The following is a 142,476-nucleotide window of genomic DNA, read 5'->3' as shown; positions in this document are numbered from 1 at the left end:
TGTTTTAAATCCATGCCCACAGCTGATATGGGATCAAAGAGCTGTGAGAGACAGCAGTCTGCGTGTACTCAGAAGTATTTCCTTTAAAAAAAAAAGGATTTTATTTATTTATATGAGAGACAGAGAGCAAGCATGAGCAGGGGGCGGGGAAGGACAGAGGGAGAGGGAGAAGCAGGCTCTCTGCTGAGCAGGAAGCCCGACGTGGGGCTCGATGCCAGGACCCCAAGATCATGACCTGAGCCGAAGGCAGACGCTTAACCGACTGAGCTACCCAGGCGCCCCATCAGAAGTATTTCCTAATAACTAACTCTCTCTCCCCTCCTCCTTTCCTTGAATGTCAGAAGTTACGAAATGAACAGTCCAGGGGCGGCCTGGCTGGCTCAGTCGGTTAAGCGTCTGCCTTTGGCTCAGGTCATGATCCTGGAGTCCCAGGACTGAGCCCCACGACAGGCTCCCTGCTCAGTAGGGAGTCTGCTTCTCCCTCTGCCCCTCTCCCTGCTCATGCTGTCTTTCACTCACTTTCTCTCTCTCAAATAAATAAAATCTTAAAAAAAAAAAAAAAGGAATGACCATATCACCCGATCTGGGTGAGACATGAGGGGAAACCTGTCAGTACTCTTCTATATTATGTATATTTAAATCTATCCCCAAATTTTTAAAAAAAAACTAAAGAATGAAATAAAATATATACAGAGAAATTCCAATATTTTTCCCCTCCCCAGTTGGATTGTGTTAGGAATAGATTTAGAGCACTCACTTTGGAGAACTCTGGACCAGCCACCCTACCAGCTGGAAAATTTAGGAACCCCGAGGTCAGATATTCAGTTTTAGGTGATTTTTAATTCTAAACTGCAGCCCCTCCCCCTTATAATACCAATACTTCATTCAATTTTTTTTAATTGTGGTAAAATATACCTAACACAAAACTTACCATCTTAACCGTCTTGAAGTGCACAGTTCGGTGGTACTACGAACACTCGCCTTGTACGGCCATCACCAGCATTCATCTCTAGAACTTTTCTATCCCCCACACGGAAACTCTGTCCCCATTAAACAATAATTCCCATTCCCCAGGCCCTGGTAATTGCCATTCTCCGTTCTGCCTTTATGAATTTGACTACTCCAAGTCGGGAATTATTTTTAAGCTCCTATGCTGACACAGGTGGTGGTTTGGCATGTGGGGTTCAGTGGTGAGCAAGGCAAATGAAGTTCCCACCCTCCAACCTCCAGGAAAGTCTGCTTTCATTAACTCAACTAACCTAACCTAGCCCCACTTTAGGTTAGCATCTTTGGAGAGCCCAGGAGGTGGGCTATGTCCAAGCTGGTGGCCAGGTGCGGAAAACCGGGCAGGTGAGATGAGCAGGGATCGGGGAGGTGAGGCTGGAGTTGAGAGACGTGTGATGACAGATGATTGCTACTGGATAAAAGAGAAAATGCCTTCCCTCAGAATTCCTAAAGAACTGGACGAGAGGTGAGACTTCCTGCATCATGTAGGTTGAAGCTGTATTTATTTTAATTGAATGCTCTAAGGAAGAGTCACCCCAAAAGCCTGGTGGACAAGCGATAGCAGTAACCCGCATGTGACCCAGGCTTCGGAGCTCGGGAGGAACAGATTTTGGGTGCGGAGAGAAGTGAGCGGGGTAGGGGCTCCAGCTCCCAGGGGAAAGCTCGGCCGTGTGGCTGGGAGGCTGCCCACTTCTGATTGGATGCCACGCTCTGCCCCTCTGCCTGTCTTTGCCTTCGGATAAAATTATACATTTCCAATTACAGGGCTGGCCAAAAATCAATACAAAGGTGGGAGAGAACAGATCATTTTTCTTATGGAAGTAACCATTTCCATTAATTTTTCATTAGTACTGCCTTTGTTCTGCTATCCATCACTGGCGGGGCCGTAGCCTGCATTAGCAAGTGTGCACGGTTCGTGGATTCAGGGGCTTGGATTCAGGAGCTACCCGGGACTCCTGCCTGTGCAACCAGTTTAGGGCACTGTTTTTTTGACCATCCTGTTGCTTAAAATGTGCTTAAAACCATCCTGCCTCCTCTCGCCAAAACTCAGTCCTAACTCTATTGTGGAAATTCCATGTGTAGCATGAGCACATGTTGAGCTTGGTTGCATTTCTTTTCAGGACTGTATATGAGTCATCTCCTCACGGATACCTGGTGTTGACTGATAGGATGGGTCAGTCTGGCTGGTGCACTTGGCTAGAGGGGGCCGGCTTTCTGCCTCTAGGACCTCAGGTCTCCCCCTGAGGGACGGCGGCTTCTTGCGTCTCGTCATGTGCATCTCTGTGCTTGTAAAGCAGTTATTTTAGCCTCGGACTCGGTTCCTCAGTTCCCTAACTTCAGGTCCCTAACTTTAACCCCGTCTCTCTAGGAAGCCTTCTCAACTCCCCATCATAGCAGAATTGCCTGCCCCGTAAATCTTATCTCCCGCATCCTGCGATGCTCTTCACACACGTGTGTTGTCTATTCACATGCGTCTCTCCTCACCCACCTTTAGTTGTCTGAGAACAGGGGCAGTGGCCTTTTACTTTTGAATGTTCAGCACCTAACAGCACCTGGCCAATGGTAGGTGATTAATGAAGGTCATTAAGAAACAAAAACAAAACAAAACCCAAAAGCCGGCTGGAAGTCGTTCCTCACTGTGTGTAAGCAAGAGCAAGAGCCCTCGTCAGCCGTGGGAGGTGAAGCAGGCCTGACACAACCCCCATTGACTTATCCTATTGATGTCAAAGCACTAAGAGCTCACCGCAGCCCTGCGGCTAATCAGCTGTGTCACCACATATAAGTCACCAACACGGAGTCCTCATCTATGGGGGACTTCTCTTCCAGCCCTCACGTCCTCAACCCCAAGAACCTCTGCCCTTGGAAGAGAATCCTCCCCTGCGCTCTCTCGTCTGAATGACACACGAGCTTTCTGGGGCTAACTCCCTCGGCGCCCTCCCCCGCACCCCAATCCAGGCCCCTAGGCTGACTCGCCCTCCTTCTCACACCTCAGAGGCTTGTCTGGAGCTCAGCCTACTCCTCAGCCTCACTCCATCAATTATCTCTGGACCCTTTACTGTTTTCTAAAATGTATTTAGATATGACTACACTTGGGACAATCATACCTCATAGAAAACATTGTCATACCCCCCTTAAATTCCCTTGAGCCCCTTTCCAGCCACTGGCCCCCACTCCCTCACCTCTACCCTAAAGGTAACCACTGCTCTAGTCCCGCCAGCTCTGGAACGTCGTATAAATGGAACTATATAGTAAGTACTCCTTTGGTGGCTTGATACTTCATTCCACATAGCTTTCTTGAGATTCATTCATGTTGTTGCAGGTGTCAGTAGTTCATTCTTTTTATCTTTTAAAGATGTTATTTATTGGGGTGCCTGGTGGCTCAGTCATTAAGCATCTGCCTTCGGCTGAGGTCATGATCCCAGGGTCCTGGGATCCAACCCCGCATCCCGCATCGGGCTCCTTACTCTGCAGGAAGCCTGCTTCTCCCTCTCCGCTCCCCCTGCTTGTGTTCCCTCTCTTGCTGTGTCTCTCTCTGTCAAATAAATCAATAAAATCTTAAAAAAATAAAGATGTTATTTATTTATTAGAGAGTGAGAGACAGAGAGAGCACAAGCAGGGGGAGCGGCAGGCAGAAGGAGAAGCAGGCTCCCCACTGAGCAGGGAGCCTGATGCAGGACTCGACCCCAGGACCCTGGGATCATGACCTGAGCCCAAGCCAGATGCTCCACTGACTGAGCCACCTAGGCCCCCAGTATTCATTCTTTTTAATCACTGAGTGGTATTTTGTTGTTTGAATAAACCATAGTTTGTTTACCAATTCTCTCTTGTTGGAGGATATTTGGATCATTTCTGGCTTTGGTCTTTTTTGTTTTTAACTTCTTTTATATTTGACCATTTCCCTTTAATTTCTAGATATAATAAAATCATTAAAAAAAATTCACCTCCCCACTTACTAGCTATGTGACCTGGAGTGCATTACTTAGCTGCTCTGTGCTAGTTTCCTTATCTGTAAAATGGGATAATAACAGCACCTTTTTCATAAGATTGTTTGGGGTATCTTTTTTCCTTTCAAGGGTAAAAGTTTTATATTTGAAGAACTTCATACTGCACATTTTCAAAGACACTCATGTAAGAAAGCAAAAATGTATCCTTCCCTCATCCTAGAAATAAAGAAGAGCATAACAATTTTTTTTTTTAAATCACAGTACTTGGAAGTTTAGCACCAGCATCCAAAATGAACAAAAAGGGAAGAAAAAAAGCATTTACTACATATTTCAGATTTCTTTGGTTGGGGTTCTCTGCATGTGGTATTAATACTTCTTCTTTGAATTTCTATTACCAAAACAGTAAAAAAGCAGAAAAAATATTTTATTTATATATTTATTTATATATTATTTATTTATCTAAATATATCATATTTATATAAATTATATAAAATATATTTTATATATTCATATAAATAGATAGCCAAATTATAATGGTTAGGTTCTTTGGATATTGCCTGGAATATGGTAAACACTATATAAATGTTCACTATTATTTGTATTATTATTGAGCTGTCGTGAGGATAAATAGGTTCCCCCCCCACTCTTGGCAACACATCTGTGATGCAAGTGTTATGTGAGGAGTATGGATTTTGAACCCCATTTTTCTTACAAACATCGTGTAAGCTCACTTGTAACCCTGGTATTAATTTTTTTTTTTTTTTTACTGCAAGAATATTAGATGACATGACATAGATATGGTTCTCAAATATTCAAACTGACAAAATACTATCACCCTAACTTGCTGAGCCTGTACCCTTCACAAATACATCGTTAGGAATTGCTGGAGTAGAAAATGTTTCACATAATTCTTGGTTGATAGGATATAGAAAACAACAACTCTATCCAGTCACTCACATTAAGGCATGCCATTTTGATAAAGTAAAAAGGTTTTTTGAAAAGGAATTACGTATTTCCCTCTGCCATTTCTTTCTAGCTACTGGCTGGCTCTCTTTCCCTCCACAAGTATTTAAAAGGACCGTCTACAATCACTGTCTTTCCTTCCTTGTCTCTGATCCCCTGCTCAGTTGGCTGTGGCCTGGCTCTGGATCCGAGCTCTTCACAATGGCTTCCTCTGGGTCAGTGATGGCCCTGTGATTGCCATACCTGATAAACGGGTTTCAGTCCTGTCCCTGTTTGGCTTCTCTCAGGCATTGGACACTTCCATTCTCTCTTTGAAACACTCCCTCCACCCCAGTTTCCCAACCCATTTTCCTTTGCCCCCTGGGCTGTTCATTCTGGACCTCCACCCACACCTGAGAGTTGGTGGCCTTTGCAGGTGCACACCCCCGCCCCCGCATACACTCCCTGGGCTTCAGGGCAATATCTTGTCAGTCATCACTCCACAGCCACATGTATAAGCTCAGCTCCCCTGCCACTGTCCACTCTGACTAACCCCCCCCACCCCCCGTCTCTGGACATCTGATTGCCTACAGCTGCCTCCCCTACCATCAAACTCTGGTGAGAGTCCTCTTTTCGTGTCCTGCAGATGCAAGCTCCTTCCTGGCCTCCATTCCCTCTTTCTCTTAAGGGCTCCCCAACCATCTGGAAGCTTGAAGTAGAAAGTTTAGAATCATTCTTGATTCTTTTCTCTCCGTCGCCACCCACGTCCAACGGCTCATCAGGTTCTGTTGTTTCTACCTTGGAAATATCTCATGAATTCACCCCTTCTTCTACCTCCCAGTTGCTTTCATTTATCATGATAGCTCTGTGAGACAGCTGGAAAAATCTCCTGATTTACCGCTTCAGTCTCTGTCTGCTCTGCTTCCTTCTCCATCCTGCCACAAAAATTCGTAAAAACAAATCTAGTTAGATCACCCTTCTGCTTAAAAATATAACGATGCCTTGTTGGCTATGGCACTGGGCCTACCTGGCCTCGGGCTCAACTTGGAGGTAGATTCCTGGGGCCCCCTTCTGAATGAGTTTGGGGGCCTAGATTTCTGCAATAAAAAGAGTTCCCTTCGCTGCCCCTCTTCCTGCTCCCCAGGGAACTCGCTATTCTCAGCATCCTGGCATCATGCTCGTTCAAGCCTCTGTGCTTTGCAGCATCCGGCTTTACCTGGGCTGTTGTCTCTATGTGGAGCACTTGCTACTTCTCATTGCCTTCCTTTGTCTTCCTGGTGGAGCCATCCTCCCAGACTCTCCTCCTGCCCCCGGCCCTGAGGCCCTCTCTGGCTTCCCTAGGATGAGACGAATTGCTTGTTTCTTCCTCCATGTTCCCAGGGCTGTCTGCACAGACCCATCAGGGCATAGCTTGACTCTGCTCCCCTTATTACAAGGCAGTGCTAATCGTTGACAAAAAGTGAGTGTGGTTTTGTAGATGTTGCCTGAGTGAGGACTCCGAGTCAGTTTGGGTACGTTTTATTTCACTGATTCCTTTTATATCAGAAGAGGAGAATTACGGAGGGACAAGGAGACAACAGGGAAGTGAACTCCGAGCCTCCCACCGGAGCCTTCTCAGCTCTAATGTCTGATTGATTTGGGTATAATGAGAGACTCCCCTAGTTCACTGTAAAGAACTTCCAAGCTGTGGAGCCCCACTGGGGTGGGTTTCCTGCTTGCTGGGAGGTAACACGCATTTCTTCAAGCAGCAGGATACTGCCTTCTTTTTCTTTTTCTTTTTTTAAATTTTATTTATTTATTTATTTATTTGAGAGAGAGAGAGAGAGAGAGAGAGAGAGAGAGAGAGAGACAACACAGGCAGGGGGGAGGGGCAGAAGGAGAGGGAGAAGCAGACTCCCGCGGAGCAGAGAGGCTGACAACGTGGGACTCCATCCCAGGACCCTGGGATCATGACCTGAGCCGAAGGCAGACGCTTAACTGACTGAGCCACCCAGGCACCCCTGGGGCACTGCCTTCTTGCCTGATTTTTGCAGCACGGGGAAGCCTTGCAGATCAGGGAAGGGGCCGTGGCTGGGTCTGAGGCCTGTGAAGGTGACATCTGGCAAAGAAGAGCCCCCTGCAGAGACAAATGTAGGGCCAAGCACTCCTCCGAAGGGTGCACTGGGATGTTCCAGGAGTGAATTTTTCCTATTGGTAGGCTAGGCCCCTTCAGTTAGTAGTCAGCCTTGGTTTTATTTTCTCGTTCACAAGAAAACAAGGAAATCCTAAGGAAAAATAAGATACATGAAAAACGGCAGGAGCAAAAGTGTAGCTTATATATAGGGACTTTGTACACACAGAAGAAGGCTCTTTTAGCTTTAGTCCCAATAAGAAGAGAAAAAAGAATAGTGAACATATATTGAGCCCTTTTATTCTCTTCTGTTAATTAATTTTTTCACGTTCTCACAAAAGTCCTATACATAAGCCACTGCCATTACCCCTAGTTCGTAGATGAGGACTCTGAGACAGAGAGGTTGCCTAATTTTTCCAAGGTCACACAGCCTGTGAGCAGGATCTGAAGCCACACATATACATCGTGCCCCAGCGCTGCTCAAGGCAGAAAGGAGAGAGATGCTGGTGCTGACTGTGGCCAGGAGAAGGCAGATTTCCTTCACCACTGTTTTCGTTCTGCCTTTCTGATGTCCGAGAATGGACTTTAAATTGTAAGGAGGAAAAGAAACCCAATAAGGAAAGAACTAGACTTCAAGATGGGTGCAGAGTGTGGGCTGACGGGAACTGAAGCCCCTTGATGAACTGCAATCCCAGATAAGGAAAGGACTTGTAGATTTCCTAGAGAGAGTGCAGAGTGGATAAAAACTGAAAGTCAGTACGTGTTCCCACTTATCTAAAAGGATCCAAAACCAGACTATTAACGGCATCTTTTCTGTATTCTGTATTGTGATTTTAAAATTGCCAACAACAGGGCGCCTGGCTGGCTCAGTAGGTAAAGCATGCAACTCTTGATCTTGGGGTGTGAGTTCGAGCTTCGCATTGGGTGTACAGATTACTTAAAAATAAAATCTTAAAAAATTAAAAAAAAATAGAATTGCAAATAACATAAGCCAATGTAAACAGCTTAAATAAAGTAGAGCGTATTGTAAGGACACAGAGCTGTGTTACAGAAGCCAGGGCAGGGATCTGCCAGGCCTCAGGTGAACCAGAATAGAATCAGATGCTTCCACTGTACATTTGCCTCTGAATTTTCTCGTGGCTGTGAACTTAGTGGTTCACGGAGTCCAGGTTGATGGTTCCTCTTTTGAAGAGCCAGCCAGCCTGAGACCAGAGTCTCTGGGACCCAGTGATATATTCCCAGGTAAGGATTCTGGACTGATCAGTGGTGGGGAGGGGCCTGGGTAAATAGAGCTGCTCTAGCTACAGTGGCCGGGGAGGGGTTGTATATAGTGGCCAGTTCACAGGGAATTGGGCAAGGGGGGAACTGTATTTAGATGAGGGGGTGGTGTCTAAGCTGATAACCCAAATTTCTTGCCAAATTCCAGAACGAGTGTTTATAAATAGTTTTCCAAGGAACCAGACTCCTCTGAACCCCTTAAAAGACTTCATTTTCCTTTTGATAGACTTACCGAAGGGGTAGATACAGAGAATGTCATAGACATTATAATCACGATGATCTTGTGAAAAGCTGTAAGGGCACCGCCTTCATCTTCTTTGGCTTTGAGTGGCTGGTGCATAGAGCAGTACTGGTAAACAGTAGGTGCCCAATAATGGAAAAATGAATGAATGAGTGAATGAATGAACGGTGTTGCGTGCCAGCACGGTCCTATGAAGTCATGGCTGTTGAGAACACCTGTAGCCACAGAACACTGATCAATGGACCAGGGTCATCCTGGAGAGAGGGAACTTTGAAGTTGAGCTTCGGTGGGACAATTACATCAGTGATTTGGGGGAAGACGGACAAGCCATGCTCACAGAACTCTCAGATGACCTGAAGCTAGGAGAGTGAAATAGTCGCCTGAGGGCAGATGCAAGAGTTCCAAAGCACCCAAGATGCAGGAATGAAGGAAAAACCAATTCTCTGAAATTTCACCAGGACTAATAGAAAGTTCTTCATGTGGTTAAAAATGATCAGTTACTCAAGGGATATGGGATACCTGGCTTTCATCAAGGTCAAACTCAGGGTGGTGTCTGCTTCTTGGGCTGCACTATGGGTATAATACCAAGATCAAGGGCATTTTGGTTGAAGAAAATGGGGCTGCTTAATCTGGTGAAGAAAGTTTTAAGGGCTGATGCAATGTCTTTCTTCCAACAGTGGAGGCGAGTGGACCGAGCGGAAGACAAAGAGTAACAAAGGCCTATCGCATCTGAAGGCAGTGAGCTCCCCCATAACGGTAGTAATGGCCTACATTTGTGCAGGACTTTGCCATTCCCCATTCTCTTTCTTATTTTTTCCCCACGCAGCCTTCAGGCAGGTGATGACATGCTCTCATTATAGCTAGAGAAACTGTACGGCTACAGAAGGAATGTTTAAGTGACCTGCCCAAGGTTCCCAAGTGCCAAACCTAAGGCTGCACCCCTGATGTTCTGGCTTTCAGTGTGATGGACTCTTCAAGCTTCCTGTGGTCAAGGTGTTGAAAGAGAAGCCAGAAGACCATGGCAGGGATGCTGTAGAGGGGGGCTCTTCCACAGGAGGGAGAAGGGCTGAATTTAAGATCCCCAGCTCTAAGTGTGACGGTGACAATGCCCCGCGAAGGATCAGACTGCTGCGTACTGACTACGTTTGTCACTGTGCAGACGAGAGGTTGCAAGTGATCAACATTCTTACGTCCCCCCGTCAGCCACCTGGCAAACACCAGCATGGCTTGTGAGGGGAGTGTTCAGCGTGAGGGTTACGACAGTGCTTTGCCTGACTTGTGTGCCCTCCACCATTTTAAAATGAGTGATGTCATCTATTCAAAGGGGTGATTTAAGGAAATAGCTGCTTCTGCCTTTTGGAACCAGGTGTCTAGTACTCAAGGCTTTACTTCAAGTGTTATGGCTTCTGAATTAATTGCAAAAAATCAAGCTTTTTATTTATCTGAGACTGCCTAGTTGGTGGGAGTGGCAATCAGACAGACACATTTAGTGTGGGTTAAAAAGCACTGGGCAATGCGACAACTAAACGCAACGTATGATTCTTGACTCATACCAGAATCAGCAAACAAAACAAAACAGTTCTAAAAAAGTTATTGGGACAGTTGGGCAAATTTGAATATTGACTCTGTGTGTGTGTGTGTGTGTGTGTGAGAGAGAGAGAGAGAGAGAGAGAGAGGCAGAGGGAGGGAGAGGGAGGGAGAAGGAGGGAGATTATCGAATCAGTGTTAAATTCTTGAGTCCTGTAGGAGTGCGTTCTTTTTCTTAGGAGATTTCATGCTGAAGTACTTAGGGGTGAACTGTCCTGCTGGTCAAACTTGACTTTCAGATGGCTCAGCAAAAACAACACAGAGAGAAGTGGGAGAGCAAATGTGGCAAAAATGTTAACAACTGATGAATCTCCCTGAAGGGCCCCTGGTGGTATTGATACTATTGTTGCAACTTTTCCGAAGGTTTGAATATTTTCAAGTGAAATTTGGGGCAAAAGTCATTAAGCCTGAAATAAAATAAAGGCAAATTTCAAGGAATGCTTCTACTGTCCTGTGAGCCTAAAAATGAAAAGTTCCAGTGGGTGGTAAATAGGCAAGTTGAGGTAAACCACATTACCTCTTGTCTTTTCTTAGCAATGTAAAGCCAGTAAGCTACAGAATAAAACAAAGGCTGTTTTGTGTGGTAGATGAACTCATTTATCAGCCGCATTCAGGCTGGAGAGGCAGAGGAAAAGATCTGGCTGTTTAAGTTTCTTTTCTCCACCCCTATTTCATGGCTCTGGTTAACCCTATAGTTACTCCCTGATGTTTATAAGAAGAGGGGGCAGCCCCACCTAAAACTCGAATATAGCCGGGATTCTAGCATGTTGCCACGCATAAAGCATCTTTGACATATAAGCCATCATTACTTTTGCTTTTCTGGCAAATACGCCTAGTTTGAAGGAAGTACAGAATTTAAGAATCTATTTTTAAAATTAATTTAACATTGAAAATCAGATAATTTGCCAAAGAAAAGAAGTGATGTTACAAATAATTCATTACACATTCATCTAGGCAGTTAACAAAATACATTTTTCACATAAAAGTGTTGCTGGGAAGTGTTTGGGTTGCAAATGTGTCTTTTGGAAATTTATTAAATTTGTTAGAGACGCTTTTATGGACCCAGGAAAATTTTACACAAGGCCGGCCCAACCTGTTTGTCAATCTGGTATGCCTCCTGAACCCCAACGAGTCCATGGGGCATGGGCGCAATAGTTGACCTGACCGGACTTAAAATCTGGGCTCCTTCATTGATTTACTCTTTGGCTCATCCCTAATATTAACTACTTGTGTTTTCTTGCTTTTTTTCCCTATCAGTCTGGCTAGCTTCATCAGTGTTATTGATTGTCTCAAAGAACCAGTTTTGATTTGTTTTTCTCTATTGTGTTTTCTGTTTCTGTTTTATTGATTTCCATCCTGATCTTTATTATTTTCGTTTTTCTGCTTCCTTTGGATTTCATTTGCTCTTCTTTTTTCTAGTTTCTTAAGGTGGAAGTTGGGGTAATTAATTGGAAGCCTTCCTCCTTTTCTCATGAGGATGGTTAGTGTTATGATTACCCCCCAGTACTGTTTTAGCAGAATCCCACACATTTTGATATGTTGTATTTTCATATTAATTCAGTTCAAAATACTTTCTAATTGCCCTTTTGATTTCTTCTTAGGTTCTTGTGGTATTTAGAGATGTGTTTAGTTTTCAAAAATTCGGGGATTTTCTAGAGATCTTTCTGTTATTGATTTCTGATTTAATTCCATTATGATGAGAGAACATCCTTTGTGTGACCTAACTCATTTCTGTTTCATGTTGTTAAGGTTGTTCAAGTGATCTTCGTCTTTACTGATTTTCTGTCTACTTTCTCTATCAATTCTTGAGAGCTGTGTTGAAATTTCTGACAATAATTGCCACTTGCCTCTATCTCTTTTTAATTCTATCAGTTCTTAGTTCCTCTATTCTATTCTATTCTATTCTATTCTATTCTATTCTATTCTATTCTAATGCTCTGTTATTATGTACAAAAAAAAAGCCTAGGAGTATGTCTTCTTGACCCCTTTATAATTATGAAATGAACTTTTTATCACGGGTAGTTTTCTTTGCCCTGAAATCTACTTTGCCCAATATTAATATAGCAACTCCAGCTATCTGTGTATTAGCTGGATTGGTATTAGTATAGTGTATCTTTTCCCATTCTTTTACTTTTAACCTATTTTTTAATTGAAAGTGGGTTTTTAAAAAAATTTTTTTAAAGATTTTATTTGTCAGAAAGAGAGAGAGCACAAATAGAGGGAGAAGCAGGCTCCCTGCTGAGCAAGGAGCCCAATGCAGGACTTGATCCCAACACCCTGGGATCATGACCTGAGCCATCCAGACGTCCCGAAAGTGGGTTTTTTGTAGGCAGCATATGTTACAAAGTGTTACATTTTTATCTGATCTGACATTTGTCTCTTAATTGAGGTTTTAGTCCATTTACATTTTTTAAAAAGAGATTTTATTTATTTATTTGACAGAGAGAGAGCACAAGCAGGGAGCGGCCGGCAGAGGGAGAGGCAGGCTTCCCATGGAGCAGGGAGCCCCATGCGGGACTCGATCCCAGCACCCTGGGATCATGACCTGGGCTGAAGGCAGACACTTAACCGTCTGAGCCACCAGGTGCCCCTAGGCCATTTACATTTAATGTGATTATTGATATGGCTTGGTTTACTTCTAGTTGAGTGCTATTTTTTACTTATTTCACCTACTTTTTTACTTTTCTTCTTTTTCTGCCTTCACTTGGATAAAATGAGGTTTTTTTATGATTTCATTTTATCCCTGCTGGCTTATCAGCTGTAACTCCATTGCATTATTTTAGTGGCTGCTTTAGTGGGTATAGTGTCATTTTAACATATCACAGTCTGCCTTTGAGTGATATCATATCACTTGATGTATAGTATGAGAACCTTATGCTTCGGTCTCGCTTCCTTGTGCTACTGTTGTCATACATTTTACTTCTACATATGCTATAAAGCCACAATGTAGTGTTATTGTTTGCTTTAAACAGTTAATTATCCTTTAAAAATATTTAAGGAATAAGGAATAAAGTCTTCGTGTTTACCGGCGTAGTTATCATTTCCAGGGCTCTTCATTCTTTGTATAGACCCAGGCTTCCCTCCGGTATCGTTTTCCTTCTACCTGAAGGACTTCCTTCAACATTTTCAGAAAGATCTGCGGGTGATGAAATCTTTTATGTCTGGAAGTCTTTATTTTGCCATTGTTTTTGAAAAATATTTTTATTGGGTATAGAAATATAAGTTGAGTTTTTGTCTCTCAGTACTTTAAAGCTATTGCTTCAATGTCTTCTGGCTTATATTGTTTCTGACAAATTTTCTAGCAGCTTTATCTTTCTTCCTCTGTTCATATCTTCCCTCTCCACCCATGGCTGCTTTTGACATTTTTTTTCTTTATCACTGTATTTAAGCACTTTAATTATGATGTGCCTTAGTATGTTTTTCTTCAAGTTTCTTTTGTTCAGAGTTCATTGAGCTCCTTGGATCTGTGGGTTGATAGTCATCTTCAAGTTTGGAAAATATTCAACTATTATTTATTCAAATATTTTGCCATCTCCCCCCCCCCGCAACACACACACACACACTCACACACACACTCCTTGAGAGAGACTTCAATTACATACAGTCGTCCCCCAGCTCAGTGATGCTCTGTTCACTTTGTTTCAGCCTTTTACAAAAAAATCAGTGTTTTCATTTTAGATAGTTTCTATTGCTATATCTTCAAGTTCACTAATTTTTTCTTCTCTAATGTGTAATCTGCTGTCAATCCTGTTAGGAATATTTTTCAGACATTGTAATTTTCATTTCCAGAAATTTCCTTCTCATATTTTCCATGTTGCAACATAATATGTTCAGTCTTTAGCTCCTTGAACATATGGGATGTAGATTAATAACTTTTTTAAAAAAAGATTAATAACTGTTTTCATGTCTTTGTCAACTAATTCTGTTACCTCTGTAATTTCTAAGTTGGTTTAGATTATTTTTCTTCTTACTATGGGTTGTATTTTCCTGCTTTTTTTGCATGCCTGGTAATTTTATATTAGATGCCAGATATGGTGGATTTTACCTTGTTGGGTGCTGATTCTATTTGTATTTCTATAAATATTCTTAAACTTTGTTTTAGCATGAGGTTGAGTTACTCGGAAATAGTTTGATCCCTTTGGGATTTGCTTTTAAGCTTTGTTAGGTGAGATCAGAGCTATGTTTAGTCTAGGGCTAATATTTCCCTACCACTGAGGCATTCTCAGTATTCTAGCCAATGCTCCCTTAATTATAAAGTTTTCCACTCTGGCTGATGCAAATAGGAACAGAGAGAGAGAGCACAAGAAGGGGGAGCGGCCGTTACTGGCTCTGTCTGAGCAATAATTTTTCTGTCTTTCTCCATAGTTCTTTGCCTAGCCTTAGGTAATTTCCTTGGATACATGCACTGATCAGTACTCAGAAGACTCTAGGAAGACCCTCCTCAACTCACTGCTCTTCTCCTTGCATAGGCAGCTCTCTCCTCCCCATTACCTTCCCTTTGCTGCCTTTGCTTCCATAGACTGCCGGCTCTGTCTCTCCAACTAAGGGAAGCCACTGCCTTCTACCTGGATTACCCTTCCCTGCATCATGTCTAGAAACTTCCTCAAGGTAGTTAGCCAAGGCAACCTAGGGATCACTGTCCTCTCTTGCCTGATATCCAATCTCTTGAAAGCCATTGTTTCATATATTTTGTCCATTTTTTCAGTTGTTTCAGGTGGGAAAATAAGTCTGTCATTCCATATTGGCCAAATGTGGAAGTCCACCATGACTTTCAATTGGGCAAATAAACATTTAATAACCCATAGTGCTTGAGGGATTTAATATTACTAATAACCAATTCCCTATTGTATGCCAGTTACTTTACATGTATTTTCATTTAATCTAGTGTTTATGAGTATTAACAAGCTCTCCAACTGATGGAGTTAGTAACATGAAACGCATACTCTGCCTTGTTCTAGGAATAATAGACTTCATTTGTTTACTTTATCTGTCATCAGTAAGCATTTCTTTAGCACCTACTAGATGTGACATAAGTATAAATAAGTCAGAGTTCCCCATTGAAGATCTTAAATTTGGCCATTAGATGTAGACATGTAAATAGATTTTTCTTTTTCTTCAGATTTATTTATTTATTTTAGAGAGAGAGAGAGAGAGAGCAGGGGGAGAGGCAGAGGGAGAGAGAGAAAGAGAGAATCCTCAGCAGACTCCCTGCCGAGCGTGGAGCCTGATCCAGGGCTCAATTGCAGGACCCCGAGATCATGTCCTGAGCTGAAATCCAGAGCTGGCCACTTAACTGACTGAGTCATCCAGGTGCCCTGTAAATAGATTTTTCAATATCATATGGTAAGTGCAATGATAAAAGTACAAATAGGGTGCTTTAGGACCTCAGAGAAGGGTCACCCAGCTGAGGGGCGTATGGGAAAGTCGTGATAGATAACGGGTGTCTTAAAGGATGAGTGGCAGGTCATTAAGAAAATAAGAGGATAAATATATTCCAAAGCAGGGAGACTTAAAACAATATGACACACAGGGGAGTTGAAAGCAATATGCAGGAGGCCAGGGATGGCCACCAATGAGGATGAGAGGTAGGCAGAGTTAGGTCAGGGAGGGCCTTGGATGCCACACTAAGGAGGTGAGATGATTCTGGAAGCAACGAGAAATCACGGTGAGGCTTTTAACAGGTGAGTGAACAGGCTGCACTGGGGGGGGTGCATTGCAGGAACGACACTTCCAATTCCCAGCAGAAAAACTAAGATCTTATGGAAAGAGTCCACATTGGAGGAGTTGCTAATATGACATTGAGAAGTGATAATAGGGATGGGGAGGAAGAGACTGGGTCGAGAAACATTTAGGGGATACTTTATATCGAATTTGGTGACCAACCAAAGTGGGGGGTGGGGGTGGGGAGTGGATTCCTGGTTTGGACAGGAGGTAGCATCCTGAACTGAGATAGGAAATTTAAAAAGAGAAAGGATAGGACTAGGGGCCAAAAAATAAGTTCAGTTCTGGATGGTGCAATGGAAATATTTTGCAGACTCTGCATCTGTCCTTGCTTATGACAGAATATACTGAAATAAATCATTTCAGTAAGTAAGATTACTTAAGATTACATCTTACTCACTTGCTTAAGTCAAAGTCAGATGGCAGGACCATGTCTTATTTGTTCCTGTGTCCTCAGAGCTGGCTCCCCTGCCTGGGGCCCTGGGAGAGGCTGGCCCCGAAGCAGAGGTGGCGGGAAAGCCACCAATGGATGAGATCACACAGGGAGACACAGCAGAGACCGAGAAGAGCAGTGACACACAAGAAAAAGATGTTCACGCCTTACGGTGAGAATTTGAGAAACGTGTGATCTGGTGGCCTCACATGGTCATGTGGCTCGTCCACCGGCCCTGTGAAATACCATCTAGATGCCGTCCTGCTATATTCTGTCGGTGGTTTGGGTTTTTGGTAAGTCATTGCCTTTGTGTATTTTTCATGTTAACACAAAGGCTCTCAGTGATTATACAGAAATCATTTTGATCTATCACTTGACTAACTTTGCTTGGAAGAAAAGTTCTAATAAGTGGGTGGGGGTGTGGGTAGGGGGTGGAGCATGGTTAACACAGAGGCAGAAAGCTATTAGAAGGGTTTGGGGTGTGGATGTAGTTCTACCTTCCGGGGCAATGGGAACTAAGTCAGATTTTGAAATTACAATGACTGTAGGGAAAAGATTATATAGGTCAATGTTCTATTGTAGAAATACATCTACTCTGCTTAAAGTAAGAGCTAGAACTGAATTATTTTCATGAATATGCAATCTACCTAACAGAAGTCCAAATTTTCTGGTATTCATATGTATTAAGAGACCACATATTTGAGAATAACTTTAGGACAACAATATTTCAAATAATACAATATCATATCAAATAAAGAGCAATAATGGATGAAATATTTAAATTTTAGGGCCACCAGCAACCCACCACTTCCTCTTGTTGCCCATTACTATTAATGACACAAACCTGCTGCATCAAATAGATCACTCAAGTTGCAGCCCTTTAAATGATCCTTTAAGGCCTCCGCAGGCTGGATTTAATCAACTGTCCCTACTGGTCTTTCTTCTTTTCCAACTAATGTGATGTGTCTTCGACAAGGATTTGGTCTTTAAATTCCGGAAGAGTCTTTTTGAGTCAAGTTCCAGAGTTTGAATGGAATGCACAGTAAGTGTTTCTCTGGCTTTTTTCAGTCCTGTTAGTCAACAGGAGATGTTTAACACCTGTACTGTCCGTTCCTTATTCTGACAAGCACAATCTGATAGATGAAATACTGGGTTTCACACTCACGGTGAAGGAGAGACAGAAACCAGGAGTGGGGAGGAGGAGGGGGGGAACCCTGGAGTCATGGGAACTACAGTAGGATTGAGCTCTCTGAACCTAACATAGGTCAAAGCATGTGCAAAGGAGTTTTGTGGTAAATGGTTAGGGTTGTAGATTTACATACTTTTCAAATTAAGGTCTAAGATCATCACTTCAATTTCGAAGAAACTCACACTAATTAAAATTTATGGGAAAAAGAAGATTCCTGCACACCTGTAGGAAGCTATTGTATAGGTGGTAGATTTCCGTACGATTACGATTTCCTGTATTGTAACTTTTCTGTTCATTTAAGCCTCTGGTAGCTTTTTCAGAGGAGGTGGAAGAATTCTGTAGCTTGTGGACTATTTCCACAGGATCAGGCAGTTCTCTAATTAGGAAAGGATGAGAGCCCTTAGGTTAAATTTCAGTTAGGCATTTCCCCGCCCCCTCTACCTCCATTTGAAGTGTTCAATCTGGTTTCAAAAGAATAGAAGCCAATGACTGTTTAATAAACATCAATGAAGTAATAAAAAGGCACATCACAAAAGCACCCCTGGAGGATTTTCATCTACTATTCTTAGCCTGGATAGACAAAGCACAGCGAGTGACATTACCGAGTATTTTCCAAACTTGCCTGGTCAAGGCATCACCTGTAGTGGGCACTGTTAAACTACAGACTCCCAGGCTCTTAGAGATTGAGATTCAGGGTATCTGTGGGGACAGGGGGTGAAGTGGGTGGGGAGTAAACTGGAACCTGTAACCTTAACAAGTGCCTTTTGTGTGTCTTAAGAATGGGCAAGTTTGGGGGCACCTGGGTGGCTCAGTCGGTTAAGCTCAGGTCATGATCCCAGGGTCCCTGCTCAGAGGGGAGTCTGCTTCTCTCTCTCCCTCTGCCCTTCTCCTGCTCGTGCTCTCTCTTTCTGTCTCAAATAAATAAAATCTTAAAAAAAAAAAAAAGAACAGGCAAGTCTGGGGAACCCTGATATAACCAATGTAAACTTTTACCAAGAAGAGCTGCTTGGCAGTTACAAATCCAGAGACGCTGTGTCTTCTGTTCAGTAATTCCTCATCTATAGGGTTTATCTAGGGTTTAGTCATTCCGAATCTATAACCAGTAAATCACTGCAGTGACATTTTTGTCTAGTGGCTTTATAACGAAGCACACTGAACTTGCCAAGGACAGAGCAAAATATTTTTTTGCATGAGTTAGAAAACCAGAGAGTTGAGTCCAAGGCATTAATCAAATACGGGTGTGTGTGTGTACGTGTGCGTGTACACATGGTTCCAAGTTTCTAGTGGACTTTGGCAAAATCTTTTGACGTACCAATGTTCTCATCTGCAAAACTGGGATAATAATGCCAACGTCATAGGGTTTCTATGAGGATTGAAGGGAAGAGCATCCATAAAGCCCTAGCACAGAGTAAGCATTTAATGAAAGCTTCTTATTGCTCCTGTCAGTTATATACTAGGATTTCAATCTTTATGATCAAATGGTACTCTCACTACAAGTTTGCCTTAAATTTTCCTATTTTTTAAATAAGTTATGTCCTCAAACAACTTAGTTCTGGTGCCATCACATGCGGTTTTACCCAAATGGAATTTTTCTAGAATGTCTAAAACTGTTTTATTATTTCATAATTCTCAGAGCTACAAACGCTGCAGATGTCTTATTTGATCTGTGCACTTGAAAAAAATGAATTAGTTCTAACATTCACACATCTAGAGACGACACAAAAATCTAGATTTCCAGGGAAAAATGAGATGTTTCAGTATACAGGACCCTTGTTCTCCTAATTTATGCGACTCACCTGGCCCTTGTAGGCAGCTGAGTTTTTACCTCTAAACCCAGGATGATGTCTTATTTCTCAGACATCTGTGGATTGTCAGTTCTTAGCCTGGTTAGTAGGTCATGAATCGATGAATGGGAGAAACAGCAAGTTAACTGCCCCTCACACCAACAGACTGTTTCAGCCTGTCCAGCCTGCAGACCCCCAGCTGAATATCCACAGAGCCCAGTTTCCATGATTCCCCAAAAGCTCCTGAACACAGTCCATCCCCCAGCCCGGCACCCGAGACCAACCTCTACTCTAGTCCAATTCCACCTTCCTTTTCCAGCCATGTTTCTTCCCCAACTAACCCAGCCGCATCCCACACCATTCTCTGAACCTGCCTTCTGCAGCTCAGAGCCTCTGCCCTCCTCTATACCCCTTCCTGGTGAAAGCCTCCCCATCTTCCAAGTGCCACATTGGTAGTCGTTGGTTTGTAAATAGGAAGTGACACATATCCAATATATAGTGCCTCGTAGTGAGCTAAGTATATGCCCTAATTCTGCTGCGTGATGTGCAGGCATCTGCCACCCCCCAGCACCCCATGGCAGAAACCATGTCACAGTCATCCTACTAGCACCAGCATCCCTTACAACACGTCCCCAACGTGTTGTAAGGGATGCTCACAATATCTAAATACAGGAACACATTTCCATTTTAAGGAGAAAATGCTGCTAAGTAAAAATCTCCTTTCTTCCTCATCCTACTACAACATAAAAACTCACCTTTTCTCAACTAGTTTGTTTTGGCCCCCCTTACAAAGCTTAACTGAACATAAACCTTTATCATATCATTTACCTGATGTCTGAGAATATTAATTTTTTTAATGAGAAATAGGGATTATACAACCTCCATTGTGGTCATAAAGATTCAATGACCTAAGTGCAGAAAAAGTGCTTAGCATAGTGCCTGGCATTGAGCGAACATTAAGGGCATGGCTATTATTACTGTGTAGAAACTCACCTAATATGTAGGAACCAGGTTAGAAGTGGGTCATTTCATTCTATTTTTCTAAGATACTTCTTGGAAAAGAGCAGGTCAAAGAATATAGTTTGTGTGCCTTAGACTAAAGAAATATATTTTGCTCAAAAAAATTAAAACATTATTTAAAATGCCAGTGGATCAGGAAATAGTAGCTTTTTTTTTTTAAATACACTTTTATAACCAGCAAGGTAATGATTGATTCGGGAAAAGATTACCAATGAATGTTCAAACTGGTGGGCAAAAGTGTGTTGAACAGGATATTTACGGTCCCACAATTTCATCCCATCGATTACTTATTAATCCCACAGGGAAAAAGCTACTTTTACATTGGAGAAATTTGGTGGATGTCACTTCAACTAAGTGGTCAAAATTATCATCACAAAAGAAAAACCACAACCCACATGCATTAAGATTTATAAAAGCCAGAAATAAGGCAAAAACAAGGAATAGAAATTAAAAAAAAATTACTGTCATCATTATGGGCCAAATGGATCCTTGTGAAGTGATGTAATAAGGACCTAATATCACCTATACAGTATTCTTGCACAGAAAAAAAAAAAAAAAACCTGATTCTAGAGACCAACCAGACAAATTCAGAGACATTAATAAATATAGCACATAGGCCTTGCTTGATCAGATCCTCTTTCTGGAAAATAAGCACAGCCATAAAGATCCTTATTGGGCTGACGAGTGAAGTTTGAATGTGCACTGCATATTGGGTAATAAAAATAGGGCAAAATACAATTGTGACTCAGTTATATTTTGAATGACCATCTCTTTGCTGAAGATTCTGGGAATCTATGCCAGAAGGCCTCACAGTGTGAAAATTACATGTGCTATGTTTGCTGCATTGGATTGGATTAGAGGTTTTGTACAAAGAATGGGCAGCTGGGCTGTATTTGTATAAATGGGCCTAAAAACTGAGAAGACAGTGGTTGCTGATAATGCACATCATTCTGTGCAGCTGTGTGGGGACAATGCTAACTGCCCAGAGAGTGCTGGGCAAATGTTACTGCCAGGGTGCTTGCTTTATTTCAAGATTTTAGAAACTTTGGCCTAACGAGAATGGATTCCTAGGAAAATCGGAGAGCAATTTCATTGTCTTTCCGGTCCAGCAGGGATGAGCAGGCGGCTGGTGGGAGCAGATCTGGCCATCTTATCTGAGACTGTGCTGTATTAGCCCCAACTACGGGGAAATCAAACAACCATGGGGAAGACTGGCTGGCAGTCTTAGAGTCATTCAGTGTTTGGGCCTCTGTGTTTCAGGGGGTGATAGGAGCCATTAACAGCTTACTTTTAGTTTTAGAAGCCAGAGATATTTTCATTACTAGGGTCCTCAGGCACAGAAATTTTAATTTAAAAAAAGAAAGGAAGTTCAGGATGGAAATCACCTATCACTACAGGAACGTCTCTGCAGCAGAAACACATTATAGTTTACCTGTCAATCTTACCATCATGCCGGGTTTACTGTGAGTATCTGGAATGAGGGAGAGGAAGTAGGGAAGGGAGGTGATGGTGGGGTTCACGGAGGAGCCCCTGGAATCACTAATACCTCGGAAAAGCTGAAGGCTTAATTCCAAAGTGGTACTGAAGCTTCAGGTTTCTTTACCTCTGGGGCTAATAAGAGAGCGACCATTCTGGCTCTTAGATTTTTCCCTCCTTCTTCCAAAGCCACAATGCCATACTTTTGGGATTTTTTTGGACAGGTGTTATGGTAGATTCAAGTTGGCTACAAGTCCTTTGTCACTCTCCCCAGCAGGAGGTAGATTTTATTTTCCCTCCCTTTGAATCTGGGCTGGCTCTGTATCTCCTGAGCCAACAGACTGCCCCAGAAGTGCACTGAGCAGTTTCCGCCCTGGCCTTTCAGAGCATGGCGGCTTCTGCTTCCTTCCTCTTGGAACGCTTATGCCGGGGACACTCCCCCTTATAACTCGGCTCCCGAGCTGGGACGGGGCCAGACCACACAGAGAGGCCCTAAGCCAGTATGGATTGGCAGCCCATGGGAAAGCCATGTAGGACATCACAGCCCAACCTTGCCACAGAAGCAGGCCAGCAAAGGCCAGGCCACTCAGGAGAACCACAGAATCATGAGAGAGAATAAAATGTTGTCTTAAGCTGCTAAGTTCTGGTGTGGTTTGCCCTGCAGCGACAGATAACTAAAATTTATAAAAGAAAAGTTCCCAAGAAGGAAGATTATCTTGCTAACCAGCAAAGAGTAGCAAAGCACAGGTCAGGACACGTGCTGAGTGGGAACGGAACCGTTTAGAACACGTGATCACATTCTTGTCCTTTTGCGGGTTTGACCTCAAAACTGGCGTCGGCTCTGAGGGCCTCTGTCTGATGTTCAACACAGAAAACTCAGAAAAAGAAAAAAAAAATCTCATTTTAATATAGCCTCATCCCCACACGTGTGTTTCACACAGACCTTATTTTTTAAAGAGTTTATTGTATTTAATACATTATAAAATTTGAAAAATTGTAGGAAAGCAGCAGACTCAAACTGGAGCAACTCTAACAAGTAATAATTCTGGCCCCTTTGCAAAACTGATCAGTTTAAAAACAAAGTAATGTTCACATCTGTGAAGGCGGACGAAAAAGTGTGACTTCTGTACAAACTACGTTTAAAATTTCATGTCTAATGTCTTTCGAATGCAGTGTGCTCATGAGGGTTTTTCTGAAGTCCTGCCCGGTCCCGCTTAAAAGAGAGGACATGAAGCCTCCGTATGCAAATAAACTCCATTCAAGGTGTTTTGTGTTTAAAAAAAAAAAAAAAAAAAAGGAAAAAGATGAAAAGGAAACAATGGATGGCTGTTGGCAATGGAAACCGTAAGGAGATGCGTCCTCACTGCTCATGGCTTGTACATTGGTCGGGGGCCTCGGGAGGCCCGGGACACCTCACGGCCATCACAGCACCAACTGTAGCTACCACCTTTTTAAAACTTTTTTTTTTCCTTTTTTTGCATTTCCTACCTTTTGACATATATATATATTTATATATATTTTTTTACACCTTGAGGATATCACTATTCCAATTGTTCTCATATGAATACAGGTGTGGTCTCTATTGGATATAAATGTGTCTTTTTATTCAATTTTAGGTCCAGGACTTGGTTTGCTGTCCCAACTGCACATAAATGTCCCTTTTTTTGTTTGTGTTACTTGTTGCGTACGGTTTTCTTTTTTCCTTTTTGCATAAGAAATTTGTCCATTTAGTCCAGAGGCTCCTGCTTTATCCGGATAACGGAGGGCACACGGGGTGTCCGCCTCAGCTCCCGCCGCAGGACGTACTCACTGAACTGAGACGAGTCTACTCCTCCTCCACAGGAGCCCACGATTTCAAATCCCCTCTGCTGCAACCTCTCGAGGACCTGCACGGGGCCAAGACAAGCATCCTGGTTAGCGGGGAGATGGGTCCTCTGGCCACACACACAGCCCAAAGAAGTGTCCTGAAGTTTGAGATCTTGTGCAGCCCGGGTCACTCTTACCCAACCCCCAAGTCTCTTGAGTTGCTGCTTTTGGTGGAAGACCCTGGACGGAAGGGCAGGAGGGAGGGAGCATCGTTTCCAAGACTTCAGATGCGCCTTTCCATGCCTGCCATACACGGGCCAGCTCATTTAATGGTTACGACCACCCGGCAGTATGGGTGGTCAGCCCATTTCATACATGGGGAAACTGAGGCTCCCAGCACGTCAGTGATGGGATTGGGTTTCCAACTCAGGTCTGTCTGGCCTCAGATGCCACATTTCTTGCAACGTGCAACACTACCTTCTCTGCAAAAAGAGAGGGTTCACATTTCAAATCTCATCACTAAAATATCGTCAAGGAGATGATAAATGATATGGCCACACGCTGATTTTATCTGAATTTACTCAGCCAGTGATTCATTCTCAACTCATTCACCCTCAGCTCTGCCCCTGTTGAAGGCTGCCAGTACGAACTTAATATATTTCAGTTTGGAAGACCGATATCATTTCAGTAGCAGAACCAATGGACTGCTGAAGACAGTCAAGGTTTATCCACAGGTTTTCAAGTTTATGGCGTCTGAAATAGATTTATTGCCCTGTGTGCATTCAGAGAGGCAAGCATAAATGCAACGGTTAAATATTGGAAAACACACCCAAAATAAAGATATTCTAAACTTCTCATGTAATAATCACTTCTCATAATCTCTTCAATTTTGAAATCAAATACCTAATGCCAGAAAGATCCCTGGGTCGGTCACCTACAGGTCTGACAGCCTTAAATGCAGGAAACAACTCCTACACTCTTAGATAGGCAAAAATACAGAAAATTGATCTAGAGCATCGTTTCCCTAGAAATCCAACAGACACTGGACTTGCAAATGTTCCCTGGGCTTCTGGGTAAAATTAAATTGCTTCTCTACCACTCTAAAGGGATGACAACTCAATCATAGCTTAAGAAAAAAAAAGCCTGGCTCAAAATTTTTTAGGGGGGAATGAAGTGAAATGTTATTAAATTAACTTTCCAAAATTTGCTCAATGTAAGGTGAACCCTTACTGTTTCTCTTTAAATTATTATTTTTTGGTCACCTTCTATGTGGAATGTAATTTGCTAGTTTGCAAAATAGCTAACTAGAGATTGGAAAACAGTATGCTTTTTAAAAACTCAAACTTCAAATGCTGGCAAATTAAAAAAAAAAAGTTCTTATGAGAACAAAATAAACACTCTACCCTGCAGTGCTCTAGTTCTGTAGCTATATTCACAATGCATATACATACCAGTCAGCAAAGGGACAGGATGAAGAAAATAATCCCTAAATTCAAAATCAAGAAGTGCTTTGGTGGCAAGTCAGTAATAGAAAGGTGAAGACCCAAGAGCCCACTCTTAAGATTTCCCCAGCAGAGGCAGGAACAGAGCCCATCAGCAAGAAAAACCCCAGTTTGCTCGGCCAAACCACTGCACTGGAAAGGATTCTTTGCCTTGATTGGAAGAGGAATTACAAAGGTAGAAAAAGCCATGAACAATGAAGCACCCAACTCTGGTATGGTCGGTCTTGCAGTGTTGTTAGGTTTGCTAAATTGTTGAATATGGAAATCCCTAAGCTTCCTCCCCAAATAATATGATCATCATTCCATATGACCCAATGTTACCCTGGATGTGATCAAAGCTTATTTCAATGTCATGCAAACTGCTACGCTCCTTAGCCAGTTCTTTTTAAACATCAATTTGTGAATAGCAAAATTCCTTAACAATAGTGATCACTTGAGAATATTAACATCACTCCAGGGGTGGGTTGGAGTATCAGGTCTTGTGCATCTTAGCCCAAAACTTCTGGATGCCTAGAGCACAGTGCCTATTTTCTTGGTCGGTGGAACAGGAAGCTAGAGTCATCGACCGTGTCATGGTCACATCACGGCTGTGTCACCGACGATGTTAATCCAGATTAAAACGTTCTCATCTGATCAGACTTGAATAACTGGGAAACTTGTCAGGCATATGAATTTATTCCATGGCTTTTGTGTGAGATATGGAGCCCTAGGGAAGCAATGCTGTCTGTCATCTGATGGGCGCTGCCCCCGCCTCCATCTGGAGGGAAGCTGGGGCAGGCTGTGTGTGTGGGAGGCGAAAGGCTTTCAGAGCTTTAGAGGCTGTGATGATAAGTAGCAGAGGCCCCGCTCGGGAACACAGGGTGGTGCGGGGTGCACCTCTGGCCCCATCCAACCCAGCGGCTGCCATGCTCTCGAGTGTCTTGCCAGTGCTCCTGAGACGCTGCTTCTGCCAGTTTCTCCTGCTCTTCTGTCCTCAAGACATCTGTTCATAAATTTTAAACATTATAAATAGTTGTGGAACAATCTCCAAGAGGAATGGTAGAGTGGGTGCTTCTAGTCTTTGAGCTGTGGGAGAGGTTTTGTTGGGTCAATCCTGAACAAAGTCATGGGTCCACTCCAATTAAAAAGAGCCGGGGGAGGGGACCCCAAGCCCTTACTCCATTGACTTGAAATTGTTTTGAGTCATATAGACCTGGAGCCAAGACATAGGTATGTCTCCACTTTCTCCTCAGCAAGATGGGGGATTCACAGTGCTCACCTGTTAGGGTTCTAAGAAGACAAGGCACATACCACCCTTGGCCCAGAGCCACCACACATTAGTTAAGATGATGAACACACCCACCAACGTGTAAGGGACATGGCACCTCACATGTGAACCAAACTTCTGAATTCCACCCCTAAGTCTCCTTCTGCCGTAGGTTTCTGTCTCAGAAAATGGCCATTCCATTCATCTAGTTCCCCTGTCAGAAATCTGTCATCCTTGGTTTCTTAGAACCCGCAGCCATTGTCAGAGAACCTTGTTAGCTCTATGACACTCGAGATATTCAGAACTGGACAGTTCTCAAACGTTGCTAACTGGTCCCCTGGCTTCCACCGTTTTCCATCTGCTGCTGGAGTATTCATTTTCAAATCTGAGTTACATCATGCCACACTTTTGCTCAAATTTTTCAAGTGGCTTTCCATTTTACTGACACAAGCAAATGATCCCAAACCAAAATAAACTGAAACAAACAAACAAACAAAATCCCAGAGTGCTTACCACTGCCCAAGAGGCAATCCATGATCTGTCCCTGGCCACCTGCTGGCCTTGTGTCTCAGCGCTCCCTATCCCTGACACTTGATCTTCAAGCCCCATGGGCTCTCCGGATACTCCTCAACATGACAAGCAGACTCCTACCTCGGGGTCGTCGCAACTTCCTGGTCCCTCTGCCTGGGATAGTCCACCCCAGCTGTCCTCGTCTCACCACCTGACCAACATTTTTTTTTCCTCATTAAACTTTTGTTTTAATGGGTCTGCTGGTTACTGTTTGCTGCCCCACCACCATCCCCTCGTCCTTCTCAGAATGTAAATTCTGGGAAAATAGAGCTATGGTCTCTTTCTCCGACTTCTAGATCTCCAGTGCTCATACCAGCACTGGGCACATAGCAGATGTTCAACAAACACCTGGGGAATGACTGAATGAGCGCGTAGAGGGTGCACGCGCTTGCTTGCCTACCCAACGGAAGTGAGGCCACGTGAGAGTTTCCCAGCTCCCTGGAGGGAAGGCGCTGTGTGAAGGCAAGGTTAAGTAACAGCATTAAGAGCGACACTGGACGCCACACAGTGTGTGACAAGGCTATACCTGGACCGAGTTGAGGTGACAGTAGCCGTTCAGTGGAAACCTGATGACATGCGTTGAGTCATGATTCCAGCCTGCGTTGACAGAGTTACACATCACGTCGCCGATCTCTGGGAACACTTCTTCTATCAAGGATTTGTCACCGCTGAGCGTGATCCTTTCTCCGAGGTCTGGGGCGACTCGCACCACTAGGCACTCACAGGGCCTTGAAAAGCGACCAGTTTCTCTGTCCTGCTTCCATCTTTCCATCTCCAACAACATGGGCTGAAGCTGAAAATATTTTGCCTCTTCATATAACAAAGTATAGTCCTGGAAAAAAAAAAGGGGGGGTATTTCACAGTGCAAAATACAAACAGGAAGCACTGAAAATGTCCACAGATGAGGGGTGATTTTCTTCCATCTCTGTTATTTCAATAATCAAATCTGCGTGTAAGTTTTTCACTTACCACACCTTTGTGCATGCATTCATTCAGCGATGATAAACGGAGTGTGAGGGTATCAAGGGCCAGGCAGGCCCTCTTCTAAACGCTCCCCGTGAATGAAGTCCTATAACTCCCACAACCGCCCCGTGAATTTGGAACCATTATTATTCCCCTTGGGCAGGCGAGAAAACGGAGATGAGAAAGGCTGAACCCATGACTTCTCTCTTTCAGCAGAAGAGTGCCTCCGGGTATTCAAAATTGGTGGGGGTGAGAACCCACTTCACGTCCTCGCGAGGGAGCTACGCCTAGGTTGCGGTGAGGGAGGCGCAGGCGCACTATCCACGGGGAGCCCGCGTCCCCTGTCGGGTTCACCGCAGCTCAGACCGCTTGGTGGGAGGCAGGGGGCGGCGCCGGGGGGGGGGGGGTGGGTGGGCTGCAGAGGGTGGCGGGGGGGTGGGGTGGGCTGCAGAGGGTGGCGGGTGGGCGTCTGCAGGGCGTGCACGCTGCTTCTACCTGAGCGTGGGTGCCGATCTCTGACGGTCTGGGGGAGGCTGACGCACCGCCCTGGGCCGGCTATCGGCACTGCCACCCTCAAGTGAGCCCACGATCCCTGCAGGACAGAGGTGCCAGGAAGGAAACCCGTCCCTTTCTGAAAGCACAGCCACCATTCTTTGAGCATGGCTTCTTTCTTCTCTTCCTTAAAAACAAATCTACTGAATTAAAGCAGAAATCTGGCAAGCGGGTATTAAAACACACACACAAGTCACTGGATGGGAGGACAAGGGAGGCTGCGGGGGAGGCAGCGACGTAGGAATGATGTTATCACACGGGGCAATATTATGTCTACACGTAGCTATGACCACAATCATCTCGGGGTGGGAGGCAAGTGGACACCTGTCCAGGCATGTTGACTGAGGACGTTTTTGTTTTAATTATTTATTTTTGACAGAGAGAGAGCACAAGCAGGGGGAACAGCAGAGGGAAAGGGAGAAGCAGGCTTCCCGCTGAGCTGGGAGCCCCATGCGGGGCTCGATCCCGGGACTCCGGGATCATGACCTGAGCCGAAGGCAAACGCTTAACCATCTGAGCCACCCAGGCGCCCTGACTGAGGCCGTTTTAATGAGCTGACACGGGCGTGTCTGAGGTCCTTCCCGGCGGGAGCTAGCCAAGGGGCGGTGCCTGCAGCACAGCCGACACCCAGAGCCCGGCGCTGCCAGAGCCTCCGCCATCCGCACGGGACCGAGCGCGGCGGTGATGACCACAGGAGAATGGGTTTTATGTGGCACTTGGCTCTCTTTCTTGCAAATTAAGCAGCAGCAGCAGCGGCTGGGGCTTCCAGAGAAAAACGTGGAGAGGTGAGAAAATGCCAGCGGGCCTGCAGCTGGCTCTTCCACTTTGTGTCGAAACATTTGGGCCAGGGGAAGATGCTGTCCCAGACACTCCTCTGCAGCGTGGCCCGCTTCTGTGTTCTGCTCTGTCCTGGCCACCCCATTCTTACAGGGTTCCCCGCTGGAGATGATCTTCCTTTCACATACTGGCACCTGCTTTGCTCCCCCCGCCCCCGCCCCGCCCCGACGCACAGGAGGTACTGTTTGCTTGAGGTGAGCACCAAGCTGAGGTGTGGCCACTCTTAAGACAGGACAGAACTGAGGCCCATCCGCAGGTTTGAGGGCAGGAGTGGGGAGACTGCCGGTTTCTCCCGGGTTCCTGGGACCCCGTGTGGGGGCCTTGCCGTCTCCTTAGTACATCAACTGTGAGACAGTGACCTCGATCCTTTACTTACTTATCAAGATGACAGCTCGCAAGGAGATTGAAAAACAGCATTGACAGTTACACAAGCAACAGAAGTGAGAATTTCTGCTACTGCTTTTTATTTTCCTTTGAGAATTAAAAATTGTAGCACAAGGAAGGATCTGGACTCCAGTGAAAATATGTCATTAAGTCTTCAAATCCGAGACTGCTAGAGCAGTCTTATTGACCAGCCTTGACCTTATGGAGGAATCCTTTCAAACACTGCTGAATAGTGACCATTAGCCTCTGATTCAATGCTTCCAGTGACGGGAAGCTTACAATCTAACAGGGCACAGCATTTACTTTGTGGGCTGCTCTGATTAAACTTCTGGAAACTTCTTGGTTAGAATGACCTGAATTTCACTGTAGTTCCAACTTATTCAAATTCTGCCACCTGGTGATCCTAAACTTTCTTTGCCATGTGAACCCTTCACACATTTGAAGACAACGGTTATGTCTTTATATCATTCAGGCTGAAAATACCCAATCTTTTCAGCTCCTTCTCATTTGTTATGACTTAGAAGTCCTTCGACAACTGGTACGTGCTTGACTTCGCCAACATAGTTCTGAAAACCCAAACCGGAACCGAATGTAACATTTCAGATGTGATCTAATGAGTGCACTGTAGAACCTTTGTTTGGCTGGACACTCTAACCACTCCTAAAGCAGCCTGCATTCTCATCTTATGGCTGCTGTTATTACCACACACTGAGCGGCTTAAAACCATACAAATTTATTCTCTTATAGTTCTGGGAGCTGGTCATTAAGGTGGTGTTTCTTCTGGAAACTCTAGAGGAGAATCCATATCCTTGCCTTTTCCAGCTTGCACAGGCAGCCCACATTCCTCGGCCTGGGGTCCTCATCACTCCCGCCTCTACTACTGTCCTATCTTCTCTGACTCTGACCCTCCTGCTTCCCCCTTTCACTTGGAAGGACCCTTGTGAGCACCCTGGACCCAGCTGGATGATCCATGATAATCTCCCCATCTCAAGACCCTTCACTTAATCACATCTGTACAGTCCCTTCTGCCATGTAAAGTGACATACTCCTGGCTTCCAGGAATTACGACGCAGACGTTTTTTGGGGCCATTACTCTGCGTACCGCACAGCATAAGGCTGTATTAACCTTCTTGGTTGTCTTTTTACCTTATCAGTTTACGTTCTGCTTACAGTGAAGTCTCCGCACCTTTTCACAAGAGCTGCTATTGAATGAGGTCCTCCTCTTACGGCATTTGTGAGAAATTTTAAATCCTCCATTAGTTATCCCTCTTCAAATTACCTACCATAGGTTCTGAATTTGCTCCACCATACTGAGAAAATGTAAATTCTTTCGTCCAATGTTCTGCTCCCTCTCTCATTTTCTTGTCATTTTGAACAGGGTGTTCTTTTTCTGTATGTGAATCATTTTTTAAAAGTAATGACAGGACAGGGCTACTTGTAGGCCTTGGTTCAGGTTGATGCTCAAGTAATAAATTAAAACTCTGGATTCTGGCTATTCGAACAGTTATAAAACCTCTAATTCTGAGATCAGCCAGCCCCCAATTGTGGCATTTGCTGGATGTCTGGTTGAAATACCGTGTGTTTGGGTGGGCCTCCAAGGGGAAGGCTGGACATGTGGGAGGGGCCCCAGTCTCCCTACTGCCCAGAGATTCTCCTTATCTACAAAATGAGAGGAATAAATCACAGTGAAGTCGCTACCAGGCCTGATATTCTGAGTCTATATTCATGACAATGTCCTGATCCACTGGTCTGTCTACCGTAACCTGAAGGTTATAAGGCTGGCAGGAGTTGGGGTGACAAATCCCCTATGGTGACTCTGAATCCTCACCACTTTCTTTTTCCCTCTGAATTCACAAGCCACATGGGTAATCCACTCTGAGGTCTAGCCACGGATTGACAGAGTGCCTCCCTATACAATGCTGCTCATGTTTAGCGTTCTCTGCTCCTGGAAAATTAGGGGAACACTGGCCCTGATTAGACTTTTGGCCCCGCTCAGTGATTTCTCAAGGATTCTGCCAGTGGTTTTTAAAGCGTAAAGAGGTCCCCTGAAGGTCATCCTGTACCCTGGGATGTATCTCACGGGCCTGGCCTTGAACTACCTCAGGCCACCAGGTGTTCTTGACCATCTCTACTTGACCATCTGGCTCCATCTCTCCCTTTACCGTGCCGTCCCTTCTGGTCTCCGGGGCAGAGTGCCGTCTGCGCTGGGCCAGTGGACGCTGGGCTCCGCTTGGCCATCAGCCCCCCAACGCTCACTTGCCTTCAAGCGTCTGCCAGCTCCAGAACTAAAAAGGCCCTTTTGTTGTTGTTACCATTTTCTGCACGGTTAAGCTCACACCGGCCATTCGTTTTCTTGGCAGGCTCCTTCATATTCGTCTTTCTCTACTTCCTAACACACGCTTCTAGTCTCGGCTCATCAGAGAACGCCCTGCAGAGCAGGCTCACTGCCCACAGCTGCTTTCCTTAGGAACCTCGTCCTCCTTTCCTTCCTCAATCAGGATCATTGAATTTTATTGTCTAAATCCCACATATTTTAGAGTTTTATCAAGTTTCCCTTTAGACTCTCTGACCTTGTGCTCATTTTCTTCTGCTCTCTGAATCTTTTGAAATCTTCTTTCCTTACACCTTGGTTCCTATCTGGCAACACCCACCATTCCTTTCTTTGGCTTTTACAACCTGTAGACAACTCAGTCTCTTATCCCCAAGGTATGAAGCGGAAATGAGCAGGACCTTATGTGGCAGCAGCACGTTTGGCCCCAGACCTTCCTACCTACCTTTCTTCCTTCTTTCTTTCCTCCCTCCCTCCTTCCTTCCAAGATTTTGTTTATTTATTTTAGAGAGAGAGAGAGAGAGAGAAAGCATGAGCAGGGGGAGGAGGGCCGGTGGGGGGGGAGAGGGAGAGAGAATCTCAAGCAGACTCTGAGCTGAGTGCAGAGCCCCACGGGGGGCTCCACCTCATCACGACCTGGGCCAAGACCCAAGAATCGGATGCTCAACCAATGGAGCCACCCAGGCGCCCCTGGCCCCAGATTTTCTTTTGAGGGAAATGAACCCAAAGCATCCACATATGCTTTCAGCAAAGCAACTCCAGAATGTACTAGATGCCATCATCCCTCTGCCCTGCTTCCGTACCAATTTTATCTTCTCTCATTTAGAAAGCATCATTCATATTTCTTGCTTAACTTCATATCCAGATAAAGGAAAATAGATTATTCAGACCTATTATCATGTTTAAATAATTTTAAAATCCCAGAATATGTATTTTTAAAATAATTTCTTTTTTGGGGATTTACAGTGGTTTTTTGAGGCACAGAAAGATCAAGATCCCATTTTACAGACGAATAAATTGAGCTTTGCTAAGACCCTGGAGATCGGTACATGGAACAAGAACGTAAATACGGGAGGACGCCAAAATGCAAACGGACCATGTTTTGAAAGCTTATCTCTTGATTAAATATTTGGAATTCAGAAAACATTCTCCCTAGAGGGAGGAAAGGGATGTAGACTGTTCATTAGTTTCCAATTGCTGCTGTAAGAAATCACCACACATTTGGTGGCTTAAAACAACACAGACTCACTCTTGTACGGTCCTGGCAGTCCAAAGTCTGAGATGGGGCTTAGGACTAGCTAGTTGAGCTGCCTTCCTTCAGACGGCTCTGGGTGGGTGGGGGGCGGGGGGGGATGCGCCTGGCTCAGTGGTTAAGCGTCTGCCTTCAGCTCAGGTCATGATCCCAGTGTCCTGGGATCGAGCCCCGCATTGGGCTCCCTGCTCCATGTGAAGCCTGCTTCTCCCTCTCCCACTCCCCCTGCTTGTGTTCTCTCTCTAGCTGTCTCTCTCTCTGTGTCAAATAAATAAATAAAATCTTAAAAAAAAAAAAGAAGAAGGCTCTAGGGGACAATGGCTTTCCTGGCTCTTTCCAGCATCCCGGGGCGGGGGGGGGGGGGGGGGCGGGGGGGGCGGGGGGGCGAGGCTGCCTGCATTCCTTGGCTCCTGGCCAACAATCACATTACTTCCTTCATCACCTCTTCTCTGACTCTGACCCTCCTCCCTCCCTCTTTCACTTATAAGGACCTTTGCGATTCCACTGGGCCCACCTGGATTATACAGGATAATCTCCCCATTTCAAGACTCTTAATCACATCTGCAAAGTCCCTTTGGCAACATAAGGTCATCTATTCGGGGAATTAGGATGTGGACCCCCTTGGGGGTCATCATACAGCTCGCCACACACATTTACTGGTTCCACCAAACAGTTCAGAGGTTTATTTAACTCCTAATGGCCTTGAAGTTTTATACAGTAGTTGGCACATCCTTCCACTCAAAAGCAACTCAGCCACTTGTTCATTTTAAAATCTGTTCATGTGCCAGACGCCATGCTAGATGCTGTGGGTACAAAGAGGGTTTTTCTCTGCGGAACGTGTCCAGTTCATCCTGGGAGCTCTGGGACCTCCTCCACATGGCTCCAGGGCCCCCCAGGCAGTGCCTGGCTCCCCAGAGGTCAGGGGATGTATATATCAAGGGGCCCACAAAGCAGGGGCACCAAGAAAACGAGGGAAATGAAGGATTTTATATTTTACATTTCAAAAATAGAATCGAGGTAGTAGTCAGAAAAAAAAAAATCTCTGCAGGACTTAACTTCCTTTAGTTTTAAAATTTTGGGGTTTTTGTTTGTTTTGTTTTGTTTTTTTTGGTGGGAGGTGGGCCACCATAGACTTTCCAGTATTTCAGGTTTGGGGTGTCTAAAATTCTTAATTTCCCTGGCTCTGCAATACTTTTTTTTTTTCTTTAAAAGGACTTAGTATTTTTACAGACGTTTTAGGTTCACAGTTAAAATTGAAGGGAGGGCGCCTGGGTGGCTCAGTTGGTTAAGCGACTGCCTTCGGCTCAGATCATGATCCTGGAGTCCCGGGATCGAGTCCCTCGTCGGGCTCCCCGCTCAGCGGGGAGTCTGCTTCTCCCTCTGACCCTCCCCCCTCTCATGTGCTCTCTCTCTCATTCTTTCTCTCAAATAAATAAATAAAATCTTTAAAAAAAAATTGAAGGGAAAGGGGTGCCTGGGTGGCTCAGTCAGTTAAGTGTCTGACTCTTGGTTTCCACTCAGGTCCTGATCTCAGGTTGGAGACAGAGCCCTGCTTGGGGTTCCATGCTCAGCGGGGAGTCGGCTTCTCCTCTCCTTGTCCCTCTGCCCCTCCCCCAGAGCGCTCTCTCTCTAAAATAAATAAAGTAAAATCTATAAATAAATAAATAAACAAATAAAATTTAGGGGCTCAGTTGGTTAAGCGACTGCCTTCGGCTCAAGTCATGATCCTGGAGTCCCGGGATCGAGTCCCGCATCGGGCTCCCTGCTCAGCGGGGAGTCTGCTTCTCCCTCTGACCCTCCCCCTCTCATGCTCTCTCTCTCTCTGTCTCATTCTTTCTCTCTCAAATAAATAAATAAAATCTTAAAAAAAATTAAAAAAAATTTAGGGGAAAGTACAGAGACTTCCCATACACCCCAGTCCCCACACATGCACAACTTCCCCATTCTCAACATCTACCACCAGAGTGGCGCATTTGTTACAACTGATGAACCTACATGATCACCCAAAGTCCACAGGTTATATATACTAGGATTCACTTTTGCCATTGTACATCCTACGGGTTTGGACAAATGTATAATGACATGTCCCCACCATTCTGGTACCAGACAGAGGAGCTGCCCGACCCTCTGGGCTCTGCCTGTTCATCCCTCCCACCCCCCAAGCCCCTTTCCTTTCTTCAAAGCCCAGAAAGACTGGCCCACCTGCTCCTTTTCCCCCTGCTACCATGTGAGACTTCTGGCCAGGAGGCTGCCTCCTTCCCACCCAGCAGCGCCAACTTTCAGCTTCTCCTGATTACTCCTGTGTCTCTGGGGGGAGGATATCCAGCCTGACATTTAGCCTGACGCCCAGTGAAGGAAAAAGAAGCAGTGGCAAGGTGGCCCCTCTCCACCTGAACGCAGACCGATCTGCATTCTTAAGCCACACCCTGGCTTGGCAAGTCACCTGGATACTAACGCAGGGGTGAGGCCTGATGTGTAGGGCGGGGCGAGGGCAGGGGCTAGAGATGCTATCTGAGATGGTAGCGGGGCTGCCGGCTGGCTGTTCTGCCTGCCTCCCAGTCCTCCTCTTTGGGTGCTGCAGCTAGCCTTGCCTCTGAGGGAGTGTCCTCGGGAAAGGGAGAGAAGCGGCCCCGGGCAGGGGTACTAGGAGTCCTAGTCTCTGCACCAGTGACGCAAATACTAGGGGGCAGCAGCTGAGACGATGGGCTGGGGCCGCCGTCCTAAATGGGCACTCTCTTAGGTACTGGAGAAGAGGCGACTTCTTGGGGGTCCACCCAGCTCACCACTCTGCCTTCTCCAGGGAAGTCTGACCCTCCAGAGTGAGCGCCCACAAGCCACATCTACGTGCCACAGCGGATTGGCTAAAGCCTGAGCACTGGAGCCACTTGAGCCAATCAGATGGTCTCTGTAGAACCAAGGAAGGGGAAAGAAACCCCGGGCATTGCTGGGGCAGAGCCATGGGCATCACTCTAGAAGGAGTCTGTGGCCTCCCACGTCTGAGGTCCTTAGAGTTGCCCTGGTATTTCTACCTCTGAGAGAATGCTCCCGCTAATTCTATGAGATAAGCTAGGATCCGTCCCATAAAACGTTCCTTCCTCTCTTTCTTCCTGGCTCTCAAGTGGGGCTGATTTTGACCCTAAAGGACATTTAGCAAAGTCTGGAGACTTCTGGGAGAGGGGAGTGGGTGCTGCTGGCATGTGGTGTGTGGGCGCCAGGTGTCCTGCTCAACATCCTACAGCACACAGGACAGCCCTGCCACAGAGAACGATTCGGCTCAAAACGCTGACAGTGCAACATGAGAAACTCCGAGCTTGACCAAGATCATTTCTGTTGCAACCTAAGGAACACAGAAGTCACCCTGATCGATGGTCAGTCTGAGCATCATTAACGAACATGCTAGCATTCAAACACATATGGTTACTAATGTGATGTAATATGAAGTGCACAGTATCACCAGAGATGTATTCTCACCAAAACGTTTAACCTAAACCCATCGGGCTTTCAGATACAGTTTGCAGTTTACGGGACATCAGAGGCTAGAGTAATGAACTAAACTATCTATGACATGGCAGCCAGACAAATCCAGAAAGGGGGCATTCTGTGGGGCACCTGGCCCGGTTTCTTCAGAGAGTCAGCATCATATAAAAAGTGACAGACTACGCTAGGTAATAAAAGGAAGGAACATAACTGGATTCAATATGTGGTCTCACATCAGATACCGTCTCGGAAAAACCACCTGCAAAGGATATTTTGGGGTCAAGCTGGGAAATTTGAATATGGTTCCAGTATTAGAGAAAATCCAATTTTATTGAAACAGGAAGATAGAGATTATTATCTGAAATAAGGATAGAAAAAGATCCAGAAGGCCATGCATGCACTAAGGTTTTAATACTGGCAATCTCTGAGGGGTGGGAATATGGGGCTTAAACATTTTTCAAATTTTCTACAATGTGCATATCCTTTTCTATAATATTAACAGGTTATTAGAAATAACTAATACATTTTTAAAAAAGATTTTATTTATTTATTTGACAGAGAGAGACAGCAAGAGAGGGAACACAAGCAGCGGGAGTGGGAGAGGGAGAAGCAGGCTTCCCGCCGAGCAGGGAGCCCGACGCGGGGCTCGATCCCAGGGCCCTGGGATCATGACCCGAGCCGAAGGCGGGCGCTTAACGACTGAGCCATCCGGGCGCCCTGACTCATACACTTTTAAACTTAAGCCAGGGATAGGTAAGTTGTGCGCTGTCTGTTAGCAAAGTTTTCTTTATCTAGGAAGGGTGGACATTCAACTGAGACCACAGAAGATGCTAGCAACGTGGGGAACATTTACCAAAGATGCTCAGAATACAAGGCTAGAAAGAGGTAATTTTTTGTGCTTCCCCATCAAAAAGGGAACCAAAGTTCTGGACTCCTGGTGTACTAGGAATGACAACTGTGTGTGTGTCTGCCTCTACAACACATGTACGTAAGCAGACAATAAAGCAACGATGAACAGGTCAGTATCATTGGGGGGAGGGGAAATGAAGGCCAGTCACCTCCATAATAAAACAGTGCAGAGAAGTTCTATAATCACTTATTAGAGAACAGATTCCAGTGGCTTCCAGTGGGAGCAGGGCATAAGCAGCTGCCACTTCGTGGTGTTCTGAAATATGAAATGATCTAAATTGCTAAGAGGGGACCTAGCTCATACAGCATTATTTGCAGAATGGCATTTTAATGGGTGGGGGGTAGGATGCCGTGATGTCAACGCTGCATGCATTCGCTCAACCCAGCATTAAACAGCTGGAGAGGGAAGCCAGAAATCAAGGAACGCTTTCCCTACCAAACGCAGTTGAGACAGATTCTCTCCTCCTGCGGTGTCCCTTCTCCCAGGTCAGGAAACGGACTCCGACAAGGAAGAAAGCACCTATTGTGTTGTTTGGGGACGGGCAGACTGGGAGCTCATCTGTGTGCGCATCTGTATTTGTGGTCAGCACAAGCTGCCGCAGGAGCTGAATGGTCACCTCAGCTTCCATTCTCCTCCTGCTGCTCCTCCAGGTTCCAGAACGCCCCCTAATTTACAGCCTGTCGCCCGGAGGTTCCGTGGGAAACATTCCAGGGCCCTGGGAGACGTGAGTTTTATTTGACAAGCTTTTTGTCTTTTTCCCCAAGTGTGGGCTACAGCTAAATCCTTGGGCAATTAATGGGTACGTTTTGCACTTAGAATTGATGAACAGCAGGGCTCTGGAATCCTCAGCGAGCTCGAAAGGGGCAGAGAAGTAGCCATCCTCATCCTAGCCCACTGGGTGGGCCCTCAAGGGGCTGTCCTCGGGGACTGGCCACAGCTTAGCTCCCCGTAAGGAAGTCTGTCTCTCTGCATCTAACCTGAATGCTCTTGAAGAACAAAGTAACACCTGCCGTGGTTGAATGTGTTCAAATTCCTAGCTCCATTCCTGGGACAGACTGCAACTCACAACCAATGGCTGTCGTCATGTTCTAAGTGTAATTCCCCATCAGTTGCTTTGTATTTCCTGGAGTCTGCATCTTTTTGAATCATGGGATTACAAATTAATATTTTACCCTCCTAAGTTGCCTAGGAGGATGGTATTATACACACGTTTTATATCTGCCCTTTCGTCCTGTAAGTTAGTGTATTGCCTACTTACACTTAGCTTCTCGTCTCCTGTAACTCTTTTGACCCTTTTCTGCTGTATTTAAGTTAATTAATACTAAGTAATTATTATGTGCCCACACACAATGTCCTTTAGAAAAACATAAAAATGTCCCTGCCCTTACAAAGAAAAGAGTCCTGCTATATACGTAAGTTCGCCAGAGTTTGAATGTGAGAAAGTACATGACCAGGTATGGGGTAGGAACCAGAATCTGGTTTGAGTGTGGGTCTCACTTCATTCGTTTATATATCCATCCGTGCATTCATTCACTCATGCCATAAATATTCACATGCTTACTATGTGCCAGGGCTAAGCTAGTGTGACCAGCTTCGCCAACAACTCTTCCCAGCCCTCATCCCTTGCTCATTCCTCTCACTATAGAGGCTAAAAAAGAAAAACACCCCTTTCTCAGCCTCCTTTGCCTGTAAGGGAGGCTCAGTTCTAGCCACTGATGGATAAAGGGAAAGTCTACTGGGGAATCTTCTGACAAGGACAAGATCTTGCGAGTTAAAAAGGCTTTTGCCCCATTCTCCTGCCTTGAATGAGGATGTGACACCTGGAGCTGCTGCAGCCACCTTACGACCTTGAGGTGACAAGCGTGAGGCCAAAACGTCAACATTGAAGATGGCAAAACAAAAAGAGAGTCCTGGTCCTTGATGACATCACTGAACAGATATCACTGTCAATAACCATGGACCTCTGATTTCTTATGTGAGAAAATAAATCTCCATTAGTTTAAGGCATTGCTGATTGACTATTCCAACACCTGCAGCCAAAAGCACGTATAACTTACAGTTGGGTATACGGTGCCACACAATGAAGACAAATAATTACAAATGTACGTGTGTGACCATGGGGAGAATCACAGAGTACAGGCAAACCTAAGCTAGACTAGACATTGTATTCATCATTAGTCATGAATACAATGAGCCCTAATGACAAATGAAGGCCAGGAAAAGAGTGTTAGGCAAACAGAATGGTCTCTTTGAAGGGGGCAAGAACATAGTGTGCTTGTGGAACTAAGGAAAGTCCTGTAGGGCGTATGTGTAGGTAAGAGTTGTGGGGGCGGGGGTGGTGCTGTGGAGCTCCAGCAGGGGCTGGAGCATTCTGGGCCTCATGGGTTCTGACAAGGATATGCTGCTTTGCTCCACAAACAATGAATGGGAAGCCTCTGCAGAGTTGTAAGCAAGAGCAAGTCATGGTAACACTATTTTTTTCAAAAAGTGTCCCTTGGTGAGGGATGGGGTGGGAGATGGCAGAGGATGGGGAGAGGGAGAAGGGTATGGCTATCAAAGGACACTGGGAGGGATCCTTGCCATGATGGAAATGCTCTGTGCCTTGACTATTTCAAGGTCAACATCCTGATTGTGCTGTTGTACTATCATTTTGCAAGATGTTACTACTGGGGGGGAATCGGGTAACACAGGATCTATTATTTCTTACAACTACATGAGAGTCTACAATGATTTTGAAATAGAAAATCTAATGAGAAAGTGTCTCCCGGTTTCAACATGGAGAGTAGATGGGGGGGGGGGAAGGGTGGGAGACGGAAATCAATTAGTCATCCAGAGAGCTGAGCCTTGGATAGGGAGGTGGGATGAGAAGAAGGAATTGATTCGAGAAGGATCCAGAAGGCACTACAGACTGGCTTGCTGATGGATCGTGTTTGGGAGATGAAGAAGGGGACAAAGTGCGGAATGACTTCCAGGTTCCTGCCTAAAGCAGGCAGATGGATTCTGACATTTTTTACAGAGATGGGACACAAAGCAAGGGGGCAAGTACCACAGTGGTAGCGGGGTTGGGGAGGTGGGCATGGCCAGCTATGATCAGGCAGCTTGAGGAGCCAATGAACTCTCCACGTAGAGATTCCGAGTGGTCATTTGGAAATGCAATCACCTTAAAAGAGAACTAAAAGTGAAATGTCCTTCCTTCACCCCTTTCCCCAGGTCCACTGCATTCCTTCTAGGAAAACATGAGTGATAAGGAAAACGTTGGCCCCCCCACCGTTGCCATATCACACTTTCAGCCCTTCCTTTTCTACCCGCTTACTTGCTCTCCGACACGGGAAGCCCAGACCTGATTGGTGAACGCCTGACATCCGAGGCGCCAGGTCTAATTACTGGGGAGGGGAAGGGAGGGCACTGCTGAAGTCCGTGCCCACCTACAGCAGGCCCCCCCCTTCCTCCCCTCCCTTCCCTCTCGCCCTGTGTCCAGTGCAGAACTCAGCCCCACTGCTTGTCTCCACGTGGGGCAAGTGCCTGCTTTCTAGAAGCGGTCCTGACTTTCTTCCTAGCTCTCTTCTGCCTGCAGCTGGTGTGAGGCCTGCTGCCTACAGGCACCAGCGCTCTCTGAGCAGGTGCATCCCCAGGCTTGCCGAGGGCTGCAGGCGGGAGACCTCCCTTGGGCCTCTGCGTGAGACGCTTGCCAGTGAGTGAAGTGGCCTGAAGGGAAGGCAGGAAAGAGGTTCAAAAGTTGGCACAGAAAGAAAAAAAACGACACGTTGAAAATTACCCTCGAAAACCCTCCAGGAAGTTGCCATCTGAGAAACAGACTCCCAATATGTTTTCCTTCCTGAACTGGAAGAGATCATCACTGGATAAAGTAGCTTACTTTCGTAAGGAGCCATGTTGCACAAACCAACTTCGTCTGTCTTTAAAGCCCGAATGACACTCAGCACCGTCGAGAGGTGCACTCTGGGAGGCCCCTGGGCGCTGCCACTGGTGGGGGAGCCACGGGGAGCCACGGGGTCACGCGCTGCCTCAGGCTGATTTCAGGGCTGCCAGGAGTGCTCACGCGAGCTGCAGTCCTGACTCTTTCTCTCGCATTTCCTCACCAAATGTATACTTGGCAGGTGCCCCACCGCTCAAAATCCTGACGGGGAGAACGGACGGAGGCCCCCTGAGTCCTTACTAATTTGGGATCTAATCTTCTAGATCTTTTTGTGTATTTACGCACACATATTTTTTACATAAATACGAATATGGCTATGCATTTTCACTGAATGATAAAATCTTGGTGATTTCCCCCCCCCACATCAGATAATAGAGCTATTGGTAAGGATGTGCCATTGCTGAATGTTTTTTTTAAGTTTTTGCTATTACAAATGATATGACCACAAAAAACATCCCACGTACATGTATCTTTGCATATTTATGCAACTATTTCTAGAAAATAAATTGACTCCAAATTGCTAGATCAAAGAGTATGTGTGATTGAAAATATAAAAACTGCTGAATTGCCCTCCAAAAATGTTTATTCCCAACCGTGATGTGTATCCCCGACACTATATATTACCATTTTTTTACATTTTTGCCAATCTGATAGATAAAAAGGGTATCTCAATTTTTGTTTCTTTGATTCTACAGAGATTAAATATCTTTTTAAAATGCTTATTGGCAATTTCTATTTTTTTTCTTTGGGAGATTTTTGTTTCTGCCTAAAAATGTTTTCCATTGGGTTGTTTGTATGTCTCTTATAGATTTTAGGAATTCTTTTATTAATGATATTAATCTTTTATTGCAAATATTTCCTGTAGTCTAACACTTGTCTTTTATATGTGTGTGGTGTCTTTAATTAAACATTTTTTTTTTTAAAGGCTACGTTCTGGGTGTTAAGTCTTCCTTAAGTAGGCCCTCTCTGCCTCAAAATTATGCTTTCAGAAATTCCTTTAGATTTTTTTTCTGATATTTTCTATAGTTTTAATTTTTATGTTCATCTCTGGAATATCTGTGAACTTATGATATGAGATAGGGCTTTGGCTTTACATTTTTTTCCCAAATGTCTCTGTGCCAACTATCTCAGTGCCAACTACTGATTATTCCTTTGTTTTCCCACTGACTGAATTGCCACCTTTATAACGTATCAGATTCCTTTATACACACATCTTCTCCGGACCCTATTCTTCTCCACTGACCTATTTGTTAATTTCAGCCCAGTCAGGATCACACTTTTTAATTACTCTAGCTCTCTAGTGTGTTCTGATGTCTGGTAGGATGCATCCGCCGCAGCCCACCATTACCACTACTGTTATCATCCGTAATAATTTATTTAGCTATTCTTAAGCTCCGTTTCTTCTACGTACACTTTATAAATGGATCAAATTTCATTTTTTAAAAATTTGTGACTTAAATGGGTTTGTGCTGAATTTATCATCTGGGGACAGGTGACATCTTAACGATATCGAGGCTTCCCATCCCGGAACACAGAATTTCCTTTCATTTATACAACTCTTCTTTTACACTTTATGTAGAGATTTGCTGTTTTCTTAGTCCGACTTTGCCCACTTCTTGTTAGGCTTGTTCCTAGGTATTGTAAGTTCTGTTGTTACTGTGAGTGGTATACCTTTCCATTATATCTTATGCTTCGCTCTTGCTATTCTGTAGGAAAGCTATCAATTGTGATATATTGATCCTGAATGAAGATGCTTTAAAGAGTTCTTCATTAGTTCTAACAGTACTGAGTTGATTCTTTAGAATCTATTTAAATATCAAGAGCTGCAAAGATTACATTTGTGTATATTTCCTTTTAATATTAACACTTTCTGTTTGTTCTTCTTGTCTGATTCCATGGCCTAGAGTTGCCAGCCCAATGTGAGACTAACACCTGTTACTAACTTCAAAGAACAATCTAAAATTTTACGGTTAAGTATAATACTTGCTTTCAGTATCTGGGAGAAGAAGTCTATTAAGCTAAGGAGGTTTCCCTGTATTTCCTACCTTATTAAGATGTAGCAGAAATAAGCTTTGAATTTAATCAACTTATTTTCAATGTGTTAAAATAAATTATAATTCAGTCTTTAAACAAAATCAGTCTGCTTTTGGTCACATAAAACTTTAATGACCATATCCTCTATTTCATGAAGACGGTGGAACCATGTCAGAGACCAGAGAGTTGGTATACGTTAAAAATGTAGAGCGTGAAATGTTCTGGGGAGCGCATCAAAACAAATCACATATTTAATGCTATTGGTAATTTAACGTGAATCCCTCACCTTGAAATCATCAGGAATGAGGAGTTTTGATGTTCGTAGAAAATTCAAGATATATCTGAACATCTGTCCATCTCTGTCAATGAAATAATGTTGTTTGAGACTGTCCAAAACAATGGGCTCTGTACCATCAAAAAGTCTTCCGATTCTGTGATAGAAAAGAGGGAACAGTGAAAACAATTAGAATCGATTGTTTGGCCACTAAAACTAAGAGCTACCACCGTGAGTCACTGTCAAAGGTAGCAGGTTCAAAGATGGCAGTCAGGAAATATCACCCGGTATGTAGTTACGCTTCTCTGAGAAGTACTGGTCCTTGCTTGATAAATATTTCAGGACCAGACAAATCAAAATAGGCTCAGGCTTTCTCAAGTAAATCCTTTTATTCACTGTCTGGTACCTGTAAAGAAAATGTCCCTGACATGGTGATTATGGCTAAGTGCTGTCACTGTGATAGAAGGGCATGTCTTTCCCCTGGGTTACTTAAAACCACCTTCTCTGCTACTTAAAAAAAGAAAAAAAAGTTATTGCTCCAAAGTGTCTTAAACAGATTCTATGGAGAAAGCAATTTCGTTTTTAAGAAATCTGTTTTCTGAGCTCTCCCCACCCATGAATCACAAACGTTCCAAAAATAAAGCAAGGCCTATATGCTAACATCTACATTTAATTATAGAAAGGAACCATTGAAAATATCACTAGTCTAGGAGAATATGTTTTCCATTAACAATATACAGTCTAGTTTCTTAGGTCTCAGCAAAAATCATTTGTCACAGCCAGGCATCATTATAAAAAATAAATATTTGACCACCCCAAAGATATGACCTAGTACTGGGACACGAGTGGCTACAGGTAATTTTTAAAAACAGGAATCCACGATACATTTTTCCCATTATAGAGTTAACATTTGAACAGTGTAGCACAGTTAAAGCATTCTGCATCCATTCATTATCATTTATCCCTTTAAGGATGGCTGAACCTACATACTTCAGTATATATTCAGTTAATACACAGTGGTCACATCTGTACCATATACAAGTAGACAGCTGGCTAATGATAAATATCCTGTATCAGAAAATAGAGTTTACACACTAGAAATCACTTCCTTGACCCAAAAGGTGCACTGCACTTTTCATTAACAGTGTAGGTACGCAAATGGCTCCATTTTTTCATGAAAAGCTTTTTTGGAACTCATATCATGGATCTCTGATATGGAACATCATTTTATTGCTTTGAAGACAATTTTGAAATCATATGTTGAAATGTGACAGAGGTAACGGTAAATCAATACTTTCACCCCTCCTAAAATACAACAGACAAATAGAGAAGCTGCTTTCCCTCCTTCCCCCAAAAGAAAAGCTTGGGAATTTGTTTCAATAAAAATCTTTTAAAGATAATTAGAAAACTCACATCCTCCCTGAAGGTAATAAGTGCAAAGAAGAAAGCAACTAATTACAGTCAGGTCCTATTTCTAAAACTCAATATATTTTTCTCAGCTGATGTTTTTGTCCAACTTTCCATGAATGGAGGGTGATTCACAATTCCTTCCTTCCACAATTTTATCCAGGGTGTGGCTCCCAACCATCCTAGGACTCCTTCACCGCATGCAACCTTGTCATTCATTCCCCATTAACACATCAATCAAACAGGCTACAGAAAGAGGCAGTGAAACTGAAACACACTTAGTCACTTACTTACAGTGTTTCCAGGACAGTTTGGTGTCGGATGGGAAAGAACGAGACTTGTTTGCTTATTACTAAGACATTTTACTCTTCATTGTTAACATGCTAAATTTACGGTTGACAGGGGAAGAAAAGGGAGTTCTATTTATTAAGTGCTGTCCAGATAGCATGCACTATCCTTAGCACTTCATGGATGTAAAGGATCCATTATCCTCCTTTTAAAGATGAAGAAATAGGCTCAAAATGATGAGTAACTTGCCCAACTAGTTAAGTAGCATTGAGGGATTTGTGCACAGTCTGTTTGATCGTAAAGGGGCCTCCCTACAACGAATGGAATGAAAAGAATTACCACTATCGAAGGAAAGCTTTTGGTCTAGTTTGTACTTTCTATCTTCTGTTTGTTTAGCAAGAGCTTTGCAATGAAATCCAAGTGTGTATATTGATTATTTTTGTGGCCTGTAATGTGTTAGTATCAGTGACTGCAAGTCACTTTAGTCAAGAGATGCAAAGTAAATATTTTATTCTTAAATAAATCCTATGCTTATTTTCCTAGAAGCTCATTTTCAAAAGCTAGACCTGGATGTACTCTGGCAAAGCATGAGTGATTAGTAAATCTCTATGGAGTCAACGAGTAAAGGAGTGACCGAGTGGTGAGGGGAACTTGGCTCGGCCCTTTCCTAGCTGTAATCTGGGGGAACTGACTTCTCTGTATCTCCATTTCGCTTATAAAATGTCTGTTTCTGGGCGCCTGGGTGGCTCCATCTGCTAAGCCTCTTGCCTTCGTCGTCCTGGGTCCCCCATCGGGCTCCCTGCCCAGCGGGGAGCCTGCTTCTCCCTCGGCCCCTCCGCCTGCTCCGGATCTCTCCCTCTCAAATGAGTAACATCTTTAAAAAAAATAAAATGTCTATTTCTCTTATAAAATTGCCCCTTTTCTCGGGGTTGATGAGAAAATTAATCATGGCACGCTCAGAAAGAGCACAGCAGGAGAAGGTATCCCAAATTAGCAAACAAAGATTTCTGTGAAAGCCCATCTCAGAAGACAGCAGGTCCTCTAAGAAAAAGGAACAATCTGGGTTGAAGTGTCTTGTTAGAGACCTTAGTGACGTAAGAGAGATGTGCCATTTAAAAAGCTTTTAGGGTGGAATCACACCCCCCCACCCACACCCGCACCCGCACCCCACCCACTTCTGGCAGATACAGGGAATCGGGCCTAGTTGCAATGAGAAGCACCTGCGCATGGCACGAGGCCAAAATGGGAGGCGCAAAGGGACGAGCTGGGGGGAAACGTGAAAGGAGGCCCAGCATAGGCCAGAGGGGCGGCTGGGTGATGCACCGGGGCGAGCTGGGTCTCCAGTCGGAATCACTCAGGCCGAAAGAGGGCGGAAGCTGAGGAGAGAGGGCTGGTGCCCAGCGCACGGCTGAGGAGCCCCAGCGAGGCGCAGAACCCGGCGCGGGGCGGCGGGCCCGGAACCTTGGCCGCCAGCTCGCGCCGGGCCCGGGAGGCTCTGCCTGGAGGACCGGGAGGAGCGCAGGGAGAGGCCCGAGGATGGTGGCAACCGTACCCCGGCCGGGCCGGCCCCGCTCAGGGCACCAGCCGGGTGGTCTGGGCGGCAGCTGAGCGGGGCAAGCGCTGTGGAGGGACTGGCAAGGCTTGGGGAGGACGAGCCCGTGGGCCTCGCCACGGCACATTACCGTCTGGGGTGCAGGGCCTCTCCGAGAAGGAGGCGGCCCCATAGCTGGGACACCAAATGTTAGGAGCAGTAAAGGGCAACGTTATGCTGCTGATTTTTTTTAACTTTAAAAGGAAGCACCTTCTGAGCTGTGAAAACAATGCGGAAGGACAGGGCGGTGCCAATGACCGTAAAATGGCGTCCTGGGGTCTGTTTTGCAAGTGCTCTGGAAAAGCATTGTTTGGCTAAGCAAATAAGGGGGAACATGGGCAAGGGCTGTATTTCTTGTGGACATATGAATGGAGTTACAAATCAAACTGCAGTGATTTGTAAACTCTGGTGCCTGAAAACTACGTGGAACTGATTACCGTTTACTAACCTTGGAGAACATTCCTGTTTTCCAACTGACCAAGACCAAGCTGGCTCCGGATGAGGTATGGCCGCCTTGGGTTTTGGTGTTTTTTTTGTTTTGTTTTGTTTTGTTTTGTTTTTGACACTCATTGAACCAAACAGCAATGCTGAGAAAAAAAGTCCTTCCACGATTGTATTTTTTTTTTTACATTTATTTTTTAACATTTTGTTTTGGACAGTTTCAAACTTATGCCACCGTAAATTATATAATGAACCCCCATGTGTCCATCCTGCTTCAAAAGCTATCAACCCTTGGCCAAGCTTGTTTCACCTATACTTCTACTGATCCCTCTCCCCCAGTGGGATTTTTATACAGTAAACCCTAAACATCCTGTCATTATCTACAAATATTTCACTAACTAATAAGAATACAAAGGTTCACTAAAAGTATGCATTAAAAGATAACTGAAATGTATTTCTCTTGCTTTTTAATATTAACACTGTTGATTATTGTTTATGGAACAAATAATGCAGGATCAAGTCTCCAAGGAAATTAAGCTCCTTCTTGTGGAAAGTAAGTCTGGTTCCCCACTATGGCTCCCCCCCTTCCCTGGTATTGAAGAATGCTCTTAAATGAAAAAGAGGTTAGGGACAGGGCCCGATATACCTGGCTTAGTGTGACTCCGTCATTAAGAATTTATTTTTTCCCGTGCATTCATTCATAGGATCTGGTTTCTTTAATTTACTGTGACTCGGTTCTTTAAGAATTTCCTTTTATTGCGCAGTCATTCAATTATTTATTCTACCCATATTCATTGATCTTGACCATGTGAAATTCAGGGAACACTGTGGTAAATAAACCACACATTCCTTGCTTTCGTGCAATTTAACAGTCTGTGGGGTTGGGAATGCAGATCAAGTGCAGTGTGTCACTGGGTGTGCAGAGTGGGTTACGGGAGTACAGAGGAGGTGCACCTGACTCAACTCTGGGGAGGCATGGAACAAAGAGAAAGTTCAGTGGAGACCTGAGGGACAAGCAGAAGTTGGCCAAGTACCAGGGTGGCAGGTAAGGTCAGGTAAGAAAGGAGAGGGGTAGGAAAGATAGAAAGGCTTGAAAGGCTAGAAGAAACCTGGCATGTGATTACTCCCTACTGGGGCAGAGGCAGGCTGCCTGAAAAACGAGGCTGGAGCAGCAGAGTCAGATCGTGAAAAGCTGTATAAGCCAGGTCAAGGAGTCTGGGTTCAGTTTCGAGGCTGATGGGGGCTGATGTCAGGCTATGCTCTCCAATGATGTTAAGGAAAAGAACAAATTTAGAAGTGAGATTGAATGAAACACCAATCTGAAATCACATCTCCTCAAAGATGCAGTTTGTGGCTTGGCCACATCCTTTCTCCTCTGCCTTGCTTTTGACTGTGTTATTTGCATACAGCAGTGGGTCTTAGCCCTGGTGGCACACTGAATCACTGGAGGAGCTTTTAAAAAATAGTGCCAGATATTATGATGTAATTACTGCTTAGGGTTGGGGCCCAGGCATCTCTCCAAATTAGTCTGATGAACAGCTGAGTTGAGAACCAGTGCAAAGGAGGATGAGCATAGACTAAAGAACAAGTCAGCATCATGGACTTGAGAGGTTTTCAGTTAATCATTCTGTCACTTTGAACTGTCACAGCACCTCTTCCTAAAGAGCCAACCACACTTTTAGAAGGGAAGATCTCCAGGATGACCTAGATCAACGTCCCATTTTACAAATGGAGAAACGAGTCCCAAATACACAATGCGCAAGGATGCACAGCTGGCCAGACACAGAGCTGGCTCTGAATGCACCATGCTGTCCCTGGGGTAATGGGCAGAGGTCACATTCAAGCCCGTGGAGGCCAACTGCTCAAATGCTAGTTACTATTTATTGAATTGTATTATGTGCCAAAGAGTGAGCTGGCTGTTTTATGGGCTTTATCTCATTTGGTTTTACAATGATCCTATGAGGTGGCCATATTATTCTCATTTCACAGACGAGGAATCTGAAGCCCAGAATGGTTGTCACTTGGCTTAAGTTACAATCTGGGTCTGATTCTAAAGCCTGTGTCCTTGACCAGTAATTTATAATGCCTTTTCACGTGCAATTTCAAACAAAGAAAGAAAATGGCAATTCCAACAACTTTCCTTGAGGAATGCACAATTTTTATAGTTCAGTGGAGTCTGCTAATGTTGCATATTATCCCAAGAAAATTTGGTGATTATCAACTTTGTAGAGAAACTATCTAATAGCCGTGAAACAAAAAGTTGAGGCTCAGGGGCTGGGTATAGGCATACTGAGTAGGTACCCGAAACTCAACGGAATCCAATCAGAACGCTCCAAGACTTCAGAGGTTACTTCCAAACTGTTGGTACAATGTGAAGGGGCATAAAATGGGATGGGAAAGTGAGCATTCTTAGGACAATGACAACTTCTGGGGAGAGGAATGACACATGAGGTTCCAACTCCATTTACCTTGCCGCCCTGGTGTTCCCTTATGTGCTGTGACCCTACATTTAACTCTGACACACCCCAGTGGGATTGGTCACTTCACAGCTAAGGAGAGATTTCCAACGCGTCCAAGGCTCCGCACACCCCACCCTCCTCCTGCCACCAGGTGAACACCACGTCACATCAAGCACCATGGCGTGCAATATGACACCGGGCCCCGCTTTTCCAGAGGCAAGCAGGGTTAATCCTTTCTGTTCTCCAGAGCCAGAAGGCACATGATAATTATACAGTGAGAGAGGCAATAAGAGAAGCGTTCATCTGCAGTGGCACGGGATCCACTGGCTCAGGAAGGGTGGAGAAGACCCTGCCCAGGGCAGAGAACAAAGTGCCAAAGACAGACCAAAGGGTAAAAGGCAGAAGACGGGTGGCTGGGCTGTGTCACCCACTTAGCTTCCCTTTGCCAAGAAAGGCCTTTTTCTCTACTCCCGGGCTTCCAAGCCAAGGAAAATATGGTTTGGACACAAGGAAAAGATCTCATTTAGTTTCTGGTCCATATTTATTTTGCTGCGTAAGAGAATAAGAGGCAACTGACAAATTACCCCTCTTAGCATCTGGGGGCTATTTTTAAATTATAAAAGCGAGACCTACTCGTTGAAAATTGGAAAAGTGTAGAGGACACAGAAGCAGCAGAACAGAAAAACAATCTGCCATTAGCCCACCAATTAGGACATTACTTTTTCAAAAAATCCCATTTGAAGAGGATTTTTCTATGAATAATTTTGTTTTCAGAAGCACTTGGACCTTCATACTTTTTTAGGTCAACTATTCCAAGTTAGTCTGTTATGTTAGGAAGTGATGTCTACTGCTCCAAGTTACATTCCCCACCGAGTTTCTGTCCTAATATTTGAAACCTACAGCATATGGGGTACAGAGCTGGGTGAAGGTGGGCATGTTTGTGCCGGTGCGAACGTTGAGTGTGCAGGGGTGTGTGTACCCGCGTGTGAGAGGTGTGTGGATAGCTGTCAATGCAGGTGAAACCAGACTCAGGACAGCAGACATGGAGAGAGGAGGCAGTCTTGCAACCAGGGGGTGCCTCTTCCCCTTTTCTGCTGAGATGGGAAAGGAGGGAAACGGTGGAAGGGAAGAGACGTGCTAGATTGATACCTGAAATTTAGACCCTCGGGAGTTCAATATTGTAGTCTCCCTCTCTTTGCATATATTTTTAAATGTCCATAATAAAAAAGTTTTTCTTTAAAAAAAAAAGAGGGGGGGAATGCCTGGTATGATTATAATGTTTAAAAAGAAAGAAATCACCAGTCCACTTACTGTTTGAGAAGCCTGAATTATCATAAACAGTGTTTAATATGCTTCAAGTGTTATAACTGTTAGAACAATTCTAGGAAGAGTTCTTTATAGTTCCCACACGCGGGAAATTTCCTCTATATTTCATGAACACAGATACAAATTAATTCAGAGCTTGTTATAGAAATGGACAGAAGTAATTTAAGAGAAGGGAGAAAATACCTTCTTGGTAAGAACAAACAAAACAAATTGTATCTACTTATGGGGAAGTTATGTTTCCAGTACTGTTCCCTGAGGCAGCATCATTTTCTTAAATGATACACAGAACTGAAGAAACCAGGGGAGAAAGGAAAAGCAAGTTTAAAATATAAGAAAAACTAGGAGAGCAAAACAACTCTGGAACTCGGCGTTTTGGAGAATTGATCTCTGCTGGGACTACTGTCGGAGGAGGGGGAGTTCGGGGCCACTCGGGGCTGCTAATCCTCTAAGAATCTCATGAGTGCCCCCCAGGACTCTGACTAGAACCGTTTTTTGTTTTTTTAATTCTGAGAGTTACATTGACTGTTAACTGTGAAAAATGTATTATTACAATTAACATGATTTTTTTTAAACCACCAGAATTTATGTAAGTAGGCTTTTTATTTCTGCATTTATTGAGTGGCTACCATGTTCCTGGTGCTCTGCCAGGCCTTTCAAAATGAGGATGATGCAGTCCCACTGGGAGTCAAGGAAGGACAGAGGGGGACCTCACTAGCCAAGGGCAGGGCAGGGAAGGTTTCCTGCAGGAGGCAATGTCTGTGCAGGGTCCTAGGGATCATGAGGTGTAAGGAGAAGGGCATGGGGCTTGGAAAAGGGATTTCAGGCAAGAAGGAACATGACGGTGGGAACAGAGCCAGTGAAGAGCATCTCTCTCAAAGTGTGGAGCCCAGTGGAACATGTAAGGGCACCGTTATTCCCAAGAGCTTGGGTATGGTGCTTTCTGGTGTGTTTTAGGAGCCCCCAACACATTGGGCCCTAAAACTCACAGACCTGGGTTTGAATCCTGACTCTACCATCTTTCAGACCAAATCAATGAATTTTGATGTCTTCATCTGAGAAATGGGATAATACCTAGCCCGAAGAATTCTTAGGAGAATAAATGGATGTCCGAAAAGAACTACATTTACTGAGAAGTCACTCTGTGCAGGACACTCGGACTGAGTGCTCACAGAATGCCTACTAGGTGGATGCTAGCAGCGCCGTTTTACAGGGATGCCGTGGCCAGCTTCTCAGCCCAGAGGCCAGAATTCACACTCAGGCAGCTGGACCGCAGACCGCAGCTCGGAGCCGCTCCCTGACTGCCTGGTGCTCACTCCTCGGCAGAACACTGCACCCGCCTGGCCCGGGCTCAGGAGACGCTGACAGATTTTCGTCCTTCGGCGATGGTGGGCTATGCCAAAACGGAATTCTGACTGTATATGAAATCCTGGAAGAAAACCTTTACAGTCACCTGGTCCTGTTCTCTGGTTTGAGCAAATGCCTGCTTAATAATGATTTCTAGAGCTATTTTTCTAAGCTCAGTCCAGGATCAGATCATCAAATCCTCCCTTGGGAGCCCACTGGGGTATTTTTGGCTCAAGCAGTTTCTGTTTAGGTTTTCTGTCGCTTTTTATTTGGGCAGGCGAGCATGCACAGGAGCACACGAGCCTGCCCCCATCGCCCACCCCGTCCTCCTCCCAACAGTCTGTTCTCTCTTGGGAGGGATTTTTGACACTCCTTTTTTCTCTTGATTTAAAACTCTAGAATATGTTTTCCATTTTACAGTAATAATTACTCTTCAGAGAAAAAAATGTTATAATAGCCCACATTTTTTGAGTTTGTTAGACACAATGTTAAAAACTTTTCTGATTCACACCTCAAAAAGTAGTATTTTGACTTTACTGATGGAGAGACAGAGGCCAGAGCCATCAGATAACTCGCCGAGGGCCTCTGAGCTCTGCAGGCTCTTCTCCCCGTAGAGTGAGGGCCAGCCCATATGCTCCGTGCTGTCCCCAACCCTCAGTGGGCAATCCGTCCCAGAACATTCCACCCCCTTCCCCTTCCTGCTCTGGCCCCTCCCACCAGCCTTCATGCACCTTGCAGTGCCACTTGGGTTTTCTTGTTTCTAGTTTCTTGTTACACATGCAAACTCTTCCCTATGCGTTCCGTTGACTTTAATCTGTTTTTCTGAGTGACTGTGCTTATTCCTGGGCTTCTGAATATCAACAGACCTCATGACTGAAAGAGCGCTCTCCGGCATGAGGACACGTTCCTGATTTGTCTCTCTGTGCATCAGGCTCCTAATGAACAGACTGGACTGGGCGCCGCCCCCTGGGATTGTGCTCTCCTGGGGGCCCCACCCTCTCTTTGAGACTGTCAGCGACAACAGCATGTGGAAGGGAACCTCTCCCCATCTCCTCTGGTGTTTTACTGTTTCAGACTATGGGAGCTGGCTCCCAGCACGTCATAGTAGTCACTTCGAATGAAAACATCGTATTAGTTATATTCCACTAGGCGAGGGCTATGGTGGAGCTAGCTGTTTCTATTTCCAATTTAATAATTTTTTGCCTGCTTGTCATGGGGCCAGCAAAACAACAGTGTACAGTGAAGTGCTTCAGTATTCTGCTGAGTACCCATAAGTGAAAAACCAGAGACTTAACATGGTGCTTAATAAAAAGAGAAAGGACGAGAAAAATACAATTTACCTAAAAAATGAGGTAAGTGCTTTTTCAAAACCTAACAGAAGATGTATGGAAGAAAGCAAGTGAATCTACCCTGATTCCTTTGTACCCCTTCCCTGCTCCTCACACACGCACACACACACCAGGGCTGACACCGTTCAAGGGATGGTTCAACTGCTCAAGAGTAAGGAGAGGTGGTTGGATGAATGAAAATGACTAAACTCCTCTGTCCCTGCCTCACTTCAGAGTGACTAGGAAGCTTGAAAGCGTGTTCTTGAGACTGAGGCTTTCAGAGACAAAGCCAAAGGGAGGAGATCTAGCCTCAGGACTGTGAGTTACATCTCTATAGAACGAAAGAAGGCTGCAAATTGGACGAGAGTCACATCTACTCAGCTTCAAAGGTATATCAACATTGTAAAGAACATGTAAAATGTCCATACTGCCCTTTTTTAAAAATTCCAATTGCTTATTCAAATCATGATGGACAGCATGCCTGGTGGGCCTTTTATTCTGAGAAGGCTAAGCTTTTGAATTTATGTCCCAAGAGTATTTAAATAATCACCAAGTCAAAATGACATATGAAAAACACTAAGTTTCTATCACCTCGTGATTCAAAGACAACATTCTCGGGTGTGTGTGGTTGGGAAACAAGGCACTCGGAGCTGACAGCATCCTGCCTTTGGCTACACCATGGTCAACAGTGCGCTGTTGTAGGTGTGTGTCTTGTGTAACCATCTCCGCCCTGCTGGGGTTTATCATAGTTCAAGAATTTACCCCGAGGCACCAAGCTGGTCCTTAGACAGCTAAGCAGTGGGTGTTAGCAATCTGTATTCCTCCCTGTCCCTTCCAACAAAACTCAGAACCAAGCCCTAACCTGCAAAACTTTAAAGAAGTGAACGTCCCGGCTGATAACAAGAATTTCTTCTTTTTCCTCTTCCTTTTCAGATGGTCATTAAACAGAAGGTGACAAGTTACAGTCGTCACTGGGCGCCACTGCTTCTCATCCTTGCCGCTCCATTTGAAAGTCCTTCGGGAGAGGCGCACGGAGGCCAGGGCTCATTGGACAAAGAAGTACTTGTGCTAAGTTCTAAAATCTACATAAGGGATTACAAATGGGTTCTTCAAGAGCCCCACAGAATGTGCACGTGGAAATATAAACTGTCCTGTCACTGTTTGGTGTTTTTAACCGGCCCAGACATGTAGCCATGGTGAAGACCAGAGCTTCATCCATATTCAACACAGTTCCCTAGGTTCGTTGGTTGGTACCGCCTTTACTCCAGTCCGTCTGAATGTGTGTGACAATGTTCTCTGAATCCCGCCCTTCGTGGTGTCTTGTTCCTTCTGCAAAGTGTCATCAAAATGTTGATGTGTTGATGAAGTACCTTCCTTAGGGCCCCTCAGATTATGGCTCAGTGGGATACACTTAAGAGACCCTTCTCTTCTGCTTTGCTATTGACTGTTTGCACTGCTTTGAGACTAACGGAATTTCCATTTTTTTTTAGGTAAGCTCTCAAGCCCTCGGGGCCTCCTAAACTGTTTCTTAAAAAAAAACAAAACAATTTTTGGAGGGATGGCAGGGGCCTTGACAAGTCTACTGAAACCACGCAGAAGTTCTGGAACACATCGGGCTCAGAGCACAAGAGCAAGTTTGGGCGTGCTCAGATCCACCTTCCAGTGATGAAGCCCTGGGCCTGGCAAGGTTCACCGCTGTTTCAAAGCGGTGGTTAGCTGGTACGCACAGTTGTAATTTATCTTCTGAATATGGCAACACAGTAAGAAAAACTGCGCAGAAATAAAAATAATCATTACCACCGAAAAAGATAAGCAGCAATGTCATTACTAAGCCAACTGACACAGGGCATTTATGTAGCAGCAGGAGGAAGCCATTACCCAGTGACAGCGTCATTTCCAGTGACACTGTATCTTGATGAGATTCAGATGGTCCAGCAACAGCTGATATTGTTGGGGGACCGAGACGCGGATTTTTTTTTTCCTCTAACATTTTTTTTTATAAATGGGATCGCCACCAGATTGGAGCTTCTGGGTATCTGCCTTTGGAATATGAATACACGACATGCATACAGTTGTAAGAGTACAACTGATTTCTTGATACCCGCACCCCCCCCCCCACCTCACCCTTCCTTCCCTTCTTTCTCCAGGGCCACCCTGGGCACACTCAGAAACCCGCCATGCAAGGCATTATGCCTCCCTTCAGCCTGCTGCGTTAAGGACCAATTGTTGCTTTTCTTTTTTTTTTTAAGATTTTATTTATTTGAGAGAGACAGAGAGCGACCAAGCGAGCATGAGCTGGGGGAGGGGCAGAGGGAGAGAGACAAGCAGAATCCGTCCTGAGCGTGGAGCCCGACATGGGGCTCGATCCCAGGACCCCCGAGATCATGACCTGAGCCGAAGTCGGACACTTAGCTGACTGAGCCACCCAGGTGCCCCGAATTGTTGCTACTTTCTATCTTCAGGGAATCCTGAGAGTCATCTTTCAGAGGCAGAATATGGATAACCGATCTAGTTGAAGCTTTAAATCCTGCATTTTACTGAGAAGAAATGACATTTTAATGGGTTACTTCTATAATGATAATAGAACAAACTGGCAGATGTAGTGGACTCGATTTTTCTATGAACATACCTCGGCTTTCAGCAGAGGGCATTTCTGTGCTCGGTGGGCCCATCAGGGATCCTTCAGTGTGACTTTCTGAGGTTTACTATTATTATTATTATTATTTTGGTTTACTATTATTTTTAAAATTCTCAAAATCTGAATTTTGAGAATTTTACATGATATTTTTACAATATCATGTTTGGGTTTTAAATAATAAATGCTTCTGTTTGGAATTTAAGGGGGGAAAAGTTTATTTTCTGCATTGGCTTCATACAGAAGACTCCCCCAACTTGGGACTAACTTGCATTGTTTTATTGCAGCCACAAACACACACAGCACAGACACCTCACGGTGTCTTCCTTTCTGATACAAAGAGATTTCACATCTCTACAAAGTGGATCATGGCAGCCTGGGAAGAGGCTAGCCAGTATTTGGCAGACACAAGAATAACACTGTGGCGTGTAATACTCCTGCCCACAGAACTCTCCCCAATGACCAAAATGCAGTTCATCTTCTGGAAATTCACCTAAAATGTTTCAGTGTTGGTCCTCGTTTGCCATAAAGTAGGTCTCGAAGCACTCCACCCGAATCGGTTATGTGGCTGACAGAAGCTACACTTTGTTTTGTCTTGAAGAAACTAAACGGTTTGAGGAGCCAAAGTCACATGAGATCCACAAGCTGGGTTGTGTGAAATAACATTGTCAATTCTAAGCCCTTATAATGGAACTGTCCTTAAGACACAGTAAAGTGAAGTATATTTTTCACCTATTAACTTTGTGAAAGATTACCAGAATCTTCTATGAGCTACCTACTAATTAACTTTTCAAATAAGTAAATAGAACATAGACTTTGTTATTATAAAGTACTTTCTTGTATCATGAGGGGAAACATGAAAATACAATGAAAAACAGAGCAAAAATGACCTTGACATTGCTCAGTGACACTATTCCTTATGACATATCAAAAGGAGTACTGTTAGTATTATTGTCCCAAATGATGAGAATCAAGGCAGAATCAGTAAGAAAAGTCTCGCTTTAACGACCTATCTCCTGCCACACCACTGCCATGCCCACCCTGCCCAGGACACTGGCACGTTTCTCTTCCACACCCTCCTCTACAGACCTGGTGCCCAAACTCTGAGCTGCAGGTGCATCGCCCGATGCTGATGAAAACTGCAGACTCCACTCAGATCCTGGCATGCTACTGGTCAGGCGAATGCTGGGCAGGGCCCAGGAATCTGCAATTTTGACTCTGGTGTGCGGGGATTAGAGAGGAGGTATCGGCTGGAGGAAAACATTCAGAAGACATGTGTCACCCTTCTGTTCATCTGGTTCACTGGTATCTGGGTTGTTGCCTGGGTGGATTTATTCCCTTCTCCTTACTCTTTCCCTTCGGGTAACTAGACTAGAAAATCCCTTTCTGGGCTCTGCCTTGAAGAAAAAAGCATGTACTTCTTTGCAGCTCCAATCGGATGAGGCCTACCATTAAGTCCTCATGTTACCCGAGCACCTAAAGAACTGGGTGAAGGTCACCTTAAGAATCAAGTGGCTTGAACTTATCGTGGATGACCTGCCCTCTAGGCTCACGACCACTTTTAGAACATAGTTCTGGAAGGTGGTCAGAAGGATTACATGGCTAGCCATGGGAAACATGAGAATATCCCCTGCCTTGCTCCGGACGAGTGAAACCGGGATCTTTGCGGGGAGGGCCAGGCTGGCTGGCTTGTTGGAGCTCCTGCAGATTCTCACCTGCCCCCAGGGTTGAGAAGTGCAGCTACAGAAGAAGAAACCACAGACGGCCTGTAGCGGAGTGGGAGTGGGACTCTGCGCATTCACTTGACCTCTCAGAGTTGCAGTGTTTTTATCTGTGCACAGGGGTAAATGGCAGTCCCTACCTCTAAGATCACTGTGCACGTTGGATGAGAAATACAGATAATGAGCCCAGCCTGGCCTTGGAACTTAACTATTTTTATTTTGAACACCTTTACTCAGTTACTTGCCCTTCACTGTTTTGAGGACCCGGCCTCCGTGCACAATATTTCACCTGATAACTAATTCCTATGTCCAGCCAACTCTGGAACGTCCACTCGGTGGCAGGCACAATGCATAGCATGAAGAATACACGATGGAGACTGAGTGAGAAAGAGCTTTCCAGGGACGGGAACGGCGTTTCTACTGGAAATAAGATGGAGTTCCTGGCGAGGGAGAAGTTCAGAAATATCGAGAACATGACCCACAGTCCGGCCCTGAGCCACTTCATGCTAGATACCCAGCGCTCCTCCCCCACCTCACGGCTCTGCCATCGAGAGGGACGGGGCAGCGTGGTGGCCTTCACCTTCTTCCTGGCCTAAGCCAGGAGTGGGCAAGGGGATGAACCAGCTTCATTACTGGCCACCAAGGGGCTTCTGCCCACGTTTATTTATTTGCTTCTTAACTATTTTGGTCAAAACCAAGGATCACTTCCGTGACCAACGAGTGCAAAATTAAAATGTATCAGGAACAGTAGTAGGGTCAGTACCCCAGCAAGGTGATCTGAGCTGACGTGGCCTTGAGCTCTTCCACATCCATGGCCCAGAGAGTGGACTTCACTCTGCATCTCCCTCCCACCGAGCCAAGGGACGAACATACGCATGTGCCACACATCAGGTAGCAGGAGATGCGTAACAGAAGAGGCAACTGAGCCAAGATCGGGGTGATGTGTTACACTGAAGCAACACAGATCTGCTTCTATATCTGCACTAACACGGCAACTAGATTTTGTCTTGAAAATTTAGATGAGCAAATACGTAGGAATAAAATGATCTTTCAGCTTAATACAGGGGGCAAACTATATCCCAAAGTGGGCGTATTTATTCCGTATGTTATTCTTCTTACTACTTCACTCGGTCCTAACTCAAATGCCATTTACTGACTGTTTACTCATCGTCTGCCCTCCCCGCTTTTCCGTGTAAACCACAGGGGAGCAAGGACTTCTGTTGGCCAGTATCCACCCTGGCCACTGGGGAGCACAGAAGAAATCATCGAGTGGATGGAAGAACAGCACAGGAAGGGCAACGGGCTATAAGACGGCTACATTTTTCTCTGAAGTATGCTCCAAGACAAAACCTTATGAGTTAGATGACAATAAAAGCGAGGTCTGTTTCGTTCCCAAGTGCCAAGGGAAGTTTGCTGAATCCACCAGTAGCGTAGCGTAAGTTCCTGGCTTTTCAGTACAGAAGAGAAAATTCAGTTTCATCATTTAAAAAAAAAAAAGTCTTTTGAAGCTGGTTTCATTTACTCTTTGCCTATATAACTGAGAAGCAATTCTGAAAAAGCAATATTGTAAGATGACAAGAAGAGACAGAGAAGGGGAAAATTGCCCGGATTACCCTGGAGAAACTTTCCATTTTTCATTAGCCAGGTGCTTTACCTCCTTTTCAACGGCACCCCCCCCCAAACTAATTTTCTTTTTTAACAGATCAACCCATCTTAGCAATCAAAACTGTTCACCATTAGGTTAGACTGTCCTCATTTTATGCACTTCCATGGGCGTTTTCCAAAGCAGCAGGGTTATGCTCCTTCCTTCCATCTGTGCTGAAGAGTTCGCGTCTCAGGATGACTTCTACTTCCCCAATAATCTGTTCTGTGATTTTTTTTTTTAACTTGAGATAGACATTGCATTATAAGATTTATTTAGTTGAGAGAGAGAGAGAGAGAGAGAGAGAGCACAGCGGGGAGGGATAGAGGGAGAGGGAGAGACCGTCCTGAGCAGACTCCACATGGAGCGCGAAGCCCAACAGGGGCTCGATCTCATGAGCTCACAACCTTAGCTGAAACCAAGAGTCAGACACTTAACCGATCGCGCCACCCAGGCGCCCCCAAAGACACTGCATTATAAATCATGCTGATCTAAAGACGAGGTATAATAAAAAGCCCCCTATTCAGTGTCCTGCCATAATTCTGCAGGACAGCTTAGCGAACTGTGTGGCAAGAAGGATACATTTATTTTTTTTGGCATTTCTGTTGGGATCCTGAAATTCGGGCCTGCATGATGCCAGGACCGGACCCGTGTCTACGGCCTTTTCTAGGAAACTGGAACTGTGAAGTCACAGAGTCACAGCACAGAATCCCCAGCCCTAACACAGGATTCCAGAACACCTCCTAGTCTGGCCTCGCACAATTACATGGAACTCCAAACATGAGCATTCACTCGTCCTGTGAGTGTGTGCACCAATCCCTTAAGAGTGCACCCATCAACTTTCCTTCCAGGGCAGCTCCCCATGCACCATGCCTTTCCGGCTCACACATCGAGAGTGAAGCACGCCAGGAGCCGGCTCTCTGCTGGCAAAGGCACACATTTGGCATCTCCGTCCTAAAGCTCCAAATACACACACCCCTTGGGTGGCCATGGGTGTTGACTGCAAGGCGGAAAGCCCAGTCTCTTGAGTTTTGCAATTACCTACATATGCCAGTGTGCTTAGTAACTCTGCTGCTATTTAGGAGAGACCAATTTAGCATAATCTACTTATGTGGGAGTTAACTTCTGTACCGGGTTTAAAATACACAAAAGCTCTGTCAAGTCGTCAGATCGAGTGGCTCAGGGGACTGTAACACGAGATCCTGTCTTTCACCTCTAGGTTGCCGGCTGACCGGCTCTTTTAGTTAAGACCCCTGCCTTATTACCACCCCAGAGGTTTCACTCATTAGCGGTAACAGCCCACTTTCCGGTTTTAAAAAGCCCACATCGGAATAACCATCAATATAGCCGCTATTAATACTGGTTTTGTTCGAGGCGACCGTAAAGGATGAAATGGACCTAACCTGGACTCAGACTCGTGTCTTCTTTTAAAGCACAGAATGTTTTTGTTTTGTTCTGTTTTAAGTAGGCTCTGCGCCCAGCATGGAGCCCAATTTGGGCTTGAACTCATGACACTGAGATCAAAACCTGAGCTGAAATCGAGTCGGACACTTAACCGACTGAGCCTCCCAGACACCCTGCACAGAATGCTGTTTTCTAATCACACACGCATGTGTGGCTATAAAGATATTTCAGTGGCAACAGCAGGAGATTTTAAAGAGGCCATGTCATTTGGTACCAATCTTAGTTACTTAATGACAAATGACTTAGATACCTAGATTTTGTTATCAATGATGTTAATAACGGGTGCCTTAGATTTTTAAATCAGATATAATCAGGTCTGTCTTTAAAACGTGCAGGGCCCGGGGCACGAGTACAAGTGAGGCCCACCTCCTATGTCCAGATACTTATAACTTATCAATCAAACTAGCAAACCATCAAATAAAATATGTTCTATCTTCTTTGTAAATCCATTAAAAATCTTTCCATGAAGGTGATATATTTTTTTTTTTGCTTTGGTTTTGTTTTGTTTTACTTACTTGATGTAAAGTTATTGCAGATCTGAACTAGGTGTTTTTCTGGGTGATTACAATTCAGAAGAGCAACTAGAATCGGGGACCTGTCAGCTCCTCTGCAAGGGATCTATCTCCTTGATCCCTGAGGTGGTGTGGATCAGCCTCGGTCTCATAAACCATCTCCGAAGAGCTGTTTTGCATCTTACACAAAACATCTCGGTCTCATAAACCATCTCCGAAGAGCTGTTTTGCATCTTACACAAAACATCAGTAAGACAGAGCACATCACTGATGTATACACTATTGCAGTTAATCTGAAACTGTCAGTCCCTTCAGCTAGAAACCACCTAGCAATGGATGTGAGTAACAATGTGAGTGATGAACCGTGCTGTAAAATGTACAAGTCCGTTTGCTTCTTGAATCCCTACTCAGGGCTTACAAGCTTCCCCCACCCAAAGAAAGCACAGGGGATACCTACACACAGTGGAACCAGATAACCTTGGTAATCAAAGAAATAAAGATCAAGAGGTATTTTCTTTTGGTGGGATGGCCATTACGATATAGCATGAAACATTCATTGAGGAAGAAGCCTGTATTCACTTGGAGGGACCATACATCTTGGTGTTGTTCAAAACCAGATGGTGAAAATCAGGATCTCTTGGGCAAATTGCAGAGATTCCTACTTTATTGGTCTGGGGCAGGACTGCGCATGGCCTTTTAATGCTTCCCAGGTGCTTCTAATGCTCAGCTGTGTGGTCCCTTGTACCACTTTCTGGGGTTCTAAGGGCAGTCTTTAGCCAAGAAGGTGATAAACAGAGACAGAACAAAAAGTCACCTAAAGTATTTCAAAATGGAATAAAGGCTCTTTGTAGGACCTCTGAAATTGCAGAAAGACATGACATCTTTTACGATCCCTTACTACAAACAAATTAGGACTCTTACACTCAAGTCTCCCCTTGAAATCCTAGAAAACAAAACCAAGGAAAAAGCCCTCCTCCCCTCTGGACTACACCAAGGGAAAGGCAAGTGAGAGAAGAACCAGTATGTGCTGAGAATGGTCCCACAGGGTGGGAAGGGTTCCAAGTACCCATTACTAGAGAACTGGAGTGGGAGCTATTTGCAATTCCATGGTCATGGGCAACCTAATCTCCTAGGATTTATCCCCAAAGAGATTTTCTCAGAAGTTGGAAGGAGGAACTGACATGTATAAGAAAAGCATGAAACTCTTTCTTCCCTGTATCCATGACTATGAACATTTATGTATGGGTCCCATTAAACTGACTGTTGCCTTGAAATGAACACTGGGTGAGTTACAACACACACACACAAACACACAATCCAAGAGCGAGCAGAGTGGTCAGTTCAACATCTAAACCACCGTCGTCTGCTTTAGGTGTAAGCAACAGAAAGACAAGTCAGTTTGTAAGGCTTGTTTCAGAGTCTAGCACAGGCTTAAAAATATCTCCCTGACAATAAAGATGATGTTGGAACAGCTCAGCAGCTCTGGGACAGGTAGAGGCATTAAGATCAAGGACCAGAAGGTGCTGGCTAGGAGTCCCCTCGAGCCTACAGTAATTCAGGCAAGAATCCAAAAGTGAGCCTGTTTCCATGGTCTAGGAAATGAAGGAATGGGATATATCTGGTATTTGGAAGGCAGTCTGAAAAGAAACAATTGCTGGGTTTGGCAGAAGATTAAGCATAATGGCAATAGTATGTGTTGGGCACAGGGCCATGGCGTGCTTTTTGTAATCACATTTAATCCTCTCAATAACCTTGCAAGAAGACATATCTGTGTCTATTTTACAAGAGAGAAGATAGGCGCTTAGAAATTGGACCTGTCCTTGGCCAAACAACTACTAAATGGCAGAGTCAGCATTCAAACGTGGGACTAATGAGCCATAAATTATTTCTGATGTTGTTCCCATGATGCTGTGGCCCAGTGGTGACAAGGAAGTGTAGGGAAAGATCGGGAAAGGAAGATGAGCAATTTCATCTTTTCTAATTAAGTTGGTTGAAAGAGAAATTCAACTTATGATGCACGGAAGTATCAGGCTGGGGGAGAAGTAGGTTTGATGAGATTTTTAAAAAATCTTGTGTATAGTTCGGCACAGTCCAATAGAAATGAAAAGCAAGACACATGTAATTTGGGGTTTTCTGGGAGCCACATTAAAAGAGTAAAAGGAAACAGGTAAAATTAATTTTCATGACCTATTTTATTTAATTCAGTATATTCTCACTCCAACATGAAATCAATAATAAAATACTATTGAGATATTTTACTTTTGGGGGGGTCCTAATTCTTTACAATCTAGGACATGTTGATTTGGACCAGCTGCATTTCAAGTGCTCAATGGCTGCACGTGGCCAGTGGCTGCCATATGAGACGGTGCAGATATCCTGAGTATTGAGATCATGGAATGCGATGCATGCCTCAGGGTGTGGATAATGAGGAACTCAAAGCAGACTCTTAGAAATACCCATGCACAGGTGGCCAGAGGAAGACTCTCCAAACGAGATACTGTTCGAGGTCTTTAAAAGTGGCAAACTATTTGAGAGAGGAACTGAATAAACAGAGTCTCCCAACGAATTTCTACCTCCTACCATTGCACAGCCTAAGTGAGACAGGGGAGCTTCCCAGAAGCCAAAACCCCCATGGGGCTTTAGTCCATAAGAAGACCCACCCAGCTGCAATGAGCACTCAAAGAAAACCTACTACTTCCGTCATAGGCACATGGGGTAATTATTAACTTCCCTCCTGGATCAGAGTTTAAAAATCCGACTGAAGCAAAAGGCTATCAGATCAGTGAATTTTGCTACAGTTAAGGATTTGCTTTCTGACTCCTGTATGTTTTGTGGCTTGCCTCCTAGAATTCAGTGCTCATCTGAAGAGGCACAGCGATTTTCTTTTGTTGATGTTGGTATTAGCTTAGAAGGAATGGAAGTTAAATATTTTTTTAAAGAAACATTGCTTTATCATGATATTCTTGGGAAATACAGCCATCACGTAGCATGACTTTGGAGCACCTATTACAGTACGCTCAGGGAAAGTAGGAACTCAATAAAACGAATAACTTGATAGCAACATTTCATTTAAAAAGACATAGTGTTTTTGCTCATTGAAATAATAGTCATTTGTATTTTAAAAAATTATTTCACTTTGATTGCAGGAATTGAATCTGAAAAATCGAGAAAATATTTCTTCTTTCTTCTTCTCAACCTTCTCCTTCCTTCATAAAATCTCAGGCAGTAGAGAATAAAAAAACACAACCAAAAAACGGGTCTTCATGCAGTTATCGAGATGCCAGTGATTTTTACGTCAGTGTTCTCTGCTCGGGCTGTAAAGCTACCTGCTATCTGTCACTTTGTCAGAAGTTCTTATCAAAGCAGTTGGTGCCTTCCCGAAGCCCAAATGGTGTGTTTCCATTTCAGATGAGCAAAACCAAGCAGAGAAACTCCCTTTTTCCTGACTTTAGCTCCCATGAGCTCCTGCCTCCTCCTCTACCCACCAGCAGAGCAGGTGGAGACCAAGTCCCTTAGAGGATCTGGGCATAGCCCCCAAATCAAACCAAAGCCAGGAGGGGTGTCCCGGCAACAATAAAAAAGCAAACTGTTTCCTTGGAACTCCTCTAGAAGTGGGTGGGAGGGCATATGGGGTGTGTGTGTGTCTCATAAACATCAAGTGTGTAATGCCTATTTGTAAACCACTTTCCTCTCTTCAGACACTTTCTATATTTACTTATCTGCCTTGAGTGCTCAGAAATCCCACTGCACTTTTTTTTTTTTTTTTTTTTAAAGCAAGACTATCTTGGCTTCCTGGACTTTTGCATACTGTTCTAAATATACTGCCCCACTCACTGATAAGAGTCTCTCATTTTTTTTCCTCTAGTTCACAAGTTGGTGGGCCAAATGATCTTCTAGAAAATTCTAAGAACTGGGCGCCTGGGTGGCTCAGTTGGTTAAGTGACTGCCTTCAGCTCAGGTCATGATCCTGGAGTCCCGGGATCGAGTCCCACATCGGGCTCCCTGCTCAGGGGGGAGTTTGCTTCTCCCTCTGACCCTCCCCCCATCTCATGTGCTCTCTCTCTCTCAAATAAATAAAAATATTTTAAAAAAAAGAAAATTCTAAGAACTGATAAGAATGTGTGTTTTAGAAGAAGAGCACAAAAGAAAAGTTCGCAGTAGGTAGAAATCATCCTTCTGTTTGTACTATGTTGAGAAACATGAAGACCTTAGCACAGTGAAATATCCTAAAACTCCATTCCCATGTGACAGGTCTACGCATACCCCACTAAGCTGTGGGTCAGGCCTGACTGGGCCGAGATTGACAGCCACATCCCAGAGCAGCCCGGGTAGCCGGGAGCTCATGTTCTAACCCCGGCCCCACGCTGCTGGTGTGCTGGTCAAAGGAAAAACAGTTAGGGCATCAAACACATGCACTTCCAAGCGTGACTTTCCCTTTTTTTTCAGATTACCTTGATTCGGGGTATTTGGTGAGGGTGGCCAGGCTGCTGGTATACATGTGGCCGCCCACATCAATGTGGACGGGTGCGTTGGATTTTGTGAGCTGTGCTGGAGTAGGAATGCCTTGGTTGTTCAGTGGAGATGCAGGAGATCTAGTGATCAGAGGTCTTGACATATTGGGTCGACTGTCCTACAGAGAGATAAGCAAGTTTAGACACGTTTTCATTTTTTCAGTGGAGAGAAAGAAAACACGTGCATCATAAAGAATAAGCCAGCGACTAGCGTTGGTATTCATTCGGCAATAAAATCTCCCCAAATCAGCAGGCTCTTGCTCTTGTTGTAATGAATATTAGGAAAACAAAATATGTAACAAAGAAAAGGAAAACTTCCCATGCTCAGAGATCAAGGAGCCGAACTAATGTTCATTTCCAATCATCCTGAGCTCTATGACGGCTTATTTCACTAATGAACTCTCGCATTTAACAACTGGTAAATGGCACGTGGAGAGCTACCACTCATTCCAAATGAAAAGACAATCAACACTTGAAACAACCCACGTCTAAATAAAATAGAGATGCTTTATCCTTGTCTTTGGAAACTCATTGCTAGGCAGTTGGGTTAAATAGACCTTTCAGCACTTGTGTTCTGCAAAATGTTTTCCTTGATTTCTATTTTTCAAATCAGGAAAACGAGGGTAGGACTAGCTTGGGCATCAGCACACATTCTCAAAGCAACCTTGTAAACAGGCACAGCTAGTTCATCAGTCAAGAGATTTAAAAAAAAAAAAAATCCACACACACTCTACCCGTTTGTTCTCCGACTCTCTCTCTCTCTCTCTCTGTAAGACTGTGGGTCTGGGGACACTTTGGAAAGACTGTACCCTTCAGTGGTAAGTATGTGCGTGCGAGCCACGAGCAAGCTGCTCTTGTCTACGCCAGACTTCTCGCAGAGATCAAGATCCTGAGGCAGCAATGGGGCAGGTGCCGATGGAGAGTCCCACGGGCAGAGGTATGAGCAGAAGAGCAGACGGAGGACATCACAGGGTGGCCTTGAGAGCATGCTGAAGGAAGTGTACTCTTCAGGAAATAAAATATTACATCCTTTCCATGGAGACAATATAAATATTTCAAACACTATCCAAACACGGTCGATTGCTTCTAAATAAGAGCCCAAACCACAGACAAGTCAAGTCAGGTCTCTGGCACTCAATGAAGGGGTCAAATATTTAGAGCCTGCAATTGAGGAATAAGCTAAAATAGCATTTATGTCTGAGTTCGGCAAGACTAATGCCACAATACTCGCAGATTTATCATTTAGCCAGAAATTGTTTTCAAACATGCAAACAATGTGTGGCAAAGCCAGTGATAAGGCATAATAAAGGGATTTTGAAAAATGCCTTTGATGGAGATTATAAAGGGGAAGTCATCTAGTTTTTGTGCATAAAACCCAGCACGATAAAATATAAATTTGCAAAACATCAGAGATTTTATGATCTGAAACAGCTTTAGGAGTTACCTGGGGCACAACTGTTAGACTACTTAGCATTAACCACATGTCCAGGCAAGACTGTGAATGCACATGCTTTCTGAAACTCTGCAGCTACCATGAATGGGGTGGGATGGGGCCTTTACACAAAACGCTGACCATCTGTGTTGTGCTTTGCTCCATGCTGAATTAAACAGGGCCCAGAAACAGTCGTAGGAAAAGAGCTCATGTTTTATTTCTTAAATTGGGTGGTTGGTTCATGGGTGTTTACTGCATTATTCTTTATACGTTCCTATGTATTTTTAATAATGCAAAATGGATAGTAAAAAAAACATAAGCTGATGTTTGTAGCACACAGAGAAGTGAAATTGAAGAGGTATTGGATGGGGAAAAAAAAACTAAAAAAGACACGGTTGGTAGAAAATATAAAACAGTTAAGGTTTGAAAATACTAAAAGTTAGCACTTTAAAATTCCAATGACAAAGAACAACATTCTTCCCTTTAAAAATGCAATCCCACAGCCTCTACTTTTAAGAGATACTTCCTACCTGGTGAAAGACACCCCCCCCCCACTACGGGCCCCCCCTCCCTGTTACAATTCATCCCATCACAGCACTGCAGGGTCTGTAATAGTTTTTCAATTGGACACATTCTGGACCCCGCCTGAGGGTGCTCAGGCGAAAATGAACAGATTTGCAGGGTTAATACTGTAGTTAGACTGTGACCTCATTCAGCACAGCCCCAATACTGCGAGGTCTATATAGAAGGAGAAAAAAATTAAAGCATAACTGATCAGTTGAAGGATTCCAGATTTCCCAGAATATATACCATTTACATTGTAAATCATGAATGTATGGCTATTGCTAAATTTTAAAAATTAAGCCACTGTTTCTTCAGCGGCAGGGCGGTGGGGGAAGGGAATTAACCCTTAAGGGCCAGGAGGGAGTTTCCCAGATGGGTGGGCTCAGGCCAGACTCTGGCAGGACTGTCAAGGCCGGGAACTGGTCTTCGGTGAGCTGCCTGGACTTCCTCCCCTTCGTTCTCTTTCTCCATTCTGGGAGCCTTCCCTGGGCTGTGCATGTCCCGTTCGTTAGATCACTTCTAAGGCACTTTGAAGTCTAAGGCAGACTGAAAGAACTTTGAAGATCCAGAGGCTGGGATGGGGGGAAGATATCTGGGGCCGGGAGGTCTTGGTGTTTATAACGGATGCTCAGTTATCTACCGCGTCTACTCCAGATGCTCCATCTTAACACACTCTGGCAAACCCCCTTCCTCGACAATGGCTTTCTCTTCTTTCTCTCGACACTGAGGTTCCATATGGGGTGCCTGTACCCACAGCAGCCATCTTCCTACCAGCCTCAGGAGGAAGCCAGTGCCCAGGGTGGCCAAGCTGAGCTGGAAAGGACCGAGGTTCTCGGTGACACTGTCGACACACCGAGTCAGCCAACTCCGAGCTGATCTCTAGATGTCCTGTTACTTGGGAAAACGTTCCTTATTTTTTTAAAGCTAGTCTGAGTTGGGGTTTCTGGTATCTATCCTGACAGGATACGCTTCCTTTCTTGCCACGGCTGCCTCCCCATGAGGTCATCTGGCGTGCTGACACGCGGCCTGTGATGCCAAGAACAGTTGCCCGCTGACAGATGCAGAATTTTCTACCATATTATGACCACTTTGCAGCTCCACTTCCCCACCGGCCTTTCCCTTCGATGGCTCCCCCAGCATCCTCTCAGTCTGGATGTCTTTTTAGTATGATTGCCGACGAAAGGCAAACCAAACCCTTGAACCAGGAAGGGTGCAAATGTCTCAGTTGTGCCCTCCTCACTCCTGAAGGAACCGCTCAGGGTACTGATGTGTATTCTGTAAGATGCCCAGACAGAAAGCTGTCTCTGAGAAACTCCCCTGTGGAACAGACCCCTCTACCTGGGAGAAAGGAACCCTAACATGAAGCTGCTTGGTTCCTGACCCTTCCTTGTGCAGCCCATTGCTCTCTCCTTCCACAGTATTCACTACCCTCTCCCAAGAGCCAGGCACTGCACCAGATACCCAACTGCGAACGTGACAGGGTGGTGCCTGACCTTACCGGGCTTGTTGTTCAGTGGGAGACGGAAACCTAGAAACAAGCAGCTGCTACCAGGTGCGGGGGCGGGGGGGGGGGGTCACTACGAAAGCTGAATTGAGGGGACACGTAACCCAGGCTTGGGGGCTGGGAGGACGGATGGGGAAGGTCTCCTGGAGCCAGTCTAAGCTGAGATCTATCTGATAGATGAGAAATCAGCATACAGTGAGATGCTGGAAGGAGGGTTTCAAGCAATACCGCCAAGGCCCCAAAGCCGGAGAGCACATGGTACTTTCTAGAAATTAAAAGAGCAGCATGCTGTGAGAATTCTCCCACTTATTTTTTTTCCCCAAGGTCTGGAGGGACAATGTAGGAAGCTTGTGAGATGATGGTCTGAGAACCACAGAATTAAATGTTAACTGTGAGAAAAATAAAACTCACCACAACATCTTTATGTCTGCAAAGGTGGAAAGGGGAGAGGAAGATGGCTAACAGCCAGCTTTCTAAACAGCGCTGCCCGGGCGCCTGGGTGGCTCAGATGGTTGGGCGTCTGCCTTCGGCTCAGGTCATGATCCCAGAGTCCTGGGATCGAGTCCCACATCGGGCTCCCTGCTCCTTGGGAGCCTGCTTCTCCCTCTGCCTCTCTCTCTCTCTCTGTCTCTCATGAATAATACAAATAGTTTTAAAAATAAATAAATAAATAAACAGCGCTGCCCAACAGGGCTTTCTACAACAATGGGAACATTCTAGATCTGCTCCCTCCAGGAAGGTGGACACTAGCAACATGTGACTATTTGAGCATTTGAGGTGTGGCTAGTGAAACTGAACAACGGATATTTAAATGTAAATTTAATTAATTTAGATTGTAATGTACATAGCCACATGTGGCTAGTGGCTGTACCACTGGACAACACGGTAAACCCTGCTTGAAGTGTTCCTAATATATGGAAGCCCAAATCACGAAAGACTTGAACTTATCAACTATGTTTATTTTATTTACTTATTTTATAAAGTTTTTTTTTGGAGATTTTATTTTTTTTCGGGGCACCTGGGTGGCTGAGTTCTTAAGCGGCTATCTTTGGCTCAGCTCATGATCCCAGGGTCCTGGGATCTAGCCCCGCATCAGGCTCCCTGCTCTGCAGGAAGCCTGCTTCTCCCTCTCCCACTCCCTGCTTGTGTTCCCTCTCTCTGTCAAGTAAATGAATAAATAAATACATCTTTTAGGAAAAAAAATAAAGATTTTATTTTTAAGTAATCTCTACACCCAACGTGGGGCTCAAACCTACAACCCCGAGATGCAGCCACACGCCCCTACTGATTGAGCCAGCTAGGCACCCCCGCCATGTTTAAATGGAGAAGCACAGTTACTTCACAAGTGAATACAAACAGCTTATGACCTCACAGCACCATTTCTCCCTTTTGACTGATTTTATGAATATAAATGAAATTAACAGCCATGCAGTGAGGAAAATGTAACATTTACGGCTCACAGAGAGAGCACAGAGAAAAGGCACCAGACACAAGAGCATGTTCTGTATGATTCCACTCACATGAAGCTACAGACCACAAAATAAATGTGGGAAGAAAGAGCTCAGGACACTGGCCACCTGTTGGGGGGCGGGGGGGGGGGGTGTACTGACTGGCAGGGGTAAGAACGAGCCTTCTGGACTGCCAGGCAAGTTCTAAATGTTGATCTGGGTGGTCCCACAGTTGTACACATGTGGACACTTAAGATTTATTCACTTTAACTCTAAGTTCTACTCAGAAAGAAAATAAACCAAAAATAATCCTGGAAAAAACTTCAATCAAAACACCTTACTGTTCAAATACTCATCTAAATGTCTGTGAAAAGCTGCTTTTTTTAAAAGCTAAAAAGATGTTTATTATTTCCTCTCCAGGATGCATCAATCTGACTAGAGCAGTCTGACATGAAAGAGGCATCTGAAATAAAATTTCAGATGCCTCTTTCCCCATTTCTATCCTGTATGGATTTTCCAGTCCTGTTGATCAGTTTACCTTTAAAATTTCCATTTCCCAGCTGCTTTCAGTCTGAGGAGTCCTTAGCTTAATCATCCACCTCAACTACCCAGCAGAACAGCAGTGATTTTTAGGTAGGAGAGTCCTTCAAGGGATTTGACTTCAGGCATCTTTCAAAAGAAGCTAATGAAAAATTTGCCTTCTAAATCTAACCTAGCTGAGTGCTGTTAAAACAGGAGCCCCAGGGGCACTGCCTAAAACAAATGAGCTAAAGTTTAAACTGAAAGTTTGAATGACTTTATTTGTTAAAAAGGTATGCCCGTCTTCTGTCACATTTCACTATCAAGTTGGACTACATTACCTCTTTCACTGGGGAAAGAAACAGGTTTCTGGGGGATATTTCCAGAAAAGCATGTCAATAGTAAAGTACTTATCTATATTATTTGATACTGTAATTCATAACATTTAATAGAACAATTTAATACAAATCATAGCTTTTCCACAAATTTCAACCTCGATTTAAAATATATGTATTTATAGGGGCGCCTGGGTGGCAAAGTCATTAAGCGTCTGCCTTCGGCTCAGGTCATGATCCCAGCGTCCTGGGATCGAGCCCCGCAGCTGGCTCCCTGCTCCGCGGGAAGCCTGCTTCTCCCTCTCCCACTCCCCCTGCTTGTGTTCCCTCTCTCGCTGTGTCTCTCTGTCAAATAAATAAAATCTTTAAAAATAAATAAATAAATAAATAAATAAAAATAAAATATATGTATTTATAACACACACACAGACTCAAGGAACATCTATACTATATGGAATTCCCAGAGACTGCAGTGTTCCCATTAATTCTATTTTCTGATAGTTAGCCAACCAACCGCTTAGGGTATGTGAGCTGTGATCACAGTATCTTAGGCATGGACCCTGCTAGTTGCTAGGATGGAAATCTATGGTTGCCTTGGGAGTGTCATTTTAGACCTGACACAATCCCATTGGACTCACAATAATGGTTCCTGTAGAAAAATATCACTTTACTGACCACAGTTACTTAACTGTATAACAAGACTCCCAACCATAATGTCAACGTATTTTATGAGAGATCTCACTGTTTCTTCATTCATTCAAGTAATACTTAATTGGGCTCCTACCATGTGTCAAGCTCTGTGGTCTCTACTGACTTGAACTAAATAGCAGAATGACCCTGAAGGGAGAGAGAGAGAAAAAAATCTTACAATTTCACATGAGTGTAAATAAATAAATAAAATAAAAAAGCTCCAGCGGTGCTTTAAAATCAATGAGTATTGTATATATAGCTTATTTAGAGGACAGTTTCTGCCACCTGAGAATTAGGCCCCAAAGCCTTCTGAGCATCCAAATTTGCCATCAAATCTTCCATTCACTTTATTATAGGAGCCCCTTTCAAACTCATAGAACCCACTTGACTCTTAATCCATGCATTTAAAAAAAATTTTTTTTTAAAGATTTTGAGAGAGCGAGCGAGCATGAGAGAGAGCATGAGAGAGAGCACGAGTTGTGGGCAGAGGCAGTGGGAGAGGGCGAAGCAGACTCCCCGCTGAGCAGGGAGCCCCATGTGGGGCTCGATCCCAGGACCCTGGGATCCTGACCTGAGCCGAAGGCAGACGCTTAACCGACTGAGCCACCCAGGCGCCCCTTAAGCCATGCGTTTAAAACAGGTGTGGTCACTGGTTTTCTAGCCCGTAGGACAACATCTACTTATAAAAATCATCCAAAATTACATCATCCCCAAATCAAACGCCAGACTAGCTTAGATTGGAAAGTATATAATATACTGAAGAAAGATTTCTGCCCAAAATTAGTAAAGGAAAACGTGTTCTTAAGGTACAACAACTTTCAAAACTTTATATAGCTGGAAAAGTTACCTACACAGGACACCCTAAAGGTACAGGAGAAAAAATCCTGGTTTGGGAATCTGGACCTGCTTTGAGCTCAGCCTTTGTGTGATCTTGGAGAAGTTTCCAAATCTATCAGACCCCAGTTTCCTCATCTCTAGGACAGGACTGAATCTTCCCCCCCTACAGAGAGAGGAAGCCTGCAGCGGGCGAGCCATGTTTGTGAAGGCATACAATACTGTGCTTTGGCATAGAGAGGGATGAAGGAAGTTTATTTTCTTCGGCACGTGAAAAATGAAACCCAAAGACCAGTAAACCAGATGTACAGAGGAGACGTCTATGGACCTACTGAGAACGACAGAGAACTTTAAACATAGTTGAGGAGGTAAGATCCATGGGTGAAAAAGACTGCATTTTGCACTGCTAGAAGGATTACCTGGTAGGGTACAGATAAGTAAAAAGGAAAACACGACAGAACACAAGATGCTAGTTATGTGCTCTGGACAGGTGTCTGAAAGGAAGCAGACAATGAAATCATTATAGTATCTTCACAAAATGAAATGGCGCTTGAATTGTACGGATTTTCCTTTTCAGATTAAAAAAAAAATTCACAGATTAAAAAAAAAAAAAAAAAACCCAGAAAGTAAAAACAGGAGGCTTCCAAGTTGTTTCAAAATGACTAGCAACTGTGTTAAATTAATCTGCAATTGCTTCCTAATCTGAAATAGCAAAATGTTACTCTCCTTGCTGCTGGCCAAGAGGAGGGGCTACTAATGTTTATCTATTTCAAGGCAGAATCTCTGCCAGAGACACAGTGCATGCCCTCAACCTGCCTTTTTGTTTTTTTCTTTTTCAAATGAAATATGTATCTGAGAAGCTCCCTCATTAGATTACCGAACTGGGGCCATGAAAAGAACAACTATTTGCCAAATTTTCCCCCCCTTCTTTTCCCCCCAAAGGAAAGCGAACTTGAAAAAAGCGACCATTTTGATAGAAGTCGGCTGTGCAAAAATAGTTGGATTACTTTTTAAAATTAGATCTCTTAGATATTTTTAAATGTACTTAAAACAGAATATTTTAAAAGACACACTACGGCTCAACTATGGATGTTATTAATTTTTTTTAAAAAATTAAAATATGGCATTAAAGGGGCGCCTGGGTGGCTCAGTCATTAATCGTTAAGCGTCTGCCTTCGGCTCAGGCCATGGTCCCAGGGTCCTGGGATCGAGCCTCACGTCGGGCTCTCCGCTCAGCGGGAAGCCTGCTTCTCCCTCTCCCACTCCCCCTGCTTGTGTTCCCTCTCTCACTGTGTCTCTCTCTGTCAAATAAATAAATAAAATATTTAAAAAAAAATACGGCATTAAAGTGAAAAGCAGTTCCACAGGGAAAGGCTATTTTTCAAAGATATGTGTATATGCAATAAAACCGCCGGAATTAAACACATCAAAATATTAGTAGGGGTTAGGACTGGCTGATGATGTTACGGACAAATTTTGTTTTTGTTTGTATTTTCTTGTGCTTTGCGAGGTTGAACATTTATTACTCTTGACATTTTAAAAAATGCTATTTTTTAAAAGGAAAAAATGTATTATTCAATTATATCAATTAGTACATACTCTTGGCATGCTGCTGTATTTTACCTTCATAATCAGGATTCTTATTTTTTTTGACATTTTTGAAAAATGATTGAATGAAGAAATATAGAACTGGAACTAAAGTTTGGGATAATGCTTCCTTTCCCTTTATTTTCTTGCCAGGGAGGAAATGTGCGGAACAGAAAATTAAATGGGCCTCAGGTCATGGTAAGCTCATATTTAGCTGACACAGAAGTCTATTTAGTTGGATCCTGAAAGAACGGGGCAGGAGTGTATGGTTTCCACACTCTTGGAAACTATCTGGTCATCTGTACCCTCCCCCCAGTCCCCTCCATTCCCAGGTCTAAAACACAGCAAAAGCAAGATGATAAAAGCTGTCCATGCACACCTCCCATGTTTCCAGAAGTTGGTGTTCTGCACGCGCTCTCTTGGGGAGAATGCAAACATCAGCAGCGGTTGGCAATGAAACTGTATCTAATGCTCATATTAGGCCTTCTAGAGTCTGAAATCAGAAACCTCTGCACAATGTTAAGTATTATCACCATTTCACAAAGAAGGAAGTTGACTGTGGGGTCAAGTGGCTTAGCCTATAATTATCTAGTAATGAATTTATGGCGATATTTTACACACTAGCCACTGTGTACCAGGATAAGGTTACCACTCTCCGTTACTAGGCTCTCCACAGTCTGGCTTTCACAAGAGAAGGGACAGATTTACCTTGCTCCATCCACGTTCTTCCACTTGGTCTGTTTTGAAATGAACACAACTGGCTGGAGGGTTAGGAGGACGGTCAGTGGTCATGCAGAAGGCAGAAACCAGCTGGCCCAACATGTGGACTCCTCCCCCCAGCCCCCAGACGCTGTATTTCCCCACCACAGAGAACTGGCATTTTATTTACTCTTCTGCTAGTCCTAGATCTTAACCACAGGACACATCTGTGTCTAAACAGACAATAAACTTGACTTATTGACTTCTTGGATGTGGTCATAAAAATTCCTTGTCTAGGAGTGTCAAAAGCTAAATGTGTTCCTTCAAACCTTAATTGCATCCCTGGGAACCTCCTCTTAAGATTCTTAGATGGCTATTTGCTTACCCTTTGTGCACGAAAAAATAAAATACACAGCTTTCAAAATATACTAGCCTACTATAACTTACATAACAGATGTTTCAAAAAGTTCATTTGCTCATTTGTTCATTCATATAGAAAATGTTCGCCGGCTATTCTATTTGGAGCACGGCTTGGGGAAGGTGGAATTGAATTTTTCAGGGAACTGACATTCTTCTTTGGGAATTAGCCATATGCACAGGGAGTTCCCGAAGACAAAAGATCTGCATGTGAATAAAAAAATTTTAAATCAAATCATGCTTCAAATGCTCTGAAAACTGGGTGGGGGAGGGCGCCTAGGTGGCTCAGTCAGTTAAACGTCCAAATCTGGGTTTTGGTTCAGGTCATAATCTCATGGGTCTTGAGACTGAGCCCCGCGTAGGGCTCTGTGCTCAGTGGGGAGTCTGCTTGAGATTCTCTCCCTTTGCCCCTCCCCTCATTTGCTCTCTCTCAAATAAATGGATAAACCTTTAAAAAATAGGGGCGCCTGGGTGGCTCAGTCAGTTGAGCGTCTGCCTTCGGCTCAGGTCATGGTCCCGGGGGTCCTGGGATCGAGCCCCGCGTCAGGATCCCTGCTCAGCGGGGAGCCCGCTTCTCCCTCTCCCTCTGCCTGCCGCTCCCCCTGCTTGTACTCCCCTCGCTCTCCTTCTCTCTCTTGTTCTATCTTTCAATACTTATTTTAAGATTTTATTTATTTATTTGAGAGAGAGAGAGAGAGAGAGCATGCAAGCACAGAGGGAGAGGGAGAAGCAGGCTTCCCGCCGAGCAGGGAGCCCGATGCGGGGATCGATCCCAGGACCCTGGGACCATGACCTGAGCCGAAGGCAGATGCCTAACCCACTGAGCCACCCAGGCACCCCTCACTCTTTCCAAATAAATAAATAAATAAAATATTTAAAAAATAATAAAAATAATAAATGCTCTGAGAACTACTTATTGACACTCTTAAGCAAATCCTTTTAAGGGCAAGCAATACTTTGGGACAGCAAGGCATGCACTTCTCTCGGCTGTTCGAACCCAGAGGACATTATTGTTAAATAACACATACGTAAGCTTAGCTGTGCCATGTGACAAGGATCAGAGTAACTTTTGACCCAATTATTTTTTAAAAGAGGGAACTCCTGCAGTACGTCTCACAGTACTGACACGGATTGCGGTTTCTAAACCCAGTGTTCTTCAGAGGAGGGGACAAAGGAGCGGCTCAAGCTGCAGCCCGAGCCCGTCACTGCCGAGTTCCGGGGCGTTGGCAAGCCGCATCATGTCACTTCAGTCTTCCCACTGAGAATATACGCCGTTGGACCAGATGGTCTATAATGCTTTTTTCAGTCCTGAGTTTTTACTATTCTGTAATTAAAAAAAATATATCAGCCACAGAGATTCAAATATCTTAAGGAAGCTACTAGCATTTTAGGAGGTCAGAATTGGAATCCCAATCTTTTTTGAAATCAAGAACCGGCCGTGAAACGAAAGGCATTCCAAAAGCATGAATGCAAAAGAAAAAAAGAAAGAAGCCAGCACAGAGATGTTCCTTTGCAGTCACAGCATTTTCTCTAGCTGATTAGGAAGATTAAATTTTATTTCATTATTTTTTTTAAGATTTTATTTATTTATTTAAGAGAGCGAGCGAGAACTCGATCAGGGGTGGGGTGGAGGGAGGGGCAGAGGGAGAAGCAGACTCTCCACGGAGCAGGGAGCCCGATATGGGGCTGGATCCCAGGACCCTGAGATCATGACCTGAGCCGAAGCCAGACACTTAACCGACTGAGCCACCCAGGTGCCCCGGGAAGATTCAATTTTAATCATTAGTTTTTTATTTGCCTCCACCGACAGGAGGAAACAGTCAATAAAATAGGGTGCTTGGTGAACAGAATGCCTACTTCAGAGATTCTTTACTTGGCACCATTTAATGGGAGTACTGTTTATTTATTTATATCTTGCATTGTCCTAAAATACGAGAGCTGTCTGAAAGCAGCTTGAGATCCCCTTAACAGAATAGAAAAAAATTGTGTTAAGTCATATAAAATGGATGCTTTTTAATAAAGTAACACTCTTATGGGCGGTATCAGTGTCAACTTTGCAAAAAGACATTGGATGATAGAAAAAAAAAAATGGGGGCGATGGAGGGAAGCAGTCTCCGCGTTTACACACCAGAACCAACAGGTGGTGTGGGGCATTGATAGGCATGCCAGGGGTCTAGCGGTTTGCCGAAAATGCTTCTCCTGGGTGAGATCTGGTGCCAGGTGGGATTTTTATCCTGAGAAGATGTACACGGATTCTCTGGGGGATGTCTGGGTCACCCGGGTGCTGAGTTTCATGGTTCTGTTTGAGCTGCTAGTGGGAACCGGGGTGACTCAGCGGGGCACCCTGGCTCTGCTCCTCAGGAGGTGGCTGATGCTGGGTCTGCCAGCAGCCAACTGGGGGTCCAAGAGGCCCGACAGCGCCCACAGCCAAACCACCAGGCCTGACATGAGCACAGCACCCTCACATCTCGGGGTATTTTTGAGGGGACGTCGGCTGATGAAACCTCCTGCTTAGGAGCAGATGGGAGAGAAGATTGCATTGGAAAACACAGATTAGCAAGAAGGCGAATGAGCAGCAAAGACAGCCGCCAAACAGTCATCCTCCTCGCTACTTTACCGCAATGAGCTATTCTTTACAATTTTCACACTGTAACGGAGACATCTGTGTTCTTGGAGAAGTATCTTAAAATAAATGCCAACAGGAGTAAAAAAAAAAAAACAAAAAACAAAACAAAACAAAAAACAACAAACCAACTTTTTAAGGATCAACCTGACTGGCAAGAAAAGTTTGGTACAAAAATGGAAATGCATTAGGAAAAAAAAAAAATCACACCTGGAATTTACATACCGCCATATATATATATATATATATATATATATATGCAGTAGTTACCTACTAGATGGTAGAACTCCAAAGGCCTTATGAACAATCATAACCCACGGCCTTCCAAAAGGTCCAGAGAGGAAAGAGAGTGAGGCCAATACTGTCTTCTGCAAAGAAGGAAAACTGAGGCAGGAATATTTAGATGAATTTTCCAAGGTTTAAAAAAAAAAAAGTAGCTGATTTGAAATTTAGAAGCGAAACACTCTGGGAGCTAAGCCTGCATTCTCTCATCCCAAATGTGCCGTCTCCGTCTGGGGCAATCTGGTAGTGTCTGACCCACTAGGACTTGGATCAGACTCTGAAAACAGGCCTTTCATTTGCCTGTGGCAGCAGACAGGCACTGCACTGAGCATTTCCACCAGCGGGAAGGGAACCATGCAGCAGAATGCCTTTGGTGTTCTTAAGAGCCCTAGCTTAATTTTATTAGATGCTTATTTAACCACAAGACACAGTATGGAATGCCCAGACAACCACGGAGGTGGCAGAGCGAGGTGGGTAAATGCAGCTCTGTCTAGAAAGAAAAGCGGCCAGTGGTCGAGAAGCAGGACAGAGACAGAGGACAAGCCGAGGAGATGCAAGAGAGTATGAAGGAACAGAAGAGGGGGCAGAGGGTGAGAAAGGGACAGGGAGGAGCGCCTGGGTGGCTCAGTTGGTTAAGCGACTGCCTCCGGCTCAGGTCATGATCCTGGAGTCCCGGGATCGGGTCCCGCATCGGGCTCCCTGCTCGGCGGGGAGTCTGCTTCTCCCTCTGACCCTCTTCCCTCTCGTGCTCTCTATCTCTCATTCTCTCTCTCTCAAATAAATAAATAAATCTTAAAAAAAAAAAAAAAGAAAGGGACAGGGATGAGAGAGGGAGATGGGAAAGAGAGAGAGCGATGGAAAAGAAGTGCAGGAGAGGCAAGCAGAGGAGCAAGAAGAGCCTGTGTGCTGGGGGGATGGGACTGGACCAGACGGGACCGGTTTTCCCTCATTTCCCAGCCACACGTCTACTCATCTGCTCGGGCGGTCAGTTTCTGATGCCCACCCGTCTTGTTTATCCTCGTTTATGCCAACTAGTATCTCACTAGATACTAGATCCCTCTATGTAGATAGCTGTGAGGGAGGTTTGGGAAGAGAGTTTCAAGGGTTCGCCCGGTCTTGCAGTTTGCTATGATTTTCTCTATAACACATCTGATGCATCCCTCCATGAATTGCTTCCTTGTGAAGACCGTGGGGCTGGAGGCTACTTTTTCGAGAACCATGCAGATCGTTCACCCGGGGAGAAAGTTCACTGACATACGGGCTCACGGATAAATGGTTCTAGCCCATATATCCTGTGGAAGATCACAGGCATGAACTGAAAGCCTACAGATATAATCAGAATGAAATTGGGGGTAAGCACTATTTTCCCTATCAACTTCCCATAGTACTTAATGAAATACTTTAAAAAAAAAATTGCACACAGTAGAAAAGGAATAAACAGTACTAATGATGATAAAGCAAGTCTATAATTGAGTGCTCTGATCTTCTAGTAAATGACCTCAGTGATTTTTCCTTTGGGGCAGTGGCCCCCAAACACTTTCTGATTTGGGGCAGTGGCCCTCAAACACATTCCTCTCAGAAAAAAATAAACAAAACCTACAATCTCACAGCTTTGGGAGGCACAAATTTTAATCAAGGCAACATGAAGCACTAAGGAGGCGATAGGGCTTTTGTGGAAATAAAATAAACGCGTAATACTTCTCAATACAGAAACCTATTGGCAATGTTTGCCAACGTTTGCAAAATGACAAGAAGGTGGCCGCCCAGTTCTGTGGGGCTAGCTGACTCTGGATCAGCTCCGGAGGGAACAGACTGGGGAAGGTGGCAGGTGGGGTGGGGCAGACCAGGAGGCACCAGTCAAAGGCCAGCAAGTCCCATGCAGGGAGAAGCGCTTTCTGCAAATGAAATGTGCTCGGAATCCCCCTTGGGAGTCCACCAGACTGCAGGCTCTAGGGATGAGAACTGGCTTCTGCTCACTCTACCCGGGTCTCGAGCACAGAGCACGGCATTCAGTAGGCACTAAATAAACATCTGCTGGGGTGCCTGGGTGGCTCAGTTGGTTGGGCGACTGCCTTCGGCTCAGGTCATGATCCTGGAGTCCCAAGATCGAGTCCCGCATCGGGCTCCCTGCTCAGCAGGGAGTCTGCTTCTCCCTCTGACCCTCTTCCCTCTCGTGCTCTCTATCTCTCATTCTCTCTCTCTCAAATAAATAAATAAAATCTTAAAAAAAAATAAACATCTGCTGAAGAACGGAATACTGAATTCCAAGAAGAGAATGTAAAAGGTGGGGGGACACCATAGCGCCCCCATCTTTCACCTTCCTTCACACACACTTCTTCCTCTGCTCTCCAGTGTGTCAAGTGTTGGAAACCACTTTCAAAGAGAGAATAGGAGCAGAAGGGGAAACAGAAAATGAACCTGGCATTGGACTGGGTAGAACACTTCAATTAACAGACCACAGCAATGGACCCACACGTCATTCCGACACCAAGACTACAGAGGCATTAAGCACAACGTAGGTGGACATTTATTCTGTAATAGAAGCAATACGGTTTTTAAGTGAAGTAAACCATTTTATGGCATAATCTTAAGAACTGACAGGTACTCCTTGTAAATTCTACGTAGAAAAATACTACTAACACTTTAACAGTGGTATACGGAGGCAGAACAGAGTCGTGAGCTCTGGGGCTAGAGGGCTGGGCTTCAGTCCTCGAGATGCCACACACCTGCTGTGTGATTCAGCCCTCTGTGCCTCAGTTTCTCCATCTTTCAGATGGTATTAATGACACCTTTCATCGTTACTGTGAAAAATCCATAATTCACATAAAAAAGTAGAAAGTTAATGAAAAGCACTTAACCTAGTTCCGGGAATATAACCAAAAACAATATGTAAGCTATTATTTTTAATAATGGTTTTAAAAATTTTACAAATGACAATCGTTCTTTTTAAAATGATCATTTTTAAGGAATACTTACAAAATACAGGTCTACACATAAGCTGCTCATCTAACCATTGTTATTTGTTCTCTATTTCCCACTGGTTCTGAACTTGCTGTGAAATCCCAGCTTACTTTATACGTCGCAGTATGCGGTGCTGTACAAATACCCAGAGTCAGAAACTTGGCAAAGATAATACACGTGATCTGATACACATAATGTGTATCGAGGAGCTTCTGATATCACTAACCACCAAGAAAAAGCAGTTATTGCTTTTACTTCTCAAATCTCTTGAAGTACATCTATCTTGAAGACACTTGGTGAATGAAAATTTGCCTGACAATGATGTCGAATCTCACAAGTACTGCTTTTCCCCTATCTCCAGAAACTCCTGACTCTGACAATGGCCTTGGAGAGCTACTGTGTAAAGAATCCCCCGGGTGAGTAGAAGTGCCCTCGGAGACACGGAACACGCCCCCTTTCCGTAGCTCTGAAGTATGACAGATAAGCCAGATGAGACTCTGGTCTGTGAGTGATGTTAACATATTAACTCCGCGTTTCTAGGTCAGTCCAGAATTACTTGGAAAAGTGCGGTTTTTTTTTTTGCGGACACAAGTCAAAAGAATTCTAAATCTTTATATTTGAAAATGTGCTGGCCTTCTAGCAGAAACCCTAGACCAAAAGGTAAATCAACTCAAGTCAACAAAAACTGCACTTAGCTTCCTGGCCTGACTGTTACTAGTTGGAGATGACGACTTGGGTATGAATATTCACTCAACCACTGACATACACTAAGACTCAAAATAAATCCCATCACTGGAATTATTTTATCTGCTAATAATGTACTTGATATCCTGTTTCATACAGTTGGTATATGGAAATTAAAATGTTAAACAAATTAAGCAGTGATTACCATTTCTCTCTCCAAAGCTATATTAAGCTATATTTGGTTGCAGTAATGTAATTTAGTTGGATGATAATAAGGAGATAGGAGGTGGCAAGAAACTAGCATACTTGAAGTGTAAAAAATAATTGTGGAGAAGGACTATAGTGATTCTAGCTAAAAGTCTATATATTTGGAGCCAACTACTGTCACTTATTCCTCTTAATTTAAAAATCTGTAACAAAGCATCAAAATCAATTCGGTTCAGTCGTAATGAGACAGCTCTAGCAGGAGCCTAGTCACTGTCTCTGTTCTAATTGGCATATGTCCTCCATGTCAAATCTGACAATACACTTAACTAAATTACTGTTAATCCCATAACACAGGATCACATTTGAATTAGCAGCTCTAAAACAGAATTTGCATATTAATATTTTGATAACAAATAGCAAATGAACTCAGGGCAGGAAAAGAACAGGATTGTGGTTATTTCCCCCAAAGGGGAAACTGAGGCTCCAGGTGAGGGGGCCCACAGCTGAGAAATGTCTGGAAAGCACGGCTTCAGTGCACGTGTGTGCCCAGCTATTTTCTCCCTGCCGTCTCCTGAGAGACACCCGGAGTCCCGTGTCACCTTGTAAAACTAAATGGAAGTCAGATGATATCCCACCTAAATTATTGATGACAAACAGCATTTGTTAAGATTCCAAAACAGAAGACCTCAGGTACCCCCGTGGAGGTTATTAAGTATAATTCTTGCTTTTTAATTGCCACTTAGGATAAAATTACTATCTCTTCAAGATTTATACGAAGATAACTTGGAGATTTAGTTTGGGGTGGATGCTAACTGACCTTAATTCACACATATTTCAAAAGTGATATGAAGGATAAGGGATGAGGAAAAAAAATGACAAATTAGAACCAAAAGAACCAAAAACTAAAGTAACTGCCGGAAAGATGGTGTCAGCCAATTCCCTATTTTAGCTCTAAAATGTTTAGTATGTCCCTAACAAGAAACTGTTAAGATGATTAACTTTCAATTTATGCCGATCAACATTTACTCCAGCCTGGCTGGACCTAAATATTGAGATGGATAACAACAGTCCCCACTTTGAACTGGGGTGACATTAAAACATCTCAGTGTTGGGCTAGCGTCTCCCTTGTTTTAATTTCCCAAAGGCTGAAGTGTGGGGAGCTGGATTTGAGTGTTCCTGCACAGGCCGGCTGCCCCAAGTTGCTAAACCTTCTCCTGCCTTAAAATGAGGAGGCTGAACTCTTTTGGGAGAGTGCCCACATTTGTTCATGGGGGACTTTTTTCTATTCAGAGGAAAGTTTGCACTTTCGTGGCAGCGTGCTGGGGAGGGAGTGAAGGAAGGAGACAGGCCCACTCCTCCCTTGGCCAGGCCCCCTCCTCCCTAGAGGAGGGTGGACCATCCAGGACCCTGAAGGGTGATGAGCTCGGGCCTGGATTATCACCCAGGGGTTCTAGCCTTTGAGTCCACTAATAACAGGTAACATTTTGGGGGCCCTTCTGGTGTGCTGGACCCCAATCACATTCAACTCTTGAAATGCACTATCTCATTTAATCTTTACAATGACCTGCAACACTTCACTAAAAATAACATTACAGGCATACTCCAATACTGAAGCTCTAATCTTGGCAAAAGTTCACCTTCCCTCAACTAAACCCATTTTCCAGGTAGCAGTAATCAACGACTTAAAAAAAAAAGAAAAACCCGAAAAAACTTCCTCTAATATAGGTATTATATTAGCAAGGAAATACATGTTGTTTTCTTTTTAAAAAAAGATCTATCATGATTGTGCTCCATCTAGCTACAGAACTTTAAGGGCTGGATTTATAATATTAAAAACTTCCATACTAGATTCCTTTGGATTAATGGGTTCACTTTAAAAGCAGACACAAGCAAAAAAGCTAGCAAAGAAAACTACATGTACCATATAATTTCATTTCTATGAAATGCTAGCAAAGGTACATTACAACTAACCTACAGTGGTAGGAAGCAGACCAGTACCTGCCAATGGGCTAGAGTTGAAGATAAGGGTGGTGACCGTGGGAAGGACAAGGAGGAAGCTTTCTAAAATGATGGAAATAATCTGTATCTTTTTTTTTTTAAGATTTATTTATTTAGAGAGAGAGAGAGAGCCCATGGAGGGGGTGGAGGGAGGAGCAGAGAGAGAGGGTGAGAGAAACTCAAGCAGACTCCCTGCTGAGCAGGGGGAGCCCGACACAGGGCTTGATCCCAGGACCCTGAGATCATGACCTGAGCCAAAGGCAGAGGCTTAACCAACTGAGCCACCCAGGCGCCCCAATGTTTTTATTTTTATTTTTTAAGAGGGGGGAGGGGCAGAAGGAGAGGGGGGAGAGAATCTTAAGCAGGCTCCATGCCCAGCAGAGAGCCCGAAACAGGGCTTGACCTCACATCCCTGAGATCATGACCTGTGCTGAAATCAAGAGCTGGACACTTGATTGACTGTGCCACCCAGGGGCCCCACCCCTATGTTTTTATACACCTATTACTGCAGGACTTATGTTTGGCCTCTCACTTACTTGGGGCAAGTCAATCGTGTAGAAAGACTTACTTTCTGTTTGAACCTGCCACAGATTTGCCTATTTCAAGACTCAACTGTTTCATCCTAAAATATGGATAATAATCCAAGTTTTACTCTCTCAAAGGTTTGGTGCAAGGGTTAAATTAAGTACTATCCACCAAAAAGACATTAAAATCAGAAAAATCATAAACCTAAGGCAAGTTTTGTGAAAAACCTTACTGTTTAACACAGTTTTTGAGTTTGGAAAATAGTGGTGGGGAGCTTCCTTTAGTCTGTTGGTCATTCTCTGCTTATTTAAGAAAAGCTTCCAGCAGATTGGAAAATGCAATTCGTGTTGCAAGGATTGAGGTTTAGGTGAATTTGGGGGCTTGCAAAGAGTACGAATCATTGCTAAGGGAAAAAACAAAAATCATATGTACTATTAAATGGAGCTAATTCTGTCTGTAGAGAAAATGCTTTGGAAATAAAATGGGACCTTGAATATTCTCGTTTTGTATACTCTAGGGGAATCTTTTGGAGTCTTTTCTTCTCTCACTGAAGCCTAAACTGGCTGGCTCCATTCAGAACCACTCCCAGGTCCCAGTGTGTTCTGGACACACTCACCAGAAAACCCAGCCAGTACCAGTGATTTCAAGCAGAGAACAGACTGCAATAGGCAGTTCAGGAACACCCTGAAGATTTGGTTCAGGAGGGGCTCTGGGGTGGGGTAGGGAGGTGCTAACTAAGGAGCTTCTCAGCTGTGACCTAGGGCTCCTAATGCTAATGTCCTGGGACCACCTGACCATTCAGGAGAAGCACCCAGGAACCTACCTGGAGGTGAGGTGCTCACTCTTAACGACTAGAGTAAGATTCTGGACCTCACCTGCACAAACTCCCTGTTTTGCCACTGGGGGGGGGTGTGGCGGGGATGGGGGGGACACCGCTGCCTGCTGACTGGGGACAGCTCCTAGGACCACACATGACCACCCTCACTCATGGCCTCATCTGCCTACGAGGGATGCCAAGATGAAGGTACTCACAAGCAACCCAGTCACTTTCAGGCTTCAGTGAGAGAAGAAAAGACTCCAAAAGATTCCCCTAGCGTATACAAAACGAGAATAGTCAAGGTCCCATTTTCTTTCCAAAGCATTCTCTCTACAGACAGAATTAGCTCCATTTAATAGTACATATGATTTTTGTTTTTTCCCTTAGCAATGATTCGTACTCTGCAAGCCCCCAAATTCACTCATGCTCAGAGATCGATAGCCCCAGGATATTCCATCTTCTATGTTGTCCTATTCTTACCAAACCTCGGAGAAGCAACCATACACCCCAACATTTAAGGAAACTCTGCCTTCCAAAACTCATATGGAATGCATGCAATACATTTGAATACGTATATTAAATGTCTGAATCCATAGGAATTCATCAGAAAATGTCACAGTGGTTATCTCTAGAGAGAAAGATAAGAACTGGGAGTCAGAAGCAGAGGCAGGGTCCCTTTTAATGGTATATTCAATTTTTTTAACATGTACGTGTTAAATCATAAAACATTTTTAAATTAGAAAAAATCTGAAGCACCTGGGTGGCTCAGTAGGTTGGGCATCCAACTCTTGATTCTGGCTTGGGTCATGATCTCAGGGTCACGGGATCGAGCCCTGCGATGGGCTCCCAGCTGGGCGTGGAACCTGCTTCTTAGGATTCTCCTTCTCCCTCTCCCTTCCCCACCTCCCCCCAGCTCCTGCGTGTGAGCTCTCTTTCCCTCAAAAAGAAGAAAAATTAGAAAAAATCGAAAGGCAGAAAACCACATATGTCCTTCCAGGGTTATCTGTTAGAACCACAACTTCTGCTCCTCTTCTGAGGCAATGTCTTGATCCTACCACCTGGCAAACTGCACCCAAAAGGTCCTCTGGAAAGAATGCTACATATCAAGGGTTCATTTCCCTAAATTCTCTGCCAGAAAAACCAGCCAATACCAGCCAGCAGTCCCCAGTGCCTTCCTTTGATGAGTCCAGTAAAGGGCAGAATTATCCAAATAACAACTTTTAAAATAGTGGCTTATTTCTGCTGTTAACGGGGGACTCAGATGGTTAAGCGTCCGACTCTTGATCTCAGCTCAGGTCATGATCTCAGGGTGGTGAGATCCAGCCCCATACGGGCTCACGGTCAGTGTGGAGTCTGTTCTTCCCTCTCCCTCTAATCCTCCCTGTGTGTGTGCATAATCTCTCGCGTGCCCTCTGAAATAAATAAATAAATAAATAAATAAATAAATAAATAAATAAAATCAACCTTCAAAAAAAAATCTTGGCTTACTTCTGGTAATGGAACTCTTTTTCTAGCAGTAAGGACTTCCCAGAAGGCCTAAGGGGTTAAGGGGAAGCCACCTGCCCTGGGCGCTTAGGCACGTGGCCACTGTGCCAAGTGCGGTGAACCTCTCCCTCCGGTGAGGCAGGACTACCAGTACCATCGCCTCCCTGGTGAAATGTCCTTAACCTGCTTCAGGCCTCAGACAAACTCTTAACGACATCCTCAGTCTGGTTCACTCTGCAATCGGCTTCGTGTCTGGCGCTGAATTCTGAGATATGATTCCCCGGGAGCGAGCCAGTGCCCTAACTCCCCACTGCCCTCGGGGAGTTCCGACCAACTGGTCCGCCTCATTCCCTTCTTTGCAGCCCTGAGTTAAACTAAAGACTTTGCCAGAGCGAGTCCCTCTGTCTGGACTGCTCTTCCCCCGGGGTGGGGGGGTGGGGTGTCCTGCATGCTCTGAGACCTCTTTCCAGAAGGCCACATCTAATACGCAGCCCCACTCTCCCAAACAACCTGCCATGTCCCTATGGTTCCATTTCCTGTAAAACACTTACTACTACGTAGTATTTCCTGTTGCTACTATTTCCCAGTTTTGCCCCTCATTCATTCTCCCTGGATCGTCAACTCCAGAAGGGCTGGGCCCTGGTCCATCTGGGAGACAGCAGCAATTTCCAGGGCAGACACAGCACCTGGGGCTGGCAATGAGAGAGATGCAAATTATTTAGATATCTCTAAGCCCCCACCCCCACGGCTCCGCCCTCAGTTTACACAATCCTGCAGGCCGGAGACCAGCCTTTACCAGCATTTTCCCCTGGGTGGGGAAAAAAAAAATCCGAGAGTGTACAAACTTGTGAGAAGAGAAAAGCAAGGGGGCAACTTGGCCTCCATGGTTCCCGGTACCCAAGAAGGAAGGGGATGGTGTCTCGAATGCACAACAAACCTCCCTGGACCTCAATTCATAAGCTTCAGGAAATCCGGGGCATCCCTCTAGCTCTGTGAGTCTGGGGTCTACATCGGTGTTCCGAACAGTGGGACAGCATCACTGTGGAGATGCAGGGTTATTTCTGGTGGTACCCGGATGACTACTTTCTTGTTTCTAAATACTCAGAAGTGTGTTTTACTAAGTATTAGAAAATAGAGCTAGCACATCAAACCTGTGACTTCGCTGCCTACTATCACTTGGGACAAGGGTAAAACAGTCAACAGAAAAATACTAGGTAAATATGAATGCTGGTGAAATGAGAAAAAAGTCAGGCCAACGGTGTATGGTACAGTCCAAAAAGGGATGCTTGCTTTACTCCTGTCTCCTCCCAGGCATCCAGAAGGACACTGGAAAGGAGGGGATACTGGATAAAAGCTTGGTAATAATGGAGAACACTATGCAGGGGTAAAGCCGATGCGGCGGGTGGCCCTTCGTGGAAGAACTGGTCTTTTCAATCCAATCCACCCCTCACGTGTAGGGATCTTTCCAAACGACTTTCACACGCAGAATTTACAATTGCCAGTTTCCCTGGGCTTCAAAGCAACATATTTTCTGTATAAAGTAGCAATGAGTAAAGAGCAGAGCCCAGAATGCTAATGCTTTAACCCCTTAATCCCCAAACTACCTTTCTCCATCTTTCTTTTCAGGTCTTGAAACTTGCTGTTTCAAGACTTGAAAGAGAACACTTTCTGAGAACACTGCTGAGAACACTGCTGTTAGTACCTTTAAGAGCCACAGTTTCTCCTTCTAGGCTCTTTAGGAACAGAGATCTACTCCGCAACACACAGGAGGGGGCCAAATCCAAATACAAAGAACACAAGCTCAGCTGACTGCCCTGCAGGGATTTGGGAGGCAAGGGTCAAGGGCGGGTCTGCCTTTTCCTCCATCCCTCCCCCAAAAGGAAAGAAAAAAAAAAAAAAGCTTCTGTTGAAATGTTAACTACAGAGAGTTTAAATGGGGGGGGGTGGTTGGGGAGGAAGGGATACTTAGAAGAAAAAAGCTGGAATTAGATGCCTTATTGCTTTGAAGTTATGATTCTAGGTCAGTGGCTGAATTTTTCTGTTGTGTACAAAAGTACTCAAACCAAAACAAAGCTATGATTAGGGTTCTATCAAGATCTTCAGAAAGGAGAGGTTTGAAAAACAAATTTGTACGTTTACATGGAAGAAAAGTACTGCAAGCAAACAAATACAGAAATAGAGGGGAGGGAGAGATGAACAGGTGGAGCACAGAGGATTTTTAGGGCAGTGAAAACTACTCTGTGTGATACTGCAAGTGTGTGTGCGCGTCCTTGTACATTTGTCAAAACCCACAGAAGAGGCAGCACCAAGAATGAATACAAAGGTAACACAGAGCAGTTTGGGTGCTAAGGAGGTATCAATGTGGGGGTCATCAATTGTAACAATGTATCACTGGGATATAGGAGGTTGACTGTGGGGGACAGGGTGCATATGAGCACTTTCTGGATTTTTCGCTTTTTTTTTTTTTAAGATTTTATTTATTTATTTGAGAGAGAGAGAATGAGAGAGAGAGAGAGCACGAGAGGGAAGAGGGTCAGAGGGAGAAGCAGGCTCCCCGCTGAGCAGGGAGCCCGATGTGGGACTCGATCCCAGGACTCCAGGATCATGACCTGAGCCGAAGTCAGTCACTTAACCAACTGAGCCACCCAGGTGCGGATTTTTCGCTTAATTTGGTTGGGAAGCCAAAACTGCTCTGAAAAAATAAAGGTTATTAAGAAAAAAATAAGTTTAAAAAATTATACTTGCAGCAAATAACTAATTTTTCCCCCAGAAAAAGTCAGCAAATAGAAGCCCTTTTCTTTGAGCATCTACTTTATTCAGGCCCCAAAAAAATTGTCTCTCTCTGCCTACCTGCAGGATACCTACAATCAGATAAAGTGATGCAAACCAGAGCCTACCTGAATTCCAGGAAACTCAAGACCCAGCAAGTTGGCTGTTCAGAATGCAACTCCTCCGTGGTCTCCCTGGTCTGAGAAACATTTTCATACAGTGTTGCTACTTTACCTAGGCTTTTCTTTCAATACAGTCAGACTCTATCTTGAATTCCATCCTCTGCTTTGTCAATTACTCCACATTCAAATACAAAGGATAAAGGGTGTGCATGTTCTCCTCCTAAATGGGGAAGACCCTCAGTGATTGAGGACTGCCCTTTAAATGGGGAGCTGGAACCCCAGACTGACCAGGAATTCAGCCTCCCCAGGGAGCACACTGGGGGGTTGGCAGAGGAGGGGGCTCTGAGTGAGTGCTGTGGGAGGGAGGTAAGGCTACAGCATCTAACCTGTATCAGGGATTTTAGAAAAGTACATAAAAGTATTACTAAAACCACCCAAAGCCAGTCACTCCACCCATCCTCTGGAACCTCCTGCCACCCTGCCATCCCTCTTGCTCTCTATGGACTCCTTCCCGTTAACATGTAAACATGTTTGGGTCTCTTCCATCTTAAAAACATACAAAATCGGCCCCCTCATCTCCAGCCCCGACTTCACGCTGAAGCAGCTGGTTCCCTCTCTTGGCTTCTCAACCGCACCCTCAGATCACTCCGGCATGTCTTCTGCTCACCACCTACAAAACTGCTCTGCAAAGACCACTAACAGCCTCCCTATAGACAAGCCAGACACAAACTCCGAGGTCCCATTTTACTTGAAATCCCAGCTGCATTAACATAATCCAGCACTCCCTTGGCTCCTGATACACCGTATCCCACAAATTCCTTATGGCTCCATGCCAGCAACCCCTTCTCTGCTCTGCCTGGGAATATCTGAGTGTCTTGGGGCCTTCTTCTCTCACTACGATTTCTTTCTAAGCAAAATAATCCACCCCGAGCAGCTTCAATTACCATCTATAAGCTGATGAACTTCCAAGTTTTACCCTCCAGCCCAGACTTCTGCCAGACCTGTGATCTACCTACTTAGCCAACATTTCCACTCGGTTGTCCCAAGAGCCTCTCAAATTCAGCATCTCCAAAGCAGAACTAGCACCCCCGTTTGCCTTGTCCATTACCTGAACTCCTTGTGCCCCCCCACACCTCACTCCCCGCCCCTCCGCCCAGGATCAGTCTCCATGCCCTGTGGATTCTACCTCTTAGATGTTACAAAATCATCCACTGCTTCTCCCCACCCCCAGTACTACCATCTTATAGCTCTTAGGTACCATCACCTCTGTCCACCCTTGTTCTTTCTTTGCAATCCATGGTCCACATCTTAATTGAAGAGAACTTGTTTTAAAAAAAAAATAATTTGGACACTGTCCTCCTCTGCTTAAAACCCTTCCATAACTGCCTGGCCAGGCCATAGGATGAGGTCTGAAACCTTTAACATGGCCTAGACATGATAAGGTCCTTGCTGAGAATGCTTCAGCTTTCTCTCTCACCACCTCCCCATCACTCTCTATGCTCAAAACCCAGATTTCCCTTCAGTCCTGGGATATTCTAGAATGTTCCATGCTCTTTCCTGCCTCAAGGCCTTTGCGTGTGTACATCCCTCCGTCTACCATGTCTTTCAGATCTAAATCCTTCCTCCCTTCTCTGTTCTCTGTGCTTCCCCTTGAAGTGAAAACAAAGAGTAAAGCCCAAAGAAGAACCAAGAGTAACAGAGCAGTGGAAAAAAGTACTAAGAAAAAGGAAAAACAGGCGGGTTTGTATCCTTTTTTCAACTGTACTTGATCCTCTCAGACCATTCTTTTTAAAAGAAACCATAACCCAAGGAGGCTGTGCCTAAAACCAGAACAGACATAAATTCCCAAATGATACTAAAGAATCTTGAGAGGACTGATTTTATTTTCTGTAGCTGTGGACAATCAAGAAAGGCATCTGGAGTCCATGAGCAAATCTCATAAAAGTAAAAGGGGGTTAGCGACAATAGTCGTTGATATTTCCTAACACAGTATATGTATGACATGTCTTAATATTAACAGAATTAACACTAGGAAAGGAAAAAGAGAGACTAAATAACCACAAAACCCAAGGTAACTAGCCAAATAGACACAGACTGAAAGTGAACGGAGCTCTTCTCCCTGAACCCAAACTCTAACACTGACCCCCTGAAGTTGGGAGTTCCCTGAGAAATTCTCACTTGTACACTCTCAATTCTATATTGTGAGCAAATACTATAGATTGCATGGTTCTGTGACATCAAATGTGTGCCTTCAGGTTTCCCTTAGCTCTTATGGGGTTGGAGGTTGAGCCTGGTAGAGACAGAGGGGAAATGAGGGAGATGGGGAAAGGAAAAAAAGGAAAGAGAAGACCATCCGAGTAGGCCTATGGTAGAGAGGTGAACACTGGTCCCCACCTAAAACACAGAGGAAGAGGCCAAAGGCCAGGTCTGGTGACCTCAGCTAAGTCCATCTTAGTCCTGTCCCCCCTCGTTCCCAGAGTGCACAAGCTAGCCAACCAGACCCACACGTCTGTGAGGACAGCACTGCTCCCACCACCAGGTGGTGGTGACTCATTTGGGTGTCTGTGATTCCCATGGTGTGCTAAGAAATTAACAGAAGAGGGGCGCCTGCGTGGCTCAGTTGGTTAAGCATCTGCCTTCTGCTCAGGTCATGATCCCAGAGTCTTGGGATCGAGTCCCGCATTGGGCTCCCTGCTCAGTGAGAAGCCCACTTCTCCCTCTGCCTGCCGCTCCCCCTGCTTGTGGTCTCTCTCTCTCTCTGACAAATTAAAAAAAGAGAGAGAAGAAGAAATCAACAGAAGAGAGCAAATTCAATTTGGAACATATGCAACAGAACTTGACTTAATCTTCAGGGGCACGGTCTTAACCATCTGATGCTCAGAGCATAGCAAGCACAGTGTGAGGCACACAGTGTGCAACAAATGTTTAAGGAAAGGTGAGATGTTGTTTTTTTTTTTTTAATGTGTGATTGGAGGAACTTTTTGTTTCTACCCTTCAGAGCTAAAGAATTAGTTTTCATTTTTTCAAATGAAGGTGAAATATTTAAATACTTTCTGCTCAAGCTAAGAGGGCAAAGATTATCAATTAACCTTAAAATGTTAACATAGTTTTATTCATTTCTATGAATATTTTTTAAAGATTTTATTTATTTATTTGACAGAGAGAGAGACAGTGAGAGAGGGAACACAAGCAGGGGGAGTGGGAGAGGGAGAAGCAGGCTTCCCGCTGTGCAAGGAGCCCGATGTGTGATTTAATCCCAGAACCCTGGGATCATGACCTGAGCCAAAGGCAGATGCTTAACTGACTGAACCACCCAGGCGCCCCTCTATGAATATTTTTGAGCACCTAAAATGCACCAACCACCAGGCATGGGGAAAAAAGCAGCCAGCAAAAGAGGCAATGTACCAGGAATGGATGTTATTTAAAGAATAAAACAAATAAAAATCATGAAAGTATTAACTTGCATTCTTAAAAATATTCAACCATTATTTTTTGAAGGGCTACTCTGCATATGGCAAACAGAAATAAAACAACCCTAAATCAATTAGAAAATTTCAACCACAGGTTGATATACATTAAGTCAGATATATGACTTTATACAGCACATCAGGCTGAATACTTTAAAAAAGATACATATAGGGCGCCTGGGTGGCTCAGTTGGTTAAGCGACTGCCTTCGGCTCAGGTCATGATCCTGGAGTCCCGGGATCGAGTCCCACATCGGGCTCCCTGCTCGGCAGGGAGTCTGCTTCTCCCTCTGACCCTCTTCCCTCTCATGCTATCTCTCATTCTCTCTCTCTCAAATAAATAAAATCTTTAAAAAAAATAAAAAATAAAAAAGATACACACACACACACACACACACACACACACACACACACACACACACACATCCTTAAAACACATAAATCCCAGAAGCAGAAATGGCAGCAGACCCCATCAGTATGCCAAGGTGTGGTTAAACAGACCGACCTGATACTGGAATTTACATCAAGGAGCAGTGAAGGCTCTAAAACAAAATTTTCTTCAGTGCATTAGAACTGCGATCTAATTTACAAATATTTGATTTGTAAAAATTTGATTTGCAGACCTTCTTGCCAGGATAGGATCATAGGAAGGAATTAAGGGGAAGGAAGTCTAAAGGTCACCTGACCAGGTATTCCTGTAATAGTTGTCTTACTGAGAAGGGCTTCTCATAAATTGGTTTAGGTGAGTTAGCTGATTAACAGCCAGTGAGGTTAGGATCCGGTTTAGATGAACCAGGTGCTGTACCAGCTCATCTCTCATTCTCAGGTGCTAATCCAGGGATTCCTTAGCATCACAAATGTGGACTAAGGGTTTCACAAACAAGTGCCCATGTTAATATTTTCTTTTGATTCTATCAGTAACACCTTAGCTGCTTTCTTTTGCAGGATGGGGAGAAAAGCAGAATTTCCAACAAACCTATTCAGAAAGGCAGTCCAGGGCAGTGTGTACCCCAGAGAAGACAGACCTCAGTCCCTCAGCAGCTCATGCTGCACTGGGTGGCAGGGGAGAACCGTGCCCAGCACAAGTATTAACCGAGTCAAGACTGAAGCAATCACATTGTGAAGGTTACACGTAAGCTAGCAAGTGAGGAGAGGGGGGCTTTGTTGAAGAGAATCTCAAGAAAGAGATTCTGAGCCTATAAATCAGGACTAGTTCCTGACTCTAGACCAGATTCTGCCAGTCAAGCTCCCTGGGCCTCCATTTCTTCATCCTACCTAACAAATTGAGGTGGTCAGAGGTGTTATCCGCTTGAGTTCTTAAGAAATGAACCATCCTATCGTTTACTGTCCTTCCCCTACAATCTTAACAGGGAAACTTCAAGGCCATTCTGGCTCACCCAACAGCATCTGTATCTGGAAGACTGGGCGCAGCCAGTCACAGCTCCATCTGCCCTGGGTTCATGCAGAGCCTCACCTGCGATTAGGTTCGTGCAAGTGGCCTGTGTCTGTGGCCTGCTTCTGCATGGGTGGGACCCAAGTGATGCAGATGGGGGGGGCATATCAGGAGGGAGTAGCCGCCTAGTCACTTTAGGCTGTTAAAGATAGTTTCGTTAGTTTTAATGCCACTCCTACTTTAATGTCAAGTCCATGAGAAATGAGACCTTCTGCCTTGCTCTTTACTAGGTTGTCACTAACTAGCACATACTAGGTGCTCAAGAAACATGCATTGAATAAATGGACGAGCGAGAGAGCCGGAATCCAGTCCTGAATTTGCCACATACTGCCTGTCCTTTCTGGGGCAGGCTATTCATCTCTCTAGACTCTAAGACTGTCATGGGGATTAGATGGAATAATGTGCACTGACTATTTACAGGAACATGTTATTCATGTGTGTTAGCAATTCGATCGACCACAGGGATGAATTCTGCAGGAAGGAGAGGTGTAGCCCTAACACCGAGCAATGCCAATGATCTAATACACAGTTCATGATGTAGACAATGTTTACGGACTTCATTGCTAACCAAGTTGGTATGAACTAAATTAAGAGTAAAATGTGAATTATTTCATGATTTATGACAGCTAAGCAAGTATTTTATTTGTCAGGGAGGAAAAGAAAGAGAATGACCTAATCTCTCTCAAATTAGCACTTTAACACAAAGAGTGCTACTGTTCTATGTAACACATTGCCAGGAAGTTTCATATTCTTTATTGCATCTGGATGAGATCTTTTCGGGTTAAAGTGGCCATGGGAATGTTTTCTAAATTATTTAAAAAACAAACAAAACAGCGCTGCGATTTATCATCTGGTCGTATGTATTGTTTTTAATGACAGAAGTTTAAAAGATCCTAGTTATACATTCTATTAAGACACTTGTTTATTCAAAGAAATTTAGAATACGCTTTGCTGGTATTAGTATGTTTAATGAAAATTATAAATAAAAAGTGATCAGTTTCTATAAATTCAACGCTTATGATTAGGAAAAATCAAATGATGTTATTTTTTAATGAGATGGATAATTTTTATTGAGCACTTAAGACTTATATTGCCAGTATTTATAAGTCATTTCAACTTTGCTGTTTAAAACCTTAAGTTAGTCCAAAATTAATCCTTTAAACATTTTATATAAAGCATATTTAAATTTTCCTTTTCATGATATAAATGAGGGAGAATAAAAGCTTGAGAGTTTAATTTTATTTTTGTATTTCAGTGAATTACACACAGGCTCAAAAAGGGATACCCAGAATATAGTACCCATCTCTCTCCGAACTTTATAGTTTTTATCATGTGCCTTCTGATGATCTTATTTTATTCTTAGCAGAGATGTGGGTTCTCCAACTGTTTTTCTGCATGTTTATATTCTTTCACTTGTGTTTATAAATGTTTTGTGATTTTTTTTTTTGGATCTTCCGTCTTAGCTTTAAAAGACAGTATCAAGGGGGCGGGTGGCTGGCCAGTTGGTAGAGCAGGTGACTCTTGATCTTGGGGTTGTAAGTTCGAGCCCCAAAACGGGTGTGGAGATTAGTTAAGTAAAATCTTGGGGCACTGGGTGGCTCGGTTAAATGTCCCGCTTTTTTTTTTTTTAAGATTTTATTTATTCATTTGCGAGAGAGACAGAGAGAACACAAGCAGGGGGAGAGGCAGAGGGAGAGGGAGAGGCAGAGGGAGAGGGAGAAGCAGACTCCCCGCTGAGCAAGGAGCCCGATGCAGGACTCGATCCCAGGACCCTGCGATCATGACCTGAGCCGAAGGCAGATGCTTAACCATCTGAGCCACCCAGGCGCCCAAATGTCCCACTCTTGATCTGAGCTCAGGTCTCGATCTTAGAGTTGTGAGTTCAAGCCCCACGTTGGGCTCCATGCCGGGCGTAGAGCCTACTTAAAAAAAAAAATCTTAAAAAATCAAAGAGCATATTGAAGATCAGCTGTAAATGATAACCATCCCTCTCTACTTTTCCTCTAGCTTATCAATAATCTCTAACCAACAGAATTTTTAACTAAGTTATTGTTACTGAGCCCTTACTATGGGCTTTTACTACTCACAACAGTAGTCCCATTATCCTTCTCTAACGGATGAGAAATTAAGTAACTTGCCCAAGGCCATTCAGGGTAATGATTCTCCTAACTCTGACTTGGTCTATCCTTTGGTAGGTCTAAATAGAACTGATGGAGAGTGTTAGTTTGGCCCCAAACTTCCTCTAAGACTGGAGGGGACTTAGCTACTTACCTCCCCTTCCCTTTTTTTCCTGCATCTCTTCCTTGTTTTTCCTTTTGCTCCTGGGTCACCAAAGTGTCCTTTATCCCTTCTGTTATCTGTTGTCACCCACAAAAGGGCCACATGTCAGTGGCTGTCACTTCCCTACGATGGCCTTGCAGTAAGAAGTCAGGTGACCCCAGGCGGACAGAGTCTGTCTTGCTGGCCGGTTCTGGCTGGGCAAGAGCCGCCTGCCAAGAGCAGCAGGGAGGGAAAGCCTCTGTAGGAAGGTCTGTCATCCTGCGCCAAGAGGTAAACCCTTGCCCCATAAAGCGCCTTACTATTATTAAACAGTTTTTATTTGTCAGGCACTTTATAGTCATTTTTATTGGTTCTTTTTACTAGTCATAACTCTGCATCAGAACGGGGCTCACTTTTTCTTTTAATTAAGTGCTCTGAGTGAAGCGGGAAAGACTGAAGGCCTTGGGGAGCAAGTCTTCAACCTCTGCTGCGAACACCGAGGCCGGCAGAGACCCGCAACCTGCCCCCATGCCGGAGCCCACGGGGAGCCGCCAGCCCTCACTGCACAAAGGGCTCCAAGGGAAGGTCCCCAAACCAATCCAACTACAGCTTTCAGCCCCTGTTGTCTTGACCGTGTGCTGACACTTGGAAGACTGGGCCATTCTATTTCACCCTAATCCAGAATGTTCCCTTTCTTTATTTTCCTCCAACTCCAAAAGCACAAAAATCACATTAAGATCCTTTTGGGTTTTAAAAGACACATCCGGGGGCGCCTGGGTGGCTCAGTGGGTTAAGCATCTGCCTTTGGGGCTCAGTCATGATCCCGGAATTGAGCCCCCCTCCCAACCTTACTACAACTCCCTCTCCGTCCCCGGCCCATGCTCAAATAAATATTTAAAAAATAATAGAAGATACATCCATGTGAACACTTGTGGTTCACTGTCCTTTTTCTTTTCTTTAGTGCTATGTGACTGCACTGCTTTTTTAACTTTAGTTATAAATCATAAACGAAAAAGTGCTAGTGTACAAGAGCCCTGGACCTGGGGCTGGAACCTGAACTCTGCTCCTCCCTAAAGGGGTGAACTTGAGAAACTGCCTAACCTCTCTGAGGGTCAGTTTTTCTCACCCACAGAATGGGTGTAACGACAGTTCCTATCCTCCCCCACCCTTCAGCTTGCTTGTGTGTAGAGACTTATCACAGGGCATATCCCACGAGAGAATTTATTCTTCATGTTCCTTGTCTGCCTCCTCCACGAGGCAGTGAGGACAAGGACTTGATCTGTGTCCACACCGTCTATTGAACGCAGTACCCGACACTACAAAGTGCCCTATCTGGCTTCCTTACAATGAAGTCATATACAAGAAGAGCCCTTTGCAATCGGCAAAGCACTATTCACAAGTACCTGAGTATATAACTAAGGTCCCACAGTCCCAAGAGGTGAAGGAAATAATGCACCAAAGGAGCCAGGCTTTTAGTGACTGCAAAAGTGGTACTTAAAATGTAAACCATGACAGAGAATCAGTTCTGAATTTCTTTGGGTTACTCCATGAATACTCCACCTTAAAATACATGGTTTGATAACTGGGTGACACTTGGAGGGGCTGACAGGTAGTGAAACGTGGCACCTTGCTTCGTGCTGGGACATGGAAAATAGCTGTGTTCTCAATGTGATAGCAAAGAAAAGGCTTAAATTTTGACAAGGCAAGATTTTATTTTTTCCAAGTTTTCACATTCTGCTTATACACTTTTAAGACTTCAATGTTTAGTCTTTCAGTTTCATTAGGCCACCTTCAGTCCCATTTCTTAGACGGTAATACATACCATTTACTCTCCAAGGTTTACTTGTGAATAAGTCATTAAATGAGGTAAGACCCTCTGCTTCCTCTCCCAACTAGTCCTTTTGACTTAACCTAGGTATTGCCATTCTGATTTCTCCAGTGTCTTCTCTTTACTATTTCTAAGGTATTCCTTACCTCCAAATTCCCACCTTGTACACAGTAAGTGCTCAATAAACGCTTTTTATAAATAAATCCTATTTTAGGAGTTTTTCTGTATAGATTCTCCTTCATCTTGACTTTTCTCTTCTTAGATCATCACTCATCTCCCAAGAGGTGGTTCTAAAACGTTATCACTTGAGATGGTAGTTAAACGCAGGAATAGGATCTATGACCCCATGATCTTCTTTTAAGTTAAAAAAAAAGCAACTGGAGAAACATACCTAGAACCTCATCACTCCTCCTTCGTCTTATGAAATGATCCAGAAAACAGCAAAATCACCAGCATTATGAATATCTTATCATTAATGATAAAAAAATTAACATGTGAATGAACACTGAGTTGTAAGGAAAAGAAAATGGAAGCTACCTCAATCAGTTTTCTAATATTCTTGTTATACTTTTATAACAAGAAACTGTGTTTCTACAGCAACATGATTTTAAACTGCTACCTCAATCCAATGAAAAACAAACATCCTGCAAGTCTTTTTTTTTCTGGAGTAAAAAACAATGAGATATTTGTTCACGATAGAAGAAAATACCTAAAATCTATTTAGATATAGTTTTGTCAGAAAGAATGTCATAAAACAGAAGCCAATATTCCAGATGAGCTAGCTTAAATAAAGTTAATAGATATATAATTATATTTATTAACTAACAGAATTAATACAATTCTAAAAGCCCACAAAGTTATCCCTTTAAGGACCATGGTGGCTGAATACTGTGAATAATTGAAGGGCAAACTAAATTAGGGATAATGAATCCCTGCATCATCCTATCAATCATTTCTACTTTATAAGAGCACTTTGTCAAACTTAAATCACAAGAGGTCATTAAGTGGTCAGCAATACTGCATCAAAACACCACCAATTACCCTGATTCTGCAGTCTGTTCAAAACATGTATCATTATACCTCAACTTTAAGTGGAATGTCTAATGACTTATATAATCTCCAAGAGAGAAGTCGAGTTTCAGAAAACTACAGTCCAATTATGCATTAAGGAAATGCAAATACCATAACATAGGATCTAGCCAAATACAGGCCCTACTACATTACTACTATAATGACCTTCCTAATGTTGTCACAACTCCAGTGTTAGTTAGGATCACTCCTGGTATCCCAAACCATTCCAAATAAAATTCCATCTCTTGTAAAAAGCTGTTGATCTCATTCTAAGCCAACTTCTGCAAATCTGATGGAGTCTGGGCATCAATTATGCCCATGGGGAATCTCCCTACCCCCTTTAGCACTTGAAAATTTTCAAGGCTTTGGAAAAAGAAATGGGAGCAGTCTGCAGAATAAACTTACAAGGTGTAGAGATCAATCCTGCCTGGGGCCACAGCGTATGCAAAGCTTAAGGAAAAGCAGAGGAGAGAAAAACAGGCTTTGGGGTAAAGCATTCATGGGGATGAGATGGGCTTTTTTTTTTTTTTTAAGATTTAATTTATTTATTTGACAGAGAGGAGCAGTGTGGGAGCGGCAGAGGGAGAGGGAGAAGCAGGCCCCCTGCCAAGCAGGGAGCCCGACGTGGGGCTCAATCCCAGGACCCTGGGATCATGACCTGAGCAGAAGGCAGTTGCTTAACTGACTGAGCCACCCAGGCGCCCTCCCCTTTTTAAGTTTTATTTATTTAAGTACTCTCTACACCCCACATGGGGCTCAAACTCAACGACCCCAAGATCAAGAGTCCCACTCTCTTCGGACTGAGCCAGCCAGGCGCTCCAAAGGCTTTCTGAGGTAAGCTAGAGACAGGCGGGGCCTGGTGAGCCGCCTGGAGACTTCCTAGCTACTAGGAGACCAGAGGCATTGCTACTGGCCCGAGTCTAGGCAGGCCCCTGAAGAAGAAACAACAGAGGCCCTGCACACCACCCAGACAAGCTATTTACAGGAGAAAACTGCAGACGGAGACTGGGACTGTAACAGCAAGGCCGGCAGTTTTTCAAATGTTAAGACATTCTGTGCTAAGATAATGAAGGGACAGAAAATGTTCCCAGAGTGCTCAGGCTTTCAGCGCTTCTCAAACAGTAATTGACGTCACACGGGTGACCCTGCCGGGGAGGGTGTGACCACCTTCCCCTCCCCACTGACCGAGGACGAAACTGAACCAACTGACATGGTCCAGGGGGTCTGGATGTGGTAGATCTGTTCTTAACTGCTATGTGACAGGGCCTCTCAAGAGGTTGCCGTAGTCCCCAGATCCACCGCGGACTAGGGGACCACACACAGCAACGCAGAAGCACAGACTCGCTGCAAATACTCTTTTGTGTTCTCTGCTATTTTATTTATCCACTTATTTTTGCTTGTTGGTAATAAGTTCTCTCTTAGGCTGCTCCAGGAAAGCACCTCAGGTATAATATGAATCCAGTGTTATAACACCTTCTCTTTATTGGATTTTTCTATTTGAACAGTTGGTAAGAATTTTGGAATCAACGGACTATGGATTTAAAAGCAGACACTCTGGAATCAAACAGGCCTCAATCCAAAATCCAGGCATAGTTTCTGATCAGTTATTAGACCTTAAGCAAGTTAGTCAAGTAAGGTTAGTTAAACCTTAGTCTCCTCCTTCATAAACGGAAATGATAACCACAACTCCTTGAGGGGCTGGATGAGGACTAAAGGAGAGACCACACGGATCGACGCTCATCAAGATGGTCTGCACACATCAATTGCCTGGGAATCATGTGAAAATGCAGGAGCTGACTGAGGGGCACGGTGTGGAGAGATCCTGCATTTCTGACAAGTCCCCAAGTGATGCAGAGGTTGCCGGTCGGTAGGCCACGGTAAACAAAACAAAACAACACAACACAAAACAAAACAAAACCCTGGTATGTCTTGGTCATTATTAATGATTACACTCCGCTTCATAACTACAGAATCAGTCAGAGGTTGTGACAGCTGACATAAAAACTCTGCAAGGAGGGAGTCTCGTTTGTCTCCGCAGACTGCAGCCCATTAGGATGAGAACTCTGTGGCCAGAGCACGCCCCTTGTTCACTCCTGCCTGGACCGGGTCCAATGGCTCACCTAGAACAGCTAGGAAGCTGGGAATGCTGAAAGAGCTCTAATTTTAAGTTACTCTCCTTCGAACTACCTGGCAAAAAAAACATAGCAAGTGCAAGTCTCATAACTAATCCACAAGCTCAAGAAACTTCCCTTAAACACTTACTTCTCAGACCACGGTAACAAGATGGGAGGATTTTCTCATGTATCAAGTTGATATACACATGTGTGTGCATCTGTATCTGTATGAATGTACTATCCATGATCATGCTGTCTAAATGGGGGAAGGTGGAGAAATTACAAATACCAAATAAATATGTATGTACATATATAGTGTCTCTACTAGCTTGGTCCCTGGCATGTGGTGGAAAGCATCCGCATAGGACAGGTGCTACAAATAATAGTTCCCTTTTTCTTGAGTTGAGAGGAAGGGTAGGGGCCGACTGGTGACACCTGACTGAACTGGGTTAACCTGCACCGGAGACATGGAGTAAAACTAGAAAATGATGATTAAAAGCTTCCACACTAGTCCTGACATTCTAATTTGGTGACCATATTACTCACAAAGGAAGAGCCATTTATCTCTGCCAGCCATCCTTCAGCATTCCTTTCTGAATTCCTCTCTTTTTTTCCTGGAAGCCCCCAACCTAATGCTCTCTTAAATCTGTCAACCCTTTCGGGTAGCACATTTTTACCTCCTTCCTCCCAGACAGGATCGAAACGCCCATCTTCCAGGGTTCACTGCCAGGTGATCAGGGGAAAGCAGTTGTTCAAGGTGTAAATAAGGCTAGATCCTCCCAGGAAAGGTCTGCATGATAAAGGTGATTTTCAAATGCCTACCTGGGAGGGGAGGGGTGCTGGGGTGGAGGGGCCAGAGGCACAGAATAGCCTGGTGATGTGGGAATACCTGAGCTGCTCTGGCAGGCTCCCAATCCTCTCCCTTCAAGGTTGCCCCAAGTTTTCCAGGGTTATATACATGGACTCGCTTTATGACTTCCATGCACCCAGCATATTAAACACAACCAATCTCACTGCCTGGAGAGCCAACAGGGGCTCAACTGATTGCAGTCACTCAACAGGAATCACAGATCTCAGAATGCAGTGGGTTTCCAGAAGGAAGTTCCCACTGGGGTTCCCAAAGCAGTCTCAGAGCAAAGTGCTGGGATAAAACCTCTGATCAAAGTTCAGATGCTCTGGACTGTTTACAGTCCTGTAAGAGATCACCTGCTTTGTTGTTTTTGAAAAATCCCGCACATGGACCAAGTTTAGGATAGGATATGAATAAAAAAGAAGTGACTAATAAAAGTTGGCAGTCATATATAAATGTATCTTTTTTGGGGAGAAAGAACAGGCTCTGTCAGGTTGTTAAAGTATAAGCTGAAAGGAAGTCTGACTGTAAAGAAAGTTGAACAGAAGAACAGGGAGAATTCCTGAAAACCTAAAACACGTCTTATTAGGTTTGGTCTCCTGTGGTAGAGAGGATATACTGTAGTTTAAAGCCATGGGCATTAGAAAATACAGCCCTTGCTATGGTGAGGTATCTCAACTGGCTTAAACACTCATTTATTTCTAGACTATCTAGAAGCTCAATTCTTGTTATAAAAGACTTGACACCATTCAGAGCCCATCCTCTCTTGAAGAATAGCAAGGGGAAACTTTTACAAATCTGAAAACCCAACGGGCCGAAAATCTCACAGAACCTAAAACTTTAAAAGTTCATCTGTTTCCACTGTGTTGTGCAAGTATCAAGCAGACAATCCCTCCAGCTTGAAGCGCACTAACTTGCCCATCCTCTACAAACCCCCACTGAGGACTGAGGGCAAGGGCCAAATCCTGCTCCTTTAGACAGCGCTTCGCAGGTAGACAGAGGCTGGATCAACAATGGTTGACTTGAATTCGGTGTCTTTACACCACCAGTGTTCAATAAAAAAGTCTGCCCATGGCAAAGTTTCAAATCTGAAAGCTACGTTTTTCTTTCATTTTGGTTCATCAAGGTCAAGAGATGGCCCTTTTTGGACCAACTAATTTCCCCTCCCTTCTCCTCTTTCTAAATTGTCCAGAGAAGTCTTTAAAAAGGCATCCTAACTGGTATGATGCAGTGAAGGATCAATCAAGAGAAGTAAACATAGGTCCCAGAAATAAAGTTCTAGCAAATGACAGACCCACCTTGCATGTTTTTCCCCAAGATTTTCAACACGGGCAACCGTACCGCAACTCCTACATCAATTTTGCTTTTCAAATGGCAGCTAGGACACCAAAAGGTTAACTTGAAACTGAACTTTTTATTAAATAACTGAAGTGGGGTTTTGACTGGCCTAGGCCAAGGCAGAACCCGCTTCAGCAGTTCTACATGCAGGGAGCAGTCCTGCCTGCAGAAGGGGCTCTCATGTGTAGTGACAAGAGGATGGCCTTTTAGGTAACATCTATTTCGGGGAGCCAGACTTTAAAATCAGGGTGACACAAAGATTTGAGTTTTAAATGAACGCGAGCCACTTTCTCGTTTGGCGGCAAATACTTCTTTCCCTGTTTCCTGGATCAGATTTAATGGTGAGCTGGCATACATGCAGGTTCACAGCAATTTAAAATAATTCACTTGTATCATGACTGCAATAATAACATGTAAGAGTTAAAAATACAGATTTCTTTCCCAAAATGACTGCTGCTACACATTAAGTGTTTCACCTTTTAACTTTATTTTGATCTGGTTTTAATAGTTAATGAGGCCAAAATCCTGCCAATGCAACTACTTGCCAAGTGAAAAATGGATTAATTTATAAAGATTCCTGGTACAAAAGCCACAACAGTAGATGCTCAATAACTGTTTCCTGCATGAATGGAAAAAGTTACATAGCTATGTTACTGACATTTAGTTTCTTCACCAATCTGAATGGGAGAGCCAATATTCCTGCAGCAGAAAAAGGAAGGTAGCCATAAACTAACATTAAAAATCAGAAAAATACCTGTTTTAAACAGGGCAGCTAATCCTAATAGCTCCAGATAACCATTACAAGAAAGTCTTGTTACAATTGCTTTGGCTGTTAAACCCACTACACCCTTCATGTTTACAGAAGTTTGACTCCCTCCGTAAGAAAGAGAACAGCCCTCCCAAATTAAAAACAAGACTTTGCGATTATTTCAGTAATACATAAAATGCATGTTTGTTCATTTCTATTAAGCAGGCAGACTGAATATTGCTTCTCCCTTCCCACACTAAGCACCTGAAGGAAGACTGTTTTCCTAGTGCTATCAACATTTGACTTCTCAAAGGCAAGGCCACTGATGACTGCTTGTGCCCCAGAGAGGCTGCTCCAATTTTCAGCTGGGAAACTGTAAGGCCCGACTCTGGCTTCAAGCGAAGCCAAAGAAACAGACACGGACGATGTGCTCCACCAACTCCAGAATCTCCCCACTACTTATTTCCTACCTGCAGAATTCCTTAGAAGTATTTCTGGAAATAATCTGGGTTGAAGTCAAATAAGAACAACTGAAGACACCTTTGGCACAAGCTTACGGATGTGTCTAAGTCTATTTTAGGGAGCTGATTTTCACATTTTTGTTTGGTGCTGGAGAGAGGCACGGTTTATAAAAGCTTTAGCAACAAAGCTATGATATTTAGAGAATCTAAACTCTTATTATATTCTTTTTGTGTAGATGATAAAGACTAAAGTTAGAAATCTCTGTAGATGGATATCGAAGCTGAAGTATTGTTCTCTGAGGCAGGAAAAATGCTGTATTTTCATGCAAGGAGAACAGCTCTGAAAATGTAGGATGGGCTGTGCTAAACCTTTTTAAATGTACCATGTCATCTCCAAGATTGCTAAGAAGCTGCACCAGTAATGGATCATCTTAGGTCACAACAGCTATGAAGGAGGAGGGGAGACAAGAATTGCCCTTTGCTTTTAACAGCCACTCCAGAGAATTAGTGAACTTCTTAAAGCAACCATCACAACCATCACCATAACTCCTCCACGCCCCCCCAAAATCAACAAAAGCCAGGAACTTCACATGAGTCAAAATCACAAATTCCATAATCATTAATCCTTGAATGCATTCATTTTTCAACCAGTCCCACAAATGACACACTTAGTAACACTCTCAAAAAGTAAAAATTAGAGTAATAGGCTCTTCATTTTTTTGAGAAACTTTGCAATGTTAGAAGAGATCAGAGCATCAGGGTGTGAGTGTTACCATGAAGCCTAGAATAATATGGTCAACAGTGGAATTCCGTGCACTACCACTTGATGAGCCTAGCTGATATTAAGGTTAGACAGCCTATGTTTATAACTAAGTAATAATGACTGAAGCTCAAGGTACACACAGCATTTCCTGAAGATTAATGACCGGCAAGAGGAGTTGAGCTCCTGAAGGAGTGCCTTGGGCCAGTAACCCCAGCCAGTCAACAATCCCTAGGAAATGCCCTGGACCTCAAATGGTACAGTGATTTTAATAAATACAAAAGGAAAAAGTTTAGTATCGGCTTTCTACATAAACTAAACATTTGTTTCATTCTTAGAATGCGCAGACTTCAGAAAGCGAGCTCTACAGGCGTTACTAAGGAGTTTCCTTAAAACTTCTTAATGCTGATTAAAAAAAACTTACTTTAACATAAATGAAAGGCTGACCTACATATGTGCAAAAAGAACAACTTTTTGTAGTGTTTTAACTACAAGGAACTTATGCAAAAATAATGTTTGCATAATAACAATCTAGCCAACATATGGACACTCAAATCTATATGTAACTTTAATCTATATTTATCTGACTATAACTCAGAAAAAGAAAAGAATCAGCAGTCAGGTTTAGAGAACTGATTTATCTTACTCAGTGAAAACAAGACTGTGACAGAGCAACTGCATTTCTTAGACCAAAACAAAACCCACTCAGCAACTCCCTCCTCCATCTTTTGTGAATCTTAAGTCATGATTCTATAGGACACTGATGTCAAGAAACCAGCAGACAGCTGCCAGTAGACAAACTGTTTCATTATTATTCCATGCAGATCTAGACTTTAATAAACTTTCTCAGGCATTTAACTCTTAATCAGGTGCTACTCTACACCAGGATGTTTCAAGGGTCTTACTTGATCAGAAGAATTTGAACATTTATTTTTGCTTTCAAAGAAAAAGCAGACCCAAATTCTCCAAAGAAGTCTCCTCTCTGCCCTCACAGCTCCATAAAACCACCCCCTTAGTCTGTCGGAAATGTACCACGCACACTGGAAGTAGAGAAAGACACATAGCCTGCAGGTCTTGTGTATTTTAGAGAACTTTGGTGTTTATATTATCATTCACAGCCCCTTTCTCTGCTGGCCTTGAGGCTTGCTGATTTGCTGGTAAACTTTTGAAAGGGTCAGTTTGTCTAGAACTGGAATTTCCACTTTGGAAAAAGCACAGAGGTACCTGACATCTGTTCCTTGAAGGGCCTGCACTACCACCTCCAGACTTACAGTCGAAATTCCTACTTCTGCTTGATGGCAGGGAGGTCAAAGCTGTAAAACCTCCAGTGGCTATGCCTGCCTGCAGAACAGAGCACAGTCCCCAGAGACCTTCTGATTGCTGGCTCCTAGAGAAGAGTCTCCAAAAGATGAACACAATTTTAAATAATACGAATATATTCCTCTAAATAATAAGACAAGAAGCATCCAGGGCTTAAGCCCTCCATCTCAACCTAAAATTTGGTAGTGCTTAGAATTAAATAATTTTAAAACAGTTCCCTAATCCTTGATGAGGACTCTGAAGCCCAGAGAGGTAAACTGATTTGCCCAAGGTGGCTCAGCTTCTGGGCTACATTTACAACTCTTAACTGTGGGTATTCTTGCCACACTACTGTGCTGTTTGGTCTTAATGAAATATCTATATTCTCGAGTCTTATCTGCCCCCTAGATGGTGAGACCCATGGGGCTAGTGAAAGGCAGCAAGGTTTGGTCCACACGGTGCTGGGCACCACAGGGCACAGAGCATGGCTGGTAGTGCGGATACCCCTTTCCAACTATTAACAAGTGACTTCAGTTTATGGAAACTACACCCCAAACATCACTTTACGTCCAGCTACCTGTTACAGCATAAACTGGCACTGGACTGCCAATCTCTCCACTCCCCACCCACATACAGGAAGTGGGCTTGGCATGTTTTCTTTTTTAGTATCAAATCATTTTTTTTTAAATCTTCTTAAGTTATGGCGAATATGCAAGAGAGCATTTTAATGGTTACTTTATTCAAATATATTTTAAGTAACTGCTTCCTTTATATGCACTTCCGGCACCCTGCCTTAGAAAAGTCATGCATTCAATGGAGAGCCGGGCTGCCTCCCACGGACCTTTTGTTCTGCGAACTTTGAAGTTTTAACCTTACTGCGCAGCAGGGATTTAGGGAGCGTGCCTTCTCCCATCTTTTAAGGTGAGATGTAAACTTTCCTGAAAAGCACCAAGAGTTAGGCTTCCAAGGGTGAGATCCAATCTGGTTCAGTCTATTTAGTACTTTTTAAAACTCCTCCCCGCCCCCACCCCAGGCCTGCATTAGCACGAGTTAGTCCCGAAACGGTACCAGAAACATTTCATGCATAGAGTTTGGTTTGGTTACCTGGGTGGGGGAAACAATGGCAGGTGAAACTACTGTGGGAGAATTGGTGCTTCTGTGCCCATTGGCTTCTGGAAGAAGAGGCAGGGGGTCGTGTTTCACGGAAACCACCACCACCGCATCCACAGGCTCCGAGGGGCGGATACAAAGTCTTTTGGGGGAAGAGGGGCCGCAGATATCCCCCGACCCGAACACGGACTCGTACAGAGCGCGCTTGGGCGCAGCCTCGGATTTCACGTCGGGCCCGACCTGGCTGTCTTTGGGGAGGATATAGGTGTTCCCCAGCGAGGGCGGCTGGGGGCGGTGGTGGTGGGAGGGATGGGTGGGGGGATGGTGGGAGTGGTGGCGAGCAGCCCCGTTCAGAGCCTCCGCGTAGCAGCCCTGCGGGGCGGGCGAGCCCAGTTTGGTGCCGATGCCCGCGATGCTGTTGAGCGTGGCGATGGAGACGGCGCCGATGCAGTGGTTGGTGTAGGTCTTGGAGAGCTTGGCCGCCTTCGAGAGCATCTGCATCCTGGTGCCCAGCAAGTTCTTGCCGATGGCTTTGTTCTCGTACCAGGTCACATCGCCCTCGCTGCAGTGGTCCCGGGGCCGCTGGAAGAACGCCTTGCAGAGGGGGTTGCGCTTCGACAGGTACTTCACGAAGCTGGCGTAGGGGCAGAACTCGGTGCCCGTCTCGTACATGCGGGGCAAGTTCTCCTCGTCGCTACTCTCGGCACGCTTCTTGCTCCACGACGACGAGCGCGACTTGTGGTAGGGCCCGAGGGACTTAAAGTAGACGAACTTGCGGCCGTCCTCGTCCATAGCCAGCCCAAAGGAGTCCTCCTCCAGCTCGCGCTGGTTCTCGCGGCCGCGCGTGCAGAAGTACATGCACGTCTCGAACCAGACCTTGTTGAGCAGCCCGAAGGGCGTGTTGGTGCTGAAGACGCTGGAGGTGTAGAGCTTGCGCAGGTCGGCACGCGTGATGGCTTGCTTCTGCACCACGGGCCCGGCGCCCTGCTCCTCGAGCTTGCGGATGACCGCGGCCAGTGTCAGGTTGGCGCTGCGCAGCTCGGGGTCCTTGGTGAGGTCGAGCGTGCGGCAGTACGGGGGCTCGTTGAGGTAGCGGTTGAGGGAGCTGCGGATGCTGATGAGCGACGACTTGCTGTAGAGCTGGCCGCTCTTGGAACGGGCCTCGGCGTAGAAAGAGCGCAGCACGCGGCACAGCGCCCCCTTGTCCATGGTCTCAAAGTCCGGGCTCTGCGCCTTCTCGCTCAGGTACTCCCGGAAGATGCGCACGGCGTAGCGGGTGGCCAGCCGGGTGTTCTCGCTCAGCCGGGCCCGCTCGGGGCGCTGCAGCACGTCGGGGTCCAGCTCGGCGCTGTCCCCGGGCGGCCCGCCGCGGGCCCGGGGCGCCAGCAGTCGCGGCGGCGCCTCGGGCTCCAGCGCGGCGCTCTGGTCCATATTGATCATATGGACCGGCTCGGGTTCCAGCTCCTCCCCGGCCGAGTCCTCGGGCTCCAGGGGCTCATCCCAGTCCAGCCCCATCTCTTCCTCCTCCTCTTCCTCCTCCTCGTCCTCCTCCAGCCCCCCACCTCCGTCCTCCTCCTCCTCGTCCCCCGTTATCTGCACCTCCTGGATCTCGTCGTCCTCCTCCTCTTCCTCCTCCTCCTCGCCCGCGCTGCAGTAGTGCGGGCGGCCGTGGCGGCGGCCGCGGCCCCCCGCACCGCGCTCGCCCTCGCCCCGCTCCCCATTGTTCTCGGCGGCGGCGGCGGCGGCGCTGGCGCTGCCGCCCGCGCTGGTGTTACAGTCCCCGCTGCCAGGCATTCTCGCCATATTGCCGTCTCTCTGCCAGTCCTCGGGCAGGGCGCATGCGCTATATTGGACCGCAGCGCTGAGAGCTTTTGTGTTTAATGACCTTCAGCTACCGGGAGGCAAAGCCGGGCTCTTAAAGGAGCCGCGCTCCAATTGTCAGTTCGGAGCGCGGCTCCGGAGGGGCAGCGGCGCGCAGGGGATGGAGGGGAAGGGAGGCGGGGGTAAGTTAGACAGGGAGAGGGTAAGGACTGGGACTGGCTGGACCCTCTTCCTCCCCAACCCCTCTCCCTAGTCCTAAGAAAACTTTGAAAGGGGGAGGGGGAGAAAGGGGAGGGAAAGCTGTCGGTGGGGGTGAAACACTCCCAACTTACCCTCTGGCGGAGTGGCGCGCGGGCCCGGGCGGGAGAGAGGGAGGGCCGGCGGGAGGGCGGGGCGGTCTCGCTTCTCTAAGTAATGCCCGAGGAGCGGTGCCCCTTCCACCGCCCCCTCATTGCCCCCCAGAGCCGGGGGTTCGGGGAGGCGGCAGCGCCGGGCGGGCCGCGGGTGCTGCTCGGAGAAGCCCGTGTCTGGCGCCGCCCGAAGCGGAGCAGGCAGGTTAATGAGCAGGGTGGAGGAGGCACGGCGAGGCCCCGCACCCTCTCTGCGCCCGCGGCCAGGGCGCAGCGGGCGAGGCTTGGGAGCGGGATGGGGCTGGCGGCGGCGGCTCCCCCACCTACTTGCTGGCGGCGAGGCGCGGGGGCCTGGGGCCAGCCGCACGGCTCCCAGCTCCCTTTCCGACTCTTGCAAAGGAGCGAAACACGCCCCACGTCAGCCTCATCCCTTTCGACTTTTCCAACAGCCTCTTTTAAGCTGTCATTAAAGACCTGGGGCGCTCCCCGTAGGTCTAGGGCAAGTCCGCGCCGGTCCCGCCAGCCTGGGGAAGGAGCTAGAAAGAAAGACTGGGAGGGGCGGGTGGGAGGGGAGACACGGGGAGAGGCGCTCGGGACCCCAGGGACCCCTCCCCACCGGCACTGGCCGCCGCCCTCCCTGCCTCGGAGCACCCTGACATAACTCCCTCTGGCGAGGCGCTCCACCTGGTTGGAGCTCGAGCAATGCCCGTCCCTAAGGCCCGTCGGCGGGCGGGCGGGCGGAAAAAGTGAACTTGGGTCTCGGCCGCCCCCGCCACCGCCACAATTCCGGCAATTCGGATCCCGGGCGCGCGCTCGTTCCAAGTTTGCCAACCGCCATTCTTTCGCCCTCGGGGCTGCGCTGCCTCCGGCGCACGGGGGCGGATACCTCCGAAACTGGAAAGGCGGCCAAAGAGCTCGCCGGGTCCCGCTTTCCCATAGGAGACACTGTCCCACTTCCAGCCGAACGCCCGCCCCCGGCGCGCCCAGAGTCTGGGCGCGTCCTCGCGTCGCCGCCTCCCGCGCTCTCCCGACCCAGGGGCAGCGCCCCCAGAGACGCCCGGGACCTCGGCTGTTTTCTTTGGCGGCACAGCCCCGGCCACCTCCGGAGCTCGCACTGCATCCCAGTCTTCTCCTCAGGCAGTCCGAGTGTCCCCTGGCGCTCCCGCCGGCTCCGAATCCCAGGGGCTGGGGAACGAACGGAGCCAAGTCCCAGCAGCGCGACCCCCGGGGCGTGCCGACCCTGCAAGGAAACAGCCTCGCTAGCTCCTCCGGGGTGTCCTCGGATTTGCCCCCGAGTCCTAACTCTAGGCACTTCAGCTGTATAAGTCTTGTCAGTTGTCCGTCTCCCCGCCCCCTTCCCGGATCCCCCGTCTTGCTTTCAGGGCAGTTTATAACTTTACGCATCAATAGAAACCCATCCGTCATAAAATATAAGAGGGGGGTAAACTAGGTTTCTGGGCCGTGTGGGCGTCTAAGTGGGAGTTGACGGTGTCTTCAGCCATCAGTGCTCGCCCTACGCTTGTTTTCGCGGCCCTGGACCCGGCAGAGCGTTGGGGAAACTGCGCCAGGTGTGAACAAGTTGGAGCAAGTCGGTGCCTCCCGGGCCCCCTCCCGCTCCTCGGGCACACACACACACACAAGACACACGCTCTCATCAGCCCTGCTGTCCTCGGGCACACACACACACACACACACACACACACACACACACACACACACACGACACACGCTGTCATCCGCCCTGCTGTCAGCAGAGAACCCTCCGGGGAAGTGAGGAATTCGGTGGTTGCACTCCTCCGAAAACATCCCCGAGGTGCTGCCCGCTTTGTCCGAAATACACTGGGTCCCCGAAAATATGTAGGAAGGCGTTTGTTTGCTTGTTTCCCGGAGCTCAGGGCAATAGGCAACTAAGTTAGCTGCATACGCAAACCCGCGCACACACCAGTCGCACAGGGCTACTTCCGGAGGGCTGGCCCTTTGTCCCGGGATGCTCCCAAGTTTTCCGGGCGCCCGAACACTCGGGAAGGGAATTGCATCAGTGTTGAACACTCAGGTGGGCGCCCAGCAAGTTACCTATCAGGGGCTGCTCTCCGGCGGCCCTCACGGCCAGCGCAATGCACCGAGGGGCTGCGCTCCGGGAGCGGCCTGGGGACACCGGCCCACTCTCCAGCCCCGGAGCGGAGCGACTCCCCAGGTCTCCCCACTTATGCAGGCGACCTCCCCCTCTCCAGCCCCCCCCCCCGGCTCCCCTCCCGGCTGAGCGAGCTGCTTTGAATTGCTTGCAATTTGCCGGAGGCGGTGTGCTGGGTTGGACGCTCCGAGAAACAAAGCAACCAAAAACAGCTCCCAGTTGACGTCAACTTATTTCCAGAAAAGAAAATAGTTTTGTGCTCCCAGGACAAAATTCCCCCCAGGGCAGATCTCTACCGGCAAAAGCCAAAGGGGAGAGGGGGGTGATGGGCAATAGCAGAACCAAAAAACCCCAAGTGCAAATAAGTTTTTAACGGATGTAGCCAAACAATAGCTTCAGATGCTGCCTGGACAGTTTGCAAACAATAGGCAGGACCCTCGCAGACATTAGATAGAAAAACGCACCTTGGAAAGTATGCCTTGGCCTGATATTCTGGCAACTATGAATCTGCTTCGTGGCACCAGCTCCTGAACAGCTACCAAAATTCTTTGCCCATTAATGATTCTTCATCAAATATTGGAAAAGACCTCTTCAGGTTAGAACCTACAGTATCTATCAGGAAGAACACCCAGAAAAACCCTTCCCGCCACCACCAAAGATAAATAAATAAATAAATAAGTTGCTTAATTTTTAAAACCCGGAGACACAAAATTACAGTTGAGTTCATAAAGGAGTTCAAGTCCAGGTTTAGTAAATGATTCCTTAAAAACATCTTGTGGTACCATACACTCACTACCAAATGAAAGCATCAAAAAGGCTTTCTTCTTATTATTTTGGTAAGGAAGCAGTAGTGGTTGTCTACTATCAGCCCAGCTGATAAAGTGGGATTCATCCACTTTGACTCTGCCCTATCATAAAGTCCACTGAACTCCCCCACCACTTACAACTAATGGCTCCTTTGTAAGGATGATTCCTTTATTTCTTGTGCAGAATGCATAGCTTCTTCACTTAAACTGATTCCAGTCCTGTATGAAACATTTATTACAATTATTTCACTGTCACAACTCATTACTATAAAAACTGTGCTGAGATGTTTATATCTTCAACAAGATGCTCCACATTTTTTAGCTCTTTCATAATCACTAAAAAGTATCATCGATATATTTGTGCTGCTCCATTTCTTAGACTACCTGAAAGTAGTGACATGGTTATTTTGGAAGGAAAAACTCCAGATGTTTCCCCTTCATTTTATAACCCGTCTACTCCCATTCCATGTTCACACATTATGAGAGGTTATACCATATAGACACATATGCATTCAGCTCTTTTTCCTCTTTGCTTCCAATCTACTGAGCATCATCTGTTAGATCATTGGTGTAGTTGCTTTCTATCTGCCTGTTTTCTCTGCTACGCCAATATACCTTTGTAGTTTAGGTTGGAGCCTGGGTCATGGTGAGCACTCCAGTCATTTACATTAAATGAATGAATGAACAGATCTGTGTTTAGTTAGATCTATATTTAGCAAGAAACTTCTTCGTAAAAAATCTTAAAATGCCATGGATCTGAATTTCTACATTAAAAAATCAGGACAAAAAGCAACTGCAAGGCAACATTATTGTTTGCAACTTAAAATAAATGTAAAGACTGCTTTGGTTTACTATTTCCCTACCATAATTTCCTCTCTGGTAGAACATACTCTAGGAAGTTATGGCAGAAGTAGATTGAGGAACGGAGGAATGGACGTGTCAGTGTATTAAAAGAGATGGTTTGGGGAGGATTTAAATGGATAAATTCAAGAAATTTTGTGGGCTTTTGGGGGCAGAGACCAGAAAAAGCATTTGGTTCATCACATTCAAGTCATGCTTTCTTGATTTCACTACTAAAAGATTCATAAAGTACAATGGAGGTTAAATCGTATTTCAAATTTAAAGCTATTCTGATATCTTTGTTTCAAAGTTTCACTGTTAAATTCTGTTGAATTCCCTTGAAGTTCATCTTGAGTAATATGTTTTGAACTCAGATGAAAAACAGAACCCATGTACTCTAACTCTATAAAGTGGAAGCAAAGAAAAATAACTCCAGAAGAGTAAAACCTATGTCTTATTTATTATTGCATCTCTGGTACATTTTCAACACAATTCCTTAGCATATTTTAGCAGAGTGGTTGGCACATAAGAGACACTCAGTAAACACACAAATATTTGTGTGTGGGGAGAGAGCTAACCTCAACAAAAGGATGTGTAGCAGATTGGTTAAAACTTCATCTTTGAAACAGGACTGTATGGGTTTGAATCCTAGTTTGGCCTTACCTGTTGCCTTTTTAATTTTTTAATTATTTTTTAAGATCTCATCTGTTGAAGTAATCTCTACATGTAATGCGGGGCTCAGACTTACAACCCGAGACCAAGGGTCACGTCCTCTACCCACTGTGCCAGCCAGGTGCCCCATCTAGTTGCCTTTTTTTAATGTGTTGGTTCTCTCATTATTTTATTATCTGCATGATAGTTAATAGCCCCTACCTCATAGGATTATTTCAAGAATTAAATGAGTTAATATGAGTAAAGCACTAATACAGTGTCTGGAACATTAGTAAACATTCAACTGTTAGCTCTTTATTTATTAAGGCTCTATTTTCCAGGCTTGATTACAAAAAAGAAAAGCAAGGCCAGAAGGGCTCATAAAGATTAAGCCACTGGCTCAAGATCTCCCAGACCTTGGTAAGGCAGGGAAGTTTGGCTTCATAGCCCACACCTTAGCCACTTGACCACATACAGCTTTCTGGGAACCAAAGAATGAAAGAAAACAAAGTCTTCAAGGGAGCAATTACCTACCATTAAAACACTTTTATGGGTCATTTGATTTGGGAATCAAATTTTGCAAAGCCAACATAGTACTAAGCTGAGTCCTAAGCTTGGATTGCGAGCAGAGCAGAGATACCCTAGGAAACTGTCATCTTTGTCACTTGGTACCTAGAACAGTAGCACTATTTTCCTGGGCTATTAGAAATAGGGACCCATCTGTGTCTTAGAAGAATTGACAGTCAAGAATGTTAGAGGCCAAAGGAATGCCCACAAACCCAACCAGACTAGAATGAGGCGTTTTCTATTGAAATCCTAGGCTGTTTTGCATAAATCTCCTGGGGACAAGGAGGGTACTACCTATTTTTATCTTTGGTGCTTTGTCAAAAAACAGGTCAGAGTGAACCTAACAGAGTGATTGACAGGAGTAGAATTTTTAGTTTCTAATTGCCACCTGGTAACTCTAATTCTTGATCTACCTAATAATCACCTGCCGGTCCTGGACTGTTTTCAAAACAAGCAATGTATGAGGGGAATGTGGTTTTCCATAAGTAAACTGTATTTTTTGTGGAGCTTAAAAGTGTGCTCTTTGTTACAATAATCTGACAATGAAACCACTTGGTTAATAAAAAACTCAAATGTAAAGACTGTCAAAGTTAAACATAAATCAGTGGTATTTGTTTCTATTCTAGTCACATCGCTTTAAAGGATATGAGGGATTGAAGTGGATGTTAGTCCTCTTATTAATAAAATGCATTTCTATGCCATTGCAATACTAATTAAGGTGGAAAAAGAAGTAAAGATATGTGTTACTATCATGTCACAAATACATATGTATTAAATAATGGAGGAGCTACTTATAGTAGTCTTAGAACATAAAATATTCCTGAAACTACTTGCTACCATTCAAAAAAGTAACCTATTCAGTAAACCCAAAGCAAAACAAACAACAAAAATCTAAAAACCCACTTTATACCGAAATGTTGGTATGAAAATGTTATTCTCATATTTTTAAATTGTCAATATCAAGTAAGCTGGCCTTTTAAGAAAGCAATTAAGTAATTTCTCAAAAGCCATAAAAATGTTCATGTTCTATGACCCAGAAATTGCTTCTGGAAATTATCTTCTTCAGAAATACCTAATTTTCTTTGTAGTTTGGTAAAGTTTGGTTTATTGCATCTAGACCTCTTGGACAAATGAGTTTTGCAGTACCTGTCACAAAGTTTGCCCTAGAACAACATTTCATGTCTTAGAGACTACTTTTGTTTACAAAGTTTACAGAGGTAATTATTTGTTGAATGAAGGAAGGAAAAAGTTCAATTAGGGTAAAATCCTGTCTTCTCAATGCTCTACAGCAATGTCAAGCACCCTTGGCTGAATATGGGTAATGACGGTGAAGGTAAAGGATATAAAATAAAAGGGCAAAGCAAAATAAAATCTAAAGCTCACATTTCAACTATCTTCACAACTTTGAGAAAGTTTAAGGACTGGATTTGAAGCTCTAGATATCAGAAATTAGTATCTAGATATATCGTGGCAATTCACAGGATGTGCGGAGGAGTGGGTATATACCTGCCCCGTAGCTATGTTTCTAAATGAACTAAAAAAGAAAAAAAAAATCCCCTTTTAAATACCCAGAAGCACTAACCCACATTTTGAACTAATTGACTTACTTTTTCTTAGAAAAGCTTAATTTAAGTGATAGGGGCACATGGGTTTATCTGAATATTTGAAGAGGCCCTGGGATGGGGGGGTTTGTTCTATTTCTTTAATTTGATGCTGGAGATCCAGGCTTTGCACCTGATGGAAGAGAACAGCCTTGGAGAGGGGTGGGAAAGCAGGTAACCTTGTGACCGCTCTATTTTGGGATCTGAGTTTGCAGAGCCAGGGCATGGTTGATACCAGTATAGAACTCATAATTCTTCATGTTTACTCTTCCTACAGTCTGTACTTTGATTAGGATACCCCAAGGGCCACATGTTGTCATTATTCCAAATGAAAGCAGACTCCTCAGTCCGTGATTGCGTCTGTTTTACTGTCTTTTCTCTCTTTATGGCTCATTCTCTTAAAAAAAAAAAAAAAAGGCAAAGCCGTGGTCTATCATTCTTTTCAGATTATAAAAGCAGTAAGTCTTGTTGGAGAAGATTCAGAAAGTACAGAACTCTGGAAAAATATATATGCGCCATATTTGTTTCTTAGCATTTGGCAAACGCTTGCTGTGGGTCTGGTTTTTTGTGTTTAGTACTCTCGAGTTGTTCTCATGAATACATGTGAAAATTGTTCCTGTTTTCCAGACGAGTAGATACCCAGAGGACTTAAATAACTCACCTAACATCACATAGCTAATGAGGGTCACTCTTGAGCACCTACACTTCCTTAACAATCCACCAGACCCAGCCCTTCAGTTCTATTTCCAGTGCCCAGAAGAAAAACACTATTTCCACTCAAGTATATTACCATGAATTCATTATCATTGGTTTACTGTTAAAGTAAGACGTCTTTCAAAATACTGTGATCAGTAGATTTTTGGCAAAAAAAAAATGTGAAGTATGAGTTCATTTGTTGAAAAAACGGAACTAAAATCATATGTGCACATTTTACAAATGTGCCTAGCAAGCCTAAAACCACAATGATCTTCTTACCACCCTCACCCTCCATTCTAGATGTTTTGATTACACTGCCTTGCACAGCCCAGACCTTTGTAAGGGATGCTGCCTTGTTCACACCACTGATGAAGGGACAGATTTGCCAAGCCAAATATTCCATCCTATGATGACCAGTCCGGACTGATTGGATCAAGGACAGGTCCTTGGACAACCAATCCCTAGGCTAACTAGAAGCCTGGATTGCAATTCTTGGGCCGAACAGCCTCTCTTTCTAGGAATTATGACAAGAGTGAGAAGAAAAGGCAGCAAGGCCATTGAGTCGGCCCAGTCCTTCTCTGGGGCTTATTCCTGCTGAGAGCCCTGTGGGTGGGGGCCAGAAGGTTGCCTTGCCCCTATCCAGACTCACCCTCCAGTCTGGCCCTCGGTGAATCCTGACCTTGATTTTCAATGAGGTTCCACTTCCATTATAGCCCCCCCTCTAGCCCTAACGCTTAGCACCCCTTGCTTAGAACCAGGAAATCCTAACTGTGCTTTCACTCTCAGCCCAGGTGCAACTCCCAAATCTCAGACTTCGTGAACGTCACCACAATTCACCCTCTGTCTAAGATTAAAACTTGGACAACATCCCTTCTTCTTCCTCCTCTGTCATGCTCTCTCTCACCCTCCATTTCTCTTAAAGCACAAAGCCCTGCCAATTCTCGCGATTTGTTTTATTTATTTATTTATTTACTTACTTACTTACTTACTTACTTATTTTTAAGTAGGCTCCAGGCCCAGTGTGGAGCCCAATGCTGGGCTTGAACTCACGACCCTGAGATCAGGACCTGAGCTGAGATCAAGAGTTGGATGTTGGAAGCTTAACTGACTGAGTGACCCAGGCGCCCCTCACGATTCCTTTAAATCCATCTATTGTCTTCATCCAAATGTGGATTAATTATCTTTCCCTCTGTAGCAGTTATCTTGGGCTGCGATAACAAAATACCACAAACTGGGTGGATTAAACAACAGAAATGTGTTTTCTCACAGTTCTGGAAGCTGTAAGTCCAAGACCATGGTGCTGTCAGGGTTCTGGTGAGACCTCTCTTCCTGGCTTCTGGAGAGCTGCCTTTTCTCTGTGTCCTCACATGGCTTCTTCTCTGTGCATGTGTGGAGAGAGGCAGATGCAGATTTCTGGTATCTCTCTTCTCAGGACGACAACGGTCCTATTGGGTTAGGACCCCACCCTCTTGAGCTCATTTAACTGATTACCTCCTTAAAGTCCCCAGCTTCAAATACAGCTACCCTGGGAGTTTAGGCTTCAACATATGAATTTTGGGGGCACACAATTCAGTCCATAATTCCCTCCAAACCTGCTCCTCCTTCTTTATTTTCCGTCTCTGTAGTGCACTCAACCTAGGAGCCCAGGAGTCACCGTGACTCTTCCTTCAGGTTCAGGTCACATCTGTCCCATTCGGCTCGTGCTTTCCAGTCCCAGTGGCATTACCCTAATCCAGGTCACCTCTGCTGTTCTGTGACTCAGGGAACAGAGGAGAAGCCGAGGCTGAGGAGGGCTACCCACGGACGAGGGGACAGCCTCCACAGGTGTCCTGGCTGTGATTAGTTTCTTGTCCTTGGATGCCCACGGGATGCCTTCAGATCCTTTAACTTGGCCTATTTTGTGTAGGCTCCTCTTTCTTGGAAACCAACAAACACAGACTAAAACGTGCTCCCTGCCAACTCCTTTAGTGGCGCCCACCATCCCCCAACACCCACCTTACCATCTAGCTAACAAAAGTAATTGCTCTTCCTTAAAAATGCTTGTCTCTCATCCTGCATACCTTGGCTCATACACCCTCGGCCTGACATTCTCTTCATCCCCTTGCTTAATGGTTGAACTCCCAGAGAACTTTTTGGAATGATTCCACATGTTACCTCTGTTTGGAAGCCTTCCCCGTCTTCAGCAGACTCACGGATCTCTTTCTCTATAATGAGAGAGTATATCATAGTGCTTAAGTGCTTGGGCTCTGGTGCCAGGAAACTTGGATTCAGATTCTGGTTCTGCCACTTAAGTGTTGTGTAATTTTAGGCAAAATTCTTCACCTCTTATGCTTGTGTCTTTGTTGATAGCATGGGGGGGGGCTGCTGTGAGGATTAAATGAGTTAATATAGGGTAAAAGTTTAGAACAGTGCCTGGCACACTGTAAGTGCTTAGTAAATGCTAGCAGTAATCATGATCCCGGGCAATACGGATAGCACCCACCACTGGATTGTGAGCCTTTCGGTCTCCACTCAAGTCCTCTGAGGCACCTTCTAGAACTGACTGTCTCTGGCTAGTCTTCCCTATGCTTCCTGCCATTCTGGGCAGAGCCCTGTTTTAGCAGTTGTATGTACTATAATTGATGGTCTCTCCTTAACCAGACTCCTTGGGCTTCATTAAAAGACAGGAGATTATTGGGTGCCTGGGTGGCTCAGATGGTTAAGCGTCTGCCTTCGGCTCAGGTCATGATCCCAGGGTCCTGGGATCGAGTCCCGCGTCGGGCTCCCTGCTCCTTGGGAGCCTGCTTCTCCCTCTGCCTCTCTCTCTCTCTCTCTGTCTTTCATGAATAAATAAATGAAATCTTTAAAAAAAAGACAGGAGATTATTATTATTATTATTATTATTTTATTATTTGTATTCACTTTGCCCAGTATACTTACTGGCACATGGAAGGTACTCAGCAGAGATGTTTGTTGCATGTGTTACAATTGCAAATTTATTTGCCTGTATCATCCATTAGTCAGCAAGGTCCTTATGTCCATCTTATTCTTTGTATAAGGAGGGGCAGTGGTGGTAAATTAGACTGACCATGGGCTCAGAGCCAGGGAGCCTGCTTTAAATCATTGTTGTGCCACTTTCTAGCTGTGCAACCATGAGCCAACCACTTTTTCAGCCTCATTCCGATGAACTTGACCCATACCCCCAGCCTGGGCTCTAGCTCACTGCATTGTGCCTTATGTCTGGACCATCAGTGACCATTCACGTCCTGGGCCTTTGTCTATGCAGCTCCCCTCTGCCTCAGATGCTTTTCCCTCTTGTGCACTTTACACATTCCTGCTTATCTGGTAGGACCCAGCTCATGTGTCTTAGAGGCTTTCATGAAGCCATCCCTGCTCTTTGTTCTATGCGTTAATACCTCTTTATTCTTTTATTATAAGAATATCTCCACTGAGAGGCTCTGATATACCTGTATGTGTGCGTATATTCCTAAAGAACAGTTTTGCAGGGTTGTGGAACATACAGTATCTATTCAAAACAAGCCAGAGGAAACATCACAAAACATTCAAAGGCTGTATCCTAGAATGATATGATAATGAGAGTCAAGTCTTCAAAAAAGTCAGACCAACTTTTCTTTAGAGAGTAGCTACTCAGGCGCCTGGGTGGTTCAGTTGGTTAAGCAACTGCCTTTGGCTCAGGTCATGATCCCAGTCTCCTGGGTTCTAGCCCTGCATTGGGCTCCTTGCTTGGTGGGGGGCCTGCTTTTCCCTCTCCCTCTGCCTGCCACTCACCCTGCTTGGGCTCTCTCTCTCTCTTTCTGTCAAATAAATAAATAAAAATTCTTTAAAAAAATAAAGAGTAGCTATTGTGGGAGTCGATGAGAGGAAAGGAGGTGAAGAATTCATTAATATTGGTAAGGTCCTTTGAAGATGAAGACGGCCGGGTAAGTGTATTAAGTATCAGATTTCTGTGTAATTAGGGATCACGTCTGTTCCAGATCATCTCCATCTTTGGCAGAGCCTCACTTTATTTTTGCAAACAATTGAATTCTTTCATTCATAACCTTTCCCTTCATTTGAATATGGCTCTTAAGGGACACATCAAAGGGCTTGGAGATCATCATTTGAACCAGGTTGTCCTTATATATGATGTGGTAGATATGAAATCTTTATCTTCCTTTCTGTTTTTCAAAACGGGAGGAAGCCATTCTCTCTTCGAAAATGCAGCGAGCCTTCCCAGAATGTACTCTGCACCTTAGGTCTCTGAGAGAGAAAACCCAACAGGAATACCTGAAGGTGTATTTGAGAGTTTTTCCTGCCCACCTACAAGAAATAAACGAGCATTTCTTTACTCGGGGACTTTTATTTTGTGGGCATCGGTTCGATTCTTGTGAGTCCCAACTCACTTTTTTTGAATAAATTAAACTGTCTCTAATTTGCTGCTTGATGCTTCTGTGGGGGTGAGCATACTTTGTTTCCAGAACTTCTTCTCTGTGGGATGTTGAAGTGTTAGTGCCAATTTTTTTTTCCCCCAAAAGGAGATGGAAGAGTCAGGTTTAGTACTAAGCATTAACTCAGCAGTGGTTGCTAAACTCTTTGAAATCATTAGATGAAAGGCAAAAATAAATCTGTACTAAGTATACATATCATCACTGTTTTTGTTGTTATTGTGGGAATCTGCCATTCAAAGAGTATTTTCTTACTGAATAATTTTCTCTCTGAATTTATAATATCTTAAGTTTTATTTAGGAAAAATATGTTTCTTTCATAGGTATTCCTTAGATTTCTTATTGAACGTAGCTTTTTAGCTTAGTAGAGTCTGAAGCCTGTGGGATATAGTCAGTCCATTCCTTCATCCTCTACCCCATGCCTAACACAAACCCAAGCGCATAGCAGGGAACCAACAACTATTGGTTGAACTTAACTGAATCGAATGGCTTGCCATTTTGACATGTGATCAAATAGCTATAATTAAGCACTGTTTCTTCTTCCATAAAGTCGACGCAGCCTTTTTTGGCAATTTTAACCATTCTTCTTGAGAATCCAAATTTCCAGGCTTCGTGGTCTGTCCCAGGACCTGACCAGTGTATCTGTGGCCTGAGCAGGGCAGCAGGAAGCCGGATTCCAGAAGGACAGCCGAGTCTGCCCAGGCTCCTGCCCTGTGTTTTCCCTGGCTGCACTTCTTACCCGACCAGGTCCACACCTGCACTGCAGACGCACCGGACCAGTTCCGCCGAGCTCCTTCAGGCTCTCCTAAAACAAACCAACAAAAGCTTGCCACTCCCGGCGGGGTGCGCTGCCAGGCTCTGAGCTGGTTAACAATTCACCGAGAAGACAGCTCTGAAATTGCTGCTGCCTACGGAGGGTGAGGGTGGGTATATATAGAGATCTCCAACTTGATGAATCTGTTCGGGAAGTCGGAATTTGCAGTTTGTGGAGCGAGCTTGTTCAGGGACCGTCTGTGTGAACATTCTGCTGGAGCAGCCTGTGTGCTGAGTTCACGGGGCTGGCACTTGACGGTTCAGCTTGACTCTGCAGGCTCTGTGGTCTCATCCCAAAGTCACAGCCCACACAACTGGCATTTCCCCTGATGGCTTGGAGAAGCTTAGACAATAATCCCCAAGCTCTGTTTCGGAGGCCCGATCTTGAACGGGAGAGAGAGAGGGGTAGTGACGAAGCCATGTGTTTCTTTCCACCCAGGAGTCTCTGCCCCTATGTTCCTCGGGCTGGTTCGGGCCTCAGCTTCGAGGTTGGTGCCATAAAAGGGCTGCTTCCTGAGACAAGAGAACAAGGGAAAGTTTTCCCTCCCTGCTGCAGAAATCTCTCTGGGAGCTAGGGAAGAAGGGAAAGGACTCTGAGGGTCCCCTGCATCCCTCTCTCTCCCAGGGGAGTTCAAATACTCATCAGGCTTCTTCTGATACTAGTTGCCTGTTATTCCACAAATTACTTTTTAAGAGGATATATCCACACAACATCGATGTCTCTATCTTTTGGTACATCTCCCAGGACAGGGCATTGGATGGTTTCTGCTCATCTCTATGTTAGGATAAGAAATCTCCAGGCATTTGTCAGTGTTTCAAGAAATGTGTTACTACTAATTCTAAGATGTGGGCATTGGAAAATTATTTGCATACAAATTATATGAAAACCATCCTGGAATTTATTTGCAACCCCAACGTGCTATCTCGAGAGTAGAGTAATTGTTACAGGTCCAAAGGAAGGCCCATCTTAGGGCTGATGTGGGAATGAGAGGGAACTGCAGTTGTTCTAGACGCACGGTCCAGTACTTCTCCCTTTAAAACACCCACTGTACCAAATTGGAATGGAATACACACTTTAAGGACTGAAGATTTTCCCTAGTCCCTGTCAAAAAAGCAGTTGTCTCTGAATGTGATCCCATCCCATCAGAAGCAAACCAACAATGAAATGATGTATTTTCAGAAAACTATTGTTTATGAAATCAAAGTCAAGATAATCAAAGCCTTACTTTCTTAAACATCTGTAGGATTTTAAGTTAGGACTTTTTAGATTATTTTCTTCTCTGGCCGCTTGAAAATTCATTCCCTGTTTCCTCTCTATTTAAAATAAGCCATGATTAACAGATTCCATAAGGTGATGTTAAATGAAACCCCAAATACAGCAAAAGTAATACAAGTGGAATTATCAAGGGGGAATGAGTGAGTGGAGGAGTTAAATATAAATGGACCAGCTCATGCATTTTTAATGATTCCTTTTCTTCAATGTGAAACAAAAACAAGCAGGTAGGGAAGGAGTAAAGGCAGTCATTTATATAATCATTGCATCTAAAACCGTTACACCATAGAATAATAGAAGTAAAAATAAAATAGAGTAATTAGCATGATCCATTGAGAGCTTAATCAAGGCCAACACTGTTTGCTGCCTGTTAATTTGTAACTAATTTGCTGCCACTGATACACTTGGAGACTGAACGCTATAGATTATAATGTAAGTGGAACCTTGGAAACTCAGCGCATAGCCCTGATACCTTCTTGCGCTAAATTGACCTTCATGTTGGTACTGTTGAAAAACCTAAAGCTGCATTCCAAATGTATCTTCTTTGGGAAAATAAAATGTTTTTCCTTCTTCTCCTTCTCTCCCCCCCCCCCCCCCGCCCTTTTTCCTTGTCACATAAAAAATTTGGTTTGGGTTGGGGGAAGGGAGAGGATTTACTATTTAACATTTTAAAAAGGCAATTAGCCTGTTAATCCCATCTGCATTGCACCAGAGGCATTTTAGTAAGGACTGAGTTGAGGCATCTTTAATGCTATGTGCCTGACCTTTGGATGGTGACTTAAAGTTTATAAAGCACGTTTGTCTGTATCATCTCATCTAAACTTCATGGCAAAGAAGTGCTATGATTATTCCCCACTTGACAGATATGAAAATTGAGACGGTGAGCATTTCAACAATTTGTTCCCAAATTATTTCACCTGGGTATTAAGATGCAGGGTCAAGAACTGAACCCAGTACTTAGATCCCCAAATCCTGTATTCCTCAGTACACTTAGCTACCACCTAAAAGTTGTAGAACCCCAAGGGGGCTCTGAGAAATAAGCTTAGCGCTTTGAGCGGAGCTTCACTCTGTAACTGATAAAAACCCACTCAGATCTCTCCTTTCCTGACAACTCACAGCTCAAATGTCATGGAAAAGAAACACTTCCTACCTCTCTCGCCTTTCTCCCGCCCCCGACAAGACTCTTCTCTTCTATTCAGGCTGTCAGATTTTTCTTGCAAGGCATTTGGGACTCAAATCAGGGAAGGGGGGAGGCACCTTGCCTTGATTCTCATGGCAATGACAACCAAACTGTTACATTAATTGTTGAGGGGGAAGTAGGGGCACAGATTATTCACAAAGAACAGATAATTCCCGTCTCACCTCTAATTATGAAATACCTTCCCTAACTTGATCTTAACCTTCTCCTGGCTCAGACCTGAAATCACCATTGGAACTTAGTTTTAGGCAGAGAGACACATCGCTCATAAAGTTATACACTCCCAGATAATTAAGAGTAATATATTGTCGGAGGAAAAGAATTAATTAGATATCAGCAGTGAATTAACTAAAAGATCATGTAGATTTGGCACCAAGGCCAACCAAAGTCAAGTGCAAGCCAAAGTTATGGGGTCACCAGGGCCTAGTGAGTAAGGACAAATAATCCCTGTGTAGCAAGAGCTTAACTTCTTGGCAACCAAAGATCCGTGACTACAATATTGAAAAAAGACTTATATTGGTAAAACCGTTGTCCGACAATGCCAATCAGGCTATACTCAGGCTGTCCCACATGCTAGGTAGTAAAGCAACTAAGTTCCAAATAAAGCAAGCTAAATACACTTTGGAACAACATGGTAGGGCTCCATGGAGGCAGGGGGCCTTTGTGTTACCCTTTGGAAAGTGTTTGTTTAGGGTGTGATAGATCTCAAACTAGGGAGTGAGGCTGAAAAAGCTGTGTTCAGAGTATATTAATTTTGCAAGAATGTGTAGAGGAATTTGGAGGAAAAAGATGCTTAGAAGAGCCAGAAAAGAGGAAGGGTAAAATCTGACAAACCTTCCAAGGAACAGTTTCTAGAATGGACAATTAATTGGAAGGAATCAGGGAACTGGACTCTAGCTTGTGGGCTTCTCCTAATTTATTATGAGACCTCTGACTTTAGGCCAATCATCAAACCTTTCTGGACTTTAGTTCCTTCTTCTGAAAATGACTGAGTTGCCTTTTTTCTCTAACAGGAAAGAATTCTGTGATTCCAGTGATTCATACCTCGGGGAGAGGGGAAAATGGTGCTTCGGTTGACTGAAAGGAGGAAATTCAGAAAAAGGCTTCTCATCAGGGGACCGTGTAACTCCGTTCTGTCTGAGGCTGCCCAAGTGTGGTCTGAGTATAGCTCCATTACTCTGTGAGGTATCTCAACCACTTTCTGAGTATAACTCCGTCACTTTGTGAAGATGCCTAGTCACGTTCCAGGTGTAACTCCATCACTCTCTGAGTAGGCTCCAGGCACGTCCATGGTTCTAAGGATATTTTTACCAAATGAAATTTCGAAATTCTTTACTTCCATTGCTACTAATCATACTAGTAAATATCCATCACATATAAAATGCCTCAGCTTTCTTTTACAGAATATAAGGGCTCGAGAGTAAATTTCTAGGTAATCACTGAATACGAAAAAAAAAATCTAAAACTCTTTCACTAGTTAGAGGGCAGGGGCTGAGTCTCATTCATCTCTGCTTTAACAGGAACCTGTGTTGTCCCTTGCATATATCCGGCCAGTGAATATAATACATGTTGAACAAATGAATGAATGAATTAGTAATTACATGAATGACAGAGTTCCAGTTCTTCAAACTTTGGGAAAACAGCCATAGCCTTAACCAAAAAAAGCAGCAATAATCAAGAATAATCCATATCGTAGTTTTTTTTAAAACACCCACATCTGCACGATTACTTTAAGGATAAACTGTTAATGCTATATATAGGTATTCTGGAATCGTGTATGGTGATTGTGCACATTAACTGGCAGTTCTGGTGAGACCCATTTCAAATAGACATTCCTTAAAAATAATCACAGGGTAACAAATGTAAGCTCTGCTAAAAAGTACCTCCATATATAATGTTTCATAATGCCTCTTTAAACGAGGGCATGAAGTGTTTGGTACAGTAGCCAAGAAGAACAAAGTAACTCACTGAGTGAGCTGACTCTGAATGTGGAATAGTAGATGGTACTTAATTCTGTATCCATTTAAAAATGCTGAAACCTCCTGCGAGTGGTAGGGTTTTTATTCTTAGACAGCACCATTAACGAATGACAAATGAGATTTCTCTTGGTGTGAAAAAATTACCTCAGGTAATTCAAGGAAAGGGAAGTCACAGGCATGGTACAAACAAGTACATGAGTCAAATTATAGCAGGTTCTTTTTATTGGTTTTGGATGGCATTTTATTGGGGCAAAAGTTATGAGAAGGGCTAATGGATGTCAACTCAGGATAACTGTGACAGTACAGTGCTCCTATTAAAACTGGTCGGTACATGGAGGTCACGACACCAGGTGAGGTGCTTGGTTGCTTCCAGAAGCAGGAACTGCAATGTGGGACATGGGAGGATAGCGACGAGCCACTTGGGGGTAGGGCTGCCGAACACTCCAGTTTTCTTCTCTTTAAAATGTCTTTCAATCCGCGAGCCAGCAGTTATTTATTCAGGAATTGCCAAGCTTGGTGGCGAGCCCTGAGATAGTAGATAAGGTGTCTGGGTGAGGAGCTTCCATTTTTGCTGACTAGAGTAAATTCAACTTCAAGATGGTTGTTGCGTTCCTCAGATCGGGTCGAGCTTGTGCAGGAGTCGAAATAATACTGGAGAAATTCAAGTCAACAAAGGCTCTCCTCAGAACAGCTTAGGTTTGGAGTAAACGAGTTTATTTTGTCTTAAATACGTTACTAAATTAAAGGCTGATTTTCTCAGCTACAGACCATGCAAATGTACTGTTAGCTGATTCGTAGATACCAGTAGTTCTAGGCCTATTAGACTCAATCCTCCTTTTCGTAACAAGTAGGAATTTCCCCCTTGCTGTCCTGCGGTGCAATTTATAGATAACATAGCCTATCTGCACACAGACTTTCAAGAGTCATTACATTGTGAGTACTAAACTAGTCATAGTTAGAGAGACAGAATGCAGAACAGCGGTTGCCAAAGGCTGGGGAAAGAGGGATCGGGGAGGTATCGTTTAGTGCGGACAGAGTTTCAGTTGTGCAAGATGAAAAGATTTCTATGGATAGACGATGGTGATGTTGCACAACAATGGGAGTGTACTTAATACTGAACTGTACCGGGGCGCCTGGGTGGCTCAGTCGTTACGCATCTGCCTTCCGCTCAGGTCATGAAACCAGGGTCCTGGGATCGAGCCCCGCATTGGGCTCTGTGCCCGGTGCGAGCCTGCTTCTCCCTCTCCCTCTGCTGCTCCCCCTGCTTGTGCTCTCTCTCTGTCAAATAAATAAAGTCCTTAAAAAAATACTGAACTGTACACTTAAAAATAGCTAAAACGGTAAGTATTACGTGTATCTTACCACAATTTAAAATATCATTGTATTGGCTTACTTGTAATAAGAGAAATAAGGGGAAAGTAATTTATTTTCAAATAATATAAACAACAAAGCGATCATAATTAATAAGTAATAAAATGGCTCTTAACAGTGTTGCCCAAATAGCTGAAAACCAAATAACCAAGAATCTTGAACATGTTTTCCTCTCTACTTCTACAAAAGCTGGGCGCAACTAGGCTAGAAGACATAAAGAATTGGTCAGAAGCTGCCTATCTGTGGAATCACCATGAACATGAGCGATACATATGGGGTCTGACATGTGTGTTTCCAGAGCAGTGCTGCTGAGGAGGGCATTTACCAAGTGGCGAATGACTCTTGGAAAGTTCTGCACAAAACAAGGCATAGTTTTCTCTTAATGTCTGGTGCATGGTGGGAAAATTCAGCGTATTTAAAATTGTGCAAAAGATACAGTACATTTATATGTAAAGCAAGTTGGATTCTTAGATAAACAGGAGCAAGTCTTTCACCTACCTATTGGGTTGTATTGGAATGACATGAAGAACCCGGGACAGGTCTTTGCTGTTTGAAACGGTTCGTAGCACTGTGGGACACCTCCCATCCTTGGGCCCTGCCCACCAAATACCAGTAGTACTCGATACAGTCCTTGTGACCACCAGGAGTCCCCTTCTTGAGACCCAGTGACGAAGGATGCCCACACTTGGTGCCCCAGATCCAGCCACTCTCTCGGTGGTGCTGTGTCAGGTCTGTCATTTCACTATGATCCCCTTCTTTTTGGAGCTCATAGTTCAATGGTCTTTTAGCGATCATAATTAATTAATAAAATGGCTCTTAACAGTGTTGCCCAATTAGCTGAAAACCAAATAACCAAGAATCTTGAACACATTTTCCTCTCTACTTTTACAAAAGCTGACAAATAAATTAGCTGATATCAAATACTGGTTCTAAAAATTAATGCTCGCTGGGTATTGGCCATGGGCTCATCACCACTGCCCCTGAGGCGAGTGCAGTGTCCTGAGTTGCTTTCAATCATTTAAGGAAGATTAACTTCCATTCAAAATGGGTCCAAGTTAACATGTACTTTCACTGTGCTCTTTTCGCTAAAAAATTCATAATTCTCAAAAAAGCGCAAGCTTTGAGGGCAGGCCTTTTTGGTTTTTCCATTTCTCACGCACCTCTCATGAAGTCTTGAGCACAGAAGGCACTCAAGTATCTGTCGAAATGAGCTGAATTTGTCCGTGTAAGATACTTTTAGTAACTACCAATACCAAACTAATCCAAACCACCTAGCCTCAATCCCTCCAGAGAGACGAATTTTAATGTCCTAATACTTCACCTTAAACGCTGTCATCATCTCACAACTCATGGAGACAAATGTTCGTCAGTTATAGTGAAGATCAAAACTCTTAACGTAGGTTATTCTTCCAGTGATTTCATTGTAGATAAAATGAAGTAACCTGAAATCTGCAGGGTAATTATGTCAGATAGCCTCACGTCATCATTTATTCATTCCCAGGATAAAACTGTTTCTCCTGGGCCCTGCAAGAAACAAGTTTGGCTAAGGCAAGCAACCCCCAATTATAATGATAACTTTGCTGTGGAAAAAAAAAAAAAAAACGTGTAATTAAATTTTGCAGGTGCAACAATCCTGCTCCGTGAACCACGGAGGAAACCTGCGAAATTATCCTAAGCAATTTTCTCTAGTGTATTTTGGAAATTAGCCCACCTGGAGACATAAACCCACAATTTCCTCTGCCATTGTCTTATCACCTTTATCTTGTCTTAAACGCTGAGGCTCCGGTTGCAAAAGGAAGCAGGACTGTGCACCGAAATCTCAGCAACAGGGGTCAAATTGTTTCAGAAGTTCGAACGCCGGGCCCACTGGCTTTCACGGTGGCTTTAAAGACCGTAAGACCCAACCGAAAGTACTGCAGGGCACAACTAACCCGCCCGGGAAGCATTGCCGAGTCGTGGCAACTGGGAGACTCGTGCAGACTTGAAACGCGGAGCGCGGTGCCAAAGCCTGCCTTCCTCGGAAACCACACGCAGCGGCTCGCGAAGCACACGGCGGGCGAGGTCCGGGCCGGAAACAAACTATTAGCTGCGAAGTCCCTGACCCCTGAACAGAACCGTTTGTAACTTTCCTCTCCGTCGCTTGGGCGGGGAAGGAGGGGCCCCCCCCGAGCCCATCAGAACAAAGAGGCAAAACCAGAAATGGTGTGTCTGTTTTGTTTTGGCATGTCCCTGTCCGTGTGACTTGGGGGTAATGGCTTTCTTAGCCTCAGGCTCAACCCTCTGTAAAAAGGAGAGTCTTTATTTGCAAAAGGGCTTTAGGATCTTCAAAGGGAAGACGCTCAACCATTATTCACATATTTGGACCTCTTTTAGGCTATGCCCGGCACACCTTCCCGTGCCTCCCAAATTTCTCAAGGAGTTTGGATCTCGGGCGTGCGAGAGCGTTGTCTTCCTTTGCTCCCCCTACCCTCCCCAAAGCCTCATTAAGCACACCTATCTTTTGATTATTGGAGCTCCTGAAACAGAGCCAAGGATTGAGGCTCTGGTGTCAGCTACAGCAACATTCGGTGTTGCTTTATTAGTGTGGCTTGCTTGCTTTTATATCCTACAGATACTTAACACCTACGAATACCCGCAGAAGCATACACTCCATAGGTGCCTTGATAACTCATCTAGCTGTCCTTCACTCTGACACCACTGCTTCCTGGAAGCCTTACCAACACTGCCCCCACAAACCTCATTTGGGGTCGGAGTCTTTTTTTTTTTTTTATACCCTTCTCCAGCACTCCGAGCCTACATCTATCAGAGCACTTATCACCATGTATTGGAATTGTGTGTTTATTGACCATTGAGCCATTTGTCTGCGAATTCCTTGAAGGCAGAGATTATTGTTTATTGCCCTTTCACCTGTGATTAATACAATGTGTAGCCCATAGTAGGTATTCAGTAATATGTTTTGTTAAATGGATGAATGGAGGGGCGCCTGGGTGGCTCAGTTGGTTAAGCGACTGCCTTCAGCTCAGGTCATGGGGACTGAGCCCCGCACTGGGCTCCCTGCTCAGTGGGAAGCCTGCTTCTCCCTCTCCCACTCCCCCTGCTTGTGTTCCCTCTCTCGCTGTCTCTCTCTCTGTCAAATAAATAAATAAATAAATAAAATCTTTAAAAGAAAAAGGATGAATGGATACATACGGGTGTAGAACAATTTTAGGATTTTAATGTATTTTCCCATCCTCTTGATTTCTTTAATTATTGGTTTTCATAAATTGTTTTTAAGCTTTTGGGAGTTGGAGAGGCTGCTGGTGGCCATTTCAAATAACTCAGAAGTACGAAAAGAAGAAAAACACGAGTCTTCTTTCATTCTTGCTCATCAATCCCGCTCCACTCCTCCAGCGGGAACTGCTGTTAAAGCCTTTTCTTTGCATATAAACATATACTTAATACATCAACAAAAATATTTTGAAAAACACGACAGGTTTATATTTTGGGTATTGTTCTGGTCTTGGTATTTTCCCCACGTAAGGTATAAAGTATCTCATTCTTGTTTATAAGTCCAGAATGTTTATTTGTTCCGGCATTCCTCTTCTTATTTACTCATTATAAAAATGTTCAATACACTTGTTTAAAAAAAAAATCAAACAATGCAGAAGGTAAGAAGTGGAAAAGTAAAACTGTCTTTGTTCATTGCTCCTCTTGGGCAGTCCATATATCAGAGATAAACAGTTGTAATCACTCCTAGTTTTACTACTTTGGGTGGTTATCCCAACAATTCCAGATTACTTCTTGATTTCTTAACATTAGATTGTATCTGTGAACTTGGTAAGAAAGGTGAAGACTTTGGTGCTTTCATTTCACCTCTCCCTCAGCTCCTGATTTTCCTTCTGTCTTTATGTTTAGTTGTTTTAGTGGTTACACCGATAACCTTATATAAAGTGCTTACAATTCTGTCTTGCCCCCTGAAAACCTTGGCCTGCTGTGCACTTTGCAGATGCTCTAGCATCTTCCCTCCCTCTGCACTCCAGCCTTGTCTCGGTTACACCATCATTGTCAAAGTTTATGATATTGACATCTGGGCCTTAGTAGTTTCCACTTCTGTGCCATGCTTCTGCGTTTGGTGTCCAGAAATTAGGTGAGATTTTTTGTTGGTTAATAACACCTATCTTGTTATTATAGCTGTTATAAACCAGTTCTTTTTAGGGTATCTTTATCTCAGTGGGGTTTGGGGAGGTAGTAATTTAAGGATTTGGGAACATGTCAATCGAAATTATTTCCATGCCTTCACTGTAATTCACTAACAGTTTTTCCTACTTACCACCTCTGCTTGCTTCCTAATAAGCAACAATAGCAAAGTTCTTCTACAAATAGTGATTGACATATTTTTGCTCTCCCATAAGTACCAAGAAACTGAAATTGCTTGTATCATAAACTATTGTCTCCATTTGTTCTTGTGTCCTACCTTCCCAAGTAAATAGTAAACTCTTGGAAAAATCACCAAGAGTTTCTGAGGCTACATTTTTTCCTTCTTCTTCTTTTAAAAAGTCGTGCCTCACAAAGTGCATGTCATGTAGTTGGCGTTTTGATTAGGTTTGCTGAATTTAAGTGACCTGACCTCAGCAGTTGGTTCTCTGTTGCAGACTTCTGGGCTCCACGCCATGGGAATAGCATGACTTTACTCAGTTCGTCCCTAAGTCATTGTATGAAGGAGCCCTTGAAATGCCTGAGAAACTCCCTTTTAATCATAATTATACATGACTTCTTTTCCCCTTCTTAGGATGCCAATATTAAATGCAACAGGGAAACCCATTTCAATTACAGTGGATGCCTTACCCTTCCAGTTCATCAAATTACACACACATACCACTTCCGTGGAGGTTACCCAGTGTAATTCTTAGTACTGGGGAGCACGAACAGGGTGCCAATTACTTAAGAAGTGCTCATTAGGGATTAGAAAGCAAATATAATTACCACATGCCAATTGCATAGGAAACAAGAATGCTTTTCAACAAAGCCAGGCTTATTTTATGTGTCCCATATAGCTCCCGCAGGATCTGTTCTTACCTGTTTTTTTTTTTTTTTCTCTACCAGATACTGATTTCATACGGAAGACAAAGACGTAAGAAGTAGTAAACGTACTAGATGACAAACTCCTTATTTGTCTTACTCCACTGTATCTCCAGGACCTAACTGTGCACCGCGGGTGCTCTAAACATACTTAATGGATCTTTTCAGTACCTACAGTAGAAAGGAAGTTTATTTTTTTTACAATGTGGGGCTTTTTCTTGCCATCACAAAACAGGCCTGAAGGTGCTAGGGTGGTATTTAAATTTAGAAAAAGTTTTAGAGCTGGAAATTACTTGAGTGATTAATAATCTACCCCATCCCCACAAATTTCACAATGGGTATAAATAATGCTCAGTGCGACAGTATGACGGTCAGACCAAAAAGCCTCTTTCCCTAGATTCTTACAGTCTCTACTTGACTGGAATCACTCTTGAAGATAAGAACTTGTCAAACCTTCCTCTTGTATGTGCCCTGAACCCGTATTTACCCCCCAGTTAGTGTCCAAAACTGCTGTCTTACACACTTGGCAATCACAACATATCGGGGGACTGGTATTGTTTTATTTTGTGTGTGACCTTAAGAACTAATTAAATTAGACAACTATTTTGTGGGTGACTACAGAGAAAACAAAACTGTAACAGTTTCAATAACCACCATCTGGAGTGTTCAACCTGATATAGATAAAGTTGACTTAGGGTTTTCTGCACTGCTTCCTTAAAATTAAGGAGGCTTAATTTTCTTCTTAAATTTTAATTGTGTTCTACTTAAAATATAAATATTATATAGAAATATCTTTGGGAAAAAAGTCAGTTTTACATAAATTACATGCAAAAGCCAGAAGTTATTTCCCACCATGAAAATTTCATATTCTCCTTCCTCATTAGCATGTAGAAACATTCAGTAATGATGAACTAGTCCAGAAATAGCCAAACCAGAGCCCAAGAACAATAGGTAGGCACCTACGTGCTTTGTTTTTGACTTTGGGTCAAAGTAAAAAGCTTTTGCTTTGGGCACCCAAGCAGAGAAATTGCTTCTTCTAGGTTAAGAGTCAAAAGCAAAGCACTTAGGTGCTTACCTACCGTTCTCCGGCTCTGGTTTGGCCATTTCTGGACTAGCTCATCATTGGTGCTTGGGTGTACTGAACACGCACCATATGCCAAGCCGGGTTCTAGGCTCTGGGAATAAACAATGAGTAGGGCAGACCACGTTCCTGCCCTCATTCTGGTGGGGGAGATAGACGAGAAACATGTGAATATATAATGGAATGTCAGGTGTCCTGAGTGCAATGAGGAGAAAGAAAACGGGATTGGTGGAGAGACTGATGAGTGAAAGGCATCTGGGATGCCCAGTGGCCCGGGGGCTCAGGGAATGTGTGGCGTGATCCTGGCGTGAACCTGGCACCTTAGTCATTCGACTAGAGCTCTACCGTGGTAAGGACAGGACACACTGTCATGCCCAATGCTGGACAAGCAGAGACTAGGGCCAGGCATTTCTTAACTACAAGTGAGGATGTGATTTATTATTGTTATTACTGTAACTGTTGTTATTACCGCTGTTGGCCTTGGCGATAGAGTTCTCCATTGTTTCATAATCTGATTCTAAAAGAGGCCATTGAAATTCATAGCTCAGAGGACCTTTGGGAGGCAATGCAACAGAATGGTTTAGAGCAGAGGTCAGTAAACTGTGGCCCACATGCCAATTCCAGCCCACTTTCTGTTTTTACGTCTGTTTTATAAGCTGTGTGGTTTTTTGTTTTTTGGCTTGTTTTTTACATTTTTAAGTGGCTGGTTAAAAAATAAAAGTAAATACAATATTTTGTGTGACGTGTGCAAATTATGTGAAATTCAAATTTTAGTGTTCATAAATAAAATTTTGCTGGAACACAGCTGTGCTCATTTTTATAGGTATTACTGATGACTGCTTTTGTGTTGCAACAGTATGGTTCATGAAGCCTAAAATACTTATGATTTGGCCCTAAAGAATTGGCTGACCCTTGATTATGACTACGGGCTCAGCAAGGAACTGGCTACCACATTTATTTTTTACTGTTTTTATTTCTTTAATAAAGTATTTTTTTAAAAGAGATTATTTATCTATTTGATAGATATTTTATTTATTTATCTATCTATTTGAGAGAGAGAGAGGAGGGGCAGAGGGAGAGGGAGAAAGCAAATCCACAAGCAAACTCCCCACCCAGCACCAAGCCCGCCGTGGGGCTCCATCCCAGGACCCTGAGATCATGACCTGAGCCAAAACCAAGAGTGGGCCGCTTAACCAACTGAGCCACCCAGGCGCCCCACAACATTTATGACATGTGCTGCAAAAAGAATACTATAACCATGAAAAAGAATTAGATAAATCTCTATAATTGCGACAGGAAGATGTTTGTGATGTGTTGAGCAAAACAAACAGAAGCAATTTGAATGCAATAGATTTGGCTTCTCCAAATATTCCACAATGATGTAAGCTCCATTAGCACAGCTCTTGGTCTGTATTGTTCACTGTTACACCTAAAACTTTGCGACCCATGGTACAGTCTCAATAAATATTTGTTGAATAAATAAGTGAATGACTTTCACACAACATCTAGGGAACGATAAATGAAAAGATTTATAAATCTGGCTACATAAAAACTTAAAAAAATAAAAAAACGTATTTTTTTGGCATGCTGAAAACCACCATGAGCAAAGTCAACAGGCTAATGATAAACCTCAAAAAAAACACCAAGCACCTATTTCTTAATTAACTCATACAAATCAAGACCAACAACAGCAATGAAATAAGAAAGAGGGCAAAGGATATCAACAGGCACTTCCCAGAAAAGGAACTACAAATGGTTCTTCCCTATGGTGACTTATAAGAGAAAAGAAAATTAAACTAAATTTAAAGGAGAGACTCTTTTTTTCAACTCCCAGTTGATGAAGACACATTGTACTAGTGGAATTGCAAATTGGCCAAACTTTCTAGGGAGTACCATTTGACAACATCCAACCAGAATTTAAAGTACATCTACCCTTTGACCTAGGGATTCTAATTCTAAAAAGTCATCCTATAGAAATATTCACATTTGAAACGACACAATCGCAGCTATTTATTATGTCATTGCTTACAATCCCAAATACTGAAGATAACCTAAATGTCCATTAATAGGAGAAATGAATTAATGTGCAGTCTAAAAAAATACCATGCAGACTTAGAAAAGAATGAGGGAGCTTTTCATATACAGATATGAAAGGATCTCCAAATTACATTAAGTGAAAAAGGGATAAACAGTGTGTATAGAATATCATTTCTTTAAAAAAAATAGAAAAAAGTATTTATATGGAGTCCTTTGCCTAGAACATCTTTAGAAAAATACAGAAGAGATTGTTAATAGTGGTTGCCTTTGGAAAGGGGGCCTGTTTGGCTAGGGAGCAGGGAGGAAGGAAGCCTCACTTTATTTTGTATCTTTTAGTCATTTTAATATCATATACCTTTTTTAAGTTTATTTATTTTTTCTAGTAATCTCTACACCCAACGTGGGGCTCGAACTCACAACCCCGAGATCAAGAATCTCATTCTCTTCCAGCTGAGCCAGCCAGGTGCCCCGATATCATATTTAATAAATATAATTAATATTGAAATACTAATTGTATGAACTTCATCTTGAAAAAAATATATACATAGGAAAATCTGAAAGAATATATACAATTAATGTTATAGGGAACTTTTGCTTTTATTTATTTTTTTAATTTCTTTTTTGGGGGGAGCTTTTGCTTTTAAGATATATATTTCTAGGGGCACCTGGATGGCTCAGTCGTTAAGCGTCTGCCTTCGGCTCAGGTCATGATCCCAGGGTCCTGGGATCGAGCCCCGCATCAGGCTCCCTGGTCGGCAGGAAGCCTGCTTCTCCCTCTCTCACTCCTCCTGCTGTGTTCCCTCTCTCGCTGTCTCCCTCTCTGTCAAATAAATAAATAAAATCGTTAAATATATATATATACCTATAATGTTTAATAGTGGATAGGTAGTTATTAAAAAAACATAATGAAGATACAAGAGAGCAAAAGTGAGCATAGACTTCTATTTATTTATTCAGAGCACAGTTCTTACTATGACAGCCATTACAACCACTAAATCATCTAAAATATGTAATTTGGCTCCAAGTGTGACTTTACTCTATGCAAATGAATACTGTCTGATGTACTCTGCCTTACAGGAATTCAAAAGCACTTGATCATTGATAAGTTGAATTAGGTTGGATAAAAGATTCTTTCATCTTTTTTTTAAGATTTTATTTATTTATTTGAGAGAGAGAGAGAGAGCAAGTGAGCATGGAGGTGCAGAAGGAGAGGGAGAAGCAGACTCCCTGCTGAGCAGGGAGCCTGACAACAGGGCTCGATCCCAGGACCCCAGGATCATGACCAGAGCTGAAAGCAGATGCTTAACCGACTGAGCCACCCAGGCGCCCTAAGATTCTTTCATCTTGATCCAGTTATCGTATACATCTTTAGTACAACAAAGATACAACAAGGTCACTATCATTTTGATTACATGATTTTTTCTTAACAGTTGTTTTAGGAAAAAATATCCTTTCTGTTTAAGAAAGCTGTTTCAAGGGGTCCCTGGGTGGCTCAGTCGTTAAGCGTCTGCCTTCGGCTCAGCTCATGATCCCCAGGTCCTGGGATCGAGTCCCACATCGGGCTCCCTGCTCAGTGGGAAGCCTGCTTCTCCCCCTCCCACTCCCCCTGCTTATGTTCCCTCTCTCGCTATCTCTCTCTCTCTCTCTCTGTCAAATAAATTAAAAAAAAAATCTTAAAAAAGACATTTTAATAAATAAAAAAGAAAGCTGTTTCAACAAGAAATAACAAATATTAGTGAGGATGTGGAGAAGAGCGAACCCTTATGCACTATTGGTGGAATGTAATTTGGTGCAGTCTGGAAAACAGTATGGAGGTTCCTCAAAAAATTTAAAAGAGAAATCTTATATGATCCACTACTGGGTATTTACCCAAAAGCAACAAAAATACATATGCACCCCATATTCACTGTAGCATTATTTATAAAAGCCAACTTATAGGGGCGCCTGGTGGCTCAGTTGTTAAGCGTCTGCCTTCGGCTCAGGTCATGATCCCAGGGTCCTGGAATCGAGCCCCGCATCGGGCTCCCTGCTCCGCGGGAAGCCTGCTTCTCCCTCTCCCACTCCCCCTGCTTGTGTTCCCTCTCTCACTGTGTCTCTCTCTGTCAAATAAATAAATAAAATCTTAAAAAAAAAGCCAAGTTATGGAAACAACCTAAGTGTCTATCGATAGATGAATGAATAAAGAAGATGTCACACACACACACACACACACACACACACACACACACACACACACTCTGGAATATTACTTAGCTATAAAAAAGAATGAACTCTTGCCACTTATGACAACAAGATGGACCTAGAGTGTATTATGCTAAGTGAAATAAGTCAGAGAAAGACAAATACCATATGATTTCACCTACATGTAAAATCTAAAAAGCAAAACAAAACAAACTAAAAAAAACCAACACAGACTCCTAAAGAACTAACTAATGATTGCCAGAGGGGAGGGGGATCGGGGGATGGATGAAATAGGTGAAGGCGATTAAGAGGTACAAACGTGCAGTTATAAAATAAATAAGTCATGGGGATGAAAAGTACAGCACTGGAAATAGAGTCAATAATATTGTAATAGCTTTGTACGGTGACAAATGGTAACTACCCATCTTGTGGTGAGCATAGCATAATATATAAAATTGTCAGATCAGTATGCTCTACCCCCGAAACTAATATAACCATGGTATGTCCCCTATACTTCAGTTTACAAGAAGTTGTTTAAGGAAAGGCTTCTCAGTCTATCAAAATGCAGGATCAGCTCCTCAGGACTCTGGGGGAAGAGTAAGATAACTCAGTAATGGTATCTACTCTGTTGCCAAATAGGACAGCGCCCAGTTTTTCCTCCAAATGAATGCCGGGCTTTCCCCAATTTTGAGTTTGGCTTGTTGTTTTATTTTATTTATTTATTTATTTATTTATTTAAGATTTTATTTATTTATGTGAGAGAGAGAGAATGAGAGATAGAGAGCACGAGAGGGAAGAGGGTCAGAGGGAGAAGCAGACTCCCTGCTGAGCAGGGAGCCCGATGTGGGACTCGATCCTAGGACTCCAGGATCATGACCTGAGCCGAAGGCAGTCGCTTAACCAACGGAGCCACCCAGGTGCCCTTGGCTTGCTGTTTTAAATCCTCAAGTTAACATCAGTCCAAAGGTCAAGGGACAAGTCCAACACAGGGGTCTCTCTGTATTTGCCAGATGCCCCTTGGGTTTGGCGCCAACACAGAAAGTTTCATCTAACTTGACGTCATTCCTGGCCTGGAAGACCAAGATTCTCAGCAGTATTGGGATCGGAGCGAGCTTCTGATGCACCATGAGTGTGCTCGGACAATCCCTCAGACAGAAATTTCTTAGAGTGGATGTATGTATGTTGCCCAGTACAGTAGCATTAGCCTTGAAATGTGGCTAGCACAGATTGAGATGTGCTCTTCGTGTAAAACACACACCGAATTTTGAGGATTTAAGCCACACAAAAAAAGTGAAACATCTCATTAATGTTTTATATTGAGTACATGTTGAAAAGTAATATTTGGGATATATTGGGTTAAACAAAATGTATTAATAACATTAGTTTCATCTGTTTCTTTGCTCTTTTAAATTTTTTTTTCATGTGTCCGCTAGAAAATAAACAACTGCGTCTGTGGCTTGTGTTCTATTTCTATTGCATCGCACCTCGTTAGAGGGTTAGCGCTCGCTGACTCACGCATTTGGCCAGTCATTCAACAGTTATTCATAAGGAGATGACCATATGCTGGGCGTGGTGCTGGGCCCAGGAGATACCATGAGAAATAGGGCACAGCTTCTGGCTTCAAGGAGCTTTTGTGTTAGAACAGAGAAGATAAGAAAGCAGGTGAGAATGCGAGGCTGTTATTTGCAGGGTGTTTGGGAGTGCCGCGGGTGGGGTGTGCGGGGAAGCCTGGGGAGGGAAGGCTCCCAGGGTAGACAGAGTCTGAATCGAATGCTGAAGAATTGGCAGGAGTTAACCAGATGGGGCAAAGGAAGAGTATGGTGAAGGTGTTGCAGGCATGGGCAGCTGCAGCTATGAGCGAGCGTGGAG

General features: G+C 44.3%; 1 protein-coding gene across 1 annotated transcript; it reads right to left on the bottom strand.

Moving 5' to 3' along the window:
* Positions 1-22,675: 22,675 nt before the first annotated feature.
* Positions 22,676-111,533, bottom strand: KCTD1 (potassium channel tetramerization domain containing 1). Its single transcript, XM_028098400.2, has 5 exons — positions 109,724-111,533; positions 66,411-66,589; positions 43,814-43,958; positions 27,382-27,687; positions 22,676-23,617 (listed from the first exon to the last, which is right to left on the bottom strand). The coding sequence occupies exons 1-5, from the start codon at positions 111,530-111,532 to the stop codon at positions 23,459-23,461; spliced, it is 2,598 nt and encodes an 865-aa protein (XP_027954201.1). The 5' UTR covers position 111,533; the 3' UTR covers positions 22,676-23,458.
* Positions 111,534-142,476: the final 30,943 nt, after the last annotated feature.

Source organism: Eumetopias jubatus, unplaced genomic scaffold, assembly GCF_037043125.1.
Source record: "Eumetopias jubatus isolate StellerSeaLion01/CBP00866 unplaced genomic scaffold, mEumJub1_p1.0 scaffold_16, whole genome shotgun sequence".
Taxonomy (NCBI): Eukaryota; Metazoa; Chordata; class Mammalia; order Carnivora; family Otariidae; genus Eumetopias; species Eumetopias jubatus.
The sequence above is the reverse complement of the archived record's forward strand: the minus strand, read 5'-3'. Positions and strand labels throughout refer to the sequence as shown.

Excerpts from the sequence above, each read along its gene's own strand:
- KCTD1 (XM_028098400.2), bottom strand. The coding sequence starts at position 111,532 with ATGGCGAGAATGCCTGGCAGCGGGGACTGTAACACCAGCGCGGGCGGC. Across the intron at positions 43,959-66,410 it reads ACCAAATACCCCGAATCAAG|AATCGGAAGACTTTTTGATG; the intron begins GTAATCTGAAAA and ends TTTCTATCACAG. Across the intron at positions 23,618-27,381 it reads GTCACCTCAACTCGGTCCAG|GTCCTCGAGAGGTTGCAGCA; the intron begins GTATAGCCTTGT and ends GGCCCCGTGCAG.